At 44.3% G+C, this 144,179-nt stretch overlaps 1 protein-coding gene across 1 annotated transcript; it reads left to right on the top strand.

Moving 5' to 3' along the window:
* Nucleotides 1-38,446: 38,446 nt before the first annotated feature.
* On the top strand, nucleotides 38,447-143,875 carry PARD6G (par-6 family cell polarity regulator gamma). The gene is made up of 3 exons (XM_084621319.1): nucleotides 38,447-38,773; nucleotides 60,194-60,416; nucleotides 141,367-143,875. Exons 1-3 carry the CDS (start codon nucleotides 38,702-38,704, stop codon nucleotides 142,224-142,226), a joined length of 1,155 nt encoding a protein of 384 aa, XP_084477445.1. The 5' UTR covers nucleotides 38,447-38,701; the 3' UTR covers nucleotides 142,227-143,875.
* Nucleotides 143,876-144,179: the final 304 nt, after the last annotated feature.

Below are 144,179 nucleotides of genomic sequence, written 5' to 3'. Positions count from 1 at the left end.
TTTCTCTTGTTGCTCTGGGGTGGTCATTCTGCCAGATAGGTAGGACCTGTTCTGATGGAAGGCACAGGTACTCTGCTATCATTTACTCTGTTAGATTCTATCAGTTCAGTCCAAAAGACCGTAGGCTGCTCAGGCATTCTCCACCAAATTTGTTGCCTGCACAAAATTCTCTGTTACTCACACACTCTAGGGGTACCCACCCTTACCCCATTCCTAGGGCTCAGGTGTAACCTTACACTTTAGAGCAGTGGTTTTCAAACTTTTTTTCTGGGGACCCAGTTGAAGAAAATTGTTGATGCCCATGACCCAACAGGGCTGGGGATGAGGGGTTTGGGATGTAGGAGGGGCTCAGGGTTGGGGTGCAGGGGTGAGGGCTGCGGGGTGAGGCCAGGAATGTTCATGATGTGGGAGGGGGCTCAGGGCTGGGGCAGGGGGCTGGGGTGCAGGAGGGAATCAGGGCTCTGTGCTGGGGGTGCAGGCTATGGGGTGGTACTGGGAATGAGGGGTTTGGGGTGCAAAAGGGGTTCCAGGTTTGGGCGGTCTCAGAGTTGGGACGGGATTGGGGCACAGGGTTGGGGCACGGGGTTGGGGTGTAGCTGGGTTACAGAGGCAGGCTTCCCGCCTGTCCTGGCACTGCAGACCACACTGTGCCCTGGAAGCAGCCAGCATTGGGTCCCGCTCCTAGGGGGAGGCGCACAAGCAGCTTTGCGTGACTCTCGCCTGCAGGCACCGCCCTCCCCCCAGCTCCCATTGGCTGGGAACCAGTCAATGAGAATGCAGAGCCAGTGCTTCGGGTGGGGGCAGTGCACGGCGCCCCGTGGTCCAACTACCTGGAAGTCAGACCCGCTGCTGGCCGCTTCTGGGGCCCAGCACAGTGTCAGAAATGGTAGACACTAGCCTGCCTTAGCCAGGCAGCACCACCGATGGGACTTTTAATGTCCTGGTCAGCAGTGCTGACCAGAGCAAGGCGACCTAGTGCCTGACATGCCTCTACCCAGTACTGGGTCACAACCCACAGGTTGCAAAGCACTGCTCTAGGGCACCCACCCTTACCCTGTTCCTAGGGCTTAGGAGTAACCCTTGGGTTTGCAGATCTTTTACTAGTGAAAGTGTGACAGATTTATGTTACCAATCTACCTAGGGTTTCAGGTAATCAGGCTGAGGTTGCAGGATCTTTAGGGGAGGAGATGAAGGAGCACACCAAGTGACTATGTTTAAAGCTTTATTAACCAAATAACAGCGGTGAGTGCACTCAGAGGGAGCAAGAAAACATTGGTGCCAGAGCACCACTTTCATACTTACACACGCACAACCCAAGGCTGGCCAACCCTGGGTGTAATGTAAGAAGAAGAGGGGGAAGGGTAGACGAGAGTTCTGCCCTGTGCACAGGTTGTCTAGGGTCTCCTGTAAATCTCCAACTTGCTTCAGCTCTTGGGAGGGTTTTAAGCCCTGGGTTCTTCCGGGGGAGTTTTCGTCCAGGGACCCTCGTCCCCTGTGCTCTTGGTACCAGTCCGAATTGGCGTTCTGCGGTTCCCTTAGTTTCCCCAAAACACGTCAGTTTCAGGGTCGCAAGACTGTTGTTTTTCAACTCACTGACCTTTGCAGTCTTACTAGTTTTGCAACTCCTTCAGTTGTGTCCAGCTCAGTTCTCCTTTCTCATGGCTGGCTGGGGTTGAGATACAGGCTTCTGGCTGTTTGGCAGCAAAGAGCTTGTTTGTGTGCATTGGCCTTGGGCTGCAGTTTCATTCCTTATCTTCGGGCCTAGCTGGATCGTCGAGTTAACCCATTCCTTTCTCCCTTCCTCCCCCTTCGGCCTCTTGTAACCCGCAAAGGAATCTTCCACTCCACACTCACACCTTCAACCCTTCCCAAGTTACTTTCCAACGTATATAAAGGCATTAGCAATATACAATGCTGGTGCTGACCCAGGGGACCCCATGTGGGGGCCATTTTATTGTGACAAAAGAGCCTTACACAGTACAGTGAAGTCGCATCTGACATGGAGGTTAGGTTCTAAAGTCCGCGCATAAAGCGAAAATCGCGTATAGTCAAAAAGAGAGAGAGAGACGGAAGAATGAAAGAATAAAAAAGGGAGACAGACCACTTCAACGTCATTATGTGCAAACCGGAGTGCCTCAGGATGGCCAGGAGCATTGTCTATGATCAGCAACACTTTAAAGTCAAGTCCTTTCTCTTCGAGGTACCGCTTGACCTCCGGAATGAAACACTTGTGGAACTAATCCAGAAATAATGCTGCCGTCACCCAAGCCTTTTTATTTGATTGCCAGTACACAGGCAGGAGATTTTTGTTCTTGCCTTTTAGGGCACGGGGATTTGCAGCCCTGTAGAGCAAGCCCAGCTTTATTAAATGCTCAGCTGCATTGCCACAAAACAACACAGTCAGACAGTCTTTAGCTCCTTTGAAGCCAGGAGTTTGTCTTTCTGATTTCGAAGTGTAAGTGCAGTTGGGCATTTTTTTCCAGAAGAGCCCAGTCTCGTCAGCATTAAAAACTTGTTCCAGAAGATAGCCCTTTTCTTCTATGATTTTCTTTAATTGTTCGGGGTAGGCTTTTGCTGCCTCTTCATTAGCAGATGCAGCTTCACCAGTAGTCTGCACGTTTTTGAGGTTCAAGTGATTCCTAAAACTGTTAAGCCAACCTTGGCTGGCTTTGAATTCCTTCTCATCAGAAGGCTGTCCCTCTTCAGCAGGAGGTTTGAACAGCGTGTAGAGCCTAAGAGCCTTTTCTCGCAACGTGTGGCCATCGATAGGCACACGTTTACAGTTCATGTTTCCAGCCATAAGTTTAATGCCTTTTCAGTCTTCACTGAAGTCTTATCATGCACCTGGCTCGTCACTTTAGCAGTTATTGGAGCACTTGATGCCATGGCTTGACTAATTTCTGTCTCTCGAATCTTGATGGCATGGATGCTAGATTCGTTGTGGCCATATTTACGCGCCACGTTGGAGACCGACATAAGGTCTCTCAATAAGTCCAACACAGCCAGTTTTTCCTCCAGTGTTGGAACAGATCGTTCTTTCTTCAGTTGAGCACCAGATGAAGTAGTTGGCTTGCATTTAGGGGCCATGTTGTACGAAAAATACGTATCTTTAAACACTGGAATCACACTCAGAGCAGCAGATGCTCACCAGATTGGCGGGCAGTGATCGATCCAGCAGGGGTCGATTTATCGTGTCTAGTCTAGACACGGTAAATCAACCCCCCTGCCCCCGAGCGCTCTCCCGTCAACTCCTGTACAGTACTCCACCACTGCGAGTTATTTTTATTTTATTTTGCAGAGCGCGTATAGTTGAATTCACGTAAGTTAAATGCGCATATGATGTGACTCCACTGTAATATCCTTATCCTCTATTTAAATAATCACCAGTAACAGAATGCACACGTTACACATACAGTGCTCACCACTCCCAATAAGACAGATGAACTTTTCTTGATGGCCAGTCAGGATCAGGTCTATCTGGGGGACTCCAGTTTCTGCACAGTGTTATTGGCAGAGTGTTGAGGTCGGGCAACTCTGGTCTTTGGGGCTGTGTCCTGGAGTTGGTTCCCAAAGAACTTCCTTTTGGACCCGTTTATAAAGTGAAATTTGAGTCCTTTTTAGCTATACCTTAACCAATTATTATACTAAAATTTTACTAACCAATCCTAACAGAGTGTAACGAAATTCTTTAACCAATCCTACCCCACCACCTTCCTTAATTTAGACCAAGCAAAATTAATTATGTAACAGACAGAAACAATTAAAGAACAAGACAGAGACCATACAGATAAACAATAGGGAAGTGGGGACCATAATGACAATGACCGTAATGACCATAATGACAAAACAATAAAGAAATGAGGATTTCACAACCACAACTATTGATAAGTGATTTCTTGACAGACAGAATGCTATCAAATTAAGTTTTCATCTTAAGATCTGTTTCTTTATGTAGTGATAGTGGTTGCCATTAGGACAAAGTCTCCTTCTTAACAGCCTGATATTACATTGTTTTAATATAAATTAGATGGCATGTGAGGATGTGACTTCCTGCTTCTCAGCTAATGGCTGCTGCTCAGCTGCTCTTTTAATCTGGCTGCAGACGAAGGCCTTAGGCTTTAGGCCTTACAATATGTCTGCAGACAAAGGCCTTGCCCTTACAGGCGTACCATGGATTAAAATGGAGCCATTATTATATTTTCTGTCTTATCTATCCCTTTCATTCCTAACATTCTGTTAGCATTTTTGACTGTGGCTTCCCATTGAGGAGATGTTTTCAAGAACTATCCCCAGTGACTCCAAAATCTCTTTCTTGGGTGGTAACAGCTAATTTAGGCCCAATCGTTTTGTATATATAGTTGACATTACATTTTCCAATATGCATTACTTTGCACTTGCCAACACTGAATTTCATCTGCCATTTTCTTGCCCAGTCACCCAGTTTGGGGAGATCCCTCTGTAATTCTTCACAGTCTGCTTTGGACTTTAACCATCTTGAATAGTTTTATATTGTCTGCAAATTTTGCCACCTCACTGTTTTACCCTTTTTTTCCAGACCATTTATGAATATGTTGAACAGTACTAGTCCAAGTACAGACCCTTGGGAGACACCACTATTTACCTCTCTCCAGTCTGAAAACTGACCATTTATTCCTACCCTTTGTTGCCTATCTTTTAACCAGTTACTAAGCCATGAGAGGACCTTCCCTCTTATCCCATGACAGCTTACTTTGTTTGAGAGTCTTTGTTGAGGGACTTTGTCAAAGACTTTCTGAAAATCCAAGTACATTATATCCACTGAATCACTCTTGTCCACATGCTTGTTGACCCCCGCAGAGAATTCTAGTAGATTGATGAGGCATGATTTCCCTTTACAAAAGCCATGTTGACTCTTCTCCAACAAATCGTATTCATCCGTGTGTCTGATGATTCTGTGCTTTACTATAGTTTCAACCAATTTGCCTGATATTGAAGTTTGGCTTACTGGCCTGTAATTGCCATGATTGCCTCTGGAGCCCTTTTTAAAAATTGGTGTCGCATTAGCTATCCTCCAGTCATCTGGTACAGAAGCTGATTTAAATGATAGGTTACATATCACAATTAGAAGTTCTTCAATTTCATATTTAAGTTCCTTCAGAGCTCTTGGATGAATACCATCTGGTCCTGATGACTTATTACTGTTTAATTTATCAATTCATTCCATAACCTGCTCAACTGACACCTCAATCTGAGACAATTCCTTAGATTTGTCACCTAAAAGAATGTTTCAGGTGTGGGAATCTCCCTCTCATCCTCTGCAGAGAAGACTGATGCAAAGAATTCATGTAGTTTCTCTGCAATGGTTTTATTTTCATTAAGTGCTCCTTTAGCACCTTGATCCTCCAGTGGCCCCACCGATTGTTTAGCAGGCTTCCTGCTTCTGATGTACTTTAAAAAATGTTGCTGTTAGTTTTGAGTCTTTGGCTAGCTGCTCTTCTAATTCTTCTTTGGCCTGCCTAATTACATTTTTACACTTCACTTGCCAGAGTTTATGCTCCTTTCTATTTTCTTCAATAGGATTTAATTTCCGGTTTTTAAAGGATGCCTTTTGGCCTATAGCATCTTCTTTTTCTTTGTTTAGCCACAGTGGCACTTTTTTGGTTATCTTACTACATTTTTAAATTTGGGGTATATGTGTAATTTGAGCCTCTATTATGGTGTTTTTAAAAAGTTTCCATGCAGCTTGTAGGCATTTCACTTTTGAGTCTGTACCTTTTTAATTTCTGTTTAACTAGCTTTCCTCATTTTTGTGTAGTTCCCCTTTCTGAAATTAAATACTACTGTGGTGGGCTTCTTTGGTGTGTCTTCTCCCTCCCCTCCCCCAATGTTAAATTTAATTATATTATGGCAACTGTTATCAAGTGGTTCAGCTATATTCACCTCTTGGACCAGATCCTGTGCTCCATTCAGGATTAAATCAAGAATTGCCTCTTCTCTTGTGGGTTCCAGGATTAACTGCTCCAAGAAGCAGTCATTTATGGTGTCAAGACATTTTATCTCTGCATCCTGTCATGAACATGTACCCAGTTAATATGGGGATAGTTGAAATCCCCCATTATTATTGAGGTTTTTTTAATTTTTATAGCTTCTCTAATCTCCATGAGCATTTCAGTCACCATCATCATCCTGGTCAGGTGGTCCATAATATATCCCTACTGCTATATTCTTATTATTTAAGCATGGAATTTCTATCCATAGAGATTCTATGGTACACTTTGGTTCATTTAAGATTACTACAGTTGACTCTATGCTTTCTTTCACATAAAGTGCCACTCCCCCACCAGCATGACCTATTCTGCCATTCCCATATATTGTACTCTGGTACTACCGTGTCTCATTATCATCATTCCACCAAATTTCTGTGATGCCTATTATATCAATATCCTCATTTAACACCAGGCACTCAAATTCATCCATCTTAGTATTTAGACTTCTAGGATTTGTAGATTTGTAAGGAGAGTGATCACTTTAGATAAGCTATTACCAGCAGGAGAGTGGGGTGGGGGGAGAGAAAACCTTTTGTAGTGATAAACACCCATTTTTTCATGGTCTGTGTATATAAAAACATCTTCTGTATTTTCCACAGTATGCATCTGATGAAGTGAGCTGTAGCTCAGGAAAGCTTATGCTCAAATAAATTGGTTAGTCTCTAAGGTGCCACAAGTTCTCCTTTTCTTTTTGAGGATTTGTATATAAGCACTTATAAAATTTGTCATTTTTTAGCTGTCTGCCTTAATGTGATGTAACTGAATGGGACTCCTTTTCATTTGACTTTCACATCAGATCCTACCTGTACTTTATCATCTTCCATCCTCTCCTCCTTACTAGGATATAAAGAATCCCCATTAATAGATCCTCCCCTAAGTGATGTCTGTCTGAACTGTGTGCTCTTCCGCATCATGTTGTATGCAGTGTTGTTGTAGCTGTGTTGCTCCCAGGATATTAGACAGACAAGGTGGGGGAGGTAATATCTTTTATTGGATCAACTTCTGTTGGTGAGAGAGACAAGCTTTTGAGCTTACACAGTCACCTGAAGAACTCTATGTAAGCTCAAAACCTTGTCTCTCTCACCAACAGAAGTCGGTCCAATAAAACATATTACCTCACCCACCTTGTCTGTCTCTGAGATCATGTTGTGACAATTGTCTCTGGCATATTGGCAACAACTCATACCTACTAAGTAACTTCGGTATAGTAACAAGACTAAAGTCCTCCTCTTGCAAAAACTTACGCGCGCGCACACACTTAACTTTACTACCATGAGTTGATTTCAATGGGACTACTCATGGCAGTAAAGTTAAGCATGTGTGTAAGACATGGAACTGAACTTGAATGCTTGGGCTTTATTTCTCTGACCTTCCCCCTCATCCTCGCAGCTGGTGAATAAGCCTGCTGGCTTACTAGACCACACAAACTTTAAGGGGACCTATCTCCTCCTCTTCCTTGAAAGCCATTAGGCGCAGGCTAAAGGAAATTCTCCTTGTGGATTGTAGAGTTCATGCACCTGGAAACATTCAGGGCACACCCTGAGTGTTGTGTAGGAGCAGTGCACACACTGCTCCGTCCAAGGACATGGACCATGGGAAGTCGCCCAGAGGACATGAACCGTGGGAAGCTTCCTTGGACTGGGCTCAAGGCCTGAGAACAAGGACTGTAGTAGATAGAGGCTGGTAAATAAGAATATTAATCAAAGTCATATTATTTCCTTTGTTGATGCCTTTTGCAGTCGGAGTATGTAATGCGCAGGGGGGAGAGAAATAAAAGAGAGGGTGGAAAGCTGACAGGCAAAAGCCCATCAGCAGACCAGCCTGCTTGCTTGCCTAAAGCTTTGTTCTGTCTTGTATTTGAAACCGCAACAACTGGTGCCCAACGTGGGGCCGTCAGCACTCACCTCGCCCGGCAAGGGTTTCAGACGTGTCACTCATCCGCTTCGCGGATCCCGGTGAGTATTTTTCATTGTGGTAAGTATGGGAAGCTCCCTCTCTGCTTTGAAAGTGCAACACCACAATGAGCTACAGAATTTGCTGTGTTTCAGAGTAACAGCCGTGTTAGTCTGTATCTCAGCATGATTGCCCCACTTGAGAACTCACTCTCCTGCTACAGGAGGTGAGTGCCCAATGCCCATGGTACCCTGAAGCCGGAACCCTTAAGCTAGCGGACTGGGAGCGGTTGGGCCAGACATTGCACAAAGAGCCTCGGGCGCCCGTGCAGGCTTTACATGCCTGGCACCTCTGCCGCGACGCGATACAGCATGTCGCCTCGGAAAGACCCTCTCCCATGCCAATAGAGGGGCTGCCGATCTCGCCACCCCCGTCCGCTCCTGCAGCCATCCCTCCCCCTGCTTCGCCCCCAGCGCTTCAATTACCACCACCTCCCCTGTCTTCCCCACCAGAGCCGGTGTGTGATCGCCATCCCCTCGTGGGGCCCCATGCTCCGGGGCCCCCCGGGGGGTCGTCGGCGTCTGCTCAGGGGCTTTCGCTGGTGCAACAAATGGTTCACACAGTGAAGACTCGCTCTGATATTACAGCAGAGGAGCTGGCTGATCTGGTCTCAGTTTGTCCGGTGACCTGGCAGGATGATAGCCAGGGCAACCAGCTTGCAAACTGGGTCAGTTTGCCTTACTCGGTGATCCGAGAGGTAAAGAAAGTGATTCACGAGTTTGGCCTGACTAGCACATATGTACGTGGTCTCATTGAAGGGCTAGGTACTGAGTACACCCTGGTCCCTGAAGACTGGAAGGCGCTGTTGCGCATGATGCTGACAGCCAGTCAGTATGTTATTTGGCTTAGTGAGTATCGGCAGATGGCAGAACGCCAAGCCCAGGTATATAGAGAGCAAGGTGTCATTTATGAGCACTTGGCAGGGGAGGGCCAGTTTGCTACCGTTTAGATGCAGTCTCAACTCCCTCAGGCTGTCTTCCCCATTATTTCCACCTGCGCCCAGCATGCCTTCCGGAAGGTCCCGGATTCGGGCAGGCCTAGTAAAAGCTTTGCCAGTATCCGTCAGGGTGCATCAGAGTCCTTTATGGATTTTACCAACAGATTGCAGGAGGCTATCCTCCGACAGGTGGATAGCCCTGCAGCAGCTCAGGAGATCCTGTTAAAAATGGCGGTTGAAAATGCGAACGAGGATTGCCGCCATGCTCTCCAGGCGGCACAAGCCTCTGGCATTCTAGAGCTGTCAGACATGCTGCGGGCGTGCCAAAACATCGGAACCCAAGCACATAAAGCTGGAGTTCTGGCTGCCACCCTGCGAAAAAGCGGGAAGGAGGGGAAGCGTTGTTACCGCTGTGGTAAGGAGGGTCACTTTCAGCGGGAGTGCCGCTCCTCGACGGCGCCCGCTCGCCCCTCAAAGAAGTGCCCCAAGTGTCGGAAGGGCTATCACTGGGCTAATCAGTGCCGTAACGGGTCGGGAAACCGCACGACGGGTCCCCCCCGAACCCAGGGCCAAATGGGGTTGTTTCCCACTCAGACAACTGTTCCTCTGCCTTAAAATCCATAGACTCCATGAGGGTGGCAACTGCCAGAAGTGCAGGGCTTGATTTGATTATGCAGGAGGATGCTGATTTTCGATTGCCGGGGGAGGTTTGCGCCATACCTACACAGGTGACGGGACCCCTCCCGGCCGGATTTGTGGGTCTGGTTCTCCCTCGCTCACACGCTGGGAAACAGGGTTTTTTCGTCATTCCAGGGGTTATTGACGCCAATTACACTGGCGTTATTAAGGTTCAGGTGTGGACCCATCTTCCGCAGTCGCTCCCGGGTGGATGATCGATTGCACAATTGATTTTAGTCCCCTATCAGGTGCCAGCCGCAGAGGATCAGGCCCGGGGCAGGAACGGCTTTGGATCAACGCTGTCTCAGTTGCCGTCTCACAACACGTCCTCTCCACTTGTTGCTCTAACAATGTCGCTCCGCCCCTCGAAACCTCAGTTAACACTTCTCTTAAATAATGTTCCTTTTACAGGGCTGGTGGACACTGGAGCTGACGTTACGGTGATTCGTGATCCGGAGTGGCCGGTTAGTTGGCCAACAGTTCCTTCTAAAGAGTTGTGGGGGATTGGGGGTAGCAAACCCGGCGCCAAAGTTTGTCTTGGGTCACGGTCTCTAAACCAGGAGGCCGTGCCCTTGCTACAATCCGCCCTTTTGTGCTCCCTGTCCACCTCAATATTTGAGGCCGTGACTTACTTGCAAAGCTGGACACCACCCTCAATATTAATATGTAATGGCCCAAAACCCTCCCTCACCCACCTTGCCCTCCGCATTGCCATTGGTGTGGCAATCCTTAGAGCCCGTATGGATTGACCAGTGGCTCCTCCCCCTAGAAAAGCTGAAAGCGCTTCATTCGCTTGTGCAGCAGCATTTGCATGCACAGCGCTTGGAGAGCTCCACTAGTCCTTGGAACACCCCGGTGTTCGTTATTAAGAAAAAATCTGGTGCATGGCGGCTGTTACATGATTTAAGGGAAATAAATAAACGCATCCAACCTATGGGCCCCTTGCAGTTTGGGTTGCCAAACCCGAATTTAATTCCTCAAACCGATCAGCTTTGTGTGTTAGATTTAAAAGATTGTTTCTTCACCATCCCCCTTTGCCCACAAGATCGCGAAAAATTCGCATTTACGATGCCAGAATATAATAATCAGCGACCCTCTCAAAGGTATCAGTGGAAAGTCTTGCCCCAGGGAATGCAAAATAGTCCAACCTTGTGTCAACTTTTTGTGGATCGTGCCCGATACCCCACACTAAAAGTCTACCATTATATGGATGACATTTTGCTTAGTGGTCCCCAGGTCACGGCACAACAGCTTGAATATTTGTCCCAGATTCTCAGCCAAAATGGCCTGTTAGTGGCACCAGAAAAAATCCAACGCTCTTATCCCTACCAATACCTCGGGCATAAGGTTTTACAAACCTATGCTGCCCCATTCGCCCAGAAGTGGTCCTACCCTAACCCTTGTTAAATTACAACAGATTTTGGGTCATTTAAATTGGAGTCTACCCTATTTCCATCTCCCCACATCAATGCTGCAGCTGTTGTTCGAGCTCCTACATGGAGCTCGGGCACCGGGCGCAGTTATCACTGAGGAGCACATTGCCTGCATTCGACAGATCAGTGCAGCGTTGAGCCAGCAGTTTGTGGATAGACTTACTGAGGTTCGTCCCCTGCGGTTGGTTCTCCTTGCCACCCCTCATACGCCTACTGCAGCTCTATTTGTACCTCGTACAGACACAGCCGTCTCTATCATAGAGTGGATATATTTGTCTTCCACTCCTCCTCGGAACATTTATCCTTATTTAGACGCCCTGTCCGACCTTGTTCATAAAGCCTGCCACCGTGCCATGCAACTTACGGGCACTGATTTAGTTGCCATTGTGTTCCCCTTGTCACGTAGTGAATTTGATTCCTAATGTAACCCTTCTGCCCGTCAGAGTTGGCAGCAACAAGGGCCGGGTTCAATATCTAGGGGTTCCATTCCAATAACACAATGCAAACCGGCTCGAGCCCCCACCCAGTGACCTGGGACAAATATATACCACCCCCGCTGGGCGCCTCCAAGAGGCAATACTTCCCCTCTCGCAAGCACATAGTCTGAGTGTAGCAAAAGTCTTTTAATAACAGAGAGAAACAATGTGGCATTATGTTGGGGAAACACCACCAACCGGATTCATAACACAACCCATGAGCAAAAACAACCCCACCCCAGGCAAATTGGGGCATGCCCTTTTCCCTTTGGTTCTTGAGTCCAGCAACCCCAAAAGTCCAATGCCCCAAAAGTCTCTGTCCCTGGTCAGGGCAGCCTCAGAGTTCGAAAGTTTATCGGCGGAGCTTTACCTCCCAACCTGGGTGGAAATGGGACGGGGGTAAGAGGCACCTTACGTGATCTGAAGCTGACCGCCCCATAGCTCCATAGCGGCGCTCCGCTCCGCCAGCCGCCCCACAAAACTCCTTCGCGCAGCTGCACTCCGCTCCACCAGCCGCCCCATGAACTCCTTCGCTCAGCTGCGCTCCGCTCCGCCAGCCGCCCCACGAACTCCTTCGCTCAGCTGCGCTCCGCTCCGCCAGCCACCCCACGAACTCCTTCACTCAGCTCCACGGCCCACAAGCAGCTCCTGCCATCCACACACTGCTCCGTGTCGAACTGCTTCACCAGCCGTCCCGCAAACTGCTCCACAATATATCTTCAGGCTCCCCCACTACTTAACACAACACTCAGTGATTTCAGCTCTTAGGTGAATTCAGCTTATAGTAGGGGAGCCCCAGTGCTGGTGCACTGTCAGCCCAAAGTAAGCTCAGCAGCCTATAACTAGACTTCTAATGAAATCAAAATTAGCTCTGATATTCCACAGTGGAGAGAGGAGGAAGTGCAATCAGCATGTAAGGCCCTCACCAAGGGGCCCATGCCACCAAGTATTAATACTTGTCCCCAGCCTCTCTCCCTTCACACAGTTTTGGAACCCATGACCCTTGCCTAGCGAGTGCTACTTAGATGATGGTGAATCCCTCCATCGTAACAAAAGGCCACGTACAGTTCCAAGCACAGTTCCCATAATCAGGGTAATAACAATTTATTCTTCCTGCCCCAATAACAGAGACACTGGGGATCCCACAGCAGCCAAAGTGACCATTTGGGCAGCTATGGTCTCGTTCTAGGCGTGGTGGGTGTGCCTATGCAAATGAGATCGGCCCCTGAAGTTCTTTTCCACAACTTGCCACACCTCACCACCAGATGTCAGGGTGGAGCTCATCCTGACACTGCTTACACTTGTACCACACCTCCTTGGCCTGGCAGGTTGCTCTTTGTGATTATGTGGGAGAGATCTCTTATAATCCCCCAAAAGATCCTCAGTTGGTGATCACACAAAAGGTGCCACTAATTGTACATCGTCTTAGCCGCTCTCGACCTCTTGTTTCAGCTATCACTCTTTTTACTGATGGCTCTCCACGTCGAGGTGTTGTCACCTATCAATTAGGTGACCCCCCTCATTGGCATTCTCATTTTACGCTGCCTCAGCATTCTGTGCAGCGCTCAGAACTGGCTGCTGTTATTTTGGCCTTTCAACTTTTTGCTGATTGTCCCTTTAATTTAATCGTGGACGCGCATTATGTTTATCAGGTAATTGATCATTTACCCCTTGCCCTCATTACCCCTCAGGTCGATGCAGACCTTCTTCGCCTGTTTTTGTCCTTACAGTATCTCATCACCACTCGTAATTTCCCTTATTTTGTTGCTCATATTCGCAGTCATACCCCTCTGCCTGGGCTACTTACTGAGGGCAATGCGTGCGCCGATCGCGCGTTACATGGTCAGGTAAATTCCCTTTTTTCTGACCCCATTGAAAGCCATTCTTTTTTTCATCAGTCTGCCTCTGTTTTGGCCCGACAGTTTCACATTCCTGCTGATCATGCACGTTCTATTGTTCGCTCCTGCCCCACTGTGCCGCTGCTGCCCCTACCTTTTCTTGTGCCGTTAACCCCAGAGGTACCGCAGCGAATCAGCTGTGGCAAATGGCTGTCACTCACGTGCCACAATTTCGCCCCTATTCGTTTTTACATGTTTCCATTGATACCTATTCGGGATTCCTCTGGGCGACCCCACAGCGTGGGAAAGCCACTCCCAAAGTTATTCACCATTTGCTAGCCTGTTTTGCTGTTATGAGTCGCGCGAGCCAGATAAAAACGAATAATGCCCCAGCCTATTGCTCCACCGCCCTATCCACCTTTTGTGCCCAATGGGACATCCGTCTCAAACACGGGATCCCTTATAATTCCACGGGCCAAGCCATTGTTGAACGTGCTAATCACACGCTAAAAACCTTGCTTGATAAACAATTAAAACAAGGGGAGCTGCATCTCCGAACCTTAGGAGACATTCAGCAACTATTGCATATCCTTTTGTTTACTTTAAATAATTTAACGCTGAACGCAGATCAGCAGACCCCCGCGGATCGACATTTTCACAAATCCGAGGTACTGGAAAGACCGCGTGTCTATTACTGTCAGCTGCCCGATCCGCAATGGTTGGGCCCAGTGCCTCTAATTACTTGGGGTCGGGGATATGCTGCTGTGTCTCTCCCTGCAGGACCGTTGTGGGTTCCGGCCCGGTGTGTGCGACCAGCACTGAAACAGCATGGCGTGGCACCAGGGGCTGTTGAACCCCATACCGGAGTTTCAGCTGACCTTGGAGGAGAACGCGGTGCCTCCCGGGTCGACAATGGCAGGACGGAAATGGAGGAGGCGTAGCGTCCCAAGCCAGCCCGTGACATGGGGAGCAGTAAAAGCATTGGTCGCCGCGGCTCAATGAAGACTGGCAGCAAACCAACAGCCAGAGACTCCTGAGACTCTGTTTGTGGCAATTCTCGCCCAAATCACTGCTAATTCTGTATTGATTGTATGCCTTTTGTGCCTGCTATTTCCTGTAGGGGTTGGCTCGGGAGCACTTCCTCCGTTACGGGCCTGAATGACATATAACCTATGGAAAAGATTGGCTTCAATAGCAAATGTTACCCACTTTTGTTTATCTGATTCTGTAGCAGCCGGAGAACTGTTAGGTACATGCCTCATTCCAGTATGTCATCACCCTGAAGAAATAGGGAATGAGACGATGCTCGCCGCTTACGCGAATCTCTCTTCCCAGTACTCTGGCATGGCTAATTGGGGCCCAGCCAACTATACTTTGCCTCAAAAGGCCGTATCCTTTCACACAGCGTATACGGCCGGGGCCAAAAATGTCACCTGTGTGTGTGTGGTCAATTGCACTAGTACAAAGGTGTCCTTAAGCTGTCGGCAAATTTCTCAACCTTTTTTAAATTGTTCCCACGCCGTGAATGTTTCGTACAATTATGGCCATATCATCCTACCATCAGGGTGGGTTTTTTACCTGCGGCTCACGCTGCTTTAGCTATATTCCCGCAAATTTAAGCGATGGCACCCTTTGTTGCCTCAGTAGAATGACACTCATTTTGCCTTTTGCCGGCCAAAAGCGCAGTAAAAGAAGTACACCCCTTTCAGAAGATTGTGTCACAGATGTCAATCTTCTCAGCCGCTCTGAGTATACCGCCTTAGCGGCCTCTCTTGTTGTGGTCCCCGGGCTTGCCACCTATACAGCAAGAACTTTAAATGCCCTGGCATGTTTTGCGGCAAAGGCAATTAATACCACATCCCAGGCAATTGCCCTACTTAATACAGAGCAACACGAATTAAGGGATGCAATTTTGGATAACAGAGCAGCCATTGATTTTCTGCTCTTGAAACATCATCTAGGCTGTTCCACGTTTCGGCATATGTGTTGTTTTAATTTAACTGATAATAGTCGTTCCATAGAAACTAGACTGGCCGAATTGGCCAATCTTACGGCACACATACGCCAAGATCTGGGGTTTGAGGGCTTTTGGAATTGGCTTACAGGTTGGCTGCCCTCTCTAGGATAGCTGCGACAACTTTTTGGTTATGCTGTATTTGGGATTTGTGTTGGGCTTATTTTTTGCTGCTGCTGCGTACAATGTATTCCCTCTTTGTTAAGGCTTTGTAGAGACCCGCCCTGGCAGGCTCCCTGAGTTATGTCCTTGTCTGTCCGGGAGTTAAATCACTGGCAAAAGCAAATTGATGGCTACCATGAGATGGCCGAGCACAAATAAACAAAAAAGGAGGGGATGAAGGGTTCATGTAGAGTTCATGCACCAGGAAACATTCAGGGCACACCCTGAGTGTTGTGTAGGAGCAGTGCACACACTGCTCCGTCCAAGGACATGGACCATGGGAAGTCGCCCAGAGGACATGAACCGTGGGAAATTTCCTTGGACTGGGCTCAAGGCCCGAGAACAAGGACTGTAGTAGATAGAGGCTGGTAAATAAGAATATTAATCAAAGTCATTTTATTTCCTTTGTTGATGCCTTTTGCGGTCGGAGTATGTAATGCGCAGGGGGGAGAGAAATAAAAGAGAGGGTGGAAAGCTGACAGGCAAAAGCCCATCAGCAGACCAGCCTGCTTGCTTGCCTAAAGCTTTGTTCTGTCTTGTATTTGAACCGCAACAGTGGATCTAAATTCTTCCATGGGGATTGAGGTTAACCCACCTATGGAATAGACAGTGGGTCCACCCACAAACCCAGTGGATCCCCTGGATATGCGTTTTTAGCCTGATTTCTTTAGCAATCTAGGGGTAGTTGCTGCTTTTGCAGGATATAACTTATTGCATTCTTTATCACACATGGAACTGTGTAGGATTCTTCAAATTACACACAGCAGAAGTATGGTGAAGTGAAGTTCAGTATTTCTACTTTTATGTTTTGTCTCTCACCAGCTTCTGTGCTTAATATATTTTCAAAGAACACACAGTTGGTAGCACATTTTCCAAAAAGAATTTGAAATAGCAGGACCAGATATTTCCCAGGGGAATCCTCACAGTGAAAAATGTTTTTTTTAAATCAATATTACTTCTCAGCTGGCATGCTTTTCCAGGAGTGACTGTTCCTCTGAGAAATGTTTTTGAGAGCATTTTATAACATACTTCAAAATGCTGAGCAATCTCATAAATCCCATACCTTCCACAAAAGGAATGTGCTAGCATCTAAGTGTTGCGTAGTTCATTGATTTGGGTGATTGCACGACTGACTAAAGTTGGTTGGAATTGTCTCATTTTCAAAGGAGTTATTTCTACTTGAAGACAACTGGCCAAATCCATCCATGGTGTAACTCCACACCTGGGATTAATTTGTCCCAACATAGTTCTTTGTTTACCAACTCTTTGAGCTGGCGTACTCTAATTGCATGTGGTTCATCACAGTAGCTGTAGTGCAGCCTGAAGCCATGTTACTATTGTTTTAGAAACTATACTCGGTCTTTGCAGAATTATTATTATTATTGCCCACACTCAAGTATTCCATACTGCGTTCCATTTTAAACAAATGCTTTGAGACTGTTTTTGCTCATAGACTTCCTGCATTAATACATAATGAAGACCTCCTGCCATGTGCTGCATAAGTGACTGAAATTGGACAGGCTGACCAATCACAGATCTTGCCTGCATGCTAGGGTTCTATAGAATACCTAAGTATTTACAGGTGGAGCTGGTAGCCAACCTATTATTAAGGTTGCCCCACACTTCCCGTTATTAGACCCTGCCAAACTCTAGCCATTCAGGTCTGACTTTTTCCATGCTGGGTCTCTGCCTCAGGCTTTGTTTGGTTTTTGGTTTTAAAGTTCAGCCAGAATAGTTCAGTGGTTTCTGAGAATGAGGCTAGGGGAAAATGTTGCTGTTTTGCCCATGTTAAATACAAATTCTGACAACCTATTCTCTCTTGTACCCCTGTGCTTTGAAGAGGACGAGCTGGGCTCAGGGGACAAGGAGTAGATTGGGACTGTCTACAGTTCACAGAATGGACCTGTTCTGTGGAGGAAAAAGGACTGTGTAGTGAAGGAGGCTAAAGTCTGTAGGTCTCATATCTCATTATTACCAATGTTGGAAGCTGTTTAGTGAGTCAGGCAGAGGATTGCAGGAAGAGAAAAAACAATCTCATGGTTGAGGCAGTTGAATGCTGCCCTGGAGAACTGGATTCTATTCCTTTCTGCCACAGAATGCCTGTGTGATGTTTAGCAAGTCACTTAAAACTTTTCAGAGGGGGTGACTAATTGGACACCCAGAAAATGAGGAATACACAACTTGAGACCCAAGGGTCTGATTAACAGATGTTCTGGGCACTCTTAGCTGCAATTGAAATCAATGGGAGCTGTGTTTTGTGAATACAAAGTACTGTATAATACCATGTACTCTGAACAATCAGGCCCTAAACATTTCAAATTGGACACCCAAAATCAGTGGATACTTTTGACATTAATCTCTCTGTGCCTCAATTCCCTGTTTGTACATTGGGCTAATACCACCCCTTCACCTCACAGGGGGACTGCAAAAATAATTTTTTTGTGAAGCACTCAGATACCATGGTGACAAGCACCATAGAAAAGCCCATGAGGAAATTAATAACTGTCTTCAGAGCAGTACTTGAATAGTGTGCAGTAAATAAGTCATGGGGCCACACACTGAACAATGGGCATAAAACTAAATATTGAATAACTGCTCATTAATTGAGCACCATCTTTCCTGTGCACTGAATAAGCCAGGGAGAGGGAGGGGGAAGTATGTGATCATAAAATTAAAAACTGTTGCATAATGCATATGCACCAGGGTCCTGAAATATAGTTGCACAGGCCACCTGAATTCTGGCAGGTTTCAGAGTAGCAGCCGTGTTAGTCTGTATTCGCAAAAAGAAAAGGAGTACTTGTGGCACCTTAGAGACTAACCAATTTATTTGAGCATAAGATTTGTGAGCTACAGCTCACTTCGATGCATCTGATGAAGTGAGCTGTAGCTCACGAAAGCTTATACTCAAATGAATTCTGGCATTTCCTAACTTTCTAATGCCTGATTTTGCAACCTTAATATTATTTTAATATAGTTTTTGTGTGTGTGTAACTATTAAGGAGTTCAGGTATGATGCATTAACTGTGTGCATCATGTATCTTTGCAGATGTCCCTATCAAGCTCTGTAGCACTGAATATACATAAACCATTAAAAAGACAGACCATGTAAGAACCTTCTACTACATAAAACTGTAAAATCTTTCATCCCAGAAAGGGTCTGGAAAGCAGGTGCATCTTCCAGGATCTACCTTCTCTATAAAGTACTTGTATATCCTCCTTTACGATAGTATCTGAGGTCAGGTCTGCACTAAAAAGTTGTTGACCCAACTACATTGCTGCGGGGTGTGAAAAATCTACACCTCGACCGACATAGTTAAACCAACCTGACACTTGGTGTAGACAGTATGGGGTTGACAGAAGAATTCTTCCATCAACCTAGCTAATGCCTCTAGGGGAGGTGGATTTCCTACAATGATGGGAGAACCTCTCCTGTTGCTGTAGTGAGTGGTTACACTGAAGTGCTACAGTGGTGCAGCTGTATTGCTGCCCCTACAGCTGTTTAAGTGTAGACAGGACCTAAGTGACTCCTAATCTTTAATGTATTTATCCTCACAACACCTTTGTGAGGTAGGGAAGTGCTATTATCCCCATTTTATAGATGGGGAACTGGCCAAGGGCCTGTGTACACAAACATTTAGTTTGCGACAAGCTGGGATGTGAATCTACCCCTCACTGTCCTGCCAGGCACTGACTGTCCATGTGGATTCTGTTGATATGCACTAACAGTTAGTTAGTTAATGTGCTTCGATCTAGTCCTCTTGTGAAAGTGAATTAATGAACTGTTAATGTACATCAGCAGGGTCCATATGGATAATGCCTGACACTGGTGCCTGGTTAGTGCCTGAGGTAGGGTAGATGCACACTCCAGCATGCTGCAAACTAAATGCTGATGTAGACAGTGACTTGCCTAAAGAAATGGAAACGGTTGGTTTCCCAAATCACAGGCTAGCACCCTGCCTACTGGACTATCCTTCCTCTCCTTCAGTATGACCAGAAATCATCACACTCTGCCTGGGCTGAAGGAAAGTTTAGCACCCTCACCCAGAAAACCCTGACTCCAGCTCCTTGTTTAAATCAGGGTTGTTAGCTCAAGCACCTCAGATACTAATAAGCAGGACCCAGTTCTGCAGCTATGGAGTGTTCTAATGAATTACCAATCTGGAATAGAAAACTGGCTATAGTCAAATAATTGCACCCGAAAAAATGCTTTTGCTGACTTCCTACACAACAGAATTCCTGAGGAGCCTGGTTATTCAGCCTCCAGCCAATGTTTTATTTGGCATCCAACGTCAGAAAAGATGTCTGATCCTAATCAATCATGCAATGCCAGCAAGAAACAAACAAAAGCCAGAACAGCAGTGGGAAGGGACCATTGTTCAAAAAACTTAGAGATGATGTTGCTGTATTTTTAACACCATCAATAAAAGTCCTTTGAAATGACTGGCCCCTCCTTTCACAGTTGCCTGCAGCGAGGGTTCTGGGAATAGGACGGGGGATTAGGCTGCTTATTAGTAGGTAGTTAAGTGATGGCAGTATCATAAAACATGTAAAAACCTTTCAAAAAACCCAAAACCCTTCCTCCCTTGACAGCCAACTAAGCTGTGGAGGGAGGGCAGTCCTTGTGCGGGAGCAAGTGGCATTGAAGCCAGCAGGGTTTTGTTTGCCTACGGACAGAAGAGAGGATCTGAGAGACTCAGCTTATTAAAAGCAGTCTGACATGATTTAATATAAGTCATGGTATTTTTAATTTTTGCTTTCTATTGTTTGTATTGTGGTAGTTCCTGGATGCCGTTATCAGAGAGCAGGACTCCCAGTGCCTATACATGAGCTTGCGCCTGTTTATTAGCCACTATAATAGCAGAGGATTTCAAAGGGCATGACGAGCATTCATTCATTAACATCTCACAAGACAGGTCGATATTCTTGAGTCCCGATTTACAGATGAGCAAAGTGAGGAGGTGTCTACACAGCATTCTGGAGGGAGCAGGAGGGAGCCTCCCAGCCCACTTCGCTGGACGCAGGCTCGCAGCGACGGCACAAACGTTCTACAATAGCTGTGTAGCCAGAGCTTTGAAGTTGTGGCTCGAGTCGGACCTCGGGCTCTGAAGCCGTGGGAGTAGCAGGGGATGGGCTTCGTGTAGTCTGGCTTCCTGTCACCGCAGCCCGCCACCACCACCTGCACTCAAAACCCAACCATCAGCATTTCAGACACCGTAATCTTGCCTGCAGGAGCCTCAGCCGTTGTGTGCCACAAGCAGAAACCAGAAGGGACTGAGGCCTCTGCCATGGCAGCACACTGATAAAGTGAGAGAGACCCAGATGATTCTGGCACAGTGACCTGTGCCCCGTGCTGCAGGGGAAGGTGAACCCCGCCCTCACGCCCCAGGTCACTGCCAAGTTGACCTGCAGGAAAAGTCTCTTCCTGACCCCACCTATGGCAACCAGTCAGAGCCAGAATATGTGAACAAGAACAAGCCAGCCATACATCAGAGAAAAGAGAATGATCTGTACTACCTCAAAGCACCCGTCCAGCGTCCCATCTCAAGCCGTGGCCATCTTTGATACTTCAGAAAGAGACTCAGGGCTTGGCCACACTTGCAAGTTAGAGCGCATTAAAGCAGCCCTGGGCGCCCTAACTCCTGAGGTGTTCACAATGGCAAGGCACGTAGAGCGCCTGGACTCTGCAGCTGGAGCGCTTCTGGTAATCCACCTCCATGAGAAGCATAAAGCTTGCTGCACCCCGGCTGAAATGCCTGGGCGTCAGTGTGGATGAGGTGTTGCATCACTGCACTGTGATGGCCTCTGGAAACATCCCATAATCTCCTGAAGTCAAGTGGCCACTCTTCTCATTGTTTTGAACTCAGCTGCAGGCGTGCGGATAGCCCCTTTCAAAGCTCCATTTCTGGCAGCCGGCATGTTTATCTGCTCCGGGACAAACCAGACCATTAGTATGGAATGCTGCTGTTGTGAATGTGGGGGGCAAGGGAGGTCTGCTGCTGTCTGAACTTACAAGACAGCATGCTGACACACTCTCAGCCCCCCAAAACACACTGTCTCTCCCCGCACATACACACACCACACTCCCTGTCACACTCCACCCCTCCCCACCATTTGAAAAGCATTTTGCAGCCACTTGCACACTGGGATAGCAACCACAATGCACTGCTCTTTGTGGCATTGCAAGATCTGCTAATGTGGCCAGCCAGGGCGCTTGCATGCTGACAGTGTAAACACATGGCAGCATTTCCCTGCTGCGATCTCCGAAAGCTGGTTTAACTCCCAGCACTCTACATCTGCAAGTGTAGTCAAGCCCTCAACAAAAACAAAAACAAAAAACAAAAAAACCCAACCCAGAATACAACAGAAGGGGCAAAAAATCCTATCCTGATCCCTGCAGGTGACTGGCTGATGCCCTGAACCATAAGATTTTTAGAAACTTAAGATGTGAACTGTGAGGGACCCATAGGGCTGCTGAGCCCTGCCTCGCACTATCACAAGCAGCCCTGTCATATGATCTCATAAATGTCTCATACTTTCTCTTAAAACTAATGGTTTTCCCCCACAATTCCTATGGGGAGGCTGTTCCAGAACTTCAGTCCTCATTAGAAAATGCCTAATTTCTAGCCTGAATTTGTTCATGGCCAGTTTATAACCATTTTTGTGTCAACATTGACCTTTAGCTTGAATAGCTCTTCACCCTCCCTGGTGTTTATCCCCCTGCTATATTTATAGAGAGAAATCATATCTCCTTTCAGCCTTCATTTTGCTAGGCTAAACAAGCCAAGCTCTTCCAGTCTCCTCTCATGAGATAGGCCCTTCCATCCCCTGCTCAACCTAGTAGTTCTTCTCTGCACCTGGTGCAGTTTGAATATATCTTTCTGAACAGGGGTGACTAGAACTGTATACAGTATTCAAAATGAGGTCTTACCAGTGCCTTGTACAGTGACATTAATACTTTTCTGTCTCTAATGGAAATGCCTCGCCTGATACATCCCAGGATCGCATTTGCCTTTTTTGCAGCCATATCACATTGGTAGCTCATAGGCATCCTGTGATTGACCAACACACCCAGATCTCTCTCTCTCCTCTGTCACTTCAAACAAATAACCCCTGAGCTTATAGAAGAAATTTTTATTATTAGAGCCTAAGTGCATGATCTTGATGGACTTGCTACATTAAGCATGTTGGAGTTGATTCTCCAAACTAAAAAGTGAATGTTTAAAATTTATATAATTATCACCTAAAGCAGGGATGGGCAAACTACGGTCTGAGGGCCGGATTTGCCCTGCCGGCCATTTTAATCCAGCCCTTGAGCTCCCACTGGGGAGCGGGGTCTGGGGCTTGCCCCACTCCAGCTGGGCAGCAGGGTCGGGGGCCACTCCATGTGGCTCCGGGAAGCAGCAGCATATCCCCCTTCCGGCTCCTACGCATGCGAGCATCCAGGGGGCTCCGCTCTGCACACTGCCCCTGCACCAAGCACTGCCCCCGCAGCTCCCATTGGCTAGGAACTGCAGCCAATGGGAGCTGCAGGGCAGTGCCTGCAGATGGGGCAGCGCACAGCAGAGCCACCTGGCTGAGCCTCCGCGTAGGAGCCAGAAAGGGAACATGCCGCTGCTTCTGGGAGCTGCTTGAGGTAAGTGCCACCTGGAGTCTGCACCCTTGATCCCCCTCCTGCCCTCCGAACCCTGCTATTCCAGCCTGGAGCATCCTCCTGCACCCCAAACCCCTCATCCCCAGCCCCACCCCAGAGCCTGCACCCCCAGCTGGAGCCCTCACTCCATCCCGCATCCCAAACCCCTGCCCCATCCCTGAGCCCCCTCCCGCCCTCCAAAGCCCTCAGTCCCAGCCCGGAGTCTACACCCCCAGCCAAAGCCCTCAAACCCCCCACACCTGAACTCCCTGCCCCAGCCCAGAGCCCCCTCCCATACTCCAAACCCCCCAGCCAGGAGTCCCCTCCTTCACCCCAAACCCCTCATCCCCAGCCCCACTCCAGAGCCCACACCCCCCAGCCAGAGCCCGCACCCCTAACCCCAATTTTGTGAGCATTCATGGCCCGCCATACAATTTCTATACCCAGATGTGGCCCCCAGACCAAAAAGTTTGCCCACCCCTTACCTAAAGCATGGTCCAGGCCACTAGATCTCAAGTAGGAGAATCCAATAAACTAGATTCTCTCTCTCTCCTTTTCTTTGTAGTCTTTTTTACTACAAAGTAGTAAACAAAAGGTAGATTTAAAAACAAAAAATCTGGCAAACAATCCTACAGTTTGGGTATCATAGTTTGGGCACCCCTTGTCCAAATCGCTTGAGACCTTACAGAAAATGTTTTCCTCTGCCCCAACCCTAGACTTCCAGTTTGAAGTAAATATAACTTTTGTGGTTTTAGAGGGGCTGCCAAAATTGAGCTCAGCTGAAACCTAAACTATGGAGCAATTATTGTTTCACCATTTTATTTTGCAGTGATCTTGACAGTCAAAATACTACTAAAGACAATAGATCTTGATTTAGTAGCAAGCTACTCCAAAGCTATTCTTACATGTGTCTCAATGGCTGCGTTTTGAAAGGAACCTCACCATTCAAGCTGCGAGCTCAGCTGCTTAGGCTGGTGGATTGTAAGCTCTAGAGTTATGTTCACTGGAAATGCTGTTGAACAGAGGAGAACACTGTCTTAGACATGATTCTGGAATGCAATAAAATTATTTAGTTCTGGGAAACTTTTGTTTCCACTGGTATTACTGAAGGGAAATATGGGCCTGATCCTGAAAACCTTACTCTAGTGAGTAATTCTCTAATTCATGCACCTACAGGAAATAAATGATGGTGAATGGAGGGAAAATAAGACACAGAAATATTCTTATTTCATGAGCTTGTGAGACTGCATAAGAGAAAACATGCAAAAGAAAGTCCATGAATTCTGAGCATGGAAAAACTGGGACGAAAAAATATGTATACATTTCATTGAAAGCCACAGGTAAACATTGGTCATTGTCTTGTGGTTAGGTCAGCACACTAGGCTGGAGAATCAGGTTCAGGAGCGACCTGAAGAGTTTTTCTTAGGGACTTGATTTTGCAATTTTTGCTCATCCAAAACTCACCTAAAAGAATTCCAGAACTGGCTCTAGGCTGGATCACATCTAGCAGCAGTGGATCTGATGTTGGCGGGTGTTGGGGAAAGTCACCAGGTTGAAATGCTCTTAGGGCCAGATTGTGTAAATCAGCATAGCTGCATTTTGAAGTCAAAGTGTGGTTATGCTGATTTCTTCCAGCTGAATATCTGCACCTCAGCCTCTGGGAATGGGAATAAAGTGTGAATTGTGCTGATGCGTCCCCAAACAGCTGTTTTCAGAGTCTCCTTACAGTCTCAGATGAGGCTGTTTGTCCTCCTATCTGGAAGTCCTTGCAAGGATCACTCATGAGGATTTCTGCTGGGGAAGGGTACTTATACTGAGAGAATTCCCTAAAGAGGTAAGGTGATTCTTAGCACATGTCCTTGCCAGTCTGTTGGGTAAGGGAAAATCTGTTTAGTCCCACACAGTGATGGATAAAAATGTCTTCTGTGAATTATTTTGGGGTTTGGTAAGTCTGACAAAATCAAGTGCTTTCCGACAGGTACAGCCACAAACATTGTTTGGCATGTATCAAAACCCTTGCTGAATAAATATATTGACACTCTCTATATAATCAGTGTGTGTATGTCGTTTTTTGGTTGGTTTTGTTTTTGTTTTTTTGTGATTAAGCAGTGGCTAAATCTTTGAATCTACCATGTAACTCCTTACAAGCATCTGTCTTTAGCTTAAAAAAAATAAAATGGCTTAGCTGACTTGTGCCTTAAAAGCAAAAATGTCCAATAGTTCTTTTGAAGAAATATTAATTAATCATCTGGAAATTCATTTTAACAGGTTTTCAGCCTTAGTGTCATATTTTTAAAGAGATTCCAATTAGTGCGCAATTATAAATCAATGTGAAGCAAGGAACAGCGGAGAACTGAGTGCTGTGTATAACATCAATTAACCCCATCAAACCAACTTCAGTATTCTTCCTTTACTAATAAGTGAGGCAGTTAAACACTGTTTTTGTGGAAATACAAGTCAAAACATAAGACAGCTAAAGGTAAAATAGTCTTAATATTTTAAAAATGCACACGGGGAAAGTAATGACAGGAATGATCTTTGCACTTTATTTCAGACAAGTGTCCATTCATTTGTAGAGACACAAGGCAGGTGAGATAATATCTTTTATTGAACCAACTTCTGTTGGTGAAAGAGAAACTTCTGAGCTACACAGAGCTCTTCTTCAAGTCTTCCAAAGCTCTGTGTAAACTTGTCTCTTTCACCAACAGAAGTTGGTCCAATAAAAGATATTATCTTACTCACCTTGTCTCTCATATCGTGGGACCAATACAGCTATAACAACACTGCAAACATTCATTTGTAGTCATCTTTTAAAAAGTTAGCAAACCATTATATTTTTCAATGTCATTCTGGATTCTCCAGCTTTCTGATCAATTTCATCTCAGAGATCTTTCAGCATGGCATAATTGACTCTGCACAGTAGTTGGTGGTCAGACTGGAAGAAGTGGTACTCTCCCAAGCTGGGCTCATGACCCAAGCTCCACCCACATGTGATCACAAAAATTATAGCTGTCACTGATATTAATGAAACATGCATCAAAAGGGAAGAATAAATCCCTTTGTAAGAGCGAGAAGAATCACAGTGAGATGCTATAGACAAGTTATATAATATAGCACCTCATATCGGTTCAATAAATAATTTATGTAAGTGGTTGTACCAAAAAAAAAGAGAGAGAGAGAGAGAGAGAGAGAGATGCATTTAAGCATGTTTCCTAATAATTCCCAATGTATTAATAAATTAGTATTACTCTTTGCATTTCACTAACCAGTAGAAATCTGGTTAGAGTATGCACATTTAATAATTTAGTAACATCTGGAAAAAAGTGATACACTGCTATTATCGGTCTGTATTTTGATGACCAAGACTAACAGAAACCACAGCTCCACTTAGAAGAGGTTCATGAGAAGATAAAGATGTCAATTTTTTGTGCATCTGATAATATTGGATTGATTAGATCACAAAGAAATTGAATTTCCAGCTAGTCAATGTATGGTTATGTACTGTTACTGTAAAACTAGGAGTATTGTGTAGAGAAACAAGCAAAGTACAACTTTTATCTCAATGTAAAAAGAAACCTGGGGTGATTGGCAGAAGCTCCCAGGTCCCTTGAATCTGCTCACTAACTCTGATTATCTTTAAATCAGTTATGTAGCAGTTAATAATATTATTGCATTTTAAAATACTTTGTATGTATATAGGCGCTCAAAGTGCCTTACAAACATTAACTCAGGGCTCAGAAATAGCTGATATGGGCTCAAATGTTATATTGCACTTCTCTGAAGCTACTATCTTGTTCTTCAGAATCTGAGATTTCTTTCTTGTTGGGTTTTTCTTTTAAGTCTCTAGCTGTTATGGCTATGGAGAAAAACCTCAAAAATGTGACTGAAGTATAACTGATGTAGAGAATTCAGAGAGCCTAGAACAATAGCTCTGAAAGGTGTGAACTTCCCTAGTCATCTCAGTGAGGAGTTAACTCAGATGCTCCATGATAGTAAATTTAAATGTTAACAGTGATAGTTGTTTCATCCCTCGTGTAGGAAGGGAGAGGGAATGTCATGGATCTGCACAATTTACTGTAAGTGACATCTCATTTTGGTGCTATAGATGGCTCGTGTTTGGGAGATGCCACTACAGTACTTATTTCCCCCCCAGGCAAGAAGGAGAGAAGGCCAAGGAGCCAACCATGGGTATGTTCAAGCCCCAAAGCCCAGCTGAGGCAAGAGGTAGCACAAACTTATTTTGAATATTTGAACCATCTACTGTGATCTTATTCTGGTGATTCGCGTAGGTGGAGCTTATTTTGTGGGTGGAGCTTGGGAGAATACCACTGCCTTTTTCTCCCCATCTGAGCCCTCCTAATTAAACTTCAGCACCTTTGTAAAGTATGCAAGCATTATCATGTACCCCATTTAACAATTGGGTAATTTGGAGAGAGGGAAATTATCCTGGTGACCAAATCTAGTCTCCATCTGATAATGTTCTAAAATTAGCTACTGGGATCCTGGAGTTTCAGCTGTACATTAATTCTTGTGTTGCTTGCATGTTGTTGCATGTAAATAAATAACCAGCCAAATAACAAGTGAACCTCCCCTGAAGTCAATGTACTTGCGTCCAGTTACACGAGTGGTGTGTTGGGCCCAGTATCTAGTTATATGGAGAGAAATGTCACAGACTTCCCCTTTTGTGAGATACAAGGCAACATACTCACTTTATAACATGGTAGAAATGCAACAGGGTACTTGTGAATTTCTCCTATGCTAATCAGACTAGTTTTATGTGTAAAAGAAAGAAATGTAGCCATAAAATGTATTGCAACTGACATACCTCTACTGCCATGTTCTCTCTAAATAATTTCTCCTTGTGTTCTCATGCATACAAAATTACACTATTAACAAAGCTGTAGAATCTATTCAGAGCTGTAAAGTAATCATGATTTTCATGGATCCTGTATGCAGAGATGTCACTGAATTCAGATTAATTTCCATGTGATGGCACAGTGCCATTCCACCCACAAAGGGGAAAAGGAAGGGCAATACCAAATGTAGGAGCCAAAATTTCTAAAGTTTCCAAAGCCAAAGTCATTGTGTGGGGGGGTGTTGTTTAGTTGAGTCTGAAAAAACGAAGTCCTTCAATAACAGTCCATTTATCTCCAAGGAAATGTTGCAAAGTGTAGTATTACATGTTCAAACCCTTTTTTACTGGTAAACATTGTGGCAAGCTCAGTGGTTCCAAGGCAATTTATAGCAGCTGCAGATCAGGCCCTTCATCTCTCTTTTTTTGTAATTTGGATATTTTACAGGCAAGGAGGTTTTCCTCAAACTTCATCTTCCTGGCAGTGGTGAAGCCTCAGGTTTCCCCATCCCTTATTATGTTAAGACAAAACTCTGCCAAGAATATAAAAGCTCTAAAAGGAGGGGAAGAGATTGGCTCTCTAGAAGCTGGTGATGACATTTCACCAGCAGGGAACAGACAGCAGAAATACCTTGTAGGGTCTAGTCTCCTTTCTTTGTGTGTCTGAAACTCCCATTGATTGATGACATTATTCTGTCTAGTCTCCCTGGAATTCCCCTCTGCAGTTGACTAAGGTGAGACCATAATAATTCCAGCAGGCACACCATTCAATATGCATGCCCAAGTGCAGACACACACACCAAATATTACAAGTTTTCACTGCTTTGTGTGTTATTTAATTTTGCTTTCAACCTACAGAAACTGAAGATGGTCTATCAATATAGCAGCTCCCACAGAATTTGCTGAATTATAGTTTGTAACATTTTAACATTCAAAATGGGAGAAAATAAATCTGATATGCAGTGGATGAAAGTCTATGGGATATTTTCACCTTTCAAAGCATGCCAGGTAACTGTCATTAATATTAACAAGACATTCATCAAGGGGGGAATAAACCCCCTTGCTTGGCCAAGAAGAATCACAATGAGATAGTATAGGCAAGGTAGAGAATGTAACACCTTTTAATGGTTTGATAAATAAATGCTTTAGAGACAGAAGGAAAAGAGAAGTATCTGAACATTTTCTTCCCAAACATACTGCCTTTTTGTATCACAGTGCTGCTTCCATGCCAGGTTTATGGGCAAGATCTTTCTCCCTGGTAAGGTTGATTTGTGCTTGTCTGGTGGGGGAAAGCAGTCAGCTAGAATCCCAGAGCATAGGGGAATCCTTGTGTGGTTTAAGGTTGATATACCCACCCCCTTCCTGGCTACAGCATAGGAAGCATATATGGGGAAAGAGGGTAGAGATAGAGGAGTTAAAGCAAAGGTAACTTAAATATAAGGAAAGAAAGGTTGATGTGAACTATACATTTGAAGGAGAAGTAGGGAAAATAGTTAAGGATCAAAAAGACAGATAAAGATTACTGAGATATGTATAAGAAATTAAAGGAATTTGGAATGCTTGGCAAATAACCAGAAGCCCAAGGAAACAACTAAAGAGATGATTATGTGAATTAACAGTGTTTACTCAAAGACATTCCTGTGGATGAAATATGTTAGTAGGTTGGAGAGGCAATCTGCTGGTGATAACTGTCACTCTTGGTGCATGAGGAATTCAGGATACGTTTGGTTGGCTGGCTTTTGTACGTGGGCATGAATCTACTGCTCATGAAAGCACTGACTAGAGTCTGAAGTCTTCCACCTACACAACAATGCAGTATAGATAATACGCAAGGTGCCCTATGCATGTGTCTCAGCCATGTTCTGGAGACAGAAGATACCTAAAGTGTAATTGAACTTAAAAGAAAACATATATTTTAAGTAGCTCATAAAAAGTGGACTCAATAGAGGTAAAACTAGACTCAGAAAGTAATTTACTAGCTAATGAGTTCTATGTACATATCTGACTTTCTTAGACAGTTTCTATTACTTTGAACTAAAACCATAGTAATATTTTCACACTCTTGTCTTTTAATTATGTGCGTGTTTGTTTTTCCTTGATGAGGAGATAGCCAGATAATGGCAAATCCCTAGATAACTGAGGGCAAGTGATTATGCTCTTCTGCCTCTCATCGCTTTCTCTTGCTCAATAGCTTCCATAGCATCTTGACTGCTTGAGAATCCATGTAGCTATGCTGGTTTCAACACAGCATCAGCAGTCACAGCGCCGCTCAGTGAGCGCTGAAGGGAAACTGCTGCTGTGTGTTGATATTGCCTGCGCAATAGCGTGTTCACACTTCCGGCACTTGCAGCGGTATTTGGAGCGGTGCACTCTGGGCAGCTATCCCACAGAGCACCTCTTCCTCTTCTGCCGCTAAGAGTTGTGGGAAGGCGGAGGGGGTCATGGGGCATCCTGGGCTCTGTCCCAATGCCCTGTGATGCATTGCTTCGCATCCCAGCAATCCCTGTGCTTCCGTCCGCATTTGGTGCCATCTTTCAATGGTTTGTGTACTGCGCTCCCTGCCTCTTCGGGCTGCAGGAATGGATCCCGAACTGTTGACCAATATGCTGCTCACTCTCGCTAACACGTCACGAGGGGCAGTGGAGTTATTCCTTAAACTACAAAGGCAAGAGGAGTGTGACATTGATCTCGCCACACATAGTAGCTACGACATGTGATTGCTTGTGGCATTCACAGAGGTGCTGACCACAGTGGAACGTCACTTTTGGGCTCGGGAAACAAGCACTGTGTGGTGGGATCACATCGTCATGCACGTCTGGGATGACGAGCAGTGGCTGCAGAACTTTCAGATAAGAAAAGCCACATTCATGGGACTGTGTGATGAGCTTGCCTGCCCAGCCCTGCGGCGCAAGGACATGAGAATGAGAGCTGCCCTGCCATTGGAGAAGCATGTGGCGATAGCACTGTAGAAGCTGGCTACCCCAGACTCCTACCGATCGGTCGCTAACCAGTTCAGAGTGGGAAAGTTGACCGTTGGATGCGTGTTGACGGAAGTGTGCAGGGCCATTAATTGCATCCTACTCCAAGAGACCGTGACACTGGGCAACGTGCTTGACATTATGGATGACTGCACAAATAGGCTTCCCTAACTGCGGAGAGGCAATAGATGGCATGCATATTCCAATTCTAGCACCAGACCACCTAGCCACCGAGTACATAAAATGGAAGGGGTATTTCTCTATCGTTCTCCAGGTGCTTGTGGATCACCATGGGCATTTCATGGACATTAACACAGGCAGGTCCAGAAATGTGCATGACACACGCATCTTTAGGAACACTGGCCTGTTCAGGAAGCTGCAAGCAGGGACTTTCATCCTGGACCAGAAGATCACTGTAGGGGAAGTCAAAATGCCCATTGTGATCCTGGGAGACCCTGCCTACCCCTTAATGTCATGGCTCATGAAGCCATACATGGAGCAAGTTGACAGCAGCAAGGAGCGGTTCAACAACAGGCTGAGCAAGTGCAGAGTGTGACTGTTGAGTACCCACTGGCACTGCTTATATGGGAGGCTGGACCTGGCCAATGACAATATTCCTATGCTTATAGCCGAGTGCTGTATGCTCCATAATATTTGTGAAGGGAAGGGTGAAAGCTTCACTCAGGGCTGAACCGCTGAGGCTCAGCGCCGGGAGGCTGAATTTGAACAGCCAGAGACCAGGGCTATTAGAGGGGCTCAGCACAGGGCCATAAGGATAAGAGATGCCTTGAGGTAGCAATTTGAAACTGAAAGCCACTAATATTTGTTGCTATGCTCAGGAGTGCAGTGCTTGTAATGTTAGGAGGTGATTGTGATTGGTGCAGACGATGCACTATGAAGGTGTAAAAGAATTGACCATTGCTTTGCAGGCCTCTGATTGCTTTCAAACCAACACAATTCTTTTATTAAAAAACAATAATGAGAGGAGAGAGACAAACAAAAAAACACATCAGCACTGAGGGGGATGGGGGAAGGGAGGGTCCCAGGAGGAGGTGGTTAAAGATTTGTGTATGTCCAGGTATCCTATCCAACCTTCTCCTTTGAGTACAGTGCAGTGGCGGGTACTGTACTTCAGCAGGGCTAAACTGCAGAGGGAGGGGTATTGAGTGCAGTGGGTACTGGGAGTTCTCAGGGCAGGACTGTGACGGGGCAGGAGTGGAATGCAGCAGGTACAGACTGGAGCCAGGAGGTTAATAGGAGTGTGTTGGCGGTGTCTGGGGGGCACATGGGAAAGAGTTTTGCAACTTCGGCTGCAGGAGAGGGCGGGCGCAGAGCTGCTTGGTTTGAAGAGCTAGTATCACCTGGAGCGTGTCCGCTTGGCACTCCATAACATCTAAGAGCCACTCCATGGCTTTGTTCTGGTGTGCCGTGTTCTCCTTTCGGTCCCTCTTCTCGCTGTCCCACCACTCCTTCAAGTCTTGTTTTTTGGCTGCGCAGTGCATCATGACCTCATGCAGAAAGTCCTCTTTAGTTCTTCGTGGCCACTTTCTAATTCTGTGCAGCCATTCAGCTGGCGATAACAAAGAGAGAGGCTGGGCTCCTAGGGTCATATCTGTGAAGCCAAAATGCCTCATTTTACAAAATGTGTGTTTGCAACACACAGACCACTGATTTAAAACATAGCCACTATTCACATACCTGTCACTAACTGGCTGACCCCAGGCAAGCACACATGAGCCACAAGACCCCCAAAATGGTGAGTAACCACAGGGACAGGGGAAATCAGTGTTCCAGAACCATACTGTACACTGGGGATGTGGCTCTTGGGGAGAGCCAGCACTGTAGAAGGGGCCTTATAATCATTCCTGTCCCTACATTTTCCACAGGCTGTATTCATTATGGAAGCTATCTCTCTGCTGAGGGTGAGCAGGGAATCAAGGGAGGGTCTTCTCCGAGACAGTGACTTCGGCCCTGGCCCTTATGCGGCTCGCCTGTGTGCAGCAGTGGTCCTCCCCACTCCCCAAGTGACAGCAGAGTGGCACAGGAAAGTTACCCTTAAAGGGGCAAGAAACAAAGCAACTCTGCCAAAGAACCTGTGGCAGCGGATTGTCCAGTAACTCCATGAGAGTTTCTTGAAGATCTCTGAGGCAGATCCCCGTAATGTGAGGGAGTCAATCGACAGCCTGTTCCACCGCTCAGACTAGGCATGTGGTGGTACCTGCGTCACACAGACAGAAGCCTGCTTTCTGCAACCCTCCTGACCCCAACAACTCACTTCAGCGATTCCCAAAATCAAAGCTACTTACCAGGGGCCTCCTCTCCAGTTTGCCAACCTCCGACAGCTGTGACTGGCTAGCCCCCTCCAGGGTAGAGAAGGACTCCTGGCTGCATGCATCTCTGACCTCCAAGTCATCCTCTGCCTCTGAGTCCCCCTCCCCCTCCACATCCTCATCCAAGATTTCCTCCTCCTGACTCGGTCCACTCTCGACTGGCACGCAAACCACCGAAGTATCCACAGGGGACTTTGCAGTGGAGATGGGGTCGCTGCTGAGTATCGCGTCCAGCTCTTTGCAGAACCGGCAGCTCGTGGGTGCTTCCCGCGCCTTGTGGTAGGCATTCTGCAGCTCCTTCACTTTGACCCTGCACTGCAGTGTGTCCCAGTCATGGCCCCTTTCTGTCATGCATCGTGAAATCTGTCTGTAGGTATCATAATTCCTATGGCTGGAGCGCAGCTGGGACTGGACAGCCTCCTCTACCCCAAATGCCGATGAGGTCCAGCAGCTCGGCATTGCTCCAAGCGGGGGATCACCTGGTGCGTGGAGCAGGCATGGCCACCTGGAAAGATCACCATCACCGAGCAAACAGGAAGGGGACTTTCAAAATTCCCAAGGAATTTACGGGGTGGGGATGACAGTTGGTCACCTGAGGGCAGGGCAGTAGAGTTTCTAACCAATGACCAGAGAGGTGAGAACAGGCATTGGGGGACACCTCCCGGAGGCCAGTCGCAGTGCTGTAATCGACCAGGGTCTCTACACTGGCACTGTGGTGCTGTAGCCCCGGTGCAGAGAGCTCTACGCAATTGAGAAGTAGTGCTATCATCGGGCCACAAATAACTCCCTCTCAGATTTGTCCTGGCTGTATGCTTTCTCACCTTACATGTAAGATGTAGAGAACTACTTTCAACTGAGACTGATAGCCCAGTTCCTACTGCCTTGATCAGGAGTTTCCTTTTTGTGGCCTACATGGTAATGTTGCAGCCTTGGGAATACAATGGACTAGTTTTGAGCCTCATCTTATGTATGTGCAGGATGCACCCAAAGTGAAAACATGGCTCCACTGAAATCTATGGGAAACCTCCCCTTGACTTCAATAAAGTCAGGATTTCATCCCCCATGAGCTGCCTGACTAGACTAGACACTGATAATTGATTAAATGCGTTCTAATGTGTCTGGCTATTAGCTGACAGATATGACTTTATATAGTCAAGGTGGTAGGCAGCAGTTATTAAAGGAGGGGGAGCCCCTTTTTCTCCAGATATTAAACCACTACCCAATGTGAATCCAGCTGTATGATTGTTGTGGAATCCTTAAACATCTATTTTGAATGCCGAAACAGACCAGAATAATTTTACAGATACCCAAGGCATTGATGGAAATGCTCCTAATCTTAGCAACTGACCCATCTCATTCAAGGTATAAAAGTGAAGCTCTTTTAAAGAAAAAAAAAGGGGGTGGGGAAGGGGGAAATCTTGTGTTCATGAAAAGGTTTCATTTTTTCAAACCACCATTGGTTTATTTGTTACAGTTAAACTTGCACTTCCAATACAGTAAAACACCAATACATTTAGTAAATGTTAGTTTCATGCATTTTTCCAGTAAAAATGAATGAAGGCTCTTGTTTCATTAATTTCAATTAATTTCATTAATCTGTGTTGTCTCATTCCCTTCTTGCCCCTAAAATTCTGGAAGAAAGACACAGGGCAAGGCAGTGGAAAATCAGACTCTTTAGAAAGTCACTTATACCTGTGTAAAGTAAATGCAAAATAGGTGTAAAATGTTCAGATCTGGTGATTTATTACACTCACTTTACACAGGTGTAAATAACTGTAATGGTGCAAGACAGTGAAGAATCAGGTCCACAGTTAGTAATTTTCAGAATATGTTTTTTTTTACCCTCAGGTGCCTTTCCTCATATTGACATTTTTTGGTAGGACTTTGGAGGAGAAACACCATCCTGGATCTTCAAAATGCTGTCTATTGCACAACACTTTTTGAGTAAAAAGAGACATTCCATTCTTACCGATTTTATGTTTCCATCAATGTAGATTGAATGAACAAGTTCTAAGCGATTTCTTAGACTGTAAATTTGTTGGGGAAGGGACTGTCCTTTGACCTACATTTGTGCAGTGCCTCACACAATGGGGTCCTGGCAGTGATGAGCTGCCAAAATCTTAACAACTGGTTCCCTCCTCACCCCACGAGTGGGTCGTTGCCCACCTCTGCCCCCCGGGACTCCTGCCCCATCCAACCCCCCACGTTCCTTGATGCCCCCCCAGGACCCCTGACCCATCCCCCCCCCGTCCCCTGAATGCCCCCAGAACCGGGCAGGAGGGTCTCGTGGGCCACTGCAGTGGGTGCCCACCCCACCCCTAAGAGCCAGAGGGACCTGCCGGGGGTGAGGTGGGGAGCTCCCAGGAAGCATCTGGCAGGTCCCTCTGGCTCCTAGGGGTGGGGGATCGTAGCTAGGGGGGGAGCAGGGGGAGCGGCTGCTCCCACCACTGATCACATCAAAAGTGGTGCCTTAGGCTGGAGCACCCACAGGGAAAATTTGGTGGGTGCAGAGCACCCACCGGCAGCTCCTCGCCCCACCCCACCCCCAGCCCCAGCTCACCTCACCTCACCTCCGCCTCCTCCCCTGAATGCGCCTCCCCGCTCTGCTTCTCCGCACCCGCCCCCCCCCGGCCAGCTTTCCGCGAATCAGCTGTTCAGTGGGAAGCCTGGGAGGGCTGAGAAGCAGGCAGCTGCTGCCCACTCAGGCCGAGGGTTGCGGAGGCGAGCTGGGGCGGGGAGCTGGGGCGGGCAGACGGCCCTCCTCTTGACCCCTGGGCCCAGCTCACTTCCGCCTCCCTGGGCCTGAGTGCAAAGCCGCCACTGCTTCTCAGCCCGCCCCAGCTTCCTGCATGAACAGCGGAGAAGCAGCGCAGGGCGGCGCATTCAGGGGCGGAGGTGGAGGAGGAGCGGAGGTGAGCTGGGGCCAGGGGTGGGGCGGGGAGCTGCTGGTGGGTGCTCTGCACCCACCAAATTTTCCCCTTGGGTGCTCCAGGGCTGGAGCACCCGTGGAGTCGCCGCCTAAGGCGCCAGTTTTGGCCAGTTAAATTTAGAAGCCCTTTTAGAACCGGTTGTCCCTCGCGGAGCAACCGGTTCTAAAAGGGCTTCTAAATTTAACAACCGGTTCTAGCGAACCATTGTGAACCGGCTCCAGCTCATCACTGGGTCCTGGTCCATGACTGCGGGTTCCTGGGTGCTATTGTAATACACATAATTATGATAATTAGCAATAACTGGTGACAAGAGAGGGAGAGAGACCAATAAGCACTGATTTGCAGGAGGAAGTGAGGGAAATTTTCCCATCTAAACTTTCTGTTCTCAGACTCTAAATCATGATAATCATCATAATCTTACATTTATATAGAAATGTTTTACCTCAAAAGATCCCAATGCACTTTGCAAACACTAGCTCTGAACCTGCAAAGAGTTCCTTGTGGTCCACCCCTGCACATCCACAGAACACCTTGTAGGATCAGGGCCTTATATTTCAATGGATATGTTCACACACCCTGCAAAAGCATTCAGGCTTGGACTGGAGCTCTGGCTCTGAAGCCTAAGATGGGGGTGCATGAACCCCTCAAGACCAAGTCTGTTGACCTGGACTCTGAGATTGACACTGCCGTGGGCTGCTACTTGCTGTGTAGACATACCCTATGACTCTACAAGGGTGCAAAAGTCCTGTCAAGATGTACAAGTGTGCTTAACTTTATGCACTGTGCGTAGTTCAATTGAAGACACTGGGAATGCTCACATAGTGTGTAAAGTTAAACATGTGCACAAATCTTTACAGGACTCAGGCCTAAAATACTATGAGAGAGAGAGAGAGAGAGAAAAGAAATTGCTTTCTTTTCAAGTTTGTTTACTTTACAGAGTTGCCAGCATTTTGTGTATGGTCTTTTTAACGATTTCCCCTGTAAAATCAGTCAGTTTATCTTTTTTCTGTGGGTTTTTCATGCAATGGGATAGAAAAATATTTAAACTAAGAAAATTCTACTGACTCTACTGCCTGGAGTGATTTTTAATATTAAGGAAAATTATCATTACTTTCCTATTATTTTTAAAGTGTTGCCAAATCTTGTGATTTTTATCACAATTTTCATATTTGGTGTTTTCTTTAACGGGCCAGTTCCTTGAGTTATGTGACAGGTTTCAGAGTAGCAGCCATGTTAGTCTGTATCCGCAAAAAGAAAAGGAGTTCTTGTGGCACCTTAGAGCCTAACAAATTTATTTGAGCCTAAGCTTTTGTGAGGTACATTCCACTGAATGCATCCGATGAAGTGAGCTGTAGCTCACGAAAGCTTAGGCTCAAATATATTTCTTAGTCTCTAAGGTGCCACAAGTACTCCTTTTCTTTTTGAGTTATGTGATAAGACTATCAACTTTCATTTTAAAATCAAGTACATTTTTAAGCCTCATGGTTGCAAAGAAAAGCTTGAAAACATGAACCCTACAGGCTCCAAAACTAGAAGGTAATTTAAAAAAAATCCCAGTCATAATTTTTGAGCACTTGTGCCCCAACCCTGCAAACACTTTACACAAGTGCTTAACTTTACTATTGTGAGTAGTTATATTGAATTTCAATCGAAATCAGTTGAAATATTCATGGTAGTAATATTAAGCACATGCATAAATGTTTGCAGGATCAAAACCTTAGGACTGGCAATATTATTGATGATAGTTATTATAGTCTCGGGCTGGCAACTAGATATTGTACCGGGGCTGCTAAACTTTCATGGCAATTGTACCTGTTAGTAGTTTGCCTTATCATTTGTAAATACATTACACAGATATGGGTTTGCACCACAGCGATCAGATTTGTATCCATATTTCTCCAAATTTGTGGGAGAGGGAGAAGAGGAGGCAATATCTGGCCATCCGCGTTTTGGTTTGTATCCTTCTCTAATACGCGGACTCCGTAATTACTTCTGTCCGCAGCTCCCACTCTTTTGTGCGACTTCCTCTAACTAACTAGGGATTTCAGTAGCAAATCACAGCCCAGAAAGCACACCCTCTGGAGCGGGAGGAGCTTTTCTCTCCTGGAAATGAAAGCGGCGAGGAGGGACGGAGGAAGGTTCGGCCAGAGGCGGGGTCTAGTACGTCCCGCCTCCTCTCATTGAGTCACGGAGGCGTTGCGAGCCCTGCTGGAGGAGCGATTGTTACAAACAGAAGCCCGGAGAGCGAGCTGGGCGGGCGCTCTGATTCGAGCGTTGGGACAAAGTAAAAGAACCTCCGGCGCCTGAACGTTCCAAAGAAAGATACATTCCAGGGTCGGAGCAGCGGCGACAACACGCAGCCCGGGGGAAACTTTCCCACAGTCGGAGGCAGCGGATCCTGCAGCCCTTGTTGAGCGAGGGCGAAGAGGAGGAGGAAGGGGGGGATAAACTGGGGACCGAGAAGATGAATCGGAGTTTTAATAAATCTCAGACTCTGCGGTATTTCGATTGCAGCGCGGTGGAAGTGAAGAGTAAGGTAAGGAGACTGCGGCAGGACACAATCTGGAAGCAGCCTGGTGCTTTCCTCCCCCGCCGGATTATTTTGCAAATGAATGGATACCCCCCCCTTCCCCCTCTTTGCAATTGAGCATATTTTCTAAGTTGCAGCAAAGGATAGGTAGCAACTCTTTGAAAGGCTGAGCTGCGTTCGGTATGTAGCTGCGATCACATGGCTCAGACTCTCTAGCTCTCGTATTTTTTTTCCGTCTGGATTGAGCTGGAAATGTAGGGAAATTCACATTCCCCCCCCCCCCCCAATCCCTGTGCCCACAGTGAGCAAGGGGGCTCACACAGCAGCTTGTCTGGAGATCTAGGGCACTTGCCATGAGGAGGACTTCGCCAGGCAAGTTTGCGGCCACTGTAAACTCTTTATTTTGGGTTGCACATTTCTGGCTCGCTGTGAGTCAGTAACTGCACCCCCCTCCCCCAGCTGCGATGGGCTGTTTATACAAAAGCCGAGGTTTTTAACAGGGTGAAAAGCCCGTTAGTTCAATCAGTCTCGGCTTAATCCCGAAGGGACGTGGGGGTGGTGCTGCAGTTTGAAAACCCACTTGGTTTAAACGTGATCTTTCGTTGCTTCGGTTTGAATCAAGAAAGAGCACAACGTTTGGAAGGTTGTGGTTCGTTTGTTTTAGGAAAAAACGATCCATTGTCTCGCTTTATAGACCTGTTCGGAAGTTGGTAAATGTAGCTGTGAAAAGAGGAAAACCCCTCCCCGTCTTTCTCTGCCCCACCCCCCATATGAATTAAATCTGAATTCAGTCCTACCTCCCCCTTTAGCTTCGGAACGGCTAATACGCTTTTGGTCTCCTTTACAGATCTCAGCCTGAGTCAGTGCTGTAATGTTTGATGCACGTCTTCAACTCTGTGATCCTGTTTAAACTTGTTTGGGTTTTTGTAATCATCTGATTATCTAGTGAATTTTTTTCTCTTTGTTGGGGGGAAGGCTCAGCTCCTAAGGATCCTGCTAAAAAAGTACTTTGTCTGGTGATCCTTCTTTCACAAAGATGAGACCCTGGCTAAGTGCATCCTGATCTGTTGCACTTTGTGTGTGTACCTGTGTTAGCTTGATGGCTTTCTGAAGAGTCCCCTAGGGAATATTGAACTTGAGCGTCCTGCTTTGAGCAGGGGGTTGGACTAGATGATCTCCTGAGGTCCCTTCCAACCCTGATATTCTATGATTCTATGATTCTATGAGCAAGCCTGACTGTCTTGCTTTAGGACCAAGCCTGACTAGTGATAGGGCATGTGTTTGTAATGAGACATAAATTACATACATCTTAAGTATACGCTTGAGAGAACTGAGGCGGAATTCCAAATGCTTCCGGTTCCCAACTAATAGTAGTAAATTACTGTAACAGCCAAATAAATAAAATAAAAAATTCCATTGAAATAATTTAATAAGTTTCTGTCTTGTGCATGATGCCAAATACACTTCCATTGAACGCCTAGTGGTAGCTCAGAACCTTTAGACTAGCAAACAGGGCCACAGTACTGAGAGTAAGAAAACGGGCTTCTATTCCCAGCTCTCCCACTGACATGCTATGTGACTTTGGATAAGTCGCAATCTGTACCTCAATTTCACCATCTGTAAAATGGGGATAATATGTGTACACCATTATAAATCACTTTGAGATCTATGGATTCTATAAATGCTAAATATTATTGTTAGAGAATGAATTGTCAATTAGACCATAGCATACAAAATTAGAATGTTGCAAAGCAGCCATGTCAAAGCTTGAGTTGAATATCCAGCTTTTAAAATCCTGTTTTCAAGTGTCGGTAACTTTCTCAAACAATCCTTTTGGGTTGAAATGCCTACCATTTAGTCTCAGCAAGAAGAGGAGAATTTGTTTCTGTTCAAAACTTGATCAAAATCCAGCCAGGCCCTTTTGAGTGGAAAAATGTTTTGTACTTGTTCAATATTTATTTTTTAAAGCTCTAGCTGTCTGATTTTAAAAGTTCATACCATGTGACTCGTCCTCAGTGACTAGTCACAATGCAAGTCTGAAAAAAAAAATACAAGGAATAAAATGAGTGCCTTGTAAAACTTCATGCAGCATTCCAGATTCACTGAAAAACCATGTAAATAGGTTAAGATGATGATAAACCTGGTTATGTGTCCTGGTCTCCATCTACCACAGTTGTTAATGGGACAGTTTGATTCAATTCAGACAGCACATACCTCTGCCCTTGAGAAAGTACAAAATGTGTAATGGGTTGAGCTGAGAAGCTGTCTTAATTTCTGGGGTATTTATGATTGGAGGTGTCCTCTCAAATGCAGGTTTAGAACCCTTTATTTTCTACCCTCCAACCTGTATGGTGGGAGTAGAAAGGTGTCATCAGGCTTGAAAAACTTTTTTGTCTATCTCCTTACCCCCCCCCCCGCAGCCTATTTCCAGGTGTGCTTGCTGTGAAAGCATAATGCATTCAGAAGTGCTCTGCGTACCCCCAAGAAACCCTCCAGACCCAGTTAGATGAATGCTTGCTTACCAAGTCCTACATACAGTGCACTTGACCCACATTTTCAGCCTTCTGCTGTTAAACACATGTCTAACATCTGCAGATTGGCCAAGTTAATACTCCCATTCTCCATTTTAGTATGCAGTAAGCTAGTTTTCTATGTTTGTTTCCTTTGGTGGTTGGTTTTTTTTTTTTTTTTTTTTAAATCTCACTACTAGTAAGCACCTGACAGCTTCTTTCTCAGCTGCAGAAACCCTCCAGATGTATCCCATCAGCCCACCTAACACTTGCATGTGTGATTTAATGATTGTAGATTTCTGGAGGGGGGGTAGATATAGTGAGAATATTTGTGGGGAGGAGGGGTTTTCTGGAAGGGCTTTAAAGGCTTTGGGGTAAGGTGTGTGTGTGTGTGGGGTGTCTCACTACTGATGTCAAGAGGTTATTTTTAAGCCAAGGAAATGAAATGCAGAAAACCACATTACTTCATTCTTAAGGTAGACTCTTTAAATGTTACACAAACCTGAAAAAAAACCCACCCCCCCTAATATATATACACATCCATCAGTGGTCCAAAATACTACACATGCAGTGCATCTGGGTTAATGTTATGATGGATACCTTAATTCTTGAATTTCCTAACTTTTGTGTGTTTAAATTTTCAGCCTTAATGTTACATTAGCCTAACTGTTATCCATTGTTTGTAGTAAAACTGAGTGTTAATTATGTAGCAAGTTCTTGTGATTAGTTTATGTAGGGAGATCACTGTTGAAACAAAAAGAAAAGGAGTACTTGTGGCACCTTAGAGACTAACCAGTTTATTTGAGCATAAGCTTTTGTGAGCTACAAATATGAAATACGATGAAGTGAGCTGTAGCTCATGATAGCTTATGCTCAAATAAATTTGTTAGTCTCTAAGGTGCCACATGTCCTCCTTTTCTTTTTGCGAATACAGACTAACACGGCTGCTACTCTGAAACTGTTGAAACAAGTTTCTCTTAAATACTTTACAGAGCTCTTAGGTATATTAGAAGGGGGTAGCTAATTCTGATACTTCAGGGGTTGATCAGCCAGGGTCAAGAAGAAACTGTTTCCCAACATATAATATTGCACACCAGGCAAGGTACATTATATTTATGCAGACTTTTCTATCTTTCAGTGAATCATCTATGATCCACAGTTGTTGGAGATGGGATACCAGGCTAGGTTGGTTTGTCCTGGTATGACAATTCCTCTGACCTGACTGGAAATGCTAGCTACTAGCTACTCTCCAGTTTGGCTGGACTCTTATTGCTAAAAAAGACAAGTTAAATACCATCTAGTCAGTGCAACTGTTCCTGGCAGCTGTGCGGTGCCAGCCTTTTAAATATTTAGAATCTAGTCACCTTTATTTTGTAAGCATGAAGCTTGTCAAAACATGTCTGAGAACTAGAAAGTTGAGTATGAGAACTCCTGTTTTCTTAGCTATCTTCTAATGATATGGCTTGTCAAAGAGAGCGAGTCAGGTGCATAAGGTACAGTGTCTTAAACTAGAGTGTGTAATTGGTTTGGGATCCAGGAGTTCCCAGTGGCAGATCGTGGAAGGGTGGAATCTGTTAATGGAGAAGGTAAGCAGAAGGGAGGTGCCTTTGTGTAAGTTCCTGAAACCATTTTCTTTGGCTTTTACTGACCAAGATGTGCAAGAGCTCCAAAAAAATTGCCATGGAACACCTGACAACTTTAATTATGCTTCCTCTGGACCCATCCCCTATTATCCTGAAGCAGATAATCATCTGTTTACGTAAACACCCAGCAATCTAGTATATTGCAACCTTTATGATTCAGATTTAGTCCTGATTGAAAACTAAGGGCAGAATTGCTCCAGACTAGTTAAGACTCATCTAAACCTGAATCTGGATTTAAGTTTAACTCTAAAGGAAGGATCTCAAACCCTGGAGAAAGTTGCTTATTTCCGTGGTTGCCCTCTGAGGAAACAAACAATCTTGACCCCCAGCTTGACATCCTTCATATCCCCAGAGAGCAAGTGGTCTGATTCTCAGACACTATTCCTGCCTTATCAGTATCAGAAATGAGTGATATTAAAAAAATAGACCCATGTGTCTTCTCAGTGTTGGCGACCTCTAAGCTTCATGGAAAATTTAAGTGGTCAGATTTTCAGCTGGTGTAACTCATTTTAGCTCCTTTGACTTCAGTGGGCACTATGCTGACTTACGCCATCTGAGAATCTGGCCCTAGAGCATTTTTCAACATCTGCCACTTGATTCCCTGAATATTTAATATCCTATGTTTGTCCATGGGGAATATTCAAAGCTATAGATTCTCTGGTTAAAAGCCCTTAACAAAATGAATGATGTTGTGAATGCGGAGAAGTACTCATAAAACAAGTCAGAACTGATTTCCTAGTGCAAGTGGTTTGCCATAGTGTGGTGATCTGATGTCTTTTCAAAGGCTAAATAAGGCAAAACAACAAGCAAGCTGTCTTTATACACTCTCATTCTCAGATGAGTTTGATTTTCTGAAATCTTTAATAGTTCTGCCTGAGTTCTCTCTTCCTTATCCCCCTCCACCTCTCCCAAAAAAAAAACAAACTAATAGGGGCTTTATATCCTGTTGTTGGATGGGATACTGGGGGAAGGGGAACCTGTTAATATCTTTCCCTAGATAGATATGGAAGTATGAATTAATTTTTGAGTCTTTTTGTTCTTGTATGGTTTTCTCTAAAGGATTAAAAACCAAAATACCCACAGCCTATTGAGGCAGATAGTATCTGCATCTGTAGCTCAAGATAAACTTCTGAGCTCCAGGGTTAGGCAGGATTTTCAAATTCATAATCGGTAGTAATCTTGCCAGATCATAACTACTATTCCTTTCTGCATCTAACATTCTATATCCACTACTCTGTCAGGTTGGTGGCAAGCGGAATATCTTTTCCCCTTTTGAAGACGCTGTCTCAGATTACTGGCTTCTGGAAACAATTCTAAAAGGACTGTGCCCCCCCCCCCAACTTCTTCCCCAACCTCTTCCCTAAGCTTTTAAAAACTCCAGCTTGCTGGTAGGTCCCATCTTAGAAAATAAACATACATCTTACTCTTAATGCATTTCCTCTCCATTCAGATTTTAAAATCCCTCCTATTATCTTATTCTTGTGTGAAACCCTGTGCATAGCTATGGTGCTCTAGAAACAAAAGAAACTTTTGGAGAGAAATCCGTACATCTGCGATGAGATATTCATTCACCATTACCACTTAAAGGGTGAAAACTGAAGACTTCTTAAAATAAGAGTTTTTTTCAAAACCGAATCAGAAAATTATTTTGGGATCTTTTTCAAACGCGGACCTAAATGGAAGGATACGTATGGAGAACACAAGTGTCCATTTCTTTTCCATCTAGCAGGACATTCTGGAATATTGTAAGTTTTTTTTTTTTTTTTAAAGTCTGTAATAACCTGGAGGAAGTTACTTGACTTTTCCACGGTATGCATCCGATGAAGTGAGCTGTGGCTCACGAAAGCTCATGCTCAAATAAATTGGTTAGTCTCCAAGGTGCCACAAGTACTCCTTTTCTTTTTGCGAATACAGACTAACAGGGCTGTTACTCTGAAACCTGTTACTTGACTCAGTTGTCACTCCTTGAAGGTTCTGGTTTTAAGATTTCTAATACGTTAAGTTTGTCTCTTGCCAAATTCTGTTTAAAAGGGGCAGAAACTTGTATCGTCCTCACACTCCAAGGCTATGGCTACACTAGAGAGCTTACAGCTGCACAGACGCAGCTGCGCTGCTGTAAACTCTCTAGTGTAGCCGCTCTAAGCGTTGGCTTAATTAATGAGTGGCTGTAGCTATGTCGGTGGGAGAAGCTCTCCTGCTGACATAGCACTCTCCACACTAGCGTTTAAGTTGGCATAAGTTGTGTCTCTCTGGGGGGTGGCTAATTCACACCCCTGAGCAACATAATTTATATCAATTTTAAATTGTAGTGTAGCCATAGCCTTACCTTATTTCCTCTTGACTAAAGGTACAAGCAGAAAAGTAACTGGAGAAGGGTCTTCAATCTTTCTAGAGTGGATATAGATCCACTTTGTGTGTTTTTTGAAGTGACTAAAAGAAAAACCTCTTCAGGAGATGCTTAATTTCTTATTTTCTGATAAGAGGATTTGGCATATTTTAAAATTATGGTTAGGGATGTGATAACACCCCCTTGCAAACAGCACCGCAGTCAGGCATGTCATGTGCAATGACAAGTTACTAACAATATGTCACTTTTCCTCAATGTTCTGTTTTGTGAAGTTGATTGACCTTTTTATTAAAAACCAATACTGACTAACATCCTGCTACGATAAACAGTCACACTTATTACAGGCAACTGTAAAATTTAAATATAAATAGAACGACTGTGTTTATTACTGTTATATCTACTATTCCACTTCATCCAAATCCAATATTCAGTTACTCAGTGTTCTATTAAATGTAGTAGTCAGATTTTTAATATGCTTCTAAGATTGACATTCTGATATGTCCAGTGCACAAAAAATAAAGCTCAGATAGAGTCAGGCCTTCCAATACAGAGCACAGCTCTTTAGAAACAGTGCTCTTCTCCTGCCCAATGAACACCGTGGATTAAAGAGCATGTTTTGGATCTCTGACACGTGCAGAAGTCAAATCGTCCTCCAGCAATTCTGCCCTATTAAAAACAATTGCTAGGGTGGTGAAACACTCAGACAACTTGTGGTTTGTCCTGCTAACATTGCTGCTTGTTATGGGAACGGGTGCCTGGGCAAAAGACACTCACTGCAAAAAAAGCTTTTTTGCAAAAAATCAATGTCACTACTGTACAAACACCTTAGCAACTGAAATATGATGTGCCCACATAAGCATTTTGAAATTGAACACACTTTTTTATTGCAGGTGTAAAATGTAGTAGTATCTTATAACCTTTAGCATTCCAGTAAAAACAGATTTGCCTTTACCAGTCCCCTTTAAAGAGAGTGAAAACTTTAGAGGACTGCTCTTACTCCCTTTTGACTTCCATGGGAGTAAGATAGGTATGTAAATTGGTGCTGGTCAATCCTCAGTAGCCTGATTGATCGATTGTAGCCTTATCCTAAATTACATAAGTGCTGACTTCTAGTTTTCCTGGAGGAAGGGGGGAGTTGCTCCACCCCCTCCCCTGAGGTGCCTGCCGCAAGCCCCTCCCAGAGCCACCAAACAGCTGTTTGGCAGTGGCTGCCGATCAGTTCTTTGGCAGTGCCCCCGATTAGCTCATTGGGCATGCCGTCAAACAGCTGTGGCTGGTGGGTACTGAGCACTCTATTTTTTTTCTGTGGGTGCTCAGCCTATGGTAGATTATAATGTCCTTCTACAGTTGAGAGCTCCTTGAAAATCTTGGTCTTTAAAAGAATAAGCTTTACCTTTTAAAGCTGTATTCAGGTACACTGCAAAAAATGTGATGCTTTGAACCTGCAGGACGTTAACACAGATTTTATGCAAATGTTTTGGAATTCTTCCTGAAGCCAGATCGTATCTCTGGTAACTAGAGTCAGACTAAAATGAACTCTGTCAAAAACAATGTGACTAAGAATACGTTGATTTAACTTCTTGTTCTAAGTTTCAAAACAGAAGTGATTGTATCCAAACCAAATGTAGTAGGGTCTTGGAGAAAACCACAATGTGTTGCTGCCATCTTAAATTAAGACAGAATGCCAAAGCAAGATTGACTTCAGTCATTCTGGATTAGCTGTATTTTATTTCTGGATTTCCACAAATTCCAGTTGCAGGGTCAAACAAAAAAAGCCCCAAAAGATTAATCTTTCATGTGAGCTGAAATAGCAGTTTATGTAACTGGTTCAATAGGCTTGTCCCCCAAAAACACTTGAGCACTTCAGGGCAGGTACTATCTGTCTTTGTGTATTATACAGCACCTACTACACTATCCGTGCCAAGCAAATAGGGTAATGTCTTCCCTGTTTTATTGTAAGCATTCGTTCTGATCCTGGGAAGGCTCCTTTAAGTGGTAACGTCTATGAAACTTATGGGTTCAAACCCTTCCTACTCTGAAAGATTTGTTAAGATTCCATCTTCCACGCATGTACAGGGCCTACAATGGGGGCAGCACCAAGTACAGTGTTGTTTGTAATTGGGTCATGATCCGCTTCTGTGACCTGGCTACAGCAAGCACAGTTGAATTGTCCATGCAGCAGCGTTTCTTACACCACTGTGTAACTGTGTTTTCCGGGAGAACCTGGGCAGCCTGCAGGAAATGCACATGAGGCAACATCCCAGGATATGTGATGGAGTACCTGCCATATCGTTTAGACAAACTGCTATGGGGTCCTGTCTAACCTGGAAAGTACATACTGGAAAATTTAGTTGCTGGAAGATGGCCATGTGCCAGCCTGTTGCTGATGAAGGCAGCACATTGTTATTCATGTGGTTACCATGTTAAATACAGTTTCTGCAATTTTTGCCAGACACCCATTGGCTAGAACAGTGTTTCTCAACCAGGGCTACACGTGCCAGGGGTGCAAGTGCTGGAGGAACCAACTAGGGGCAGAGCTCTTCTTGACTTACTGCTCACACACAAAGAAGAATTAGTAGGGGAATCGAAAGTGGATGGGAACCTGGGAGGCAGTGACCACGAGATGGTCGAGTTCAGGATCCTGACACAAGGAAGAAAGGAGAGCGGCAGAATATGGACCCTGGACTTCAGAAAAGCAGACTTTGGCTCCCTCAGGGAACTGATGGGCAGGATCCCCTGGGAGAATAACATGAGGGGGAAAGGAGTCCAGGACAACTGGCTGTATTTTAAAGAATCCTTACTGAGGTTGCAGGAACAAACCATCCCGATGTGTAGAAAGAATAGTAAATATGGCAGGCTATCAACTTGGCTTAACAGTGAAATCCTTGCTGATCTTAAACACAAAAAAGAAGCTTACAAGAAGTGGAAGATGGGACAAATGACCAGGGAGGAGTATAAAATTATTGCTCAGCCACGCAGGAGTGAAATCAGGAAGGCCAAATCGCACCTGGAGTTGCAGCTAGCAAGAGATGTTAAGAGTAACAAGAAGGGTTTCTTCAGGTATGTTAGCAACAAGAAGAAGGTCAAGGAACATGTGGGGGAGGCAACCTAATGACAGAGGATGTGGAAAAAGCTAATGTACTCCATGCTTTTTTTTTTTTTTTTTTTGCCTGTGTCTTCACAAACAAGGTCGGCTCCCAGACTGCTGCACTGGGCAGCACAGCATGAGGAGGAGGTAACCAGCCCTCTGTGGAGAAAGAAGTGGTTCACCACTATTTAGAAAAGCTGGACGAGCACAAGTTCATGTGACTGGATGCACTGCATCTGAGGGTGCTAAAGGAGTTGGCGGATGTGATTGCAGAACCATTGGCCATTATCTTTGAAAACTCATGGCAATCGGGAGAGGTCCTGGAAGACTGGAAAAAGGCGAATGTAGGGCCCATCTTTAAAAAAGGGAAGGAGGAGGATCCAGGGAACTACAGGCCAGTCAGCCTCACCTCAGTCCCTGGAAAAATCATGGAGCAGGTCCTCAAGGAATCCATTCTGAAGCACTTAGAGGAGAGGAAAGTGATCAGAACAGTCAGCATGGATTCATCAAGGGCAAGTTATGCCTGACCAACCTAATTGCCTTCTATGACGAGATAACTGGCTCTGTGGATGAGGGGAAAGCAGTGGACATGTTATTCATTGACCTTTAGCAAAGCTTTTGATACGGTCTCCCACAGTATTCTTGCCAGCAAGTTAAAGAAGTACAGGCTGGATGAATGGACTATAAGGTGGATAGAAAGCTGGCTAGATCGTCGGGCTCAAAGGGTCTGGATCAATGGCTCCACGTCTAGTTGGTAGCTGGTATCAAGCGGAGCGCCCCAAGGGTTGGTCCTGGGGCCAGTTTTGTTCAATATCTTCAATGATCTGGAGGATTGTGTGGATTGCACCCTCAGCAAGTTTGTAGATGACACTAAACTGGGAGGAGAGGTAGATACGCTGGAGGGCAGGGATAGGATACAGAGGGACCTAGACAAATTAGAGGATTGAGCCAAAAGAAACCTGATGAGGTTCAACAAGGACAAGTGCAGAGCCCTGCACTTAGGATGGAAGAATCCCCATGCATTGCTACAGACTAGGGACCGAATGGCTGGGCAGCAGTTCTGCAGAAAAGGACCTAGGGGTTACAGTAGATGAGAAGCTGGATAGGAGTCAATAGAGTTTCCTTGTTGCCAAGAAGGGTAATGTCATTTTGGGCTGTGTAAGTAGTGGCATTGCCAACAGATAGAGGGACGTGATCATTCCCCTCTATTTGACATTGGTGAGGTCTCATCTGGAGTACTGTGTCCAGTTTTGTGCCCCATGCTACAAAAAGGATGTGGATGAATTGGAGAGAGTCCAGCGGAAGGCAACAAAAATGATTAGGGGACTGGAGCACATGACTTAAGAGGAGAGGCTGAGGGAACTGGGATTGTTTAGTCTGCAAAAGAGAAGAATGAGGGGGGATTTGATAGCTGCTTTCAACTACCTGAAGGGGGGTTCTAAAGAGGATGGATCTAGACCAGTGGTTCCCAAACTTTAACAGCCTGTGAAGCCCTTTCACTAAATCGTGAAATCTCATTAACCCCCTCCTAAAAATTAATATTTCCAGGGATTTAAGTTTAAATTTCCTCTGCACTCTGTGAGGCTCCTGCTGCTGGACCCTGTTGACCGCCCCGGTCAACTGAGCTCCACTGAGCTTGGGCTGCAGGCCCCGCTAACTGCTGAGGCTTGGGCTGCCAGCCCCAACTGCCCGGCCCCGCTCTCCCTGGGGCTCGGGCTGTCTGCCCTGCAACCGGGTCCCACCTGCTGCCTCCAATGCCCGGGGTCCTCTGGCCGCCATTAGTGAAATTTTTCTGATGAACCCCAGTTTGGGAACCACTGATCTAGCCTGTTCTCAGTGGTAGCAGATGACCGAACGAGGAGTAATGGTCTCAAGTTGCAGTGGGGGAGGTTTAGGTTGGATGTTAGGAAAAACTTTTTCACTAGGAGGGTGGTGAAGCACTGGAATGGGTTACCTAGGGAGGTGGTGGAATCTCCTTCCTTGACAAAGCCCTGGCTGGGATGATTTAGTTGGGGATTGGTCCTGCTTTGAGCAGGGGGTTGGACTAGATGGCCTCCTGAGGTCCCTTCCAACCCTGATATTCTACGATCTACATATTTGCCTAGTTTTACAACAGGCTACATGAAAAGCACTAGCAAAGTCAATACAAACTAAAATCTCATACACACAATAACTTGTTTATGTCCTGCTCTTTGTGTCATATCAGTGTTTCTCAACCTGGGGAGGGGGTGGGGGGAGGGTTTGGTTTATTTTATAATTATATGATAAAATGAGAGCAATTTTTCAGTAACTGTGTGCTGTGAAACTTTTGTATTTTTATGTCTGATTTTGTAAGTAAGCAGTCTTTAATTGAGGTGAAACTTGGTACGCAAGACAGATCAGTCTCTTGAGAGGGGTACAGTAGTCTAGAAAAGTTGAGAACCATTGGGCTATACTAGCATGTATCTAGAGCCCAATCTGGTAATCTTGCACATCACTACTCATCTTTTTTCAGTCTTTGGTCTCCTTCCTGCAAAACTGGGACAAACCTCTTTAGTGAGGACCTTCAACAGCGGGACCTTTTAAGAATGCCCCTGAAAACTAATACTGAGGACTTGCTTACAGCCTAAATAGAACTGAAACTGATGGAGGGACTTCAGTGTTTGTGTTTGTTTGTCCCAGGATATTAGAGACACAAGGTGGGTGAGGTAGTATCTTCTATTGGACCAACTTCTCTTGGTGACAGAGAGAAGCTTTCAAGCTACACAAGGCTCTTCTTCAGCACAGGCCCCAAAGATAATTTATTTCATGCATGCAGTTACCACTTGCCTTCCTCAGTGGTCCCTTGTAATTCCTTTTTAATAGACTTGGTGTGTCTCTCTCACATCTAGCCTGTGGTTTAAAAAACAAAAAATGTAAATTCTTCCCTAGGAATATAATTAAGGACAACCAGGCTAAAGACCTTCCATGCTTCCTACCCCTACTGAATGCAAACCTCAGAATACAGGGTTAAACCTGATCCCTGCAGAATTTCTTCAGGCTCACTTCCTTAGGAATGTGTAAGAGAAGGTGGGTGTGGCACTCAAATCCCATAGCTATCCTGCCTGAAGACATCTCTCCTGCTTCCACCCTACACAGTTGTTCCCAATTACCAGTCAGGTTTGGTCAGATGTGAGCCTCAAATGACTGGCAGTTATTTGTGCTATAAACATAGGATTAAAAAGGCTCTGGTAGAGTGTAAGAGAGGGTTTAATTGAGTTTGTAACCAGTTAGGGTGTGTCTTCACTGGAGACTTAACTCAGGCTCTCACCTGGGTTTTATCTCAAATCTCCCTACCATCCACACAGAAAAACCTCTGATCCAGATTTGAAGATGGTTTAAATCTGGCTAGCTGTGATAGCTGCCAGGGGGCTAGGACAGCTTAGAGTCCAGGCTTCACTTTAACTCAGGCTGAATCCCACCCATTTTGCAATGAGGATGCAGACTCCTCCAGTGCTTTCCCACAATTCCCCTCGCCCCTAAAGGACAGACAAGTTCCCTTGCAATTGACTGGGAAAGAATCCTAGAACATCTCAGCACAAAGAACCATAGGGTATGCACCCAGATACACCCATAAGAGGCAACCTTCACACTCAGGCTAAGCTTATTCCAGTGCTCAGGCCTGGGTGCCAATCAGCTGGGTTAGCTGTGCAATGAAGACATACCCCAAGTGGCATGGTTGGCTGTAAAGGTGGCTTATATCCATATGGTTCAATCTGTTAGTAAATGTCAGTTAAGTTCTTGCTGCTGCTTGAGGCCTAAGCTAGTTTGGTTGCTTTCCTGCAATCGGTTTGGTGAACTGGCGTTTATTTGCTTTTGGCATTGGTGATAAAACACTAACTGTGTGTGTGGTTTATGGCTGGCCCTCTTCATCAGAGCTGTCTGTGTAGCAGGACTTCTAGAGTGTATCGCCCCACATGCTTCTTGCACCATGCTATGAGTATGTCGTCCTCCTGCTCTGTTCCACGCTGAAGCAGTGTGGCATAGCTGTTCATGCTTGTGTTGCCAAACTGTTTGTTTCAGTGCTTTCTGGGCTTAGTTCAGCCACACTTGAAAGAGAGGAGCTGCTATGAGAACACAACTCAGACTGGTTACAAAAGCTGAGTTGAACTTCTGGTGTCGACAGGGCCTACATTCCACCTTGATGCAACAATAAATAGAACTGTTAGCAAAAGTGAAGGCTTTCATTCAGTGTAACTTATTGATTGAGCCTAAGAGTCCCAGTCATGGACCAGGAACCTGTTGTGCTAGGCGCTGTACAAACATAGATCAGAAATACAGTCCCTGCCCCCAAAGAGCTTACAGTCTAAGTAGAAGGCAAGAGATGGATACACACAAGATGGGGGGAGTACAAGTAAACAATCAGGCAGTACTGGTCAGCATGATAGGCAGTGGTCTCAGGATACATGAGGTTTGGCTTTACCCAGTACCCAATTATAATGTATTCATTTCTACCAGACTTTTTACTAGACACTACAAAATCATTAGCCCCTCCCACTCGTTCCACTAAATATCCATTTGCTGAAAGCTGATTTTTGCCACTAGCTCCACAATATGGTAAGTGTAATTTATTAGGTAATAGATGGATAGATTTTTATGGCCACAATTAATTATTTGGATGAGGCTGCCACTTCTACATGATCAACTTAGACCATGCAAATGCATAGTTGAAATACTCAGACTAAAAATTCTCACACATGAAGAAAACCAGTCTCCTCCTTATTTATATTCCCATGCTGTATCCGTCTCCATGGTATCTGCGTACCTTCCAGTGTTAAGTCAAATAAGGAGAAAATTAAGGAGACTTGGCCATGTAGAGCGTGTGGTAGGGGTGTGGTGTCTTGTTTTTGTTTTGATTTTTGTGTAAGTTCATGTTCCTTTATTCTGTTTGGGGAGACAGAGCCAAAGAAGCGCTCCCAAGGAGGAAGGAAGGGGAAAAGTCAGTCTTCTCAGCATTCTTTCCTTGCTCAGCTGAAGGCTGACAGAGCTGGAGTTCAAGTACCTTATGTGACCTTATTCTTCAGGTCCTTTGCTAAAGAGGGAAGTGAAAGCCTCATATTTCTGATGTTTGTAGGGATGGGGGGAGAAGGAAAACTTCTTAAATATTTTGTGTGTAGACGGGAGGGGAGTGGCTTTGTATTTCAATGTGTTTGTATTTCAGTAGCTCCTAGAGGGAACCAAAGAAGTTTGGGGGCTCCCATTGTCGTAGGCACTGCACACAGACACAGTGAGACTGGCCCTGCCTTGACGAGCGTACAGCCTAAGTAGACAGACGTTGGGAAAGAAAACCGGTGCAGTGACTTACCCAGGGTCATCCAGCAGATTAGGGGCAGAGCAGCTGGAAATAGAACCCAGTCTCCTGACTCCTACTCTATGGTCCTGTGCACTAAACCATGCTGCCTCCAAACGCATGAGCCACGACTGCTTGAGCTAATGCAGGGGTTCTCAAACTTTTGTACTGGTGACCCCTTTCACACAGAGAGCCTCCTAGTGCGCCCCCCCCTTATAAATTAAAAACACTTTAAAATATTTTTAATACCATTATAAATGCTGGAGGCGAAGCAGGGCTTGGGATGGAGGCTGACAGTTCATAACCCTCGTGTAAGAACCTTGTGACCCCCCCCGAGGGGTCCCGACCCCCAATTTGAGAACCCCTGAGCTAAAGGATTAGTTCCACCATAGCATTTGAGAGTCACCATTGCAGGTGGTCATTAAGGAATGAAGCAGCATTCTGAACATTCATAGAATGGAACACAGTTTGAAAAATAACCCTTTACGGTGTTACTCTTCTGTTTCTCTCAACATGGAGAGATGATGCCCATCATGGCACACATACCATTTAGGGGCCTATTCATTACTGTTGGTAATGTGAAGTTCAGCGTATTTAAAAACTGAACTCTGGACTAATTTCTGATATGAATAAGAGTAGGACTTTCAAGAATGCTCAGTAATGGCCGGCTTCTGCCCTCATTCAAGTCAGTGGGTGCAGACTCCCATTCAAGTCCACAATAAAACTCCCTTTGACTTTAACGGGGGCAGAATTAGGCCATCACTGACTGACTAGCTGTTGTCTGTGCAGTGTACAGCATAAGCTGAAGCCCAGGTTGTTTTTCTTTCTGTATCTGAGATCCTGCTTCATGAGAAGTAGGCGGTTAACGTAATTCATGTTTATTGCTAAATGTTGGTCTTTGAAGGGGTTGTAAGTCTTATTAGAGAGAATTGTCCAAACTCACAGCTAGCAATAAACCTTTAAGGTCAGGCAGGGAAATAGCACTTAGTGCTTCATTTTTTTCACTCTCCCATAAATGTTTTGAATGGAGCATTTTAAACTAGTGTGTGTTTGTGTTGGTTGGTTGCTTGCTTTTGCAGCCTATGTTGCTCATGGTGAGAAATAAGCTACGTTTGGGTCAAGAAGCTGTGAGTCAGAAACAGAGCTTTCATTTCTCTGTCCATAAACTACACACATTTTCAGAGCTCTTGGCCTTTTCCACTTTGGTGGCTATTTTATTGTTCTTGGCATTCCTTTATTATGGAAATGGACCAGAGTTCCTATGTAGCTTAGTTTGGGTACTTTTTGCTGTTTGTAATTGCAGATAGTCAAGCTAATGGCTGGCTGATCTTTAGAAGGATCTTAGGACAGGATACATTGTTTGAAAAGCAAACATTTGCAATTCTCTCTGTTTTGTTAGTCATTGGTAGCCCTGTCAGACTAAATTATCTTTAATCCCCTTTGTTCCTCCTCCCACTTCAACTTCTGCAATATCAGTTGGAATACTTGCACTAGGTAAGTAGGTCAAAGTACATTACTGTAATTCATTGTTCAATAAACTAACAATTCTAATAAATAGATTAGTTTTCTCTAACGAAGGATTGTTCTGGTGGTGGCTCTCAGTGGAGTCTCAGTTCTAGTTTCTCTTTGTCTGATGTGCTAACTCTAACATTTGCTTTTATCTTAGTCATCTTGAACTATCTGCTTTGCTATCTTTAAAAGCAGTTAGAATTCAAGTTCCTGGAAGATACAGGGGGAAAGGGAGGCTATCTGGAAAAAGTCTTCATGGTTGAATACAATGAAGTATTCAGTCTTCAAGTTGTGCGCTACTGTGAAATCTATTATTACAGTGATACTGTTTATCAGCTTCATTAGGGAGGATGAATAGTCTGTCATCTGCAGAAGCTTTTTTCTCTGAAAGGAACCCTTTGGCAGTAGTGCTGCAGTCTTTGTATATCCCAGTGTAACTTAATCTACCAAATTACTACAATACTTACCACTAACCTTTTAAAAAACAAACCCTTCATTACCTCTTAAAATTTGTGGAGTTCTCCTCAGCAACTTCCCTTCTCTTACTGCTTCCTGTGGTGTCCCCTTATAGTGGTGGTGTCTGAATTTAGACTTACGCTTACTGCAGTGTAGCTGTAGCCATGTTGGTCCCAGGGCTTGAGAGGCAACGTGGGCGAGGGGAATGTCTTTTATTGGACCAACTTCTGTTGGTGAAAGAGACCAGCTTTCGAGCTACATCCAGCTGCCTGAAGAAGAGCTCTGTGTACTTCAAAAGCATGATGTTCCATTGATGTTCCATTGAAATCAGCAGGGCTTTGCATACACACAAAGATCTACATGCGTGGATCAGCTTGTGGGATCGTGACCTTAGACAATAATCTGTTTAGAGTAGGAAATCTGCATTTATCTCTATAGCACCATAAACGTACATGGTGCCTAACAAGTAGTAGTGAAACAAATCTGGATCAATTGACACTTAATCAACAATATGTTGGTCCACAACGCTGCTATTTTTGGATTCAAATAATCCTGAATTTGTGGAATAGAAGGTGTAGCTAACTCTAATTGCAATCGGAAAATGTTTTGTTCTTGTCACTTGAGTTTAACATGTCAGTAATCGGTTCCACCTAAACTGGTGGCATGTAATACTCATCTGAATCTAGCAGAAAAGAATGTGCAGTCAGCTTCTTTCCACTAAAAACACTGCCATGTACTCATTTGTATTAACCTGCATTAGTGTGAGTAACATTTTAAACTACGCATCAGTGGAAGTAACATGCCACTCAAACTTGGAAACTTGAACAGCATTTTTGACTCCATTGAAATTGGATCTATTTTGTTTTGGCTTTTGTGCATTTGGATGGGTAGTCTGAATTGAAATCTAAACTAGACCTAGCTGTTCATATTCTAAACAAGCAGCTTAATTTGTTGTTGTTTTTTTGGACTAAATAAGCATTTAAATTAGCATTGGGGCTAGGCCGTGATCAAAGGACAGGATTTTTCAAAACACTTAAGTAATTTTAGGAGCACAGTCCCTACCAAAGTTGTTCATTTCCCCTGCTTCAGGATCAACAATATTATTTCAGACCTGCGTTAACGTTATCATTGGGCTGTCTTAACTATAGAACAAAGACATTTGAGTTGGAGTGACTTGTACAGAGCAAGTTGTCTTAACCAGGAGCTTCATTTAATTAAACAAAAAGAATTCTTGGATTTTGAAGAACCAATTGTGTGTGGGGTAGGGGAGGACCCTTTATTGCAGGGGTCTCAAAGTCCTGGCCTGCGGGCCACCTGCGGCCCGAGAACCTCCCCACTGCGGCCCGCGGAAACTTTTTAAAGTTCTTTCATCCGGCCCTTGTGGCTACCGGCTGAAGCGGGGGCCGGAGGGGAGCCCGCAGGAGAGATTCACGTGCCCCTCCCCCCAACGTTGCTCCATCCTGCTGCTGCTCCTGGGACCCTCCCAGGGGTTGCACTCTGCAATGTGTCATTCACCCTGGGCAGCTCAGCTCCCTGGAAGCGGTTCCCTATCCCTGCTGTTGTGGAGGAGCGACCCAGGCTGCCGGCTGTCTGCTGCAGGCACTGCCTCCCACAGCTCCTATTGGCTGGGGGAGAGGGACAGAGAAACCATCACTAGTCCCCGGTCAGAGTCAGCGGGGGGTGGCATGAGGCCAAGGGAGCGAGGGAAAAGGGTGGGAAACGGGCTGGGAGGTGGCATGAACACCATCTTCAGTGACGTTATTGGCCAGCTGGGAGTATTTGAGGACTGGCACTGGCCCTAAGGTAAATTGAGTTTGAGACCCCTGATTCAATGGGTGTTTTTTGAGCCTGTACTGATTGACTGTGATTCTGGTTGACAGTCATAGTCAAAAAGAAACTTGACTGAAAAACCTTGACTTATTAGAGATGGGCTTGAGTTTGAGTACAGATCAAAACTTCCCCCGAAGTTCAGGGTTGAGGCTCTTTTTAACGCCTACAGAACTAAAATGGGCAGATGCTTTCTTGAGTGTCTGTTTTACCATACTCCCTTAGAAGCCTGGAGACACACTTTCATTTTTTGAAACTGAAGTCTAGTTGAACTGTGCTGTTTTGGTGAAGCCAAAATGTTTCAAGGAGCCATGTTGACAAAAACTCTGTTGAAATCTCTCTCCTTAGCTTAGCGGTTAGGGCACTGGCCTGGGATAGTAGGAGACCAGGTTCAGTCTCTGTTCTGTCTGATCCAGAGTGATCAGGAATGAAAAGCTCTCAGTCAGGCAGAGCAGGGATTTGAATGTGGATCTCCCACATCCCAGGCGGTGCCCTCCCCACCAGGCTACATACGTGCTCATGCCCTCCTTCCCCAATTGAAAAGCTCAGGTTTTGATCTGAAACCCGACATTTTGACACAATTCCGCTTATGCAAAAACATTGGAAAAGTTTTTTGTATTCGTTCCAGTGGGGAACAGAAACACTTGGAAACTTTGGAATTGTCCTCTGGCCAGCTTTACTGATCAACCTATGTTACAAAGAGAGAGTCTGGTTTCAGTGGGCCTGGCGGGCAACGGGAGGGAAGATGAGGGTAAATCCTTAGGGCTCTGTCAGATATTTCTTGGGGTGGCAGAGAAGGGATGAATCTGCAAGTGGGCCTGAAGTGATTGTTCATGCTTACAGCTTCAAGTTAGGTTGTCTTCTATACCAGGACATCCATTTGGCCTCTCTCTAAACATTGAATGCAATAGCACTCTGCTGGTATTTAAATCCTTGTGGAAAAATCCAATAGGATTTGAATAGTGATGAAACCAATCAAGCTCTACAGAAATTACTCTTAAAAACAAAAACCACAACCCCCCCCGCCCCATAAAATGCAGTGGAAAATCCTCATTTAGAATTCTAGAGATTGATATCTTTGTGCAGAATTTTTAGTCGAATCTTAAGCCTCCCTTGTGCCTTCCCAATCCTGAACTGGTTCAAGAGCTAGAATGGCTGCCAGTGTAACTTATGCAGTCCTACAGAACTAAGTTATAGCAGCCTGTAACCAGCTGCCCAGAGGCAGTAAAACTGACTGGAATAGCCTCATGCTGTGGCCATGCCCTTCCTGCCAGAGGACACCCTCTACACCAGGGCTTGTGAGGAGTCCTCCAAAGGCAGTCTGCAGTTCAGGCTCTGAGGAATTTTTGCCTGCTGGATATGACTTTTAAAACCCTTTTATGCCACTCTGGCCCCTTTACCCACTGTGCAGGTACAAGGGTAAGAATCCCACTTAAAATTTTTTAAACTATGTAACAACCCCATAGATAGATACATAAAAGTGAAAGTATATTGGATGTCCAGTTTCACAATCAGTGAGACTAGTTTCACTTCTGTTTGGTCAGTTCCCCTTTTATGTTCTTAACAATGTCTTCATTTCTGATGTTGCCGAGGAGTATTTATTTGTGTAAGGGTTGTTTTCATTGGTATTTAGGAAGCAAGTGTGGAAAATTTTCTGCTGGGGCCTTAAGTCTTATAACAGCTGTTCTTTATACAATTGTTTTGGGTCAAACTTAAATTAACAGTATTCCTTTCAACTGCTGCCGTGGATCAGGGTGAGAACATGTGAAACTTTGTATGTCCCACAAAAATTGTAGCTCCTTAGCCAGCCATAAAAATTGATTTAATGGAGTGGCAGAATTCAAAACCCTGTAACGACTCACTTGGAATCTGAAGAACTTTTACTCCTGGGACTTGAATACCAAGAAACTATAGTGCAGTGGTTCTCAGTTTTGTGCTGGTGACCCCTTTCACACAGCAAGCCTCTGAGTGCGACCCCCCCATAAATTTAAAAACACTTTTATGTATTTAACACCATTATAAATGCTGGAGGCAAAGCGGGGTTTGGGGTGGAGGCTGACAGCTTGTGACCCCTGATGTAATAACCTCACAACCCCATGTGGGGTCCCAACCCCCAGTATGAGAACCCCTGCTATAGAGCATGTAGAAATTGATGATGTCCCTTTTTAATGAAAGACTGTACTCTGTACAACACTTACCTCTACACGTCTTGTGTGGGGTTTGTTTGTTTTTGTTGTTTAAATTCATTGTGCTGTTGATGGGGAAATGTCAAGGATTTTTTTAAATGACTTCAAACAGCTGACTAGCTATTTTTGAAGTTGGATGTGAAGAATGTTTCTCTACTTTGGTTTGAGAAGAGTAATTTTAGGGACACCAGAGATGCTGCTGTTGAACAGTTGAACTTAAATGTCAGTTCTAGTAAAATCTTGCTTTATTAGCTCTAGTGGAAATGTATTATTTTTTTACAAAAAGTAACATTTTTTAAACTGACTCTTTTAAGAAGCTTGTAAACAAGCATTGATTTGTAATAGGGATAACATTTTTACAAAGTAGTCTGTTCTAGCATAATACAAATCTGGTTGCAAGAGTATAATCTGGGAACTGTAGACTTGGAAGGACACAGTCCAGCCATGTTCAGTGTAGGGGAGAGGAAAACAACAAACGCTCTATTAAATTGCACAACCTGATTATTTAATTGTAGCATTGTCCACTCACGTCCTTTCTGTTTCCCGTTGTAGTTTGGGGCAGAATTCCGAAGATTCTCTCTGGATCGTTACAAGCCGGGAAAGTTTGAAGACTTCTACAAGCTCATTCTTCACATCCACCACATATCCAGCATGGAGGTGATGATTGGATATGCTGATGTTCATGGGGACCTTCTTCCTATTAATAATGATGATAACTTCTTCAAGGCTGTTTCGAGTGCAAACCCGCTGCTCAGAGTTTTTATACAAAGACAAGGTAAAATCTTCACATTTATTAAGTCTTCAGAGCCCTGGGTTATCTAATCCTTTATTAGTGCTAGTAATCACATTGCAGTAATGCCCAATGGCTGCGGAGGGATGGGGTCTGCACATACGTAGAGGAGACAATCCCTACGCCAGAGGTTCTTGTGATCTCAGAGATTTAAAACAGACAAAGAGCCTGTGATGGGGATATACCTGCACCAAGGGTGAGACGCTCTGCCCTGCTGGGTGGTGTAAAAGGGTCAGAGTAGTGTACAAGGACCCTAAAGTCTCCCCTACATGACTTCCCCAGGCACAGGAATGGTGGAGATGGCCATAAGGCAGCCTCCCCCTCAAAAGCCATGGTATGTGGGAAGGTCAGAGGTGGGAGGAGCATGCTGGGGGAAAGACCACAGCACTGTGGCCCATAGGGCAGTCTGGGAAGATGGCTGTAACCTTAGGCAGGCCTGGGGAGGGGAGTCTGTCTCCTCAAAGTTACTCCAGGGACTTCTCTAGTACCCAGAACATCACAGGAATGGGAGGGTGCAAAGATGGTTTAAAAGTCCCCTGAGCCTTCTCTCTCTCCCTGGGCTGCGAGTTTAGTATTGCATGTCTTGGGGGTGTGGCACAGAATCTTGTGCCAATGTACTACTTGTATCACTCTCCTGTGACTTAAAAGGAAACCCAAATGTTGTACCATGCCTAAGTCTTCATCTTCAGATATGTCTTCAAGACTTAGCTGTAGCTGACTGTTTCATGCCCTTATTGAACAGGGGTACATGCGCATCAATCTCTTTTTTGGAAAGATTGAGTTCTGACGCTAATTGGAGGCTTGCTTAGTGTGTAGGCGTGGCTTTAAGGGCAGATCACTGAATTAAGGTGATCTGCTGTGTGTCTTCAGATGTGGTGTTTTTACTAACCTCTTACTAGAGGTCAAGCAAGCTGGACGCAGAGATGCGTAAACATCGGGATGATGTCAGGGTTATTCTCAATGGTTTTCATATGTTTGAGTAAGATTAGTCTAATGTGACACAGCACTTTATTCATCCAAGTTTTTTGATGGGGAAATGAATATTAAAAATACTGAAGTTTTCAGTATTTTAAGTGAAAACAAGAGAATTGCATAACTGAAATCAAAGCAGTTCTTTAAAGATTCAGTTTTTGCCAGTAACTCAAGAGCAGTATGACTTCAACCCTTCTTCTCTACTTCAGTTTTAAATCTTGCTTTAAATGTTGTGAGCTGCAACACATGATTTCATTGTTTGCTCAGATCTGGCAATTTAATAGTTTAACAGACTGCCACCCTCCTCCCCCATAGTTTAATTGCAGGTAGTAGTGTAGAGCACAGGGTTGGAAGTCAAAACTTCTGTGACTTGTTGCTGGCTTTGTCGCTGACTTGCTCTGTGACTTCAGGTCACTCTGGGCCAGATTCTCCACTACCTAGGATCTTGTATATTCACTTACACTCACTCACATGGATGTAAATAAATACACTAGAAGCCAAGCAGTGGCAAGCCCAGAGTGGTTTCTTCAGTTCATACATGTGTAAAATAAGAGTGTGTGGGGAAGGGATGAGTGTGAAAGCTCTTGATTGTTGCTTACCTTCCCTCTCCCCCTCCTGCCCCCCCCCCCCCCCCATCACTGAAGCTGGACGGGAGATCTGTTACATCTTCCTTCTACAATGCACATTTGGTTCCTAGGCTGTTAGATCTGTGTGGTCATGTGAACACCACTGGTGGGCCAAGTCATAAGAAACCACTTCTGTGGCTTTGTCATGCCTATGTCAGTTCAAGTTTATTCACACATCTCTAGATCAGTCCTGTTCAAAGAGCAGCAGTCCGTGCTTAGCTTAGATATATGCTGCTGAAAGCACTGTGTTTAACTGAACTTGGTCATTGCATCAGTAGATCTGTAGGGCATCACTGCTCCAGTGATTTATTAATCAAAAAAGTAGTCAAGTGGGGAAAATGATGCCTCAACTTCTGCTCTTCAGTGTAAAAGCAAAGTCTCCGGCTGTGCTAACCTCTTAGTCCAGGGGTGGCCAACCTGTGGCTCCGGAGCCACATGCGGCTCTTCAGAAGTTAATATGCGGCTCCTTGTATAAGCACCGACTCCGGGCCTGGAGCTACAGGCATCCCCTTTCCAATGTGCAAGGGGGTGCTCACTGCCCAACCCCTGGCTCTGCCCCAGGCCCTGCCTCCTGCACACCATGAAACAGCTGATCAGGCGATGCAGGGAAAGAGGGGGAGGTGCTGATTGGGGGGGCTGCCAGTGGGTGGGAGTCGCTGGGAGCAGGGTGGGGGAGCTGATGGGGAGGCGGGGGGCTGCTGATATATTACTGTGGCTCTTTGGCAATGTACATTGTTATATTGTGTGTCCTTCTCAGGCTCAGTTTGTCTCCCCTGTCTTAGTCAATTGTCTCTTCCAAAGGGATGTGAGTGGGTGCTTTTATTGAAGGGACACCATCAACTGGAAGTGTAGTTGGTAAAGAATTAAGTCGTTTCAGTTTCTACACCTGCTTCTGAGTCCTCTGCCAGTTTTGGTAGCTTTACGGTTGCACTTTCTTGTTTAAATGTGTTTCTCTCCCCTGTTATGTGAAAGAGCCACACTTAACAAAACAGGAAATTGACTCTGCAGGGGAAACAGGAAATTGACTCTGGAGGGGAAACAGTGAAATTGACTATAAGGTCTTACCATTTAGCCACACCTGAAAGTTTGCTCTGTGTGCATTTTCACTGAAGCTAAGGTGAGCACAGAGAACTCTGGCTTAGCCTTTTCATACATGAGAATGTAATATAGAGGGATTTTAACCTTAAAATATTGATATTTTAATAATAAAATAATAGATATTTGGTATTTCTGGAAACTTACTACTTGCTTGTGTGCAAGTAAGCAGTTTATCTTTTTTTTTTTTCCCCCAGGATAGAGCCTTGAGAAACCCTATGTCAGCCAATACTTAAGGCATCTCCTGAAATGTCTTTTTACTGTTCTTGACACCACCTCTTAATCCTAGAATCATAGAAATGTAGGCTTGGAAGGGACCCTGAGAGGTCCTCTAATCCAACCCCCTGTGCTGAGGCAGGACCAAGGATGATACCTAGACCATCCCTGACGTGTTTGTCCAGCCTATTCTTAAAAAACCTCCAGTGGCAGGATTCCACAACCTCCCTTGGAAGCCTGTTCCAGAGCTTAATTATCATTACAGTTAGAAAACTTTTCCTAATATGTCACCTAAATTTCCCTTGCTGCAGATGAAGCCCATTACTTCTTGTCCTACCTTCAGTGGACTTGAACAATTGAGCGCTGCTCTCTTCTTAACAGCCTTTAAGTATCTGAAGACTGTCATCAGGTCCCTTTTTGGTGGTGTTTTTCTTGGTTACCTCAATTATCTCTTACTGTCTTTCACACCCTGCTTTTGGTGGCCTTTCCTCACTCTGTCTGAGGAATGGCTGGATATGCTTATCTTTAGAGCAATGCTGCTTTTTCGGATGGAGGCCCGCAGTGCAGTGCAGAACCCCTCCATCCTTCTGCTCCTTCTTCAGCACTCCCAGCTCAGGACCCAAACTTGATTTGGGGGGTGGGGGAGGGGAGGAGGGAGCAGTGGGGCGGTCCTTTTTCTTCCCCTTTTGCACTAACAGTGTAGGACCCACACTTCAGCTTTCCCACATCAGGACTCCACTTGGTGCTGATCACTACTACTTCTGCTTAATTGACTGGGAGATAGAAGTTTGTTCGGTTGAGGCCTGAGAAGAAAATATTAGTCTGAAGTGGTGGTGGTGGGGGACATATGACAGCAAATTGGATTTCCTAATTCATTAGAAGCTCAGCATCCTTCCTTTTCTAGCCAAGTGAAAAGTTTAATACACTATATCAGTGACACACAGCTTTTTTTCTTTTGTGTTTATCTGTTTTCCTCATTTACAACTCCGCTATCCCCATTCCCCTGACAAGTGGATGTTTAATACATGAAAACAACTTAATTATTTGTGTGGGCAGAGGGACTTCATATTTCTAATATTCTAGTTTCAAGCTCTACTAGATTTCCATGAGAATTCAATGCAAGAATAAGGTCAGATTAAAAAAACAAATATGTTGTAATTGTTAGTCTTCTCACTTGGCTGCTGAGGCTACGTCAGCTCATTCTTTTCCACCCCCTCAACTTGCTCTACAGTCACTTTACAAACTCATGCTAACATAGCTCGTCCCTGACCAGGGAAACAAGTGTCAGCACCTTGTTAACAAGAAAGATTCTTTCTAATAAGGCACCCAGTCAGCATTCTTGGCATGCTGAAGGTCCCACTCATGTCACAGGGAGTTTGGGGTGCATTCGGAATGCAGGATTGGACTCAAGATTTGAACAGTAGTGCAGAAAGGGCTTTGGGTAATGTATTCTGGCAGACAGTACCAGTCCTCCTTCTAGTTCACTAGGTTCCTAGACGAGTCTTATCTTGAGACTTATCTTATTTTGATACTAGTATGATTTTTTGTAGCAACCCACAAAAGATTTGTACTTGACTAATACAAGTGCAGGTTTTAAACTGGAAAACTGCTACAAATACACAACTTGATCAATTCTCTTTTGACTTACCTTCTGAAGGCATTAGAATCAGGTCCTCAGGATGGTGTAAATCAATGTAGCTCTCTTGACTTCAGTGGCTTGATGCTGTTTTTTGCTAACTGAGGATCTGGTCCCAAGAGTCTATTTACTCAGCAATAATTGTCAAACATATCTCTAAAACTCAATCATATAACAATGCAGGGAGTTTTAGATGTTTGACATCAGTTATTGCAGAGTAAATAAACTCTCATTCTGCCCTAGAAAGATACCTGAAAGGAGGTATGTGTGAGAGATAAGAGCTTTCTCTATTGTGTGGGTGATTTGAAATCCCAAATACTGTAGTTTGTGTTACACTTTCGAATACAATAAAAATGAATAAAGCTACAAAGTAAGGCAGAGACCAATCTTGTTGACACTGTAAAAACTTTTTAAAAGTGCATCAATTACTATTCAATTGTTCTAAAAAATATTACCCTTCCATTTGATCAAACATAGAAAAAAATTAATACAATGGACATTACTTTCAAATGAGGTTTTGTTACTATGTCTTCCACATACGCATGCCCACACACCAGCCCCTGCAAATGGCTTGGTACAGTTGGCTGATATACTATATATTCAAACAAGAACAAGCTGCATTGTTACTCTAATGGCAGCCGCCTAAAATTTAACATAATGCCATAAATAAGAAGCTGCAGTTATGGATTTTCTCTGTTATAAATCCAGTGCCTCACTCTAACTCTTCCCTGACTTTTTCAGTGGGGCACAGGGATTGAATGGATGTCTTGGCAGGCAGCTGTAGCTAGGGATGTTGCAATATACACTGATTTTCTTTAACCAAAGAAATTACAATTAGAAATGCTAAACAGGAAATGCAGTGACAACTACCACATCATTCACCCACTAAATATATCCTTGGAACAAACAGTGCATAAAATAAACATGGGAGTGCAGGATGATCTGTTTAATCAAGACACTATATGAAAACACAGTAAATTCAGTGCACCTTGGGCCTAATTCTGCTGTTAAACTAGTGGAAATCCAGAGTAATTCCATTGACTTCAGTGGAGGTGCTTGTGATTTTGTGGGTGTGTGAGACTCAGAACTGGTGGCCAGATCTCTCCCGATCCCAGTGAGCCATACGTAAGGCTGCGAGTTTGTCACAGAAGTCACGGATTCTGTGGCTTTTGCAGCAGCTAGTGTACCTGACTCAGGCAGCCCCTGCACCAGGCTCACTGGCCACTGCTGGGGCAGAAGAGTTTGGGTATGGGAGGGAGCCAATGGGAGCTGTGGGGGTGGTGCCCAGAGTGGAGGCAGCGCACAGAGCTACCTGGCTACACTGCCACCTAGCAGCTGAGCGAGGGGGATGTCGCCACTTCCGGGGAGCCCCCTAGGTAAGCACTGCCCAGAGCCTGCCTCCCTCAGTCTGTGCCCCTGCCCCCTCCCACACCTAAACTCTGCTGCTGCTGTGGGGGAGCATGGAGCCAGGTAGGGAGCCTTCTGGCCCCACCAACCGCGCTTCCCCAGGTCGCCCACCCCCCCTCAGGTTTTAGTCATGGGTATTTTTAGGAAAAGTCATGAGCAGGTCAAGGGCCATGAATTTTTGTTTACTGCCCGTGACCTGTCTGTGACTTTTACTAAAAATACCTGTGACTAAAACATAGCCTTATCCATACGTAAAGGAGACCTGGGTGCGATAGGGGGAACAGCTGCCTCTGAAGCAGTCCCCCTTTTTGTTCCTATGCTAGCACAAAACGCTTTTCAGGGACGGGTCATGTGGGGAGGACTGGGTGGCATGCAAATAGCCTACCTCCAGCTCCAGTCTCAGTTTGAGGTTGAATTAACTTTCCTACAGAGCCCCTTTGTACTAAGGAACCCCCTTAAGAAGAGAGGCGCTAAGGTGGGGTGGACAAACTATGATCTGCCGGCCAGATCTGGCCCATGGGCCATTTTAATCTGGCCCTTGAGCTCCTGCTGGGGAGCGGGGTCTGGGGCTTCTCCTGCTCTGGCGCTCCAGCCGGGAAGCAGGGTCAGGGTCCGTTCCGCGTGGCTCCTAGAAGCAGCGGCATGTCCCCCTTCTGGGCTCCTACACGTAGGGGCAGCCGGGAGCTCTGCTCCGCATGCTATCCCTGCCCCAAGCGCCGCCCCCCACAGCTTCCATTGGCTTGGAACCACAGCCAATGGGATCTGTGAGGCAGTGGATGGGGCAACGTGCAGCAGTGCCACCTGGCTGCACCTCTGCGTAGTGCCAGACGGGACCTGCTGCTGCTACTGGGAGCCGCTTGAGGTAAGTGCCGCCCAGAGCCTGCACCCCTGAGCCCCTCCTGTGCCCCAACCCCTTAACCCAGCCCTGATCCCCTTCCCGCCCTCCGAACCCCTTGGCCCCAGCCAAGAGCTCCCTCTCGCACCCTGAACTCCTCATTTCTGGCATCACCCCAAAGCCTGCAACCCCAGCCAGAGCCCTCACCCCCCTCCCAGACCCCAACTCCAATTTCGTGAGCATTCATTGCCCACCATACAATTTCTACACACAGATGTGGCCCTTGGGCCAAAAAGTTTGCCCATCCCTGCGTGAGGGAGTCCCTGGCGTCACAGCTGAATTGGAGTTGTGTTAGAGCAGGATGTCCTACAGCCAGTTTGACGACTCAGGACCTTTGGGTAGATGGGCCCGACTTTCAGCAGAGATCTCCAATCCAGCCTGGATCTTGGGTTCCAGGGCCCATTCCCCTGAAAGCTCCCTCCAACAGAAGACTTCCGGAAACTCTGTGAGGGAACCTGGCCCATGTAATAAGGCAGGAAAAGAGCGGTAAACCTATGTAACTGTTGTGGAGTAGCCTGGTTGACATACACTTGAGACCCCCATTAAGCAGACAAAAGAGGTGAGAGTTGCTCAGTAGCAATATGCACAGGAGAGTCAAGAATCATATGTGGGGGCAAATGGCTTATCATACAGCCTTAAGTATGGAGCATGATACATTTCATCATCTTCCCACTTGGTAATTTTAGCTTTTAAACTATAAGGTTATTTGGCCTGGTGATAGGTGCCTTAGAAACACCAGAGACACTGTGAAATGTCTGAGACCAAAATGGGATGTCCCCTTCTTGCTTGATATACTGGTTGCTGGGGCGGTATCCTTTTTGTCTCTTTCATCTCCATGTGCGCTCCACCCATTCCCACTGTCTTGGCTGGGAACTAGACACATTGTTTGTCCCCAGAGGCATTGCCTTTGGGGAAGGGCTGAAAAGGCAGCAAGTGTGGGTAATGGAAGCCTCTCCAAGTAATATTATGGTGCCAGGCACCGAGCATTGGGATCAATTAATAAGACTTCTTTCAGCTCTCTGTAAAACCACCATTTACTTGTCCCACTCCTCTTGAAGAGTACACCCTGAGCTGCACTCTCAGTTGATGTGGGGAGAAACAGAGAGAGGAGAATGTTAACAAATTCTGATCCATCCTATAAAGACTCCCCACAGGGAGAGCAAGCAATGACACTGGAAAAATTCAAGGAAGATCCTATCAGAACAAACAGCCGCAAGTCCCTATGAATTTCAGGGAAATGGGCCCCAAGGGAGCCTTCGAAGAGAAATGCTGCAAAGACACAGCTGCTGTGTGTTTGCAGAGATGCAGTATGACTGGATGACTCTTCAGATAACTTCATAACTTGATACTAGGAGGTTTTATTTTTTAAGTTAATGACTCTGTATTGGAACCATTATCTTTCAGCCAACTAGTTTTGGATTTTTGTAAGAACCTGAAAAACTACTTGTACTTACTGTGTGAAACCATATTGTTAGAAACCAATTTGTATTTTTGTTTATATATACACATTTATTTTTGTTTTTTGTAAAGTTGAGAGAGCTTTCAAATTTTATTTATTTATTTTTTTTAAAACACTCCGGTCTAATGATAAACTGATCCACTAAAGATGACTGGTTGTTTTCCTCACTTAGTGGTTGGAGTACTATCCAACATCCGTGTTGGTTAGGGGCCTGATCCAAATTCAGTTGATGTCCATGAGCATCTTCTGACGACTTCAGTAGGCTTTCGGCTAGGTCCAGGATTATTGGCTTGATTTAACACACTGTTCAAAATACTCCATTGCCGCAACAATATACATTGAAAAATGTGTTAAACTGCTGTCTCTGCCTTGCAACAAAAGCTATCGCATACCCTCTGCGATGTTAGCCATTGTAATGTGCCTGACAGCAAATTCCTGTATTTAGCACTATTTTATTTTGAAATGATCTTGCTAGCATGATCCCCAGATTCATAACGTAAGAAATCTAATGGGAAATAAATCCAGGACTGACTACAGTACTGTTGGTGGGCTTTTGAAAGTCTTTCATGTTTTAAGCAGATAATCCCCAGCAATGGTCAAACCCCATATGTTAGACAACAGGACTTTAATTTTGCTTGCTGCTTCAAAGTAAAATGTACAACCAGCTACCCAATGCGTTATTTAGCTTACTGGGTAGCTGGGCAGATAAGGTATAACTGGAACTGTTTAAGGGGAGAAATGTCGCTTGTCCTGCCAGTGGTTCCTCCAGACGTCTGAGTGACCCCCCCTACATTTAAGAACTCCACCAGTGTTAGTAGCTTAATGGCTATAGCAGTTGAAATGGATCTGCTTCAGAGCAGTGAGCAAGCAGGAGTGATTTCCCTTGATGAGCATTGTTAGGGTCCTAATGGGGTAATGAAGGACACTGTAGTCCTGATACCATAGCAGCAGCTGATAGGCTTTTTTACTCTTGAATTACTTCAGATTCTGCTTCTGAATTGAGCTTTGTGGAGATTTCAAAAGGTCTCTCTTGCAATTTGAAGGGATAGGATAGAGGTAAGATTAATGGTGTAGAGAAGATAAATTGAATGCTTCCATCGATCTGTTCTCATACGAGAACAGGGAAATAAATGGTTAATCAAATTGAAAGGCAACAAACTTAGAACTGATACAAAGGTTTCAGAGTAGCAGCTGTGTTAGTCTGTGTTCGCAAAAAGAAAAGGAGTACTTGTGGCACCTTAGAGACTAACCAATTTATTTGAGCATAAGCTTTCGTGAGCTGTAGCTCTTAGTCTGTAAGGTGCCACAAGTACTCCGTTTCTTTTAACTGATGCAAAAACCCACTATTTTTATATGGCATAAGTTTGTAGCACCGCATTGCCACAAATGATCATTGAGGCAAAGCGCTTTGTAGAATTAGTGTTTTCTTTTTTTCTGGATAGTGAGAGCACCCAATGTTACAACAGATAGGATTAAAAACTTCATGATTCAGAGCACGAGCAGACTAACAACATGTGAAACTTCCCCCTCTGGGCAGGTTCAGTCAATAATCGACCTCTACTCAAAAGGAAGGTGCTAGAATTGCTGTCTCTGGCACTGTCTGAGACAAAGGTACCTTGCTACTTGGGCCCCAGGCATCATCTGATATGGTCGTTTCTAATGACTTTGTGCTGTGTACTTGAGGCTGAGAGTAGAGCACTGGAATTGGATACTAGCAAGGTGGCTGAGAAGAGCTCTCACAGAAAGCTTCAGGGTGAGAGCAATAGGGCTGTTCTAGAGCTGACCAATTTTTTTTGCCCTACCCCTTCCCCAAAACAGCGTAGAAGGGGGCGGGGTGAGGGCAGGGCAGGGGTGGGGCCAGGGGTGGGGTCAAGCACCCACCAGGAACAGTGGAAGTTGGTGCCTATGCTCACTAGGGCTCACTTTACCAGCTAACATGTTCTAATACAATTTGTCTATACATGTTTTAAAACATGTTTCCAAAAAAGCCTCCCCCACCCCCCTGAAACACCTTTTCCTTAGTTGTGACAAGGATGGTAGGTGTGGGGTTACTATAACAATTAAGGAGCTAAGATATGCCACCAGACCAACAGTAATTCTCATCCGAAGTCTTCATGTGACTGAGCAGGTGGTTGCTTTGTTTGTCAAGGTGAGTAATCCTTGCACCATTCAGCTCTGTTGGGAGCTGGATATCGGTATAACACGGCGGTTCATTCGTCTTAAACCTGGCAACAAACTGCAGTGAGTTTCCTTGCTCTACCGGTCTTGTGTAAAAGAAAAGGAATACATAATCATTGTCTTTAAGCAGTAGAAGACAGAACATTGTCTTTGCTGCTTGTCGGGCATAGAGACAAAACAGTCGGTCAGCTTTGGATTTTGTGGTTGGGATAGCTCAGGGTATACCTCTGTTCTAGTGGCTGAGTAGAACAGAAGAGTAAAGCTAGGAGAGGGCTGCTTCTCTTCTCCTTCTCCCTGAAAGGATTTTGTGTTTCCGTATGGAGAGTTGGGACTCTTGTTTACATTCTTACTACTAGCAGTTATGGGTCCAATTAAAATGTTAAGTGAAGGAGGAAATTAAGAGCCGGTTACCAAACTAGATTACTAATGTAAGTCTATAATTAATATTTGTGCACTGAGGCTGCCTTACCGAACTGGGTACTTTTTTGAAACTATCGTTGTTGTTGTTGTGGTTTTTTTTTTTTTTTTTTTTTTTGATCCTGTAACAAAACTTTCAAGTAACCATATGTAAAAGTCATGTCTTATTCTGCATGGGCAAAAGATTTGAGTGGATTTGATTTTTTACAGTTACCCAGGATTTATTTTTAAGTTTAACAGTGTTATAAAATACTACTTTATTGATGTTCACAAGATACACTCTTTAAAAAAATTACAAAGGTCTAGTGTTACAGCTAGAAATCTAACTAAATATCATTAAAAATTGGCTGTGATGGAAAGTCTTGCAGCTTGAATTAAGGAATTGCAACTGCAATGCCATGAGTCCATTTTAAAATATCTATGCATAACTCACACCCACATAAGAATAAGGAGAAAATAATCTACTTCTGTTGTCCTTCCACCCCCAACTGTTCTGCATTTTTTCCCCCTCTCTTTCCCCCCAAATGTATGGACATCTTGGCAACAGTGACGTGACTTTTTTTTTTTAAAGTACTAGCAATGAAAGAGGAACCCAAAACCTGATCATTTTTCCCTTTTTATTAAGATGGTGAAATAGCTCCAACAAATATGCTGTCCATTTAAAACAGATAATGGGAAAGGTTTATCTATCAAATAATCCACCCTAATGAAGGTCCAATATTAGAGAACATTCCTACAATATTTATTTTTCCTTTTTCCCAGCAATCAAAACAAGGGATTTACTTCCTCCTCACAGTTAGTTATTTATCTTTTGTCTGTTCCGCATGGCTACAATTTCCTTTCTCTTACTGATGGAAAGTGATGCAGCATACAGGTCATAATGAAACACTAGACATCACTCCTAACACATTCCTACTTGCTTCTAGGAGTCCTCACAAATTCAGATTAGCTCTTGCTGTAGTGATGGGGAAGACTAGAGAGGAGCAGATGCATACAGCAGCTCGAGGTTCTGCTGTCGCTGATTCCAGGCTCTCTGCTAACCTTCAACAAAATTCGGAAAGAAATACAGCTTAATAGACACACTACACAGCTGTCACTGAAAGTGGATGCTCAGTGAGGCATATTTGTACTAGGCATTGTATATCAGTAGTAGGCATTTACACATTGGATTTTTTTACAACCACATTTTTGAATGACTCAAATACTACTACTCTGCTTCCTAACTGCCTACATTACTGGAAGGGATTTAATTTTTCCAGATTTAAATAAGTGTTTAAATGTTATAACCAGCAAGGGTCCAGTGTCCCTTTATATGTTCCAAAACGAAAACTATTGAGAGGCAAGAGAACTGTTTCTTGAACCTGCTCCTGATGATCCAGCTGGATCTTTATTTTTTTTTTCTCTGTGCTATGTTTAGAGGGGCAAAGAATCCAGCAGGAATATTAAGGAAACCATTAACCTAGAAAACCTCTCTGTCCTCCTTGCTTTTCTGTCCCTTTGAACAAATTAACTTTCTTAGTAACCTACAAAACTCATGCGGAACAGTTTTTGTAACAAAGTGTAGTACGCTTATGGATCATCCTTCTTTTCCTCTTACTCCTCCAGTTTTCTCTGCATCTCTTTCCTCTTAAGAACCTCTCTCCCCTATTTTGGCTGTCTCTACTTTCTGCTGCTTGTAAGCAGCTTTGAACCATGCTGACAAGCTGTGTTAAACTCTTTGCCACCACCCTGAGCAAAAGCTCCTTTTCCAAGGCACCCCCTGCACAGTGAAAGCCAGTGAGCGTTCCTGGCTGTGTCACTGGGAAGGGGCTTGGGTTCCAGTAGCATAGCACTTTTAGCAGTGACGGAGCTGATGTACTGGGGAAAGAGTGTTCCTAGTCCTGACTGATTCCAGGGTAGCAGTGAGCTGCCTCCTTTGTTCACTCTTTAGGGACTGGCTAGCTTGGGAGGCTGCTAGTGGAATCGATAGTCCTTTAAGTTGCTAGTTCAGAACTAAATCAGGTCAGACAGTTGTAATGGAAAATTATTAATGACTGTGAGATGGGGCCCTGTTCCCAATGGACAGGATTTTGTATCACCAAAAGCCATTATCAAAACCCGCATCTGTGTAGGTAGTTTTAGCAGAGGTCAAGGACTGAATGAACAGTGACACTGAATTGTCGTGCCTCTGAGGAGTTTCTCTCACTCGGTATGAATGCACCTAGGTCAGGCAGTGTAGAGACATTTCTGGTGCTTCCACTATACTTATTTTACAGAGATAAAATTTCATCTTAAAATTTCCATGAGCACATAAATCCCATTGTGACTTAGGCACTTAAGTCATTTCCATATTTTTGAAAAATATTACCCTCCGTCTACAGTAGTATTGATCCTGCACCTTTAAATCAAAACTTGAAAACAATGCGGTCACCTCATTTTCCCTCCCTCTTCCCCCCGGTAAAAGCAATGGCAGACAATCTTTTTGCGCCTTTTTTCCTGGGTTACTGTGCAGGCACCATACCATGGCAAGCATGGAGCCCGCTCAGCTTACCATCACTGTACGTCTCCTGGGTGCTGCTGGCAGATGTGGTACTGCATTGCTACACAGCAGCAGCTCCTTGCCTTTGCGGCAGATGGTGCAGTAGGATTGATAGCCGTCATATGTCTCCTGGCAGACCTTGGTGAGGTTGATCGGGGCACCTGGACAGACATGGCTATCCTCCTCTTAGAGCACCAAATGGTAGCCAGAGACTCCAGGTCATTCTCTTCTTTAAGTTTCATCTCACAGAGGTTCAGTCCTGCCTGGAATATCATGCGAGCTGGAGGCTTCTGCCTCAGGCTGCTCTCTCAGCTGGCAGCACCGTGCGGTCGCACCTACCCCAGCCTACCCCTTGCTCCCATGGCTCATGAAGCCTGGACACTAGTAAGGAGCAGTTCAACTGTAGGCTGAGCAAGTGCAGAATGGTGGCAGAATGTGCCTTTGGACGTTTAAAAGCTCGCTGGTGCTGTTTGCTGACTAGGTCAGATCTCAGCACAGCCAACATTCCCACTGTTCTTGCTGCTTGCTGTGTGTTCCATAATATCTGAGAGTAAGGGGGAGACGTTTATGGCGGGGTGGGAGGTTGAGGCAGATCGCCTGGCGTCCGATTTTGAGCAGCCAGACACCAGGGTGATTAGAGCACAGCAAGGTGCACTGCACATCAGAGAGGTTTGAAAACCAGCTTCATGACTGGCCAGACTTCGTGACTGGCCATGACTGGCCAGGTGTGACAGTTGTGTGTGTTTCTCCTTGATGCAAACCCACCCCCTTTGTTGATTTTAATTCCCTATAAGACAACTACTCTCCCCCCTTCAAAATAAAGTAACTATTGTTTTGAAACCATGCATTCTTTCTTTATTAAGTGGTTAAAAAAAAAAGAGAGAGAGAGATAATGGACAAGGTAGACTGGGTGGGGTGGGGGAGGAGGGAAGGACAAGGCCACATTGCTTATTGTAGCCACACTAAAAATCAAACTGTTTGAATAACAGCCTTCTGTTGCTTGGATCATCCTCTGGAGTGGAGTGGCTGGGTGCCTGGAGCCTTTCCACTCCCCCATCCCTCACCTCCAGCATTCTTGGGCATCTGGGTGAGGAGGCTATGGAACATGGGGAGGAGGGTAGGCAGTTATACAGTGGATGCAGCAGGGGGCTGAGCTCTTGTGGGCTTTCCTACAGCTCCAACAGACGCTTCATCATCTCCGTTTGCTCCCCCATTAGCCTCAGCATCGCGTCCTGCCTCCACTCTTCGTGCTCACTTCTTTCCTGGCCTCTGCCACTGAATGCCTCCATGCATTAGACTGTGCCCTGTCAGTGCGGGAGGACTGCATGAGCTCAGAAAACATGTCATTGCAAGTGCAGTTTTTTTTTTTCCCACCTTCTAATCTGCAATAACCTCAGGGATGGAGATGATAGGGGAAGCGTAGAAACATTCTACGCTCTACAATTCTGGGGGGACTGCATGGTCATCTGTGCTGCTGAGTTCACCACGCTGACCAAACAGGAAATGAAATTCAAAAGTTCCTGGGGCTTTTCCTGTGTACCTGGCTAGTGCATCGGAGTTCAAAGTGCTGTCCAGAGCAGTCCCAATGGAGCACTCTGGGATAGCTCCTGGAGGCCAGTACCATCAATTTGCATCTGCACTACGCCAAATTCGACCCAGCAAGGTCGATTTTAGCACTACTCCCTTCATCGGGGAGGAGTATAGAAGTTGATTTTAAGAGCTCTTTAGGTCGACAGAATGGGGCTGGTTGTGTGGACGCAGTCATTTTTAAATCGACCTAACATGGCTAAATTCGACCTAACCCCGTAGTGTAGACCAGGCCTAAGAAGGGCTAGTCAGTCTGCAGACTAGTACTGCAGTCTAGTCAGTACTTGGATGGGGATCTCCAAAGGAAAGTGGAGTGTACTACAGGAACTGATGGTGGTGATGTGCTTCCCTCTCAGTCACTACTGAACCAGTGCCTGCTACATAGCGTACAGCAGTGGTTCTCGACCAGGAGTCTGGGGCCCCCTGGGGGGCTGCAAGCAGGTTTCAGGGGGGCCACTAAGCAGGGCCTGCATTAGACTTGTGGGGGGCTCAGGGCAGAAAGCTGAAGCCCTGAGCCCTGCAACCTGGGGCTGAAGCTGAAGCCTGAGCAACTTAGCTTTGCTCTGCTTGCTACCCCTTGTTTTTATATTGAGAAGAAGAGTTGTTGTGGCACAGGTGGGCCATGGAATTTTTATTACATGCAGGGGGGTGGGCTCAGAAAGAAAAAGGTTGAGAACCCCTGGCATACCAGGCCACTGTTCTGCTGGAATGGGTCTCCTTCAGAGGAGAATCTGGAGTGGGGTGACCAGACAGTGAGTGTGAAAAAGTGGGACAGAGGGTGGGGGTAATAGGAGCCTATATAAGAAAAAGACCCAAAAATCGGGACTGTCCCTTTAAAATCGGGACATCTGGTCACCCTAATCTGGAACATCTTCATAAAGTTAGCAGCTTGTGTACCTGCATCCTGTTTACCTAAACTACTCCTGTAATTAGTTTTAGCTACTTGAGAGGAAACCTCAGGGCTGGCCTTACATAGGGGCAAACTGGGCCAAGGCTGGGAGCGCTGTTATAAATGGGGCACGTCTGGAGCAGGGGTGCCCCTCCCGCTGCTGCTCTGCCGGCATCTGCAGCCCCGTGGCTCCTGCCCGCTGCCTTGGAGCCGGCCCTGCAGCTGCTCCTTGGAGCTTCCTGTCTGCTGTGGGTGGGGGAGTGAGGTGCCGCTGATGTCAGGGTGTCCCCTGTTCCCCCCGCTTCCCCAATGAACTGCATGTCCGCAGGGTTGGGGGTGCGGACAGGACTCACCGAGAAAGGGATGGAGCTGCTGGTAGTGGCTGCTGCTGTGTCTGAAGGAGCTTTTCCTTCAGACTGGTGAGTGCCTTCTCTTAAAGGGGCAGCATGCGGTCCCTCATACACTCCCTAAGCTCACACAGTCTCTTTCACGCTCACCCCCTGACACATACTTCTGTTGTTGTTGTCGCTTGTTGGTACTTCCTGCAATGCATATATATTCTCTAATTTTATTCTTTCAAAGTGCATTTATTTTCGGTTTTGACTGGTCTGTGCATTTCATAATTTTATTTCTCTCTTATGCTGACATTTAATTCTTTGAATAGTGAGTTCTAAAATGCCTAACCTGTCCTGGCTGGAGTAATTATCATTATTGCTTTTATCATATTGTGCTTTGTAATTCATTATTGTGGTACAATCAAATAATAGTATCTTCCCAGAATGCAACTTAAGTGTGTACTAACCTTAGCAGTGCCAGTTTAAAAACATTAGCTAACATATAACTTTAGACACTGGGAAGATGAAGGTCGCTTATTTTCAAATTTTATTTTTAGTTGTATCTGTAAAATAACTTTAAAATTTGCATGAAAATAAATGCAGCTCCAACTATGATACCAATAGCAATGATGGAGTCAGATGTTTGTGAATCACATACATGTTTGTGATTGGTTAGCATAAATGCCAAAATAATTAGAAAAATAAATTCCCTTTCTTAATAAGAGAAGAAGAACCTTAATCACATATGTTGAAATTGTTTTTAGTGAAAAACAATTGACTAAAATAAAGTAGGTAATGGCAGTAAGTGTGTCTGTTAGAGAAGGTAATCACATTTTATTTATTTTTATTTATCTCTACTAAAGATAGTGTACAACATATCAAATGTGTCTTTCTGATATCTGTGTTAAAGCTCCAGAACTGATATCTCAGTGCTCGGGATTGGGAATATTTTCTGTATAATCTCCTAATTGTTCTAAATTTACATATAAACTTTAAACATGGCTTTCATTGGAGTGTATGTATGTATGTGTGTATATATATATATATATATAAATTTCTTTATATAACAAATAGATACAGTGCTCCTGTCCGCTAATTCCTAAGTTCTCTGCAAAAACCTTCAAGTTTTCAGTGCCTAAGTAGTCCCTGGAATCATGGTGAAAGTTTCCTTCCTCCCCACCAAATCTGAAATGGCGCCCTGGGTGAGCCAGTGGCTGCAGGAGGGCTGTGGGCTCTGGCAAGGTTCAGCCCCCTTGTGACAGCACGAAGCCTGCCTGAAGCCACATGCCGAGCACCAGGCACCACAAGCCACAGCAGCAGCGCAGGAAGGTGGCAATACACCGTATACCGTACCACCTTTACTTCTGCGCTACTCCTGGCAGTGGTGTTGCCTTCAGAGCTGGATGTCCGGCCAGCACCCGCCAGTGTCAGGCCGCCCTGCCAGTGCTTAATTTGTGCAGGGGCTGAACTCTAGCCTCTGGCATCTCCTTTCAATACAAATTTAGATACTGGGGGAGGCAGTGGGGCTCAGAGGTAATGGAGGGGGGGAAGCCCAGGGAGCCCGTGGGGGCTAGGAGTGATGGGGCGGGGACCCCAAAATAAAAGTTCTCCCAGGGTGCCGTTTTCCAAGGCTAGCCCTGGGAAACCTACACAACCTAGTTTAACTTTACATACCACTGCAAAGGTGGATGCATTTCAGTAATGGGGTGAAATGCTGTACTGTGTATATGACATGGAATATGACTGTTTAGTTCTAATTCAAGAACTGAGTGGGCATTACTTGTAAAACTAAACAGATAACACATTACAGTGAACAGTTAATGGACCTAAGCTGCTCACCAGAAATGCCAGACTTTAATTTCCAGTGTCCTGCTGAACTTGAATCCCATGATGCTATAGTTGAAAGGTCACTTCTTCGTCTGCTAAGTAGTTCTATGAGAGAGACTTTTTTTTCATGTGGTTAACCACACGAAGTCTCCTTTTGTCAGATCAGCTCATTGGACCTGAAAGGGCATGTCCTAAAGGTTCCCCCTACACAGTTAATAATCAGTGAAAACCCTGTGCGGATGTGTACTAGTGGGCTCTGAATCTGCAGTGATTACTGGAAATGATAATTCCTGTCACACTTGTCACCATAGTGGATTGTCTGTCTCTTTTTTTTTGCCCTTAATCTGTTCTTGCATAAATAAATGTGCCTCTGGCACTTGGTCTGACTTTTTCTTGTTTTTGATGAGCTTAATAATTCTGTGTGGCTCCTGGCTTTGTGTGACCTCTTCAATTTATCTATCATCACACTTGGTCCTAAATAGGAAAAACAGGAAACTTAAAGAAATCTGTTTCCAGTTTTTTGTTCCCTTCTGCCGTTGACTCCTGAATGCAGAGGCAATCCTCAAAAGTAGGAAGGACCATATACTCCGTTTTGTTCTTTGTTGGTGTGTTTTACCTTTCATCTCTAAGGAGAGGGCTGTGACGCTGCCTGCTCCTACATGTGCAGTCTTGTAAATGCAGATCTTATGAAGAAAGGGTTTATGGCTTTCCTTGCAGGGTTTGTCCAATGGATACCAAGGGATTTGTATGACTATAAAATAAAATAATAAGCCCGTGATCCTGATTGACCCGCTGTGCCCATGTGGATCTCTGCTGATATCAAGCAGTACAAGAAGTTGCAGAATCCGGGCCCTCCTTTACAATGAATCCCAATATAGCAGTTTGAATAACTATCCCGTTGCCTCTCTAAGTGGTAGCAGATTTCAAGCCTTGCAGGGCAGTTTCTTTCTGGAGAAGAAGTCAGGGTTTTTTTTTTTCTTAGTACATCTTGTTGGTTTTACACTATATATACTTCTGTCCTTGAACAGAGGAGGTCACAAACTGCAGAAAGATAACAATAGTCTATGTGCAATCTCAGCCCAAACGCCAATGGCCATTTTCCAGAGTACAGCTCAAAACCAAGCATTGGCTCTAGAGATTTAGGCAGAGAGCAAACCCCTCCTGCTGCTTGCAACAGCTCCACCACAAATCAACTCTGTATCACAAAGCTAACCATGCAGCATTTCTTCAAAGGCTGAACAGTCTTCTTGTGACAACAAGAACTTGTAACTGCACCACCTGGTGACTCCCATCATAATATGAAATCTGAGGTCAATGAAATACTTCTGTTAGAAGGACTATACAGGTGTAACGGCTGTGATGCTCTGATCTAGAAGAAAGGCACTGGCCGGAGTCTCCTTACGATGCCCCCTTTCTTGTTCCTTCTTGCAAAAGATTAAGCAGGATTTTCTTTCGTCTCTCCCTTTTATACTGTTGGATGTCTCCTCCGATGATGATGATGATAAATCATTACTGGTATGATCAGTCTGGGTTAATCACCACCTAGTTCCCATGATTTTGGGGCTGACTCTGTTAACACGCAAACATTTGTTTCTTTTGATGCTATCTTGGAGGGTGTGTCTCTCTGTGTGAGATACCAAGCTGAAATAGCTTTCTTTTCATGTACTGACTTCTCCAAAATGCTTCTGAACTTTGTTCTTGTGACATATTTAAGATCGGAGCCCTTACACGGACACATCGTAAATATGAGGAGAGTCCACTACGAAGCATTAACATGAGGAGAAAACAGCTGGGCTGCAGGTTGAGTGGAAATCACATGTTGTACATGTTTTACTAATCTCGGCGTTCTGTGGAGGATAGTGTGTTTAACAGTCATGCTCAAAGGAAACAGATGGGGTTCTCAATGCACCGACATGCTGTTGTTGGCATGAAATGCTTTCCATGTCCCCCAGGTCAGCAGAACGATTTCCTCTGTGTTGGAGCAGCGCGCAGAACGAAACGGGGGTGGAAAGCCAAGCAGAAAGCTTTTGAGATAATGCGCTAATTTTCAGGCCTTAACTAAAGTAGCAGTTTCCTTCCAGCTTCCCACTGTTGTAATGCCAGCTGTAGCAAAGGTGGGAGCCCAAGTATAGACAGTGCAAGGATAGTAGCTTGTCAGTCCAGGGTGTGATGGCCTGAGACCGGATGGCGTGGGTAAAGGAAACAAACGTGAAAGCTCAGCTTAGGTACAGTGTGCCGGCAAAAGGGGGAAACGGCTGTCAGCATCGCATATTAAGCAAAGAGTGTTGTTTAGGTGTCTAAGCTTCAATTGTGTATAAAGTGTCATGGTGAAATGGGCAGGGGGAGATTGCCAGACAGGTGTTGCTTCATGTGACAGTTCAGTGGTTGTAGAGTGTGGTGCAGATTCAGTTCTTCTACCTCTGTACTGTATTTGTATCTCTGTACAAATACAGTTGGCTCGCATTCCTCCACTTTAAAAAAAAAAAAATTGAAGTACTACATGCAGATTTCTCTTTTCAAGCACATTTATTTTAGGTCTTAATAGGCTTAGCTTAAGTATTTCCAGACTCCGAGTAAAACAAATGTGTAAGGAGGCGTTGAAACAGTGATTATGTATGTCTCTTGTTACTCAAATTACAGGAAACAATTCAGTGTCATCCACGACATGTTGATATATATGTGGTATGCCCCTGAACGTGGCTTGACTTTTTAGTGGTTTTATTTAAATTTGAAGTTCCTTCTAATATATATGGATTATTGTTGAACATGAGCCAAATTTCACTTTGCTTGCTTTTTATTTTATTTTTTTTAAATTTTGGGTGGGGGAGCTCTTAAAATTTTAAAAGGGCCATTAATGAGAAGGCGTTTGTTTGCAGCTATGTTCTGTGAAGCGTTGTCAGGTGAGATATTGGTGACCTGCAACCAAAAGACTGGTTTTTGCATTGAGGTTCATCCTGTACTTTATTTGTTTTTTCTGCCCTGATCATCATTCAATTGTTGCAGAGAAACTATTCTGAAGGGCATCAAAAATTTCAAAGCTCTGTCCAATAACAAGCTGAATTCCTCTCCTTCTCAGCCAAACATTGCTGAGCCGTACTCTGCTGGACTTGAGAGCTGGAGTCCACCATCATGTGACGGTTCAACCAATTCTTCCTTTTCCTTTGCACAAAGCCATCTAGCAGGGTGTCTTTTTCCATTGAAAATGGGTCTCTGGGCACTAGGTAGCTTCAGATCCAATTCCCCTTTGTTACAACGCTTCAGATTTCTGGTTCCCCTCCAGTTCCCTCTGAGCCAGGGAGCTCTGCCAGTCCCAGAACAGTCCCTGGCCTTTCTTGAGAGCTTTTCCCACAGGTCTCCTCCTGGTCCTTGTCCCTCGACTCAAATTTCTTCTCTTTGGCACAGCCCTCCTTCCTGGGGCGGGGCTGTGATTCAAGCAGGCTTCCACAGCCGACTAGCCTCATTCCTGACTTTACTGCCCCACTCACCCCACAGTCCTCTAAAAAGCTGGGTTTTATCATGTTAAGGAGGTAGCTACCTGATTAACATCCAGCCCCATTCCCAGCTTGTCTGCTGCTCCCTTGAATACCTCTTTCCTTAAAGAGGTCATGTCACTGCACAGGGGCTGGCTGGTTGGCTGGCAGACCGCTCTGTTACAACACTTCAACAAACTCATGGACCGCAGGTCCCGAGGTAGAGAATTGAAGGATGGAGGGAAGAGATTAAGCCAGGGTTTCCCATACCAGGGTTTGCTAGATTTGTCTGGGGGAGTGGAGGAGAGGAGAAGGAGCAGTGAGGAAAGCTGCAAAGTGGATCCACTTTCATTCCCCATTGCAAACATGCTGCTGTGGGTAAACTGGTTTGACGACACCTTGAAACCTATCTCCCCCCAACCCCACCCCCCACAGCAATCCCTAATACAGCTGAGCCACAGCAGTGGCTCCCAAATACAGGTACACAGGGAGCAGCTTACCGAAGCAAACTCTGTATCTCTGCTCTGACAATGGGTAGCTCAGCTACAAGAACACATGCCCCTGCACCGCAGAGCCTCCTTGAGGGGAACACATGCTCTCACCAAGCAGCGTTAGATATTTGGTGAGTGGGGGAGCAGGCAGAGGAAATAACCAGAGGAGGGGAGCAAACCATGAGAGCAAAACTGAAAGCAAATAAGAAAACCAGCAAGAAGTACGGGTTGAGGGAAGAACTGAAGTCAGAAGGGAAAGAACTACTGGGTGCTTACACGCAGTGCAAGGGCTGTGGATGTAGAGCGTGCGTTCACCAATATGTTGCAAGAGGGGCATCCACCAGAGGTGGTGAATCACTGGCTAGTGTGCAGAGATAACTTGGCTGGTCTAGTACCTTTTTGAAGACTCTTTGCCTTCCATACTCTGATAGAGGTAAGCTGTTAAGTCTGTGTAATGTGCATACTAGGATGCTTAGCCACAGGTAATAGTTGGAATTTACACGAGTTACAGACAATGTGCTTGAGGTGATTTAGAAGTCCTCATGCAAAGACTGATCCAGTTAGATAGATCAGGACACCTATCTCCGTACTTCAGTGGGCCTCCTCACTCTAGCATCTGAGTACCTCAAATTCGGTCATTTTTGGGTTTTATCCTCTCAACGCCCCATGTTCCAGCGCTGTGCTGGATCCACTCAACTGTCCTTCCTACCCTGGTGGCCAATGCCTGGTGAGCATCACATGATGTGTGGGTAGGATTACTCTTCAATCTTGCCCATCTGGTTTGTTTGCTTCCCACAGCAGATGAGGGATGGAACTACTGTCTTTGTTCAAAAGCTGTGTCATCTCTCACCCTGCCCTTCCTCTAGTTTTCCTGGGAAGTCCATTTGATACTGAAGGACCCCCCCCCCAAAAAAAAAAGTCTGAAGAAAACACCATTTAAGAGACCTTAAGGAGACTGAATGGATCAAGGGGATCAGTAAGGAGGAATAGAGCCTCTTTACTTCTAGGCTGTTGGTTCAAGTCCTGCTTAGGCTAGTAGCTACCCAGTTACCACCTGGGTTGGTAAGTTTCAGTAACTACTACCTTGTGGCTGTTCAGCTGCTGATAGCAGTGATCAGGTGTCACCTCACAAAAACCCACTGGCGCGGATATTGCAGCCTTAGCAGAGAAGCCATGGACTGGTTAGCATGGAGGTGGAATAATTTTCCCCCTGGGAGGCAGCACTTACATGTCAGGGCAGAGCCCTGGTGCTAGGGTGGTGTGGGGGTGTGGGCATGGGTGCTCACTGTGCTGTACTGCCCCTTTGGGTAGGGATAACAAGGAGTCCGGTGGCACCATAAGGACTAACCGATTTATTTGAGCATAAGCTTTCATGGTTAAAAACCCCACTTCAGCTGCGTGACATGAATTACAGATGCAGACATAAATATACTGGCACATGAAGAGAAGGGAGTTACCTTACAAGTGGAGAACCGGTGTTGACAGGGCCAATTCGATCCGCGTGGATGTAGTGGAGAAGGAGACTCTTATCTCCAGCGGTGGTGTTTCAGCACCTTTCTCATAAGTAACCCTCCTCCATCCCTCATCCATGCACGGACTGCTTTCTAATGCAAGCTAGGTGGTCATCCTAGCTGAGGCTGCGAACTAGCTCAGTGTGTCAGTCCTCGATAAAAGTGGCCCCTCTGGACTGAAAGCAACATAGCTCCTTCCAGAACTGACCTATCTCTGTGTCTAGGAAGAGAGCTGGCACAATTCAGGGTTGATAAGGAAGTTAGAGGAAGAAAAGAGAATGAACAGAGCTTGGTGGGTGCCCCATGGGAGAGGCAGAGAGGATTGAGGGCACGCGCAAGAGAGAATTGAGAAACCAGCAAAATCTCCTGTTGTACTTCCTCATTCGTACTCTACGCTTGCTGCTTTTTGAAGACCGATGCCTACATGCAATGGCGACTGGCGTTCCAGAACTGCATAGGTGAGGTTTGGTAGCTATTTCCTGCTGCTGAGCCCTTTATAAAAAGCATCACTTCTTATTTTCAGTAAAAACTTCATTTAGCGTTTGGCAGCCTGCTGTCATGAAGAATATTGTGCAAGGATTGTGTGATGCTTAAAGCAATTTAGTAGCCTTACAGGGAAACTGTTCTTTGAGCAGCTATGTGATGAGATCCCCAGAAAATTGGCATGCACTGTGGCTGACACCTGGTTGGACCTACTTTCTGAGGTGAACCCCTGTCTCCAGTGTCAAAGACAACAGGGAGGTTAGATGAGGAATTCTGTCAATGAATAATTGAGTTGACTGGTTGATATCACTGACTGTTACATGTGCTTATATCAGCAGCAACTAAGAAAAAGAAGGAATGAAAATGTGGATGGATGCATGTGAGTTGGGCCTGGATCTTATCTCCTGAATCCAAATCCTGCTGCCCTCTTTCTCTCCCCCCACCCCACCCCAGGGGGGAGCTTGGGGTCAGGACTTTGCAATGTGTGGGGGTGGTATGTATGTGAACAATTACATTTCTCATGCAGCTTTTTGCCACCTCATCTGCCTGCTAACATTACTCAGAGGACAACTTTTGATACTCTGAGTTGCTGAGCTGCTTCAAACAACTGCTGTTTTCTTTTTAAAAAGAAACAACCTATCACACAGTCTCCATTTCATGCATGCTACATTCACCAGTCTGGAAGCACAGAACCACTGCCACTAGCAACTTATGAGTAATGCAATCATTTCAAACCCATGCCTATAAAAACTTTATACCTGCCTTGCAAAATCTTACTTTCTCATTTGCCTGAGGCAGGTAAGCTTTTTGTGACATGCTAGTTAAATCTCTAGTTCTTTAGCATACCAGTAAAGGGTGGGCGATGCACTTTTTTGACCGTTCTGCAAAGCTGCTTTATAATGCACTGTATATTTTATTTGTTGGTGTAATGGAGAGGGAAAGTCACTTAATTGTTTTGCATTGGTTCATTGTCTAGTGTGAACACTATGTTTAAAGGTACATCATCTTGGAAATCATATTGCCATCTGACAATTTAACTTCTGTTATAAGTAACCCCTAAGAATAAACTGTTCTTTCATTTGGGTTTCTTTGTGCATTTTGACAGCATTTTGCATGTACTTGATTTCACTGCTGCTTTGATGACCAGTTGGTTTCCTGTCTTTATGTACTAGCATGAATGATGTTGCTGTCATGCACTGTTGTGGGGTACCTCATGTGCTCACTCTTCCAGAGCTCTAGCAAGAACAGCAACCTGAGGAGGCAGCAGATGGGGTTACGGAAAAGTTTAGCCCAATCAGATTCAAAAGTAGTGCTCTCAGGCCCAATACAAATAAACTCTGACCAAGATTGCACAGGAGCAGAAAACCCCAAACTTAAAAAAAACCCCACCAGCCACAATATTTGTAGGATGGGGTTTCTGAAAACTAAATTATGTGAAAAATTAATTTTTAAAAATTCAAATACTCAGAGTCCCTTTAAAGAACACGTACTGTTAGTGTATAGATTGAGGTCAGCGCATATGAAGGGGGAAAGCTATTTGTGCCTCTCTTTTCTTTGTTTGTTTGATGCTGCAAAGAAGGTCTGAGGACATCTGCAACAACAAAGAAACCTGTCTTTGCTGGAGGAATCTACGATCAACTGAAGAACTAGTTTGATTCTGACATCACAAGTGTCAAAAAACTTAAACCTGAGCAATTGAGGGGTAGCAACTTTTATTCTAATGCTTTTAAAACTGCAATTTTAAACACTTTTTTGACTCCCATGCCTGAGAAACACGTTTTCGAAAGAGTTGTGACTGCACTGTACCCATTCTGCTTCAGTTTAGAGCAGAGAGATCCCACCCTACTTCTCCAGCCTTCCCAGGAGTTCACCAGCAAAGCAGAGAGGATGAAACTTGATATCGCTGTTTTTGCACTAGAAATATATTGGCAAAAGCACCCTCTTTATAGGGAGGAGGGAGACTTTCAAATTACCTTTGTGTATTATAAAGAAGCAAAAATAATCATGAACACTCTTCCCTCTTTCATAGATCACCTTTAAAATATTTTTTGAAAGTTTTATTTTTATCAAGAACCTTTAAAACCATGCTACCTAAGGAGGTGGCATCTCTCGTGCCCCAAATAATAACTGCATGACTTAGGCAAGCATTTCGTAACTATTAAGCTGTTCTCCTGACTCAGCAACTCATAGGAATAAGAACTGAGATTATCTTCACCATGGGGAAAGTGTTCTCTGGGAGAGGCTTTATTAAGATTTAACTGATAACCAAACAGTTCATTGTCTTACACTTTATTTTTATTGTCATTGGGCTGCAGTGTGGTGGTAAATCAGTTAAGCCCCTGTGCTGAGATCCTTTCCTAGGTTAAGTACAGCTCTGTGATTTCCTTTCGAGAGAGAGAGAAAAAAGAACCCTTATTTTGGAGTGCTGGCAGAGTGTCTGCTGAATCATGACCATGAGAGCTGCTGAAGGGGGTCTGTGCTAAATAACTGGTGTCTCTGCCAGTGGTTATTTTTGGTGGTTTCAATTACAGTCCTCCATTCTCTGGCAACCACACTGGTGTCATGTAAATGTATACTGAGTCGCAGGAGGAAAGCCACTGAAGACATAAGCCAAATCTGAAGAGTGGACACGTCTACAGCAGTGTGCTTTCTCTCTCCTTCCCCCTCTCTTGATGTCTCTGCCCCCTCCCACCCGCCCCCACCCCATGTCCCTGAATCCTTTCCTCATATAAACATCCAGGGAAGTGGTTAGGGATGTTTTAACTTGAGAGCAGTAACAGGAAGTTTAACTTGGAAGATGCAGTGTAGGAGACAGAACGGTGGTTAAATCTTTGTCTCAGAAGGAAAATATGAACATATTTAATGCTGAATTTGCCTTGTTCTGCACTCTTGAATGGCTGGAACCCAGCTGTGATCAGTGTCTGCTGAAGCTACAGAGATTGCATGGGCTGCAAGTATATGGGTGAAGGGAAAAGAGCTTTCAGGCACTTATTTAGTACGTTGTAAGGCAGGGGCTCCCAAACTTTTTTTCCCTAAGGCTCACCTGTGCAGCTGCAATAGGCATGTACATGTTTTCTTTTCATTTTAATGTAAACAATTGTAATGATAGAGATCCCTAGCAATAGGCACTCAAAGAAATGCTTCAAGATCTTTTAGTAAAACTACTTTTTTTTTTTTTTTAAGAAAAGTGAGCAAAATATGGTGGTCAAACTGGGGAAACACAAGTGTAAAACTGAACAGTAAGCAACACAACAACGTTAACAAAATTGATTCAAAAAAGCGTTGCGGTGTTTGATTTTTAAAAGAAAAAAGTTGTCCAGCTTTGAACACTCTATTGTGGGTTCAGTTTTTTTAGTGTAAAAATCTATTTCTGTGCTATGTAAGTAAAGACCCAACCCTACACTTTATAATTAGAAAAGAATCAAATATTGTAAATAAAAATATAAAATAACTTACCAAGAGGCGTCTTAATGGGATGGAAGTGCCTGCTTCTACTTGCACAGTTTTTCCAGCTGGGAACATATGTTAGTGAGGCTCAACCTGATCTCATATTCACTTTTCAGCCCCCTGCTTATTCCAGCCCTTGAGCACAGCCCCATCTGCTTTCCCTGCATAGGCTCTGTCAGGCAGGGCAAGTAGACGGGGCTATGTGCCCTGGAGCTGTGCTGAGGGGTCAAAGTCGGGAGGTGAGTGGAAAGATATAGTTGAGGGGGGCAACTCTCCACATGCCTCCTGCTCCCCAATCTCCATCTCCATCCCTGGCTTGACTGGAGAATGCAGTTGCAACAGTGGACCACTGGGAACCCCTGCCGTAAGGAACAACTTCCATGCCCCCATTTTGTTCTTTCTCTTCCAATGAGACTTAGGCTATGTCTACGCTATATTGCTTTTGGTGAAGACACTCTAAGCCAACAGGAGAGAGCTCTCCTGTCAGCTTCATAACTCCACCTCCGCAAAAGGCAGTAGCTATGTCGGAAGGAGAAGCTCTCCTGCCGACACAGCGCTGTCCACACTGGCATTTAGGTCAGTATAATTTGTCGCTCTGGGGTGTAGATTATTCACACCCCAAGTGACATAAGTTATACCGAAGTAATTTGTAGTATAGAGACAGCCTGAATGTTTATACATCTCTTGTGAATGGCCAACTGTTTTCAGTGTCCTACTTCAGTTTGAGCCAGAAATGACTGACACTCCTTAATTCAATTTTATTATGGACTTGCATTTGGGATAGACTAAACTGTTTCCCATCTCACAGAAAACAAACTTGTTGCAAGTGTTTAAGATCCTTCTTTCAGTAACTCTTAATTATTGATATATGTATCCATCTGTGAACCTAATTAGCCTTTACTTTTTCATGTGACTTCTCTTTACAGTCTTGTGTGATTCTAATAAAAACAAATACGATTTGAGTTGCTTTTGAATGTATGCAATTAGTTGCAATGGGTGGGGCTGGGGGGGGGTTAAATCACTGTATTCCATTTTATTTGATATGTTCATGAGCACCCAGTTAGCTTCCCCTGAGATGACTTAAGTGGCCAGTATTTGCCTGAGACACTGTGTGACTCGACTTTTCTATATTTAGATGGCTGTGGACTTTTTTCACTTAAACAGGAACAAATCAAATCTGCAGCACATGAGGGATGGCCCAGATGGGCCTTTTCTGATGTGTCCTGATGCAGCACTTGGCCCATCAATAGAAACTTTCAGAAATTTAGCAGACTTTTCCCCCTGTTCTTGCCACTTCCTCATGCGGACAGAGGCAGGAGACAGGCTTGACCAGGAGTGAGTGAGTTGGTTAAAACTATGCTTGATTGGGAAAAGAGGGGGTTTGTGGCACTCGGGTGGTGTAGCCCTGGGAAGTTTGAACCCCAAATAGTCTCAATAATAACAGCTGGTGCCTCCTATGAGTTTTGCTACTATTGCTTGCTTTCAGAGCTTTTACAAGTCCACACCCCCAATCACCACCCCATTTTAGGGAAAGATGGGCTAAACCAACATAGGGACTCAATGTGCTCTTCTGAAGTGTGAGAAATACTTTCACATTTAAACTATTCTTTGTTTTAATAAATTGTAAAGCTCTTCAGTTACCCCTTGTATGTTGTCTTGTAGTGTCAAGCACGTTCTTTAGACCTAATACATAATTAGCTGGCTTTAATTTTTAGCTTAATTTGGTCCCAAGTAAGTGCTTGGGAGGTGGGGTGGGAGTGGAATGTAGGTGGAGGAGTCTTTCAAGGAAAGAAACGCAAAGAAGTAGGAAGTGAACAGGGAGGGAGATGCACCATTCATCAGACCTTTGGCTGTTCCTAACAGCAGATTGAAACGGTACAGTGCAGGTTTCCCCAAGAAAGTGAAAATATATCAAGCATAACCTACTTGCAGTACGATTCTGAGTCTCACAATACTGGGTGTCTTCTGTTTAAAGCCCTAACTTGTGGAATCCTGTGATTGGAAGAATTTCAGCTTTCATTTAAAAAAAACAAAACAAAAAGTAAGTTTTTTCTGGCCTTCATGGGTGCAGAGGGAAAACTTGAAAACATGAACAGAGAATCTTCAGTGTCTTAAAACACAAAAGGCAAACAGAACCCCAAAATCTCAATTTTTTTAAGCCATCTAATTGTTGGCGGGGGGGAGTGATTGTTTTTGAACACTTGGGGTTGTCAGTATTACACATTTGTTGCAAACTGTAAATTCACACTCGTACTCTTCCACTATATATTAATACAGTCATTTATACAGCAAAGACTCTGGTTTTGTTACTTTAAGATTGGCTAACAAGCATGTGACTTGCAGTGCTGGAGAACTCTATAAAGCTTAACATAATACTCAATGACATACCATGCATATCCTATAGGAAGAAACTGATGGTTTCCAGTAGGCTAACATCAGTACTTAATCATGACTCCATGAACATGGAGACCAAAATTAGAGATGAAATTCCCAATAAAACAATACAGAGATGTTCCTGAAATCTAACCCTCTACATGTGCAGAAGTTAGTTTCAGTAAGGGAAAAGTAATCCTCAATAGAATCGGGTAGATTTGTGTGCACAGCAGCTGTAATTCAAACAATCTGCCTATATAGCATATAAACCAAATTACCATTGTCGTTGCTCATTGTGTATCTATCATAGTGTGTCTCAACAGAATCAATCATTGTCCTTTCAGGTTGTCTGTATCAGAGACTGAATCGTAGGGCATGTTTGGGGGAGAAAGTCAAATGCCAATGTGTCTACAAAACTATTCAATAAAGAGAGGGTGGAGGAGAAAGGGATTGCTTCTTGCTGAATGTTTCTGTTTACACCATTACGTTATACAACATAACATCCCTTGCGTGGTAATCCATTCTGCATTGTTTTGGCACAAAAATGTAGGATTTCTGAATTACAATCCTAATGGTAGGCTAATAATCTTTTTTTTATATTTTCTTGAAATTGCTACATGCACAAAGATCCTGCCACTCAGTATTTTTGTTTTAGGAGACAATCTTAAGAAGGAAAAACATTGTCTCTTTAGATTTTATATTTATATAATATAATATAAAATAGTGAGACACTATATCTAATCTGTTCTCAGAATGCCCCTCTGCAATGGGAAATGCAGTGAGTTCTTGCTCTAACTGGCAATCGTTGTCCCTTTTTAGTGAAGTCTGCCAGGTGAAGGAGCAGAGGTTTGGAAAGAGAGTACAAGCTTCTATGTAAGGTTGAGGCTGGAAATTGAAACCTTTGAAGTATTTTGACTAACTCCTTAAAACTTTTAAATAAACTTCAGAACTCTTGGCTAAGCCATATTAATGTGGATGGGGAGGGGAGGAAGGAATACAAATGTTTGTTAAAATTCCCTCTAATCAAATAGCAATTTTCTCTTAAGAAAAGAGAATATTAAGGCCTGAGTTGTACTTTTAGACCCTGATCAGCAAAGCACTTTAACTAAGCACAGGGGTGGTCCTACTGGTTTACTTAGATGCTTGTCCTGCTCCAAGTTGGGGTAGTGAGAAATTCTGGTCAGATGGTGCATGACGCATGTATCCGGATGTATCCGCAGCTGGAGCTCTGAGGTGTTGAAACCTCTGAGAGGTGTGTTGCACCTCATGTCCCACCCTTTCAGAAGCTGCAGTGTGCTCTCTGCTCTCAGTCGTCTTAGCTTTCCTGGACAATAAGAGAGGGAATAGGGTCAACAGGGCCTTTCCCTGGTTCTCATGGGGTGGCTAGCATCCTTAGCACTAGTCAGGAGCAGTCGCTGTGCTCAGGTGAGCCCCACCTCACTTGTCACCGTGCTCTTGTGTACATACATGCAGGGGCTGGACACAATCTCAGCCTTTGAGCAAGGTTTCTTGTACACGGGTCTTACAGTTACTAAAGATCTGAAGGAAATCTTAAGCCTTTCTGTAGGACCTGAAGGTAAGAGAATAGTGCTCCTGCTTTCTAGGGGGAGAGAATGACTTTCTTGAAGTCCTCACAAGAGTACAAAAACCAGCCTTCCATTTAAAGTCATACAAGAGACTCTTGGGGATCTCTTTCATAAGAGGAAAAGAGGGTGTATTTATCTCATCATACCCAACTGAAAATGCATTTGAAAAGGCACCATGGAGTTGGCTCTCCATGGTAAACTACCTTTTCAGGTAGCTTCTGTTGTAACTTGTTTCACTAAATATCTTATTTAGAATTGAAATTATTTTTAAATTTAAGAACCAGTGGAACGGTGTTTTTTGTAAACTGGGGTGACTGGGGCAAATATTATGGAAGACAAAGATATGCAGTACCTGCCAAAATTAACACTTCCAAAAATCTAGTGTTTAGGGAGCCTGGGGAAAAATAAATCTTAATTTGTGAGAGTTGGATAAGTGTGTGTCATGCTCTTAGCACAGGGTATTTTAACCAGATGGTTTTCTCTGATTTCAACACTGCCACATCCCAAGCATTCATATATCATGAGTCATGCCCCCAAATCAGATAGGGTTCTTATCTTTGACTTTTCTTGGTACTTTATCTTTAGGGTGCACTTGGATTGCCTTTTTAGGTTTTTCTTCACAAATATGAGGACTAGATCATTCATTTTTTTTAAATGAAAGCTGATATTCTCATGCAGTTGATACCAACATTTGAGGCTTTAAGAGAAAACACACACACAAATCACAATATACTCACGAGAGTTGGCAAAACTGATTTTTCGTCACTAGCAAAATGGTATTTGGCTAGTGCCGTCTTAAACACTAGGGGCTTGATTCTCCAGTGCTTTGCAGCTTGTGGTGTTGTTACATAATCTCACATACTTAGACAAAGAGCATGTAAAAATGATACTGTTCCGGTCTTTGTACTGTTCTGCATTCACTTTGCACAGGTGTAAATGACTATGCTGGGCATTGGCAGAGGAGTATTGGGCCCTAACTGTACAAAGTTGGTTGCCTTTCTTTTCAGATCACTGGAGTGCATTCTGCTGGAGGGGCTTGATCCACTAATGGTTAAGCATCAGTTTGGTCATGAAGATTTGTTAATTTGAGTTCGTTGTTTGCAGAGGTGGGGAGGAATATGCCAATTGCTGTGTGTGACTGTGCACAGATTTCCTTGATGTTGGCTGCATGGTTAAATTTATCCCACTTGGTAACTGGGGAGCAGCATGTTAGGTGTTTAGCTGCATTGACTCTTCTCTCTGCTCCATTCGTTGACACCTGGAAGATCCATCCCTGAGGGAGAACAGTGACGGCTCTCACAGGCAGACAAATGGTTTCTCTCCGATTCCACTTTATTTACCCATGATGAGTAACTTGTTCTGTACTGGCACATCGTGTATCTTTTGTCAGAAATTTGTGGAGTTTACACTGCTGTTGTACTCTGAGGGATGGGGAATGGCATTGAGATCCTAAGTCTACAAGCAGATTGTTACTTCCAGCTCTGCAAACTCCAGCTCTGGGTTCTGAGTCCAGCAGAGTTATTTTCTCGGAGATCATGCTAGGTAACTTATGCAACACCATTGTCTGCAAATTAGGTCCTCAGTGACAACTGTGGCATGCGGCCCATTTTGTCACCATGTATACGCCCATAATGTAATCCACCCCTCTGTTTTTACCATCTTCCATTACCCAACAAATTTGCTCCGACTTCTTTGGGTATCAATATTTTCGGTTTGTGTTTTTACTGTTACTTTTTTCAGTGTAGGTTTGTTGGGCCACTCGAGAGCCCTGTCACTTCCTAGAGCATTTGGGGTTTTATAGGTTTGTATGAACTGTGCCAGCATTCGTTTGCGGAAGAAGGTTGTTTCATTTGAGGAGTTTACACTTTTGCCAAACTTTTTTTTTTTTTTTTAAACAGTCTCTCTGTATACAAAGTGTATTACTTGTCTGAAAATGTCAGGTCTAATGAGGTTCAGGGCCATGTCTTTCTCTATCGTATACAGTGCTCAGCACCTTCCTAGTATATTTTGAATCACAGTGAAGCCAGCAATTCTGAATGTTACTGCCAGTCCATTTACCTCCACATTTCAACTCTCCTCACCCACACATGTGCACACTAAACTTGAAAGCATGCGAGTGATACATTAGTGGCTCTTGGGTAACTTAAACCCTCCTGTTTTGAAGCTCTTGTACTGGTGTGTGTCAGCTCTCCAACGCTTTGGCCTCAGTGGCAACTGATAAGGTTGCCTGGATCAGCAGCTTAGCCTGCTGTAGGGCACTTGCGTAAGGAAACCAAGTGTAAATTCAGCATCTTCAAGTTCTTGTTTTCTTTGGGTTTTGCCTCCTGCCGTAATTTTGGCAACTATTTGTTGGTTCTGCTCTGATTTGATCCAGTAGGAGAGCAAGTTTTTGCTATGAAATGGAGTGGGAGGAGGGACTGCCTTTCTCTCTTTTGGGGGCATGACTGGTTGTCAAGCGGAGATGGTTTCATCCTTTGATAAAGCAATATGTCTGAGACAGGTTTATCTCCAGCAAATCTTGAGTACTTTCTTTAACAATCCACAAACTGAAAAATATTTTCCCTCTAGTTTATAATAAAACTTCTATCATCCATTTCCTAAGACCTAACATAGATGCAATTGAAACCTGTTGCATCCAACTCTTTTAACCAGTGCTTGGATGCCAGCAGTGCTGGATCCAGTTAAGTTCAGAAGATTTAATTTTGCTGCCTTTATCTCCAAATGGGAAACAGGACATTGGTCTGTTCTGGGAAAGAAAATCTCCCTGGATAGAGACACAAACTTGATTCTACTGAAATGTGCCATGTTGCAGCACAGAAACGTAGGATTGTCTTGATAGTACTTGGTTTTAGATATTAGGTGTCCAGTCCAATTTCTTTAACTTGGGAATGGTGCTGGAGTTTGACTATATTGGAAGCTGCAGTTCAACTCTTAGGCATGTGTAACAAAATCAATGATCATAAGGCCTTAGAAATGCAAAGCAGACTCTCTTGACTGATTGTTTAGTCGTCTTTGGTTAAGCAGGAGAGCTCTTCAGCATCAGTATGTCACTCTATGGCAGTGGTTCTCAACCTATTATTGTGGGCCGCATCCAGTACTACCTGTATGGCCCTGAGGATGTCAGCTCTGTGCTGATTGGGCCGCAGGTTGAGAACCAATGCTCTATGGGATACTCACATTTAAATTGCTTTGGTGTTTACATCCCTGTGGTGGCTGTACATCATTTCCCTTTTACACTGCCACCCCCCTTGTATAGAAACAAATGTATATATCTCCCTCTCACCCACAAATGAATCCTTATCCGTGAGCCAGTTGGATCTGGCCTGAGATGCCTGTTTGTTTGTGGGTAGGGGATGAAAAGTAGTGTAGCTCACCCTGCTCTACAAATATCTTTTCAGCTCATGGACCAAGTGTTGCAGGTGGCCTTCGGTGCAGATGCATGTTCCAGCAAGCTGGATGAAAGGATTAGTAAGGCTTGGGTGTTAGCGGGAGGTTTTTTGCCGTGATGGTGTCGTGTAAAATACAAGCTATATGCTACTTGTAAAATCAGTAGTGTGCTTTTTTTTTTTGTGTGTGTTAGTGACCAATGGAAATTCAGACTTGGATAATAAAACTTTTAAAAACAATTTTATTTAATTATAGTTTAAAAACCATTTTAAAAACACACAATTCACTGGACATACTATAGAGCCAAACTCGTAAAATGTCATGGAATTTTGCTCTGTTGTGGACTGGCCAGGAGGACACAGGGTTTTTGCTTACTTTAAAAGAGAGTCTCACAATCGTATTACTGAAAAGCCATGCACATGAGAAACATGCAGCCTTGCTAATTAGAATCTGAGGTGTACCAGATGGTCTGCTTGCAGTTTATAGGACTAATTTAGCTCCATAACTCATTTGTGACATACACACTGGTTCCCGTTCAGCATATAAGGGGATGGCTGTTGGACAGTCTAGCAGAGGGGTAGCCTAGCAGACCTCGGGGATCTTTTCCATCTCTGATGTCTGATACAATCATATGGCAGCATGTTTCAGTACAACACACTGCAGCACTCTCAATCTAAACTAGCAGGTAATGCAATTGCAATAAATTCTGCACTGGCAGGTTTTCTCAAGATAAGGCATTAAATGTTTCTTAAAACCAGACTCTCTTTGGATGTCTGGCTCATCAGTAGAGGAGGTAGTGGTGGTTTGTTGCTGCACTTTTGGGCTACAGATTCAACAGCATGCTTCCTCTGGTTCATTTTTTTAATTGTGTGCACTCTAATACTGCCATCCACATTGGAACAATGGGAACACAAATGTTGATACCAAGATGTGAACATAGTGAGGGCAGAAACAATGACTGTTGCATTGTATAACTATCTTATACAAGTTGTAGATAATTGTGGTGTGGAGCCTATTAAAAGCAGTACATTCTCCTAAAGAATCCCGCATAGTGCATATGGTATTGTTATCTCTGCTTAAGGTCCCAATAGACTTTAGGTAATTGACAAAAAGCAGAAGTGTTGAGATCTGATGCCTGGTACCGCCTGGAGAGGCTAAGCATCTGAAGGATTAATGTGAACCTTCCATGCAAAACCAGGATTTAGTGTTGTTGGGATGGCTGTTCTCTCTTAAATCTGCTATCAAAAACCATGGTGGAGAATGCTTGTGGGTTTTTCCTTTCCTAAAGGTCAGGCATGTGGTAACTGTTTCTCTTAAAGCTGGAACATAAGAAATGAAAATGGAGGAGGAGGGAGAGTCTGAATGCTACTGGGGGGAAAAAAACAAAACAAAAAACCTGTTTCTGCTCATTCTCAGTTTAATTTTGTGATGTTAAGATTGATCTCTGAAACACTGCTAGAAATTAAGAGGGTTTTCCCTCCTCACCCAGTGCACTTCTTGGTTCCCCACCAGTCTTTGGGAACAAAACCAGCTCAGAGACCAGCAAAGTCCCCATTCAGTGGTGCTGGGAGCAATAAAATGGATTCAGGAATGGGTAAAAGGAGAACCACCTCCCTTCCTCTCTCCAAAATAAATAGGAATAAGGTTTTATTAAAGCCACAACTAAAAGGGGTTTTATGGTTTGTTTTTTTAAATGAAAACGTACTCCCTATTGATTCTCCCCACCCCCCACATAGCTAGAACAAAGTCCCGCCAGGCATGTCCTGTTATTAAGTATGCCCTCCTCCCAATCCCTCTGAAATCGCTTGCAAGGTGACTTTATTAAAGAATGTTTTTGAAGTGAAAGGGGAGTGGGGTCAAGGTCTAGTAGTCTCCTACTAATGAGTCTCTTTTAATAATAATAATAATAAAAAAAAAAAACCTGGCCCAACTGTTCATTTCTCTATTTCAGTTAGTTCTGTGGTCGTACACCTCCCTCCCCATCTGCTGCAACTACTTGTGCTTCACTGGTCGGCGGAAATTGAGATCAAGCAAGTAGTTTTGCTGTTGTTTTTGTGCTGCTGATCCGGGCTGCAATGCTCCTTCGTACCCGGGACCTTCCATGCAGAAACCAGAGTGTAACTTTCCTCTTTCACAGTAGATGAAAAGGCAAGAGTTCAGAAAACTTTGAGGCTGGGAAGGTGGAAGAGCTTCCCAGGCTAAAAAAACTCTCGATCCTTTAATGTTACGTCCAGGTTCTTGGTTAGTGGAAAGTGGAGTCTTCCAGGCTGGGGAACTTGTTGAGGATTAACCAAGCCCAGTACAACAAGGCGTGTTCTATTGCCCACTCTCCAGCCCCCGTTTTAGTTTCCATAGAACATCGTGTTAATATAAAGTCCATCAAGTGGCAGGGCTGGTTCCAGGTACCAGCCTTCCAAGCAGGTGCTTGAGGCGGCAGTCCGTGTCCCACGGTGGCAATTCGGCAGCAGCTCTGCTGCTTTTCCCGCCACGGCAGCAGCTCCGCCGCTGTTGTGGCGGTGGCAATTCAGCAGCAACTGCTTGGGGCGGCAAAATTGGTAGAGCCGCCCCTGCCAAGTGGCAAGGAAGTGGAAAGCTATCACATGGTTTCCACTGTTGGTTTCTCTTTGCCTTAGGTTGCTGGGTAGTATCATTGTTTTGTTTTTTGTGTGTTTCTCTGCGCAGCAACCTCATAAGGTCTGTGATGTCACCAAAATTCAAAGGGCTACTTTCTTATCTCTGTCAGTGGGTGCAACTCCCGTGGAAGTCTCTGGGCTAATATAAATGATGGCTTGAAAGAAGATGCGAATCCGTCAGAAAAATGGTGTAAGCAGTAAAGAGGTAAAACTTGCATTGGATTGGCATCCAGGGTCTGTGCAAAAGGTGTAGCATACACAACAAGGGGGCAAAAGATAGGATGCACAAAAAAAAAACAACTAAAACTATGTCTACACTACAGCTGGGATCAATGCTCTGAGATCGATCCACCGGCGGTCGATTTAGCAGGTCTCGTGAAGACCCGCCAAATCGACAGCAGATCACTCTCCAGTCGACCTCTGTACTCCTATCCCCAATGAGACAGGTAAGGTAAGTCGACAGGAGAGTTTCTCCCGTCGACCCCCCGCAGTGTAGACCCCACGGTAACTCGACCTAAGGTGCGTCGACTCCAGCTACGTTGTACACGTAGCTGGAGTTGCGTAGCGTAGGTCGACTTACCGCGGTAGCGTAGACATAACCTGAGAGTGTAAGAGCAGCATTTCCTCAACCTTACACCAGTGCTTACATCACTGCTGAATTTGTCCCGTGATCTCTTCTACGCTTCTGTTTATACAGGCCTGGTGATATCCAGGTTAGGAAAGGTGTTGGTGTATAGCTTTTAGTCTTCTGCTTTAGTTCTCCATACAAGTCTTCTGACACTGAAATCTCTCTACCCTTTCTAGATCTCTTATTTTGAAACTGTTTTATAGCTGTATTTCTTATCCACATCTACCAGCTAAAGAGAGAAATGCTTTACAGCTTTAAATAATCCATTTTCTTACCTGCGAAGGGAATTTGATTAAAGTTTTAACTTCTTTATTTCACTTATAAAATGTCCAAATGGTCTAGTTCTGATCTAGTTCAGGTTAAGGGATTGACTAGACCTACAGGTTGAAAATGGCTAAGACTTCTTGAAGGGCCAGATTCTCAGCCATGTGCATTAGTGCAGCTCCATTGACTTCAGTGGAATCACGTTGACTTACACGGGCTCAGAGGAGCAGAAGTGCTGTGTGAGCAAGCTGAGCAGTGGGACTTGCTGCACTGTTTCTGCCATTGGTTTCTCACTCCAGCTTGGCCCCACCCAGAGAGATACTCCCTTTGTGGTAACTGTTACGGTTGGGTTTCTTTTGCTCTGCCAGTGCTGTTAGAGGGTGGCTGCTCCCTGTATGTGTGGTCATACTGCTCTTCTCCTCCCCTTCCCTAAGCGCATCCGTGTCAAAGGTGTCATTAGAACAATGCCTTTGATACTGGTCATCCTGTCAAGATTTGTGGAGTAAAATATTAACAATAACTATTATGTGGGCACGTCTTCTGAAATACTGGAGTTTATCTGAAAAGAAGTCAGGCGGGGTGGGGATTGAAAGCACAAATTCAGGCCTTGCTGCAGAAGTATTGCAGCCAGCTGGAGTCCAGATGAGGCTAATGGCAGGGATCCATGTGAATCCCCATCCCCAAACAAGACGCTGGTCCTGATAGGTGAGTGAAGTGAGATGAGGCCCTGCTGTGCAGCTCCGTTGTCCCGGTCCTCCCTGCAGTCTCACAAGAATGTCAGCATTGAGCGTCTCTGGCAAATAAAAACGATAGGGTGGATAAAAAATTAATGATTTAAAAAAAACCAAAACAATGATGTCCAAAAATCAGATTTTTTATTTAAATCAGATAGTTTTTGATATAATGCTTTTTGAGGGGGAAAAAAATTATAGCTCAAAGATATCTCATCATGGAATAGGGATTATAAATTCTAATTCTATAATATGAGACAATATATTCATGTAATGTTTAAAAAAAGTTTTGTAAATGAGTTCCAATAGTTCATGGATTAGGGAACCCAATCTTCTGGAGTTTCAGGGGCTTCTGTATAGATTATTTAGGTTAATCTTTCTATCTACCCCATAGGACTCAGTGCTCAGTCTAGAAGATACTGTCAAAGATGCTTAGTTTTGCAGTTCTCAAACTGTGGATTTGTGTCTCCAGAGGTAACATGCTTGTTAACAGCGAAAATGCTTTTAAATAAATAATGTATAGAGGTGAGAAATAACAGACCTCAACCTTATTGTCCCTCTGCAAATTTGTGTACACAGTCAATCCCTTAACTCTCTCTAAAAGTGCAAAGTTTCAAAAAGTTCAGTGAATAGAAGATGGTTGGGGGCGGAATAGATCTGGACAAGGAGAAGTCTGGAGATAAATGTGAGAAGGGAGGGACAGGCAGAAGAAACAAAAGTGAAATTGTTTGAGCAGCATATTCCAGAAGTCTTGAGATCTTTCTGAGTGTAGCCTTCATTGATTTGAGATCTACCGTACCATTCTCTCACTAGAAGGGAAAACCTATAATGGCAGCAGGCCATAAAATACCCAGTTTGGGTCTCATCTATCTCTGAGTTGTGAAGAATATGTATTAAGGTTATAACAACCAACAAGAATGCACTTTTATGTAGAAATCCATGATTATATTGAGTCTTCCTGACTAGTGATTTTAAATCAAATTGATTTAAATCAAATCTACCCTGAAAAACGAGCAGATGAAGCTCTCTAATTGGAGAGAGCGTGACAGTTGCAAGCATGAACTCTAAGCCTTAGACAGCTGTTGTTTGTTCAGCAAACAGCTCCGTTGGAGGTGGCTGGCTGGTGGTGAGGAGGGAGGTAATGCTGACTGAGCACAACTAAAAACATCTGAAGCAGTGTTTTGGACTTCTCCATTATCTCTTCTAAGGGCTGGTCTACACTACTGCGATAAATCAATTTAAGTTACACAATTTCAGTTACGTGAATAATGTTTCTGAAGTCGATGTAGTTGGATCCACTTACCTCAGTGGCTACGCTGCTCAGTGTCGATGGGAGAGCATCTCTTGTCGACTTTCCTTACACTTCTCAGGCCTGGTGTACACTGGGGAGGGAATGATCTAAGTTACGCAACTTCAGCTACATGAATAACATAGCTGAAGTCGACGTACTTAGACCTACTTATCGCGGTGTCTTCACTGTGGTGAGTCGAGTGCTGCTGCTCCCCCGTCGACTCCGCCTGCGCCCCTTGCAGCGGTGGAGTACAGGAGTCGATGGGAGAGCGGTCGAGGGGGTCGATTTATCGCGCCTAGGCTAGATGCAATGGATCAATCGCTGCCTGCCGATCTGGCAGGTAGTATAGACAAGAGGTCAGAGGTAGTGTACGCAAATCGATGGGAAAGTGCTCTCCCATAGATTTAGCGTGTCTTTACTAGACCCGCTAAATCGACACTTGCTGCATCGATTGCAGCAGTTACAATCTACCCATAAGTGTAGACATGCCCAACAACATGCCAGAGAACATCAGGCAAGCAAAGGGGAGCAAAAACAGATATTAAAGGCCCATTTTCCAAGAGCTGATCAACATAAACAAGCATAGTAAATAAAGGCTTTTATTTTGCTCAGCTTGCTTCCGTGAAAGTAGAGGATTGAGATTAAACCCACTATCCTCACCATTTTTGGCTCTCTTGATAACTAACTGGCTGAGAATTCCTGATAATTTCACCTCGCAACTGCCCTTTTGTGAAGAACATCCCATTCAAACACCCAAATAGGCCAAACGTGTTCCCCGGTTCTTAGTCTATTGTGGTGAGCTTCTGGCTTCCATGTAGGTTGAATCATGGAACTGAGAATCTAAAACACTTTGCTGGATCACCTTCCGGTGTGCCTAGCAGATACAGACAGGTGTCCCGATCGTTCTCACTGGCTGTCGCAGTGAGAAGTCAAAAAGAGAACAGTCTGGTGGCTTATATCCCACCTCTAGGGGTGGTTCTTTAATGTACGGGAGAGTCATCCTGGGGAAGGCTTGTGCTGCGCTGCCTATGCTTGCTTGTCCTGTGGACCACTTGCAAGCATTTCATTCAAGCACATATCAAGGACACTAAATCGGCTTTAAAAACATGTGTACTTTGGAGTTCGTAGGTTGACTTTCCATTGTCCTAGAAAGACCGGTCTGACTAGCTTACTGCTTGAGCTGGTCCAAAACTTTTTTCCATAGAAGTTTTTGGCTGAGAGAAGACCCCTCACTCAAAAACTTGCTTTTAATCAAAAACCTAATCTTTTGTCAAAATAGTTTTGACCAAAACACCCCACCAGTCCTATGTTCCATCCAGTCGGCTGGGCTGGTTTCTGGGGACAAGGGGAGCAGGACTGCTCTGCTATAGCTACTGGAGCCTAGCAGTGCAATAGCCCTGGTGGCCGGTGTGCTCCCCATCTCTGCAAGGGGGAAATGGTCCATTGATCTGGCTAACTGCAGATCCACCAGCCTGGCCCCCAAAGCTTCCTGGACATTGTGTTGCAAGAAGTGCTGGTAGACCAGAGCCCCTGCATACAAGGAATATTCCACAGCAGAAACATACTAGTTCCACTGGTTCAGGGTCTCTGCACACAAGCAGGTGACGGGCAGTCTCTCTCTCTTTGGGAGGTGTGAAATATTTTACAAGCCTCCATTCTGTGTTGGAAATATAACCAGTTGAGATTGTCTGTGCTGCTCATGTGGGGCTGGAGTAGTTCTGCATCAAATAAATAGTAGCATCTGTGTTTGTAGAGAAATATAGCTCCTCTCAGGTACCCCTGAATTGCATGGGTTTGGTGGTTCTAGTTGTGCTAACTGTTGTGTGCAAGCCTCGTGTGAATCTTGGGTTATCGTTAAACTCACCTGTTACATCCATGTGACCAAATAAGAAAGCCTCTTAATTTATAGAGTGACGTGCTTCAGCCTTTGGCTATGAAGATGATGGAGGAGGGGTAAAATAGCTGGTTAGTAACTATTAACAAGGCATGCACTTTATTTTTTTAGATTACATGGCAGGGTTTTGTTTTGTCTTTGAGTGGGTTGTATCTTGTTTCCAAACTTGAACAGACATGTTTTAGGCCAGGTGAGTATCAGTCTACTGAAGTATCTTCCACTGTATCTTTACAGTAAGATATTTTGACTTAATTAGATTTAAACAAGCTTAGGCTAGAAGATGTTTTTGCAAACCTGTATTGATCTTGTAGGATTAAATATGTAACCAAGCATGAAATGAGCATGCTTGCTCTTGCCTATAGAAAATAAGGTAACAAGGACTCGCAGGTTGGTGTAGATAAAGCTGACCTCAATATGCATTACACACTGATGTCCAGTAATTTACTTGGTCCACTGTTCTTCATGGCTGTCAGGAGTTAGGTGTTGTGGCATTTTTTTTTTTCAGATGAGTTGTATGACTTCATTAGACTTTTACAGAAAACTATTCCAATGGTAAAAGGGTGCTGGTTTCCATTGGACACTACTTGTTTTTTTTTTGTCATAACCTGAAAAGAAAGTGCTATCATAGAAAATGGATGCCTTTAGAGGAGTTGACATAAACTTGAGTGAGGTGAGGTGTAAGGGAGACTTAAAGGGACAATGGCTCAGCTGGAAGGGGAGCAAGAAAAAACTCACATAGCTGGCACAGCATAAGTGAGTGGTGCTTGGCCATCACTTCTCCTTTCCTCTCCTCCAAGCCATGTCTTCCTCTCCTTCTCCCACTCTCTCTGCTTTGTACCTTCACATGGGTTACCCCTTACATGGTGATCAGTCTCCCTCTTCTCATCTACCAAGCCCCTGTTTTTGTCATCCTTCAGTTCCTCTTTCACACAGTTTCTTCCAGGAATCATTCCCATTATGGTATGCCTTTCGCTCATGTAAACTAGGGTACTACACAAATGACCAAAAACTAGAAATACTCAAGAGAGGGAGTGTAAAGTGGTTGAGACAGGAGGAGCATAGGGAATGGACAATAAGTGGTTATGGAGTAAGAATGAAGAGTCCACAAATTATTTTGAGGTCTGTAAAGGTGGAAGCAGTATGGTCTCATTTCCTGGTGCATGGATGTAGTCAGGCTGTGGCGTTGTGGATCCACTAGAAAAGGATATTCTACAGTCCTCTGTTACATCAAAAAAATCTGTCTGCTTTTTGCCTTGCTGTATGAGTAGTAAATTACCACCTGAATGTTTCCTGTCCAACAATGGAGGGATATTCATCTCTCTAGGGATTGTCTAGATGTTGTGCTTTCCCTAAGAAGGGAAATAACTTCCCAGTGGTGATTGCAAGCTGCACTTGCCAAGGCTTAATTCAAACTCTGACATCAGAAACTTAAAAATCCTTTTCCTTGCAGAACTGGAAGTGGTAGTTAGCTCCAAACCTCCTTTGAGAGTGAAACTTTTTATTTTGAGAGGGGATGGGAACCCCATTTTTTTAAGACTTCCTAGGCTGTGACAGCAGGGAGCATCACAGATATGAGGTACTCTTCCTCAAGACGCAGGTTTGAGTGTAGGGGTAGTGCAGGCTTTTTTCACATCTTCAAGCTATTGTTCATGGCCTGGTGGTGAGGTTTTAAGAAACGACTTGGCACCCTAACCTCAGAGCGAGTGAGCCTGTTGTTCTGTACCTAGGTAGCTGGTGACTTTTGTGGGCATGGGATTATAGTTTGTGGGAAGATCATTATGAAGCCTGCTCAGGCCAGTTATCATATAAAGTCACTTCATGGAAGACATTGGCCTGAGCCAATGGAGCTCTGCTCCAAACACCCCTGAATTAGTAGAATTTCAGATGAGATCTGAAATCCGTGGCTTGGGCACAGTCTAATGGAACTCCAAGGACTCCCTTGGTATGTGCTGTGGGTGGAGTTAGTAGGGAGTCAATTGCAGGAGATGATAAAAACCAGGTTCTGACATTTGGAACTCTAACACAAGCAAAAAGCGGGATTAGCTTTTTCTTAGTGAAAAGTAGATAAATCTCTAAAATACTGGTAGTAAATTGCTCAGCAACTTGGCAGCAGATCTGACTTTGACATTAAAACTCTGCAAGTCTGCAAACCAGAACCTCAGCTGGTGTAAATCAGTATAGTTCAATTGACTTCAGTGGGGCTCTGGTGACCTTTCACTAGCTGAGAATGTGGCCCTGTAACTGCAGTCAGACCAGAGAGATGATATGTGTCCAGAAGCGAAAGCTAGATCCACAAGTGTCTTGCTGGGCACCACAAACCGTAAAGAAAGTACTAACATATGTTACTGTGACGAGTCCATTTTTTTCACAAATGGATAACATTTCAACTTCCCAGCAACCAAACACCATGTAAGAGCGGTTGGCTGGTGAGAACACTGATTTAAAGATGAAAGCTAAGGTTTTCAGTCTTCTAGGAAATGGGATTTTCAGTGCCAGCAAGGTTGGGGTGGAGAGAAGGATGTGTCTGCCTCCCTGCACTGTGGAGGAAGAGGTGGGCGGTGGAGAATGGCTGTCTGAAACTAGAGGAGCTGAACTGTGGAGTGGCTGGAGGATGTTAGCAGATTCTATATCAAGAAAGGGAATTTTCTCTCTAGCTTATGCTTGTAATTGAGTATCAAGGCATGTGATCCAACCAGTCCTCCTTTGTGCTGTTACGGCTTCTTAACCCTGGATGCTGAGTACTAGGGTCCAATACTAGATGCGCTTTGTAAAAAGATTGTAAAGGGGAAAGTGGCAGAGGCTAAAGCCAAAGTAATAGCAAAGCTAAGAAAAGGCCAAGACTAAGTCCCTCTTGATCAGTACATAGAACCGGGCAACCAGCACAAAAAGATCCTTTGAGCCAAAGTCTGCACGATTGGAGATGATCATTCACGGGCCCCTGTTCGTGTTGTGCAGGTTCACGCTGTCTGGAGGAATAATGGTTGTTGTTTTTGGGTGCTGTGATGCTTTGACTTCAGCTCTTTCTCGGGGTATGTCTACACTGGAAATGCTACAGTGGCACAGACTCAGCACTGCAGCTGTCACTGTAGTGTAGACATTTACTGCAGTGAAGGAAGGGGTTCTTCCAAAGAATTCTTGTGTGTTTGGGCTTTTGACACTGCTATGTAGTGGAGCCCAATCTGAGGATCATTCAAGCTTTCCTGACCTACTTTTTTTAACCATTCAAATCCGAGGGGAAAGTTCTTTGAGTTTGAAAAACAGCCACTATCTTAGTGGGGTCAACCAACGTTGTGCTCCCTCTACTGGATCTGCAGTAGCAGTTACTGTGTGAACAAGACAAAAGTTATCTTGCCTCCGCTCTGCTGGCATCAATCAATGATATTGGTGCAGAAACACAAAGATGTTTTGTCTAGAGAAGCTCTTAAACAAAAGAGCCATTTGTTTACTTGAGCTCCCCTCAGAACTACAGGAGAAAATCCCTGTTAGCCAAATGAAAACAGACCATGTAAAAGAGGAGTGAGAGGCACTTTTTTCCCAAGCTTTTGGGAGGTATGAAAAACAACAAAATGACTTTCAGATGAATAAATCAGGAATTTTTTAGACATGCCTGTTAACAGACTAAACTAGCATCACAGGCTAGTTCTGTGTGTAAACTTGTGAAATGTATTCAGAAACTTGGCCAAATGAAAGTATAGATCTCTTAAAAATTTTAGGTCTTTTTCCTCCCTCCGAAACAAACTGATAACTACTTTGTGAAACAATAGAGGAATAGGATTGAGTGGACAGAAGCCTGCAGCACAAAATATCCTGCCTTTTTTCAGTATGTTGCACTGATCCATCCAGTGACAGACTTCTGGAACCTCTCTGTTGTCCTTTCTATCTGCAGAGGATATGGTTTAAAATGATATGGGATCTTCGTCATAATTACAAGGCAAGCTGCTCTGCTGTGTGCTCTCTGGATCTCTCCAAATGCACCTCCCTAGAGGACAAGCCCTAAGCTTGAAATCCTTCAATTCTTCCACTTGTAAACTAGTCCCTGGGTTACGGACCCCTTTTGTACTAACTGTGATCACTTCAACGAGCCCACTTCAGGTTCAGTACTTCTAGTCTTGTCCCTCAGGGAGCTGTGACCAGTGGTACAGACTGTAAGCATGCAGCCCTTCCTAAACAAGATATTGTTTATTAGCAGTAGGACCACTGTATGATGTAAGAGAACAAAGATTTAAGAAAAACACAAGAGTTTATATGTAGGCATATCTACCTAGAGCTTACCATCCCCCTGATGTTAGCCAGGTAGCTCAGCTTCTTCAAAATGTCTGTTTTAGCCTGTTCCCCTGACAACTGTACCCCCTCCCTTCCTTCCTCACCTGACAGGAGCTTTTTAGTAGTTCAGGGTCTTTTGGATTTTAGGACCCCAACCCTGGCAGAATAAGGGCTGCTCTATACCAGGAAATTATATCAGCATGTGAAAAACCCACAACCCTGAGAGACATAGCTATTCCGACCTAACCCATGAAGTAGACAACGCTGGGTTGATGGAAGAATTTTTTCAGCAGCCGAACTACCACCTCTCAGGGAGGTGGATTAACTACACCGGCAGGAGAACCCCTCCCGTCGGCATAGGTAGTGTCTACACTGAAGCACTGCAACTGTGCTGTTGTAGTGGTTAAGTGAAGATATATCCTAAGAATAGCACTGTCTCCATGGGGCCTTAGGTCTGCTTAACTATGCTACTTAAGGGATGTGGATTTTTCACACCCCTGACTGACATAATTAAACTGACCTAATTTTCTAGTGTAGACCAGGCCTAAGTCTTTAAACTTTGGAGCCATGGCAGGTGGGCCTTTCCCAATAATAGCCTAGCAATCGTTTTCTGTACGACCCATGAAGGTATCTTACTGTTAATCACAGTTTTGTTTCCTGTTTTTCTTAACAGCCCCTTTGGCTTAGCTCCGTGTAGTTAGCCAGTAACATCCCTTACAGCAGTCAGGCAAGCATATATAGAAATCATACACTAATGCAGAGCAGCCCTACATCCTCCTCCCACTGAACTCCAGTCAGGACTGCAGGTTAAGGAAGTCTTTATTATGAAAGGACTGCAGGATCAGACCTTTGGAATTCTTTGTTATTGGGTTAAGACAAGCACACAAAATATTTTACCATGTTGTTACCTTTTGGGATTTGTATTCTGGAGTGACAGTAGCTTCTTATACCATTTACAACCTTAGCTACAAAACATAAGGCTGAACCTAACTTGCTAACTTTCCATTATCAGCCAGACTTTCAAACTGCTTCCACCCCCAGATTTCCCTGAAAGAAACAGATCTTTCTTAAACTTGTGCATGCTGCTTCTTATCCCATAACGTTTTTCTAGGAAGATTGGTGAAAATTGGACAAGGAGTTTTAAAGTTATGGTATTGTGAAATGTACCTGGCTTCACTGGAGAGCTTTTCTAATTTGGGGGGGAAGGGCCGGGGGGGTCTCGTATGTCCAAAATGGCTTGGCCTGGAAATGCTACACCCTCTTATTCTTGCTGGCTGTGCTGAGGAGAAAGGGCTTGCAGTATTGGTTGAGGGTATTCGTGGGGAAATTACATACTAAAAGTAGTTTGTGCTATCCCATGCTAAGGTAGCCAGGGAAAGGGTTTGCTACAATCTCATCGAAGCAGAGCTGTCAAAGGAGTCGGAGAAATGCTTGAGGGACCAGCCCTGTAAATGGTACGTTGCTCGGCACCACCGCCTCACTGATCCACTGGATCTTTGTCCTTCGTAGCTTTTCATTAGACGACAAAGAAGGATCCACTGCTGGAGCCACAGTCGCCAGCATTGGCTGATAAGGCCAGGCTCAGGCTAGTGCCTTGAGGGAAGTAACTACCCTGGGACTGCTACTTCACCTGCTCTGCTCTCCATCCCAGTTTACACCTGACTCAGCAGGTGTGGGCAGGAAGGGCTTGCCGTAAAACCATCATCCTCACCAGGAAGAGATGTAGGAGGAGCCAGGTCTCCCTTTAGACTGCTTCTTGGCTTCATTGCTTGTCATGCTGGGATCAGGCAGGGGCTTGCCAGGGCATGGGTTGCTGCTGTGCCACAGGAGGCCAGAGAAGCCAGCTGAAAAGCTTGGCACAAATTCAGCCACAAATTAGAGCTCGGTTGCAACAGAAATCTATCAATTTTTTTTTTTAGGGTGTTTTAGTTCTTGGAGTGCCCGCGCCCTACGGGTGTTCGCTTTAGGTGCCCATGTGCTCCAGGCACCCAGGACCGGAAATTCTTCAATAGCAGTGTCTGTTGGTCCATGCCGGGCTGCGCGCTATGCCGCCTTGTGTAGCAATCCAAGGGCATAAATGGTCGTGTGGACCGACCGCCTCTTCAGTTCCTCTTCTACCACTCAGGCTCTGGGACAGGATTTTCCTGTTCTTCTGTGTCCGTATTCTCTTATTTCACGTAATGTTTACCTGTAAATAATTGTCAATAGTTATTTCATTCTTACTTTTAGATCGTTAATTAACTTAAGTCCTGTTTGTGGAATTCGGGGGATTTTCTGGCACCTTATGCCCAAGATTCCAGGTTTCAAACCATGCCTCATCTGACTCCTGGTCTTCCAGGTGGGTGACCCTCATGACACCTGCCTCTGCTGGTTAGCGGTGTCACAGATTTCATTTAAGTGTGGGATTTGCTGTTTGTTTCCCCCCTCACACCAGGGAGGCTTGAAAGTTCCGACTCCGCCAACACCTTATGGAGCTAGCCATGAGACTGAGATCAGATGAAGGCCCTCCCATTCCTCAACTCATTGGCCTTAACCACTGAATAGTGCTACTCCAGTAAATGGAATACACAATGAGAGTAAGGAGAGGTACAAGAGGGCACGGAAGTCTGCTCATAAATCCTTGAAGTGAGCGGCTTTGCCTCTTCCCTCAGATTCAGGTGAGACTCCACAGTCTGGACAGGGTTCACATGAAGCTCATGAGGAGATCAAGCAAGCACTGATGGTACCGGGAGTTTCTGTTGCTCTGAAACAGTCCTGAGTGGCACAAAGACAGTAACATGCACACGTCCTCCATGCCGGCAGTATTACACCACACGCTTAAGCGTCCACTGTCGATTCTGACACAGACTCCAGCCAGCTCTCCCCCAGAGAGTATGCCTGGCTCTTGGTTGGTGCCACCAAGAAATATGCACACCTACACAGACTATATAGAGTTTAGTGGAGCAGCTCTGGGCCCAACCCTGGCCAGAGCATACTTACCACTGGGCAGGTTTCTAGCCTTCGGGGACCTCTGCCCAAATCCACCTCAGACACAGTTCATTTCTGCCTGATGCTGGTGGGACACATGGAATCCTTAGAGAAGAAAATCTCCTTCCCACTTCAAATTTGAGCATCTCTCACATGGTGGGAAAAGATGCATGTGTATGTGAAGGCATCCCATACCCACCCCCCAGAAACCCACTCACTACCCATGCATCTCTCTTAGGTTGGAGAGCACCCCTGGATGAACACATAGCATAAGGCTCATGGATGCCGCATGGATCCCCATATCAGTCTGCTAGTCTCTTACAGGCTGTCCAAGGCATGCAAACACTTCTACCCATCATTTGATCCACTCGTGTCCAGATCAGACACCCCGACCTCTGTTGGTTCTGTAAATAAGCAGAGGGGAGCAAGGCCTACACCACTATGCAGGGAATGATATGACTATGGAACTAGTGCATCCCCTACAATATTTCCCGCTCTGCAGTACATCTTCACTGGGTCATAAATTCCCTGGCAGACAGGCGTAGCAGGCATTCAAGAGGACCATGATGGAAGCTCCACTCTTCGGTGGTCCAACCAATTTTATGACGATGGAGGTACCTGTTCTGCAATCTCTTTGCCATGCAAAAACCCCAAGAAATGCCGAGCTTTTTGCTCTTGTAATGGCCAAGGCCCAGACTCCAGAGGGGATGCTTTCCTACTCCCATGATCAGAACTGTTAATGTACGCCTTCCTTCCTATTTCCCTTGGACCTCACGTTCTCCATGAAATACAGAGCAACAGCAATTCTAAGAGCACCCAGGTGACCGTGTCAGTTCTGGTTGTACCTCTGGTGACAGCTGTCCTAATTGGTGGAGAAGTAAGTGGGGGTCGCTGTGTGAAAGTTGGCAACTCCAGACTTCCCCACTCCAAACTAGTTTCGACTGATGGGTAGAAGCCCACCATGGGGGTTGCAGTGATGCAAGTATGCAGAGCCATTAATCGCCTCCTGCTACGAAGAACTGTGACTGGGAAATGTGCAGGTCATAGCGGATGGCTTTGCAGCCATGGGATTCCCTAACTGCGGTGGGGCCATAGAATGGATATCGCCTTTTGGCCCCAGACCACCTTGTGACAGGGTGGACAGAGGACATCCACAGACAGGGCTGTTTTCCGATGGTATTGCAAGTACTGATGGAACGCTGGGGTTGTTTCACCAGCATAAATGCTAGGTGGTCAAGAAAGATGCACGCATCTTCAGCAACGCTGATCTGTACAAAAAGCTCTAAGCAGGGACTTTCTTTCCAGACCAGAAGATTCCAACTGGGGGATATGGAAATGCCAATAGTGATCTTTGGAGACACAGCCTACCACTTGCTCCAATGGGTCATGAAGCCTTACACCGGCAACCTTGACTGTAGCAAGGAGTGCTTCAACTTGTTCAGCACGTGCAGAATAACTGTTGAATGTGCCTTTTGCTACCTAAAGGGTCATGGGTGCTGCCTTTTTGGCAGGTTAGATCTCAGTGAGGAAAATATTTCCATGGTCAAAGAAGCCTGCAGTGCTCTGCATAACATTTGTGAAACTAAGGGGGAGATGTTTCCTCAAGGGTGGAGTGTTGAGGTGGATCGGGTGGCTGCTGCTTTTGAGCAGCCAGATACCAGGGCTGTTAAAGGGGCTCAATGGGGAGCTATTTGAATCAGGGAGACTTTAAAGGAGCATTTTGACAATGAGCCACAGTAATGTGGGTTTCTGTAAGGCATTGAGCCAGGCATTGTTTTCTTGCATTGTAGTATGAACCTTGCAATGATTGCTGTGTGTGTGAGTGCTAACTTTACAACACAAATGCACCGATTACCATTGTCTGTGAATTTCACCAACAACCACCGTATGAAGGAGACAAAGATTCAGTCTCTTTCCATAAGTACATTTTTATTAAATGCAGATGCAAACATTTCTATTGTGAAGGAACGTAAAAATGAAGAGCACATTTGCCAATGAGGTTCTCAGAGCTGGGTGTATGTCCAGCTGCCATTATGAAACACGTCCCTCTGGGTGGAGTGCATGGGGTACTGCGACGGCCTGGAAACATGTGAGAAATGTGGACAGGGGGAGTGTGGGGAGGGCATGGAAGGCAGTTCTACATGGGCTGCAGGGGGAGACGAGCATGGATGTGTTCCACTTGAAGTTCAGTTGGGGATTTCAGCATGTCTGTTTGATCCTGTCTCACTGACTCCTGCCTGTTTCTTATCCTGGCTATCCATTCGCAGTTTCGCATTGATAGAGAAACTCTCTCCATGCTCTCTGCTTGCAATCTGAAGCACAAGAGGATTGCAGCACGTCCCGGAACATGTCTTCCTTACTCCTCTTGTTTTGTCTCCTCGTCAGCTGCTGTGCGGGAGGAGACCTTCAAGAACACATCTACAGATGCTAAAGAAACAATAGAGGCACTGTTGTGAGTGCACTCGTAACCTTGAGCCAAACAAGTTAGAAATATCCCTTTCTCACTTCCCATTGGCAAGCATGCAACATGGCAAGAGCCTCTGCCATGGTGAGTTTGGCCCTGGGGGGAATAGGGCAAGATGGGATGAGGGGTGGGGGGTTTTCAGAGGGGTATCACTAAGTGCCTAGGGCCACTATTCTGAATATTGGCACCATTTTCCACAGGCGGGGTGATAAGCAGCTTATGCCTCACTCCTGAGGGTAACTGAGGATGCAAGGGTGCAGCTTCTGCATGCGTGCTGCTGCAGACCTGGTCCATATGCTGCTTGCCTATGTGCTGCTATAATCCGTGAGGAGATAATTGCCGATTGGCACGGCAAAGTTTTCTACTGTGGGGAAGAAACAAAGCAGCCCTCCCAAGAAACCTGCAGCAGAGGATAGTAGAGTGCCTCCGTGAAAGTTTCCTAGAGATCTCTGTGGATGATTCCCGGGACATCCCGATGTGCGTAAACAAACTTTTCTGCAGGGCCCCCTCTGCCTAGCTGCACAGGGGAATGAAAAGCAGATACAAACTCGGCCTGTGTTGGTTATTTCAATCCTTCTTCTACCCTGATTTAAAAAAAGAAGAGCACTACCTCATGTCTCTTTGCAGTATCAAAACACAATGAATGCTTACCGGAGCTTCCCTCTCCTGCATCAAGCGCACCAGAGCCGGAGTGCTGGGACTAGCTCAACCCCTCCAGAATTAAAGAGGTCCTGGTGTGCCACCATGGCACCAGATGCCCGTTTGTCCCCCATGCTCCTCCAACTCTACTTCCTTGTCCACCACATCGTCCTTCGGGTTCACATCACTAGTCGCTGTCTCCAGCCTTCCCTTCTCCTGAAGTATCCATGGGGCTCTTGGTGGCAGAGGTGGGGTTGCTGCCAAGGATGGCATGCAGCTCCTTGTAGAAGTGGCATGCCTTTGGCTACGCAACAGAATGACTATTGGCCTCCCTTGCCTTCTGTTTCGCCTGCCTTGGCTCCTTGATTTTTGCTCATGGCATGGAGGGCAAGGTGTACAATAGGGACATGCAGCAGTGCTGTGCAATCTGCCCATAGGTATCAAAATTCCTGCGGCTGCAGTGGAGCTGTGACCTCTCCCCACAGTCCCAGCAGATCCGCCGTCTCCAGTGTACTCCAGGCAGGAGCGCATTTGTGGCAGGGAGACGGCAGTGTCAGCTGGGCAGTTTCTATGTGAGCTCCCCACACGGAGCAAATGGGAAGAAGAATTTCAAAAATTCCTGGGGCTTTAAAGGGGGAAGGGTGCATGCCTGTGTACCTGGCTGCAGGGCAGCGAAGTTCAGACTGGTGACCAGAGCAGTAATGATGGGCATTGTGGGACACCACCTGGAGGCTACTTTGGGTGACATAAGCAATTTGGTGTCTATGCCGATACTGCGTCTCTCTAACTTCGTCACAAAAAGCTTGATGCCTCTCGACAATGTGGTTTTATTATACTGGGCAGAGCAGGAGAGTTAAATCGGCAGGAGGAGCATTGCATTGTGTTCACCTCCACAGTTATGTCAACCTAAGCTGTCTTATGTAGACTTAACTTTGTAGTGTAGACAAGCCCTTAGTTCCACAGGGAGGGTTGGGTTTTTTTTTTTTACATATGTTTATAACATAGTCCCCCATTTGCTATGGCTTTTCTTGGCCACTCTCTTCCACCTTGTGTTGTGGTTTGCAACTCAAAGTTTGAGAGTGAGACTGCCCTGCACTCTACCACAGCAGTGGTTCCTGTTCTGCAGGCCTGGGCCCCACTCCAGCCCACTGGGTCTTGCCACTCACAGATTTGATGTGGCAAGCTCCTCCGAATGAATGGGGGGATGCACTAGTGGTCTGACTACGCCAAGAAGATGAGGTGGAGAGGAGGGTGGAAAAGGCCACAGCCCCACATAGCATCCCATCTCCATTTTGGAGTGTTAATACCAAGGCTTAAAGGGGTGAGAGGTCCTGTGGGGAAGTCCCTGAGGGAGACAGGGGACTGGAACAACTGAAGAAGTGGGGAGGGAGATGGTACAGCCAGGAGTTGGGGCCATTTGTGCTTATCTATAGGGTAGATGGATTTGGGGTGCTGCAGCAGTGGAAAGGGGTGAAGAGGCAGGTTGGGGGAAGGGAAGTGATTTGGGGGTGGTGGGGAGTAGGGGAGGTTTTAAGAGGTGGGTTAATTGAGGAATTGGGCTTGCGGGGCGGGGGGGTAGGGATGTGGGGTTTTGGGGAGTGGAAGGAGGGTTTGGGGGTTGGTAGGGTCATGTTTTGTAGGATGTTTTTGGTGGGATATGACACGAAGTGGATTTATTTGGGAAGATGGAGGTTGGTGTTAACAAGACAAAAACACGCTGATCTTCCAGTACCAATTTAGGTGACTCATGTTTCTTCCTGCCTTAAATATGCCTGAATATTAGGTAATATTTTCTACCTATCCTATTCCTCTTACATTAATGGTCGTTAGCACATACTTTAATTATTCTTAACCAATTTTAGGCCAGTCTTTAACATATTTATCGGTCTAGGCGTTTGATGTGTCAATCACTGTGGTATCCAGGTGCTACTTTTAGTTGGGAGGGGACTTCCAATTGAATTTCTGAGCTTAATAGTAAACAGGAATGATTTCCTCCCCCACCCTGTCAACCCCACCCAACTAACAGCATGGTTTCCTCAGAGATAAATTATCTAGAGGAGAGAGCAGGTCTCTGAGCAGCTCTGTATAAATCCTAGAGGCAGAATCTGTTAACCATTTCTTGTATTGCTGGGACAGCTGTGATGGTGGTGCATGAATAAACAGTAAATGGAAGCATTCTGCTTCCAGGCTCCATTAGACACATGGAAAGAAAAAATACATGTCCACGAAGAAACAGTTGATACAATATAGATTTATTTTAGTAACTCAGAGGCCTCACAGATAATTATAAGGGAAAAGGTCCTACTGCAGTCTTATATTAGTGCAAATTAATGGAGAAAGAGAAATAAGAAATGTTCCTTTCTTTACTCCTGTAGCACAGCCAGTCCTGGTAAAGGTAAAAGGATTTGAACTCCGTTCCTCTGTCTCGCATTGTTACCCTGCCACTAAACTCCTGGCCTGGATGCAGATCTTCAAACTGGAAGCTATTTTTAGTGGTCTGCTGCTGAGCTGTGTTGCTGAAAAGTGCCATTTGACACTGGTGGTATTGGAGCCTACTGTGAGGAAGTGTAGTTCACATCTTCACCCTGGCTTGAGGCTGGTTTAATAATCCCAAGAACAACATCTGTAAACATTTGATGTAAAGAAAGTTCTTAAGTCTTACCATCTTGTACTGCTTTCGTAAATGTCACTTTTTAGCAAGATGGCCACCGCTAATGGTAGACATTTAAATTCAAATTCATTTTATTCCCACTGTAGTGGGAACAGCTTCTTGCACGGTGAATTTTTCTTTATCAAATAAAGTAGGATAGGTGTGGGTTTTTGTTTTGTTTTTTGGGGTTGGTTTTTTTGGGCATCTGGGCAAATAGTTGCATGTGTTTTGGGATAACTGTGCCTACAAAGAGCTAGATAGCTATGCAACTGAGTATTTGTAAAATCAATTAGCACAGTTGCAGTAATTGCAAACACCAATTATGAGCGCATTTTCTACATGCAGTTGTATGCACAGACCCCTCAAAACCTGGCATTTTTAAACTAATTTCAGGCAACTAGTTAACTCTGACCAGAAAGGATTATGAAGTGTAAACACAGGTTCTGTAAAAAGAAAAGGAGTACTGTAATAATTCCTTTGCATTGAGAATGACAGGGAGGATTTTTTGGCTCCCTGGAGAATCAAGCGTGTTTATTAAGTGACTTGTATAGTGGGTGGGAAAGCTTAGTGTTGATCTTTGATCTATAAAGAGAGTCTGAGAGATAATTTGATCTATATATTGTGCTTGGATTGCTGCACTAGAAATGTATGTCTCATCTACCTTGGATGACTTTATGGGCCACTGGTAGAATTCAGACATCAGGCTATTAAGGAATCAAAACCTAACTGAGACAGAAAGTGATTTTTAGTAAGACTGTTTAATCCCCTAATTTGTTTCTAACACCTACTTAATTCAGTTCTGTGACTGCTTGGGGAGAAAACGGAGAAGTCTTTGTTAAGATTCATAAACTCTTCCACTTTAGTGGAGGGCTGAGAGAACTCCCAGTCCACATCAGAGACTCCCAACAAATTCTCCAATACAGGTAGGGAAGGCCAGCCCAGATATTCCTGAGGTAAAAACAAACGGGATATGAGAGAGGAGAACTTTTTTAGAATGGGGAAGAAGAGGAAGAACATTGGGTCTCTTTTATACATCAAAGAAGTAAAAAGGGTACAAAATCCCTCTTGTCTTTGCATGTCACCTTTAGGAAATCTGTTACGGGAGTCTGCAATTGTCATAGACCGTTTTTCTTGGTTAGACTGCCCAGAATTTACATTTATATTACACTTTTATAATGAAGGATTCCGAAGAACTTCACAAACTGTACAAAAAATATTAAAATCCTCTCAGAATAACAGATCCATCATAAATTAGCAGAGTGAAACTCAACCGAAGGACCACATCTAATTAACAAGGCTTCTCTTAAATAACTGCTTTATAATATTCTCACGGCTTCCAATATAACAGGAGTGACCAAATTTACCAACCCTCCGAGCCGCATACAATAATCTTCAGGAGTTCGAGAGCTGAAAGACATACACAACCTGCCCTGCGGGGTGGTACCTGATGGGGTGCGGGGCTTCTGCCCTGATGCCGCCCCCCACCCCCGCAGGGCAGAAGCCCCTAATCCCACCACCCTGCCGCAGAGCAGAAGCCCTGAGCTCCCCTGCTGCCCAGCTGGAGAACCGCACTTTAACTGTAAAAGTCACAGTTTGTCCACACCTGTAAATATAATTTGGACCTTCAGACTAACCCCACTATGCAACTGTTTTGATTTTTGTGCTGGTCCCTTTAACTCTTGATTCACTGTATATTACACAACTCTGTTAGAGCTCCTTTAAATGGGAAACACGTTTTAAGCTCAACTATTTCATAATTTTCTTCTAAGTGAAGTTTCTTCTAGCAGTTAAAATCTCCTTATGTGTTTTGTACTTTTATAGCACCTTTCATTAGAGGATCTCAAAGCTCTTCATAAAGATAAGAAGCTTTGCAGATGGAAAAGTGAGGTACAGAGGACGAGACTTGCTCAAGGGTAAATAGTAAGCCTAACTCCACTGAGAATAGAACCCAAATTTCCTGATTCATAGTTCCCAGCTTTAGCTATTCTTGTACAATATGAAGCTTCTTACCTGCCACCAGTTTACCCCTCTTTTGCATAGATTCTAAGGCCAGAAAGGACCACTGGGATCATCTAGTCCAGGGATTCTCAAACTTCATTGCACCGCGACCCCCTTCTGACAAAAAAATTACTTCACAATGCCAGGAGGGGGGACCGAAGCGTGCCCGAGCCCCACTGCCCTGGATGTGGGGCCAAAGCCCAAGCCCCACTGCTCTGGGCAGGGGCGCTAAAGCTGAAGCTCAAGGGCTTCAGCCGCAGGCAGGGGGCCTGCAACCTGAGCCCTGCCACCCAGGGCTGAAGCCCTCTGGCTTTGGCTTCAGCCCTGGGCAGTGGGGCTCTGGCTTCAGCCGCAGGCTACAGCAAGCCTAAGTCAGCCCTGGTGACCCCATTCAAAGGGGGTTGTGACCCACTTAATTTTCAATGAGCAAAACTTGTTTAAGCTGGTAAATGGAGCTGCCACTTTGCCTGTTCGTGATTATTTCCTTCTAGCCGTCACCATTGGCTTGCACATTCCTACCAAGATAGGTAAATTGACTCACTTCTTGTATTCGCAAAAAGAAAAGGAGTACTTGTGGCACCTTAGAGACTAACACATTTATCTGAGCATAAGCTTTCGTGAGCTAAAACCCACTTCATCGGTGAGCTGTAGCTCACGAAAGCTTATGCTCAGATAAATGTGTTAGTCTCTAAGGTGCCACAAGTCCTCCTTTTTCTTTTTGCGAATACAGACTAACACTGCTGCTACTCTGAAATCTTCTTGTATTCATTTGCCTTCTGAAATAATGCCTCCAAAATAGCAGTCCTTCTATTTTACCTCAATGCTAACATTTAAGTGTCATTTGATGGTTATGATAGGAGTCCTAACTGGGCAGAGACTAAAGGTGACATACCTATCTCCAGTAACTCGAGCCACTAGCCCCTGTGTGTGTGTTTTATATCCGATGGAGTTGGCAGAGCTGGGCCTCTGTTTAGGAAACTTGCTTATTCTGTTCTGTAGTTTTTGGGAGGGTTTTTTGATCTCCAGCTGCTATAGAAAGCTCTCATTGTGAAGGAATTATGGCTGACTCCTCAATGTGAGGAGTCTCCAACCCAGTATCCTCCCACAGTTTGTCAGACTAACAATGTGATGTTCATTCTGTGCATAGTACTGGAGAGGGAGTGCTGGGAGCTATTGACTAACATTATTACAGGGCTAGGAATCTCCTCCTCACTTCCTGTGGGCTGTGTAATACAAGGGCATGTTTTAATCAAATGCAAAAATCCAAAATTAACTAAAGAGCAGAGCTCAGCTAAAATAGTTTCCAAGTCATGTGGGGAGGTAGTAGATGTGAAGTCTGGCATGTTTATGTTACAGTGGCCTTTGACTGATCTGACTGGAGAAGCATAAAAACAGGACTCCAGTGCTTTCCAAAGGACTGAAGAGTTTTCTCCCAGCGTAAATATGCCCCCCAAATATTTTCAGAATCTATGCTCTGTGAAGCAGAGCCATGCAGGTGTTCAAAAAACTTCAGGAGTTCCTAGAATCAGGATTTTCTAGATTCATTCTGTAAAACTTTCTTGTCCAGACAAGCAGATAAGTCATAGCTGGAGCCTTTTCTTTTTTGTTTTCTTATTTAAAAGTGCAGTCTTCGTGTTTGACATGTAAATGCGCAGTGTTAATAGTTTAAAATGTTTCCTTTCGACTGAGCCCAGCTTTTGCATTGCCCTGGCCAAAGGCCAGACCCATTTAAAATGAACTGACAGAACAAAGAGACACTTTTCTATTGGAGCTTTAACAGGAAGCTCTAGATGCTATGATGTACCCATCCAGAAGAAAAACTGGACAGATGCAGATATTTACAGGGGATTAGTGTGTAAAAATTAATAAGGATTTTATCTACAAGCAAATGGAGGCCCAGAAAACTCTTCTCCCTATCTTTCTTTTTCCCATTGCAGCTGTCTGGATTTACATGTTGTTGGCTCCCCCAGCCAAGGGCAAGTGTTTTGGTAGCTTTTTAAGAGACTGGTTTTACAGGTTTTTATGCTGTCTTCATCTGTTGCTCAAGATGGGAGGAAGTGCCCAGAGTAGGGCAACCTCTGCACATCTTGGAACAATCCAGTTCATTTCTGAAAGTCATCTGACACCCAAAGGGAGTGTCTAAACTTCAATTTTTAGTTGTGTTTTAACATATGATAACTACGCTACACAAAATACTTCTCCTCGGACACGCAGAAGCAAATGTTTGTCTCAGGCATACTAGACTATATTATCATGTTAATTAATATGTTAAGTAATGTATGTTAAAACACCACTAAAAAGTCAAGCATATATATATTCTTAATATTTTAAAAGGAGAAATGAGTTGCAGGATACACTAACTTTGATGTTTCTTAAGCTCATTTTGCTGAAGGTAGGTGTGTAATTAGACAAAATATCTTGCATCTGTCACCATTTGGCTTCCACTGTGGGGAATTTAGCATGGAATTAGTAATGCTGCCTTATTTAATAAAGATCTTTGCAGTTCCTGATTATTGTCAGACAATATTTAGAAAGTGAGGTTAAGACAGACATGGCAAAGAACACTGGCTTTGTCTGAAGGGAATAAAATTTTTGTTGATGGTTTTTTTTTGTGGGGGGGGAGGAGAGGGATGGGAGGATAGAAACTTACACGTTCACAGAAGGACCCACAAGGTAGAAAGTTGAAGAGGAAGGGGAGAAAGTAGTGAAGACCTGAAATTACCAATAGGAGTTGAAGACCTGTGGGATATATCTACGCTTCAATTAAACACTTGTGGCTGGCCTGTGTCAGCTGACTCAGGCTCACAGGGTTTGAGTACTGTGCTGTAAAATTGTGGTGTAGACATTTGGGCTGAGCTGGAGCCAGGTCTCTGGGATCCTCCCCAGCTCATGGAGTACCAGAGCTTAGGCTCCAGCCTGAGCCCGAACATCTATATAGCAATTTTACAATCCCGCAGCTGAAGTCCTGTGAGCCTGAGTCAGACCAGGCTGACACGGGCCAGCTGCGGGTGTTTAAGTGCTCTGTAGCCATATCCTTAGACCAGGACGTAACTGTATACTGAAATTTGTCTGAATTAAGTTTTGTCAGTAGTGCTTACCTTTTTTTAATTTTAGATACTTTGATTGTGAGGATTCAGGAAATTTGTCAGTGACATTCTATATCCTCAGTACTACATTGCCTTTAAAACCCCACAGTCCTCTCCATTATTCAAAGCTATTGGATCTCAGACAGTCACTTGTGTATTCTTCAGTTTTCAGCTAATTTATCTGTTACAATACAAACTTAATCCCTGGTGCCCAGTAAATAATTTTTTTTTCAGCACTTGGAGATCTACGTATGTAAAGCGCTACATAAGATGATTATCCCCCTGGTGTCAGCTGTGCTTCTTTACAGTGACTCCTTACAGAGTTTACCATAGTATAAATCATTTACTTTTCACCCAAAATCTATACATTTTGTGGTTTGGCTGGACTTTCCCCCGCAACCCCCCTCCATTGTGATGAAGAGGCAGCAGTGTCTCCGTATAGTCTGTGTACTTACCTTGAATAGATGGATCTGTTTGTCAATGGGCATTATATAGTCTTTGGAGACACTTTTAAGTTATTATATTTTTCCTTACCAGTATGGTGATCCCCAGCATAAAGAGTTCATTTATAGCCAATTTTGGGGACTTAAAGTATTGTCTCCCTTGGGATAGAAGAGGCATGAAGACTGAAATAGAATTTCTGGTGACAAGAATTCCAGGTATGCCTGAGCCCTTGTCAAAGCCATGCAACCCTGGGATCTCCTTTTTATTCTTTCTTCATAGCTACAGTAACCCAGTGCATTGGACAAAAGCGAATATCAAATTTAGAGAAAGGGTGAAGTCCAGTTTCTCCATTTGGCTCAGTCAGGCCGTCTTAGGGTATGTCTACACTGCAAAGAAAAACCTGCCGCTGGCCTGTGCCAGCTGACTCACGCTTGCGGGGTTTGGGCTGCAGGGCTGTTCCATTGCAGTGTGGACTTCTGGGTTTGAGCTGGAGCCTGAGCTCTTGAACCCTGTGAGATGGGAGGGTCCCAGAGTCCAGGCTCCAGCCCAGAAGTCTCCACAGCAATAAAACAGCCCGAGTCAGCTGGCACAGGCCAGCTGTGGGTGTCTAGTTGCTGTGTAGACATACACCCTCAATGTCTTTTGACAGACACCTAGACTCTCTTGGTTACGGACTGTTTTGTTGTGGTACAGAGCCTAGCTCAATGAATCCCTGACCTTTGACTGGGGATTCTAGGTAGTACCTCAATAGATATAAGCAAGTGACCTGAACAACAGCAAGTAGCTTGGGGCTCCAATGGATTCTCACTCTTGGGGAGAATGCACTACTGTAGAGGTACCAAGTATTTGTTAGTGAAACTGTTGAACTTTTGCATAGCAATCCTTGCTGAATCATTGAATATATACTATGGAAACAGTTCTTAAATTAGGAAACACAGATGCTTTTTAAACCTATAGTTTGCAACTTGCCGGGACATAGAAGCACTTGATTAGAAAACTGTCTATACTTTCTGGACCAATATGCTTTTTCTAAGCTCAGGCTCTGGATTAACAATAGGAGATAGCATTAGATCCTTGCCTAGATATATGAATGCAATGTCTGTTGTACAAAACGAAGGAAAATATACATATAAAACTGGAGACAGGTCAGAACCCTTTCCATTAGCCTAGTGTATTGACTCTGCAGCCTTTAGATAAAGCTCTGAACGTTTTCTAGAGAGCCTACATCAGAGCTTGAAAAGACCACTTGTCTGCTCATCCAGAAAAGTGGAAAATGTAAACAAGTGAGTGGTGAGCCATGTAGCCAGTGGGACTACTCTGAGAGTTGTTCAGGAGAACTGTAATCTCGGGTTTTCTAAAAATTTTCCTAAAGTATGTGGAACTCCTGAAAGATGGGCAAAGAGCAGTTTAGATGGCAAATTTTGAAATGGCCTGTTGTCCCTTGGAAGATAAACCGGAAGGTTGTGGGGAATGAAGAGAAGTGCCTGGATATGCTCTAAGCACAAAATATCCACAGCAGCTGTACCGCAGATCAATGAGTGTGACTGTAGCAGTTGTGGGGAGTTCGAAAAATCATAGTCTCGCATGTGCAGTACCAGTCATCTATCCTCAAAGTGCTCAGATACTACGATGGGTGCCAACATAAGCAGATGATGCTGCTGCAGATGCTTTCTAAAAGAGACCCTTTCATCTCCAGTATCAAAATCTTAGAGTAATCATTCAGACAATATTGGCATATCTCACCCACCTAGTATGAGATTTGATCATTCTGCTAGATTAGCACAAATTTTATGTAGAAATGACACAAAATCCAAAGAGCTGAACTGGGTGAGGAGTTAGAAAGCTCTCTGTACGTAAAGAAATAACTTTTTGTGAATAATCTGAAAGGATATTGCTATTCTAATGTTTTGAAAGTAGTTAAACATTTTTTACTTTGTTCCCAGCTCCAGGACCCAAGGGAGTGTTCATTATAAGAGGAGTGCTGCTTTATTTAAAAGGAGAAAAAATTGCACTTGAGCCTTCTGTGAAACTCCTTAGGAAAAGACGGGTGTGTTTCTGATGCCTCCCCTTTATGCACAAGACCCCTCATATGCATCAGTTGTCATAGCAAAGGATAAGAGTAGTACTTTGCAACTTGTCAGTCACATCCCTTAGGAGGTGACAAGTCATAAATACATTTAGGGATGGGGAGACACTAGCAGCTTCTGTGTGGAAATATTTTATTAAACATGTTTAAAGAAAAACACTTCTGAAATGGGCATACGAGTGTATCATGCAGCTTCCACCTACATCCAGCAGGATTTCAATTTTACACACACACGGCTAGGTCGTGCCTGGTCCCTAATGCAGAGATGTGAGAGGTACTCATGCAACGAACTGTCCCCTGCACTGTTCATGAAGTTTAGGTACCATTTCAGTCTCTGGAGACAGAATGCCTACTGGAGCTCCCCAGTACACAGGGAGCGTGTACCTGCGGCTACATCCCTTTACTGGGTGCAGCATGATCTTCTAGGCTAAGGGGGTGATGGTGGAGGTGTCATGGCCCTGCCTCGTCCTCCTCCAATTTGAGGAACTAAAGAGAGTGCAATCCAGTGCTCCCCCTGAAGTGGGAGGGCTCCACACTGCCTCCATCACAGGGCTGTGCCTCTCGAGGAATAATTGAGCCCTGAAAATAAAAAAATCTATTTTTATACGACTGTATTTAGTCAGGAAGAGATTCATTTCTCATTAAGTAAATGAGTTCTTCAGTAGCTTTAGAATATGACACCAGTAAAGTCAGTCAGGACCATCTGATTTCCTCTGCTGCGTGAAACAAAAGTTGCACCCCAAAAAAAGAAATTTCTGCCTGTGAGAGGAATACACATCCTCTTCAGGGGAGAGACCCACGAGAACTAGCCTTGGATTTGGTGGCACCAAACCCACTTTACAAAAAATGTTAATACCCCTCCTGAAAGCACTCCTGCTTCTCTTGCGGTTTAAATAAGTGGCGCATTGATCAGCAATAGAACTTCTCTGTGGTCCTCTGACTTCGCCTAAGTCCTCCAGGCATCCCCCAGGAGTCCCCCTGTTTCTTTGGTCCTCAGCATTCTTTCCTCCTCTGCTGGTTTTCCCACGCTCTACACACCTGTTTTCAAGGCACTGGATCCTACCAACTATCCTCCTAACTCCGGATGACTGGGTATGACTCCCTCTTGGAACTTATCAGTGCCACTCCTTATTCTGCCTGAGGGGTTGTTATTGAATGATTCTGGGCACTCCCACCAGCCTTTGTAATGCTGTCATCCGGGGAGCCAAGGGATTGGAAATGGAATTTGTCTCCTGTAAGTCACTGCAGTGTGTTCCTGTTTGCTTATGATAAATGAATCAAAACCTTTCTGCCAGTTTGGAGTGCAGTGCTATTTATCCTCTGGTGTGCAGGTGGAAGGGTTAGCCTGCCAGTTTAAAAGGCCTATAGTATCCTGAACAGCAACGGCATAGAACTGATTAGAGAGACGATACAGCTGTGCAGACCCATTAGGCTAGAAGGCTGACCCATGACAAGTGTTTATTTTGTGACTAATTTAATTTCAGCCGGCAAAGTTTGGGAGGCTCCCAAAGGTCAGGACTTGAGAGAAGAATGCTGTAATTAATGTTTTATGCCACACTTATTTTGAAACCTTTTAATTCTGAGATAAGGGGTATGTAAACAATGTAAATGTTGGGTGTTTCTTTGCACAATAGTTAAAATTGACCAAACCATTATTGGAAACATATCTGTTCTATAGTGTTGGTATTCTTTACAGAGAGAGAAAATAAAATGTAAAATGTGGCATTAAAGATGTCTTTTACAACCACCTGAAAATGTGTCTTATCCTGAAAAGAGGTGAGGCTTGGTTTTAGAAGCTGTAATCTTGCATGTTTAAAAGGAAAACTGCAGTTTATCTTTTTAAAGTATTAATTGATTCGTTAGATACAAATGTCCAATTTTTTAATGTATAGATAGTGTTTTCTCTAAATCGGTAACTACTGAAGGAACAGGAAGCTGCGATCTTGCCTGTCTGAACTAGCTCATGATGAATGAAGCATTACTCAGTAGAGGAATGCACCAGAGAGGCTGGTAGCTTTCCGTGCTAAGAGAAATACTGTTTACCAGAACCTCTCTTTAACACTGGTTTAGTGTGTCTGTCTCTGGTACTTATGTGGGGCCCCGCTACCATGGTATCTGAGCACCTCACAATCCTTAATCCTCACAACACCTTTTTAGGTAGGGAAGAACTATTATGTCCATTTTATGGATGAGGAGCTGAGGCACAGAAGGGCCAAGTGACTTGCCTGAGGTCACGCAGGGAGAGGACTTAATCTTGGTCTCCCAAGACCTAAGTTAGTGCCCTACCCACTGGAGCAGCCTTTCTTTGTAAATATCACATTCTACACAAACTTTACTAGTAAATAACAGAACTTTAAAACATCTGTGAAAGTCTATAACTTTTTTCTCATCCATTTATCTATGGGTTAGCACTTTGTGACAAATTATGGAGCCCAGTCCCACAAAGTAAAAATCTACTTGAGATGGATCATGTTGCGAATGGATATTGAGGGAGACTCACCATCTGGAAGGATTGGGCCTGATATTGGCATGCTGCTCTTCCTCCTGACAAGTACCACTACAATGGCAGCTCTCACTGAGATGAACCTTTGCAGTTCTGGGAAAAGTTGAAAAGATTAAAAGAAGGGGAAAAGGTCCACTTCTAACTTTTTCATGTAGATGTCTGTAGAAAAATTGTACTGATTCATTCCAATACTGTCTCTTTGAGGCAGTTTAAACCTCTGCAGAGGACTGTAAATCCTCTTCAAATGAGCTACCTTTTTTTCCTCTCCCTGCTTCCTATGCTGTTCAATGCCCTTCTACTCCCCTTGCAAATCTTGAATTGCTTCTTTAAAATCCCTCTGATATTAATAAATCCTATTATCTTGTTTTTCTCCCAGATCAGCCTTCTCCAAGGAGTAAAAGTTCCCTGTTTGAGTATAAATTAAGAAAGATGCCTTCCCTCAAGATCATGGAATGATGTCAGATATCACAATTAATTATTCCAACAGTACCCTGGCAGCACCTACCAATCCTGTTTACCCTTCTTATTGTTATCTTCCAAACTTCAGAATTGTTGTTACAAGTATTTGCTGCTGTTTGTAAACACTGGGGAAAACAATTTTATTTACCTCTCACAAAATCTTAATTGTAGCTTTTAAAACAAAAGGTAATGCAGGATGTTCGTTCACAAAAGGGACACTGATGTAGTTCACTGTGTCATTAATACAGAGGGTTCACATTTTTGTTACAACTGGAGCTGGTTGTAGGGAACCATTTAAAGTTTGATCCCTCCTTTAGCTTTGCTTCACAGCATAGTAATACCATCCTCTCACTCTTTTTCTTCAAAAGCGTAGATTCTTATAGAAATGCAGCACTTGTATGTGTCCAGATGGAGATAAAATGGTACGTCTGTTGATGGGTTTTTTACCATATATTTGTGTTCCAGATCAAGACTCAGTGGGAGACGTAGAATAATTAAAGGTGGGACTAGATGAGAGCTACAGTTTCCATATTGACTATTTACACACTGAAAAGAGATTGCTCTTAATTATAGGTCTGGTGGTTTGTTTTTTTAATGCACCTTGATTTGAAATTGATGACTACAAGTCTACCCTGCTCTCCCTTCAATTCCATCAACTATGTGGGATGTATTTTTTTTTTTTTCCTTCTGGAATGTCAGTGGGCCGCCTGCATTCAGAGTACTATGGAATTTCATTTGTCAGGCTCTGGCCAGCTGGAGAGCTGCCTGCAGCTGTGATTCTCCCTGCCCTACAACTGGTACCAGTCAGGTGTCAGTTCCGTGCTGCTGAGTGTGGGAACCCTGCTGCTCTCGCTAACCAGGTGACTGATTCCCCCAAAGCAATCAGCTTGTTGCACTGGCTGTGTCCGTTGTGAATGAAGTAACAAATTTGTGAAGGCTGTATTTGGAGAGGTGAGGAGAAATATAACCTCTTGAAACTTTCCATTTTCCTGGCAGGAATAATGCTTTTATTTAGAAAATACTTTCTCTGCTTCAGTTGTTGCAACCTAGAGTTGTCTGACAAAATGGTCTTATATGGGCCATCTTACAGCCATAAAAAGAGAATGGTTGTTACTGACTGTAATAAACATTTTACATCAGCAGAGAACGTAGGAGCTGCCATACTGGGTTAGACCAGGGCCCATCTTGCTCAGTATCCTGTCTCTGACAGTGGCCCATACCAGAGTTTCAGGGGGTGTGTGCAGAGCAGGGCAATTATGGAATGATCTGTCCTGTCATAGAAGATTAGGGTTGGAAGAGACCTCAGGAGGTCATCTAGTCCAATCCCCTGCTCAAAAGCAGGACCAACACCAACTAAATCATCCTAGCCAAGGTTTTGTCAAGCCAGGCCTTAAAAACCTCTAAGGAAACCATCTTTCACACCCAGCTTCTGGTAGAGGGTTAGGATCATTCCAAATATAGGGTTGCATCCCTGACCATCTTAGCTAATAGTCATTGATGGCTCTATCCTCTATGAACTTATCCAGTTCTTTTTTGAACCCAGTTATAGTTTTGACCATCACAACATCCCATGGCAATGAGTTCCACATGTTAGTTGTGCTTTGTTTGGAAAAAGTACTTTCTCTTGTTTGTATTAAACCTGTTGCCTATTAAGTTCATCAAGTGATCCCTGGTTCTGGTGTTGTGGGAAAGGGTAAATAATTTTATAGACTTCTATAATACCTTCCCTTAGTCATCTCTTTTGTAAACTGAATAGTCTTAATCTTTTTAATGTCTCCTCGTATGGAAGCCATTCCATACATTTAATCATCTTTGCCCACCTCTGAAACTTTTCCAGTTCCACCATATCCTTTTTGAGATGGGGTGACCAGAATTGGACACAGTATTCAAGGTTTGGATGCACCATGGATTTTGAAAGTGGCATTAAGATTTTTTGTCTTGTTAGGAAAGGGATTAAAAAAAATTCCTAACATTCTTTTTGACTATTGCTGCTCACTGAGTGGAAGTTTTCAGAGAACTATCTACAGTGACTCGTAGATCTCCTTCTTGGATGGAAACCGCTAATTTAGACTCCATCATTGTATATGTGTAGTTGGGATTATTTTTTCCCCTGTGCATTACTTTGCACTTATCATTGAAGTGTGGAATCCAGGCCAGGGAAAGACCCCTTTGAATTCAAAATTAATACCAACCAACTCTTGTATCTTTGCTTCATAAAAAGATAGCAAAAACTGCAAGAAGAGAGAGAAACCTAAACAGAAGCTGCTTTCTGGACAAATATTTATCCAATGAGAAAATGTCTTCTTACAACTGGAGAGAATAGACTGCATAAAATCATTTTTTGCACACCTCTGACAGCTGGGTGTGAGCACTCATTGAGAGGAGGTATTGCATAGTGTCCACTCTGCTGGCCACCTGCCTCTCCAGATAGCAAATTTAAATTAGGGATCAAATACCTCCTCTTGCCTAGGGAGTCCCAAACTGCTGGGCTGGAGGAGTGTTTGCAGCCATTGGGCTCTGCAAGTAAGGAAGGCTTGAGAAGTCGAAGACTAGGGACCTACCTGGCAGCATCCTTTTCATAGTCCCCAAACCTCCAATTTCATGGGGCAAGCTAATTCAACTTAATCAGCCTGTGGCCATACTCTTAACAGCCCCTGAGGAGTGGTGTGTACAGGGGCAGTCAGGGACCAGAAGTCTGAAGAAGCACAGGGCCCTGCATGCAGCAGCAAACAGGGTTATTCAGTAGGCAGAAGAGTGGCACCTGGTGGCTAGCAGCACCAACAGCAGGCAGCCCAGCCAGAACTTGTAACCAAGAAAATTCTCAAGCAGTCTTGTGAAATTATTAATATCACAGTTGTTGCTGATGCTGAAAAGGAAGAGAAGCCTTGAGGCTAACAGAGTTATAGTTACATTTTTGTCTTCTATAGCTTGGTAGGCCAAGAAGCAAAATGATGGCCATGCTGAAGAAAGACTAGAATGCTCCACAGGGCTTGAGGGGAGGTGGGGGAGAGAGACATGCACTACTTGTGGCTTGTCAGATTTTTAAACTCTACAAACACGTTAATGTCCATTTCATGTTTTGAAAGGTGAATAAATCCTTTTTAATATTGCATCACCATGACAGGTTGTCTTTAACAGAAACTGCTGCTGACCCGAATCAGCAGTAGGGGCTACCAGCCATACTGTTCAAGTATAAAGTTTCCCCTTTCTGTTGTCATTCTACACAGTAGAACATGCGTAGTGAAGGATTTGCAGTTGTTGTTACTACTAAAACACATTGGTTTTCAATTTTTATCCTATAAAATGTAAGATGTGTTGAGATTGGGAGCGTATAAGAGAAACGCAAGAATTTCCACACACTCTCCTGTGATTTGTTTCGGTTTTATTAACTTAATGAGATTGTATTTGTGTTTTGTCCTGTTCTTTGTTTGAAAACTCCTCTGTGTGGGGCACAGCTAAAACAGCCAGGTTACTCCTTCAGCTGAAAAATAGGACTCCATGCTGTCCAGTTTCTTTGAACACCTGGTACAGTATTATCAAAGGGAAAAAATTGAGAAGTTACTTTAAATAGAACAGTAAGTACAACCAGTTCTTCATCAAACCATAAACTTAGAACAGCTCCTCTGGGGCTTACTGGGGAATGATTTTTATTTATTTATTTATTTATGTTTAACTTCAGCATAATAATTAAAAGGTTCATTTGAACACTAGCTTAATCTTTTTTCCCCCCTAATTACTCATTCATGACTGATCTAGATCCAGGAACTTACCTAACCCTTTCACCTCATGTCTGTTTCCTTTTAATCCTTTTGAATGCTATCTGTACCAGATCTCATTTGGCTGAAGATGTTTCTCCTGCCAACCTCTGTGTTGCTTGATCATGTCACAGTACTCTTGCTCTCATTCTGTAGAGTTTAGGGTGCAAGTGTACCTAAATGTGTTTAAAAACAACATTGTCAGTGTATTTACATAAACCACATTATGGTAAAATATACTAGTGTTTGTAGATGGTGTATAGGAGGGCTGAAGGGGTAAACATAATGTCTCCCGCAAACTCTTCTAGGACCTCTGCTTATTTTAACATTCAGTAATGGAGATCTATTGGATTGAGGGGCAACCCATTGCTATTAATGAGTCATTGGCCTCATTCCCAAGCTGCTTGAAGTGCTGCTCTCCCTAGTGGAAGTAATTTTGTCTTTGAAGTACTTTCCAGAGCTGTCAACTAATGTTCCACAGTTCCCAGAGGAAATAATAAGCCAAGAGTATGCACACTCTGAAAATGTAGAGTCTAAAATGAACTGTTCCTATAGGAGACTGGCAGTCGGCTTCTCTGTGGAATTCAGCTTGTTTATATAATCTTATCTGGCTAAGCTTTGGTATTCAGCCTGGCAGGCAGTTCCTATGGAAAGCAGCTGTCCAAGCAATGGGAGTGGTGCTCCTGGTGTTGCTTCAGAAGGTCTGTAATTTCTTGTTTCATGTAAATTAAGGAAATACAATATTTTTTTGGCTAAAACCAGATGTTCTAAGCAGTTTTCTTCTCCCTTACAAATAGCTATTTAAATATGCTCCCCTGTGATACATTTATTTATTTTTTTGTGAATTGATTACATGACTCCAGGGTAATATTCCCAATGGCCACTAGGAAGGTAAATATTTATGTTCTGTAAGCAGTCAGCCTGAGGCAGAATACAAATTTGTTACAGGAGTAACTAATGGGTACCACGGGTATTTGCGCACTTGCTGTATTTTGGGATGATGCTTTCCTTGCTAAAAATTTATTTTTAGCTTGAAGTCATTGACGAAATTTAGAAGCTGTGCCGGAAAAAGTTTCCGGACTTGGGAGTGAGCTGTCCTACCAAGTTTCAATATTGTGGGACAAGAAGAGGTAGTTCCACCAACGTAAACAAATCCTGGTAATCTCAAATGCCTGAGGAAGGGTGCTGCTGTGCAAGGCTCTCTCTTCACTAATAAAAAGAAGTCTTCATTTTAACAATGAGATAAGTCTCACTATTAAAAAAAAAGGTCTCACTATATTGTTAAATGAGGAGGCAGACAAAAATATTCCAAGTGTTTGTCCAACAGGCTGCTCAGTAATGGAATTTTTCACAAAATGCACTAAAAGTAAATGCCTTATGGGAAAGAGGAACAGTAACAGTAGGTGTCTACAAAAAAAATTCGAAGGTATTTCTGTATGTGCAGCATTATGTTGGGAAGTTAGATGGGATGGAACTGACAAGGTCAGGAGCCCTTCTTTTTGACATTTAAAAATTTTACAGGAAATAAAATTGTCAGCATAGTTTAAAACTCATGTCTGAGTCTTCTGTAGTTCAGTGATAGCAGTGTGATCCGTCAGATCATGGACACTTGTCTTAACAATCTGTAAGCACTGCATTTTATGCTTGACAGAGCTTTAAGCATTCTCTTTATAATACTTCATTAAGAAATCGATTCAGTGTTCAGATTCAGCACCCAGAAGTCTAGTTCAGGGACTCTCAAAATTCATTGCACCGCAATGCCCTTCTGACAACAACAAATTACTAAAAAAAAAAAAAAACAGGAGCACTTGTGGCACCTTAGAGACTAACAAATTTATTAGAGCATAATCTTTCGTGGGCTACAGCCCACTTCATCGGATACATAGAATGGAACGTATAGTAAGAAGATACGCACACACTTGCACGCGCACACACACACACACACTAACAGGGTCAGGCCAGATCGCTACAGGAGAGTGATAGGCAGATATATTAGCCCCAGGTTAAGTAGGTCCCTTTTCCCTGGGTAAGGTAACAGGGAAGGTTCCAGAACAACCAGGAACTGTCTGGAAACAATTAAGGCAGATGGGCTGATTAGAACACCTGCAGCCAATCAAGAAGCTGCTAGAATCAATTAAGACAGGCAGGCTAATCAGGGCACCTGGGTTTTAAAAAGGAGCTCACTTCAGTTTGTGGTGCATGCAAGGAGCTGGGAGCAGGAGGCGCAAGAAGCTGAGAGTGAGAAGGTGTACTGCTGGAAGACTGAGAAGTACAAGTTTTTTCATGCAGTTGATAGATTTCCACTCCATACGGCTAAATGCAGTGCTTTGCATAATGACAGGTTTCAGAGTAACAGCAGTGTTAGTCTGTATTCGCAAAAAGATGAAGTGAGCTGTAGCTCACGAAAGCTTATGCTTCAATAAATTGGTTAGTCTCTAAGGTGCCACAAGTACTCCTTTTCTTTTTGAGAAGTACAAGTATCCTCAGACATCAGGAAGAAGGTCCTGTGGTGAGGATACAGAAGGTGTTGGGAGGAGGCCATGGGGAAGTAGCCCAGGGAGTTGTAGCTGTCACACAGCTGTTACAGGAGCCACTGTAGACAGCTGCAATCCACTGGGCCCTGGACTGGAACCCGAAGTAGAGGGCAGGTCCAGGTTCCCGACTCCCTACTTGATACCGGAGGAGTTGACCTGGACTGTGGGTTCCACCAGAAGGGAAGGTCTCTGGCCTGTTCCCCAATCCACTAGGTGGATCAGCAGACACTGCGGGGATTATTTTTCTTCCTTTTCCCCATGCTGGCCAGTGATGAGGCTAACTGAGTGAACGGCAGATTTGAGCCATGAAGGTGGCCAAACTGAGGGCTGCTGTGAATCTCTGAGGCGAGCAAATCCGCCAATAAGCACAGGACCCACCAGAGGAGGAACTTTGTCACAATACATACAGATAAGTTGGAAGTTGCCACACACACTGTGAGAGGCTAATTAGTTAAGATGAGCTATTATCAGCAGGAAAAAAAAACTTTTATAGTGATAATCAAGATGGCCCATTTAGACAGTTGACAAGAAGGTGTGAGGATACTTAACTTAAGGAAATAAGATTCAATATGTGTAATGACCCAGCCACTCCCAGTCTCTATTCAAACCCACGTTAATGGTATCTAGTGTGCATGTTAATTCAAGCTCAGCAGTTTCTCGTTGGAGTCTGTTTTTGAAGCTTTTCTGTTGCAAAATTGCCACCCTTAATCTTTCACTGAGTGGCCAGAGAGGTTGAAGTGTTCTCCTACCAATTTTTGAATGTTATGATTCCTGATGTCAGATTTGTGTCCATTTATTCTTTTGTGTAGAGACTGTCCAGTTTGACCAATGTACATGGCAGAGGGGCATTGCTGGCACATGATGGCATATATCACATTAGTAGATGTGCAGGTGAACGAGCCCCTGATGGCGTGGCTAATGTGATTAGGTCCTATGATGGTGTCACTTGAATAAATATGTGGACAGCGTTGGTATCAGGCTTTGTTGCAAGGATAGGTTCCTAGGTTAGTGTTTTTGTTGTGTGGTGGGTGATTGCTGGTGAGTATTTGCTTCAGATTGTGGGGCTGTCTGTAAGTGAGGACTGGACCTGTGAGAGTGAGGGATCATTTTTCAGGATAGGTTGTAAATCTTTAAAAAATTACTACACGACCTCAAGAAGGGGGACTGAAGCCTGAGCCTGCATGAACCTGCTGCTCCGAGGTGGGGGTGGGGCGGGCAAAGCCCGAGCCCCACCACCACAAGCAGGGGGTCCCAAAGCCAAAGCCCCAAGGCTTCATCCCTGGGCAGGGGGGCCTGTAAACTGAGCCCTGCTGCCCTCGGTTGTGGGGCTTGGGCTTCAGTTTGGCTCTGGGTCCCAGCCAATCTAACGCCAGCCCTGGGGTCACAACCCACAGTTTGAGAACCGCTGGTCTAGTTCTTCCTTCCTGTCACCTGTGAATAGCATCAGTCACACTTTAATTCTTTACACTGTGGCAGGGGTCACATTTTTTCTTATTTATGTAATCTGACTTTCACTGAAATACAGGACCTCTAGACAGTGTTCCCAGCATTGTGCAGAAGTTTGCAGAAACACTGACATCTTTGACCCACAGAGGGATCAATTTTATTCCACATCAGAATGATTAATCAGGATGGAGAATTCTGCCAGCTTGCCTTGTGTGGAATATTACAAGTTTTCACACAGTAATTGTTCATCCCCATTAAGAACCAGTAATCAAACATGATCCACTCCATTAAGTAAAATGGAATTACTGTACGTCCTGAAATTTTATGATGAAGAAACTCCAAGAACTTATTCACTACTATATTATTAACCCCTGTTAACTGTGTACCTGTGTAATTAGTGCAGTGTCACAGACAATTTGACTTTTGAACAGTTTTTGTTGCTGACTTTCAGTAATAAACCACAGTTTGACAGAGACTTGCACACTAGGGCAAACTGGAAAAGAGAGAACTTTTATATGCAAAGTAACTTACTTAGCCAATAAGTACTCTCCTCCTCCTCTACCTTCACCACAGGGTTTCTGTTCCATCCTGCACTTGTGTGATTTACCTCATTCTGTCGTCATGGAAACTGATGTCACATTTCAATGGAACTACTTCCCTGTAGGATGAAGCAAGAATATTCCCTCTTTGCAGTACAGAGATCAATTGTTGCATGTATAGTTGTTGGCGAGTGAGCAGGGCATCCCAACAAAAGCTGTGTCATCACCCATCATGTATTTTGTATTTGAGCTCTTCTAGAAAACTTTAATTTTAATCTCTCTCTCTCTCCAAAGTCAAGTGGCTGCCTTAGTTCCTGGGGCTTTGGAGTGACAACACTTGGTAATAACATCCAGAAATTAAACTTGAGTTCTCTAGAAATGAAAATGATATGGTCTTAAAAACTAATATTGCATGACTGGCCAGGGCTTAAAACTACTGCTTGACATTACCAGAAAAATGGAAATCCCATTGTGTCGATGAGACGTTGGATTGGTTTCTAGTGCAAGCTGGTCATGAAATACTAACCCCCTAAAACAGTCAGTGGACCTGCACTGAATGTAGCCTGTGTGATTTGCAATGTAATGCCTACTTCTGTCTGATCCATGTTTGGAGGAAAAGAAAAACCATTTCTGTGGTAGGTTCTCTTTTAATTAAAAAAGGTAGCTGTATAAAGCTGCTCAGAGGTTAGGAATGTGGGCAGTCATCTCAGAAGATGGATTAGTAGGCTGAGAGCATGTGAGAAGGTCAAAAGAGCAAAACAAATTCAAGTTTCTGTCTTCCCCCTCCCCCATGGTTGTGGAACTAAAGGTACTTGTTGCATGGATATCATGACTATACATGTTGGGATATCTGTGTCTTCGTATACTCTTCTTTAGTTGTGGCATTCATATTACCTCAAAACAATCTTGCAAATTGTCATGTTAATCAATCCATACACTGTATACTCCAGTGGTTCTCAGCCTGTGGCCCACGGGCCACTTGTGGCACAGTCAGCACAGAACTGCAGCCCATGTGACATCCTCATGGCCATACAGGTAATACTGGATGCAGGCCACATATAGATAAATAGGTTGAGAACCACTGGTCTAATCACTGTTGTGTAAAGAAAATTAAGGTATCAGACTCTTCTTAGCTAACTGGACGAGTAGAATTTTGCAAGTCTGCCTTGCAGTATTAAAACGGAGTGATTTTCAAAAGAATCATAGAATATCAGGGTTGGAAGGGACCTCAGGAGGTCATCTAGTCCAACCCCCTGCTCAAAGCAGGACCAATCCCCAATTAAATCATCCCAGCCAGGGCTTTGTCAAGCCTGACCTTAAAAACTTCCAAGGAAGGAGATTCTACCACCTCCCTAGGTAACCCATTCCAGTGTTTCACCACCCTCCTAGTGAAAAAGTTTTTCCTAATATCCAACCTAAACCTCCCCCATTGCAACTTGAGACCATTACTCCTTGTCCTGTCCTCTTCTACCACTGAGAATAGTCTAGAACCATCCTCTCTGGAACCACCTCTCAGGTAGTTGAAAGCAGCTATCAAATCCCCCCTCATTCTTCTCTTCTGCAGACTAAACAATCTCAGTTCCCTCAGCCTCTCCTCATAAGTCATGTGTTCCAGACCCCTAATCATTTTTGTTGCCCTTCGCTGGACTCTCTCCAATTTATCCACATCCTTCTTGTAGTGTGGGGCCCAAAACTGGATACAGTACTCCAGATGAGGCCTCACCAATGTCGAATAGAGGGGGACGATCATGTACCTCGATCTGCTCGCTATGCCCCTACTTATACATCCCAAAATGCCATTGGCCTTCTTGGCAACAAGGGCACACTGCTGACTCATATCCAGCTTCTCGTCCACTGTCCCCCTAGGTCCTTTTCCGCAGAACTGCTGCCTAGCCATTCGGTCCCTAGTCTGTAGCTGTGCATTGGGTTCTTCCATCCTGAGTGCAGGACCCTGCACTTATCCTTATTGAACCTCATCAGATTCTTTTGGTCCAATCCTCCAATTTGTCTAGGTCCCTCTGTATCCTATCCCTGCCCTCCAGCGTATCTACCACTCCTCCCAGTTTAGTATCATCTGCAAATTTGCTGAGAGTGCAATCCACACCATCCTCCAGATCATTTATGAAGATATTGAACAAAACCGGCCCCAGGACCGACCCCTGGGGCACTCCACTTGACACCAGCTGCCAACTAGACATGGAGCCATTGATCACTACCCGTTGACCCCGACAATCTAGCCAACTTTCTACCCACCTTATAGTGCATTCATCCAGCCCACACTTCTTTAACTTGCTGACAAGAATACAGTGGGAGACCGTGTCAAAAGCTTTGCTAAAGTCAAGAAACAATACATCCACTGCTTTCCCTTCATCCACAAAACCAGTAATCTCATCATAGAAGGCGATTAGATTAGTCAGGCATGACCTTCCCTTGGTGAATCCATGCTGACTGTTCCTGATCACTTTCCTCTCATGTAAGTGCTTCAGGATTGATTCTTTGAGGACCTGCTCCATGATTTTTCCGGGGACTGAGGTTAGGCTGACTGGCCTGTAGTTCCCAGGATCCTCCTTCTTCCCTTTTTTAAAGATTAGCACTATGTTAGCCTTTTTCCAGTCATCTGGGACTTCCCCCGTTCTCCACGAGTTTTCAGAGATAATGGCCAATGGCTCTGCAATCACAGCCGCCAATTCCTTTAGCACTCTCGGATGCAACTCGTCCGGCCCCATGGACTTGTGCATGTCCAGCTTTTCTAAATAGTCCCTAACCACCTCTTTCTCCACAGAGGGCTGGCCATCTATTCCCCATGTTGTGATGCCCAGCACAGCAGTCTGGGAGCTGACCTTGTTCGTGAAGTCAGAGGCAAAAAAAGCATTGAGCACATTCGCTTTTTCCACATCCTCTGTCACTAGGTTGCCTCCCTCATTCATTAAGGGGCCCACACTTTCCTTGGCTTTCTTCTTGTTGCTAACATACCTGAAGAAACCCTTCTTGTTACTCTTGACATCTCTTGCTAGCTGCAGCTCCAGGTGCGATTTGGCCCTCCTGATCTCATTCCTACATGCCCGAGCAATATTTTTATACTCTTCCCTGGTCATATGTCCAACCTTCCACTTCTTGTAAGCTTCTTTTTTATGTTTAAGATCCGCTAGGATTTCACCGTTAAGCCAAGCTGGTCGCCTGCCATATTTACTATTCTTTCGACACATCAGGATGATTTGTCCCTGTAACCTCAACAGGGATTCCTTGAAATACAGCCAGCTCTCCTGGACTCCTTTCCCCTTCATGTTAGTCCCCCAGGGGATCCTACCCATCTGTTCCCTGAGGGAGTCGAAGTCTGCTTTCCTGAAGTCCAGGGTCCGTATCCTGCTGCTTACCTTTCTTCCCTGTGTCAGGATCCTGAACTCATGGTCATTGCCTCCCAGATTCCCATCCACTTTTGCTTCCCCCACTGATTCTTCCCAGTTTGTGAGCAGCAGGTCAAGAAAAGCTCCCCCCCTAGTTGGCTCCTCTAGCACTTGCACCAGGAAATTGTCCCCTACGCTTTCCAAAAACTTCCTGGATTGTCTATGCACCGCTGTATTGCTCTCCCAGCAGATATCAGGATGATTAAAGTCGCCCATGAGAACCAGGGCGTGCAATCTAGTAGCTTCTGCGAGCTGCCGGAAGAAAGCTTCATCCACCTCATCCCCCTGGTCTGGTGGTCTATAGCAGACTCCCACCACTACATCACTCTTGTTGCTCACACTTCTAAACTTAATCCAGAGACACTCAGGTTTTTCTGCAGTTTCGTACCGGAGCTCTGAGCAGTCATACTGCTCCTTTACATACAGTGCTACTCCCCCACCTTTTCTGCCCTGCCTGTCCTTCCTGAACAGTTTATAACCATCCATGACAGTACTCCAGTCATGTGAGTTATCCCACCAAGTCTCTGTTATTCCAATCACGTCATAATTCCTTGACATCACCAGGACCTCCAGTTCACCCTGCTTGTTTCCAAGGCTTTGTGCATTCGTATATAAGCACTTGAGATAACCTGCTGATCGCCCCTCATCCTCAGTATGAGGCAGGAGCCCTCCCCTCACAGACATTGCTGCCTGTGCTTCCTCCCGGTATCCCGCTTTCCCACTTACCTCAGGGCTTTGGTCTCCTTCCCCCGGTGAACCTAGTTTAAAGCCCTCCTCACTAGGTTAGCCAGCCTGCTCGCAAAGATGCTCTTCCCTCTCTTCGTAAGGTGGAGCCCGTCTCTGCCCAGCACTCCTCCTTCATGGAACACCATCCCATGGTCAAAGAATCCAAAGCCTTCTCTCCGACACCACCTGCGTAGCCATTCGTTGACTTCCATGATTCGATGGTCCCTACCCAGGCCTTTTCCTTCCACGGGGAGGATGGACGAGAACACCACTTGCGCCTCAAACTCCTTTATCCTTCTTCCCAGAGCCACATAGTCCACAGTGATCCGCTCAAGGTCATTCTTGGCAGTATCATTGGTGCCCACGTGGAGAAGCAGGAAGGGGTAGCGATCCGAGGGCTTGATGAGTCTCGGCAGTCTCTCCGTCACATCGCAAATCATTACTTCTCACCATTTATATTGTGTCGGTATTTTGAGGGAGTGAGTGGAAGGTTAGGGACTCTGACTAGTGTAGTTTTATTGCAATATGGGCAAAGTGTAACAGAATCTCTTTCTGGTTCTCATGAACTAGCATAATGCGGGGATGGTTCTAACACTGCTGAGGGAAGTTCTAAATTAAACTGGTTTTCATGTATTTTAAATATAAATTAAAACATTACTATTTAATCTTGGGTTTCACCAAAATCTGCACAGTTTAGTCATTTAAGCTTTCATTGTTTTTCATTAAAGTAAAATACAGTGCTGCTACCACAATGCTTTAGTTATGGTTGAGGAAGAACTTCTGATTTTAAATCTCTTCCACCCACGCCCTCTCCCTCAAGCACTGCTAACAATTTTACCAGCAAGGTGCAGTTGGGGGGAGACAAGTGTCGACTTTTGAGGTGGGGCTTGGTAGTGAGAGTCTATGCTTGTCATTACGGTCTACATCAAATTTCTTCAGTTTGCAAGAAGTTTATAGTGAGCCCTGGAAACTTTCTGGGATCTGAAGTCAATCTGAGGTCTTTCTGGCTCATGAATGCTCACCAGTGATGGAAATTTAATTGACAATTCTGTCAATGAGGGAAGCAGAAAAGTCTAATTTCTGCTACCAAAAATTTCTTTTAGCATTATCCTGGCTGTGGCCACTTCCTGGCAATGTTTCAGACTTTTATATTTGGATATTTTAAACATTTCAGTATTAACTTTGCCAGTGTACACTGATTTGGGGGGGGGGGGAAGGGTTGTGCCTATCGTATGGGTTGGCTCTGGAGTAGTTATGATGCCACAGCATGGTGCATGCTAAGGTAATATAGCAGAGCAGCTGGTGTGGCTTTGAGGGACCTGTAATGAAAGAGAACAGGGACAAGCTTTAAATTTCGCACACCTGCCCAAGAGGTGCCCCTTGCACTGGAGATATTCTTGAGGGGGAGAACCCTACAGCTACTTTGTGGCCACTTTGTGCTAACATAGTCAGTGCAAATGGGGTGTAGGGCAACAGAGAATTTGGACATTAATGGGGTGTTCTATGCAACTAGAAGAAAATTACCATAAATGCTGCTTCTCTGACCAAGAACTCCATTTTCCTTTAACAGCTAGATAACTTAGTCTTCAAGTTATACTATCAGGATGATTTTAAATTATCTTCTAATTATTCATCATATAAATCTCCATAATCCTCTTGAAAAACTGATCAAAAAGGATTAGGCATTAAGCATTTCTGTAACATTTGAGTCTAAACTTTGTTTTTTTCCAACACTCTTGGGTTATGACAAAGTCCAGCAGAGAGAGATACCACTTCTCAAATACACATTGATACACCCAAACCCTTTGTGCTGTGGGAGGGAAAGAATGAAAATATTAGTCTCACTGTTTACCACTTGTGTATCTTTAGAGGCTTGTCTTCCAACAGTAGAATTAATCAACACTTTATTAATACTTATGTCTGAAGTGCTAGCCCTCTTGAACTTCTGATGAAAGATCTCTCCAATGAATGTATGTTTTATGTTAATATATGATACCATATTTGTATTGGGAACTAGGGATAAGAATTTTAGGTACATCTGTTATTCTGTGGTGGTTGGAGCATTTCTTAGAGTCACCACATGAACTCTTTACATAGAATATATAACTCCCATAACCTCACATGTTTATGCATCTCATTGCTGATTGGAATCAGTCACACGCATTCTTGGGATAAAACTCTGCAAAGAGAATTTAACCACTTTTTTAAAATGTACACACAACACGCTCTTCACACAGAGGAACACTCATTCCAGGTACCAACACAAACGTACAAATCTGTAGCCTGGACATAAAATACTCCAAGATTAAGATTTCAGAGTTAGTCATGTGTGGATAATTTGCATATGGATGTCTGGTATTTGCACACCTGAGATGTATGCATAAAATACAAGTCCCTATCACTGAAAATCTGTCCGTAAGAGTAGAACCGTGTGTCAGACTTGCAATAGCAAGTATTCTCAGGTTAGAAAAAATAGATGAGACCAAACATCTGATATCTTGCAAAATATGATTGTGATTGGAAGTATTAATAGTAATTCAGTGAATTGTCTGAGTGAAGTGGTAACAAACAAAATTAAATGAGATTTTTAGCTAAGCAGCGGACTTCATTGGCATTCATATATTGGGAGAGACGCTTCACTGAACCAGATTTGCTTATTAGATGCACCTTCCAGATTGACCTATAATCCATAAAATTGATATATAACAGTAGCTTCTCTTTTCCAGATGAAGTGGACTACAGTAACTTTGGGACCAACACGCTAACCAGGAAAAAGAAGGCTCTGGTGACTCTCCGCAACGACAACCTTCGCAGGCGTCCCCACATTAATATCAGCATGCCTCATGATTTTAGACCAGTGTCTTCCATCATTGATGTGGACATTCTTCCTGAAACGCACAGAAGAGTGAGGCTCTATCGACACGGGTGTGAGAAACCATTAGGATTTTACATCCGTGATGGGACCAGTGTGAGAGTAACTCCTCATGGACTGGAAAAAGTACCTGGTATTTTCATCTCTCGTATGGTTCCTGGTGGCTTAGCAGAGAGCACAGGATTGCTGGCTGTTAATGATGAGGTCCTGGAAGTTAATGGCATTGAAGTGGCTGGGAAAACTCTTGACCAAGTAACGGACATGATGATCGCCAACAGCCACAATCTTATTATCACTGTGAAGCCAGCAAACCAAAGGAACAATATTATCCGAAGCAGTAGGATGTCTGGCAGCTCAGGCCAGTCCACAGATAGCACAGCTAGTCACCACAGCTTGCCTTCTTCACACATGCTGCAAAACTTCCACCCTGATGAGATGGAGAGTGATGAGGAAGCTGACATTGTCATTGAGGGTGGTCTGGACCCGCAGCACATTCCCAAATTGCACAGCTTCCCCACTAGTAGTCTCTCCCGAATCAATGGCAGCAGTCTTAGCCACAGACTTCAGAGAGACCTGGCTCTCAACAGTAACTCTGGCCGAGAAAGCAACGGTAACATCCACAAAATACTAAGCTCCTTAAAAACTGATCCCCGACATAGTTTGGTTATCCCCAGAGGAGGCATTGAAGAGGATGGAACCGTGATTACACTTTAGTGGCAGTTCCTGTACTTAGTGTTTTCAGTCTTAAATGCCAATTGGAACAAATTGGACTCTTGCAACCCCTGACGCACAGAATGAGAGAAGCTACATTCGTATAGACCCCATGGGTGTGAAAAATGTTACTTTCTAGGAAACATGGTTTTGGGGATTAGACATAAAACTGTTACTGCAAATTCTGAAAAATAGTATAAATGTATAGTTTGTCCCAGTTTTAAAATGAGAGAGCAAATGGAAGCACCAAATCTAAAATTACTTTCAGTTGACACAAACTTCAGAAAAAATCCCACGGGCTAGGAAACGGCTCTTTTGGGTTCGCGTGGATTTTGAGAATAGTAACGGACATGTCAGTTTGGAGTGGGGTCTTTTTTTTAAACTGGTCAGAGAAAAACACAGTTTTCTCTTAAAATATTAAAAGTTCATGACAATTGATCAGTCCTCCTATTATTACATACTGGTCTTCCATTAACTTTTGTTTACACAGATTATTTGCCGTGTTATGTCTAATCTGGACAAACTCTATATAAAGTAGCCATTTCCTACTCTGGTGGTAGCAATGTTGGGGAAGCGCTGCATTTACACTTTCCAAACAAAACTTTGACCAAATGAGATGAGATGTGTATATATGTGTAATTTTTTTTAAAAAGTCTAAGAAAGAGTCATAGAGGAGGATGTTGATACCATCATTCCTTTTAGATCAGCACCACCTGCTGGTCAGTGGCAGTACTGTCTGAATTATAACATTTTTGTATATTAGGTTACTGTATGTGAAAAGGAAAATAGATTTACCTAGAGGAATTTTAACTGACTCCAGCACCATCATGTGAAAAGCGCATTATTTTTTAAAAATATTTATTAGTCACTAAAATTGGTAATTTTCTTGTCTGTTTTCATCATCTCCATCTCTTGGTAACATAAGTAGTATGAATTTAGAGAACACAAGCCAGAAGGGTAACAAAATATGAATGACTTAAATACATATTACCACCATGTCTTAGACTACATCACTGATGGAAAGAGCTTTTTGCTGTGTTTTAGGGGCAACTTGAATCCACAAAGACTTTAGCTGCAAAAGGCTGCCTGTCTACAGTACACTATTTGAAGGATACTGGCTGACTTCCTAGCCTATCTCTGAACAGTTTGTTCAATATTTCAGACACTGATGCATCAGAGCGGAATCTGCCATGTTGTGTAGGGATTTAAGAGCTACTAACTTGGGAGTCAATACCTGGACTTATTACCCAAAGGAAACCATTTTGCACCCAATTGTTTCTCATCTCCAGAAAATGCCACAAATTGTTAAAATGGTCTAATCTAAAATATTTTGATATCTTCAACAGTTTAAGGAACAAATATAATTATCTTACAATGTATTTTTCTACTTTTAGCTGTGTCATTTTCTTTTTTTTTTAACTTTGTAGTATTGTGTATTAAAGCTTTTCTGTTTTTTTTTAATGTGGTGGAATGGGTATTTCTTTTAATATTACACTGGGTTTGAAAACTTGGACCACTTAGGTTTTAACAAGGTGCAGTTCTGGACTTGGAAGGTGTATGTGGATTCTCACTCTAATTTTTAAAAATACAAATGAGCAACTGTTACTTTATTAACACAATGTTACACTGTTCTCTGCCAGATATGCTTGAGGACATTGAATTAAATCTGTAATTTTTTGGATAGTTTAAAGCTTCTTTAATGTTTTTTTTAACATTCTCTCCTGTTTGCTGTGTCAGTTTGAGAGATGTGTACCAATTTTGGTCAGGTCAGCAAGAATGGAACATTGATCCTGTGACAACCATCTCTTTCAATGACTTTATTTGTATGCTGGCAGAGGTAGCCATATTTTAGCTGACGGATATTGGTGCAGTAGACAGTTTCCTCACTGTACCATTGTATGTTTCAGTCACCAGACCAGTTTATCAGTACAAAAGTAGTTTTATTTAAAGGTATAC

Source organism: Lepidochelys olivacea (genome assembly GCF_965140295.1).
Source record: "Lepidochelys olivacea isolate rLepOli2 genome assembly, chromosome: 2".
Lineage (NCBI taxonomy): Eukaryota > Metazoa > Chordata > Testudines > Cheloniidae > Lepidochelys > Lepidochelys olivacea.
The sequence above is the reverse complement of the archived record's forward strand: the minus strand, read 5'-3'. Positions and strand labels throughout refer to the sequence as shown.

Coding starts and splice junctions, on each gene's coding strand:
- PARD6G (XM_084621319.1), top strand. CDS start 38,702: ATGAATCGGAGTTTTAATAAATCTCAGACTCTGCGGTATTTCGATTGC. Junction 38,774..60,193: donor CGGTGGAAGTGAAGAGTAAG/GTAAGGAGACTG, acceptor TTCCCGTTGTAG/TTTGGGGCAGAATTCCGAAG. Junction 60,417..141,366: donor AGTTTTTATACAAAGACAAG/GTAAAATCTTCA, acceptor TCTCTTTTCCAG/ATGAAGTGGACTACAGTAAC.